Source organism: Rhea pennata, chromosome 14 (genome assembly GCF_028389875.1).
Source record: "Rhea pennata isolate bPtePen1 chromosome 14, bPtePen1.pri, whole genome shotgun sequence".
In the NCBI taxonomy this organism is placed as follows: domain Eukaryota; kingdom Metazoa; phylum Chordata; class Aves; order Rheiformes; family Rheidae; genus Rhea; species Rhea pennata.
Window position 1 is genome coordinate 18,818,920 of NC_084676.1, and position 118,986 is coordinate 18,937,905.

Here is a 118,986-nt window from a genome sequence, read left to right on the forward strand (position 1 = left end):
AATTAATCGTCCCCGCGTTAGGAAAGGGAAAAATACTAGAGGTTAGGTAGGAAAATAAAAGCAGCATTCCGGGAGAATTCAGCTGAGGTCCCACTCACTACAGATATTAAAAACTTTTTTTTTTAAACCAAGTTTTCTCACTCTGCATCTGTGAACCCGCCCTGTAATCCCTCGTGGGCCCACAAAGCAGAAACTCCAGGCATTTACGTGTATAGTCTTTACAGACACAGGCCCTGCTGACGGCCATAGGACATATGCTATACTGGTAAGCACTTGGTAATGTTTGTTTTTTCATGCTCCTGGAGGTCAACAGGCATTTTACTGTTGATTTAAACTAGCTCAGGTTCAAAATTCTTGCACCAAGGGAAAGGTCATCCTTAGGACTTGACAGGATGTTATGACTGTATGGTAATTTATATGGTAAACAAATGCACACCATGTAATTCATTCCAAAAGCATGGTTATTGCACAGTTATCACAACCTCAGGCTCTTGCTGTGATGAGTTCAGGTAGTAGGCATACAATTTTCTGACTTCCTAACATGATGAAAAAGAAACCCTGATTGGTATAGATTGAAGTGTTTGCCTAGTTATACTATTTTGACTTCAGAGAAGAATAGATTCAGTTTGCCACATTTTCAGTGGTTCATGAAGACTAAATTTTAAATCTCCAGCCAGACTGGAATTGAGGGAGGAGGAGGTAAAAGCCAATTAACTGCAACCATACTTTTTTAATCAAAAAAAGAAAACACAAGCTCTTTTACATCAGCATATCAAACGAAGTTCCCAAGATGATAATCAAGATAAATATTCTGGTATTCAAGATATCATTCTGCTTGTCACAGAATTACTTACTTGCTGTCAGTTTAAAATTCAGCCTTGAGGACTGACTAGGTGGGGCATTTTGAATATCAATATATATTCTTACAGCTACTAGTACCCTCCCCTTTTACTGCTCCTTAAAACTGTCAGCACCAAACACAAGAGATTTACCAAAACTGCATCCGTCAAAAAGTGAATGAAAATTACAGATTAGGTGAGGATGAATTACACACACACATACTATAAAAAGCAAGGCACTGCACATGCATATAAATGAATATGGATCTCAAAGGGCTTTATTACAGAAATTTGGTTTTTTTGTTTGTACTAGAGAACACTTCTCCAACTCTAGCCTTTCTCAAAGTACATGTTTCTTTGAAAAATTTTCCTGTTCCAAGTCCAATTTGCATTAGTATTAATATTGAAGCCATGCTAGCCTAAGGATATGCCATAAACAAAGCCTGCACTTAAAGAGAAAATATTTAATTAGACCAGTTGATATAGACCAATTTAAAAAGCTTGAAAGCAAATACAAATAAAGAATCCAAATTGGTACAGACTAGTCATAGACAACTCCCCCATTCCTAGTTGTCTTTTATCTTTTCAAATTTAGATAAAGTGCCATATTCAACTTTAAAACATTTTTTTCCTCCTGGCCATGGACTGCATATGGTTTCCAACTCTTGGCTTTGTGTCATCAGACTCCAGATTCTTTCACCAACGAAAGCCCTGGATGGTGTCAGATCTCCAACACAAGTGATGATATTTCAAATATTAAAAATAACAGAAAGCTTTCTGGCAACATACCTACATCTGAGATACTTCTGTGGATTTAATCCAAACAGAGTACTTTTCCTAGAATAACAGAAAGCAAAGGGTTTATGCAAAATTGCAATTTTTTGGTCACCATATAAAAGTAATACACTAATGAAACAGAAATTAACTCCCAATAATTACAGATAGTCAAGCCATACCATACAAAAGTCACAACAAACGTACTATCCCAGTACTTACATACTAGAGTCAAGGCACATTTCGTATTACCTCTACTAGTTCTGTTACAAAACTTTTCAGTGGCTTGCTTTTTTCTAAATTTTTATACCAAACGTCTGTTTTCAAGAAGTCTATTAGAAACGGTTGGAATTTTTATCTGTTTAAAAATCTTGGACACCTTGGAAAAAGCTGTTAGGGAAGGATCTGAAATTTAGCAGAGAGCATGATTTGATTTAAAATGAATCTTTTGTGGCACCCATGAATAACCACCAGAACTTGGTAGTCATTTGCGCATCTCGGGTTTCAGCAGCTGGATTTTCTCCAAAATTTCAGTCACATAGGGGAAGCTCCTGCAGGGGCAACATAGTCAAAACAAGATCAAAAAAGAATGAAGGAAACAGACGGGGGATAGAGTCGATGGTATGATCTTCAAAAGCACAGAGAAGAAAAAGGAGAAAAAACATGATTTAAGTATTCATGTCAGAAGTCACAGGTAGAGGTTGGACAGGCAAGTTTTGCTTATGCCTAAATTTAGGATGCTTGACTTCATAACCTTTGTGCTCTCTTAGCATGGCTGCAGTTAAATATTTTTATTTAAAAATGACCACTTTAAGCAGTAAATACACATTTTAGTATTGTGCATATCTGAAAGGCCTACTCTAAATAATCAAACTCACACTAATTATTATTTTGATATTCTTTCACTAATTAGAACAAGCTTTTGTGGTACAAAAAAGTAAAACATGAAAGGCAGGATTTATCTGCTTCAGATCATTTTAACAACACTTAACAATTCCACAACATTTTTTAACTTCAAAGTACTTAAAAGTTGCTAACTAATGATTCCTTCCAGCAACTCTGCAAGATAAGCAGGTATTTTTGCCATATTTTTTTACTGACATAAAAAATGAGACGTTGCCATCCTTAGGCCAAACAGGGAATCTGGGCAAGAGCCAGTTTCAGAATGCAGTAGCTTTTGGGCTGCCAATCGTGTTATGGTCAGGCCACACCTCTCTCTTAAATGTTAAACAATAAACACAGAGCCACAGGCAGAACCCTGATAAAAATAGCAAGCACTGCAAGTCAGTCCTTTACTTTTAGGCATTACAGCATTAAAGGCTAACTGTTAAGAATAATTTTCCCTCGTCTTGGTACAGAAAGACACTGATGTACCAGCATATTTAACAGGTACGATTTCACTCATTCACACTATATTATTTGGGTTACTTTAAGAGATCCCAGAGATAGGTACTTCACAAAAGCATAAGAAAGTGTCAGTGCTGTCCCAAAGGCAGCGTTGGTGTCTCATCAAGTACATAAATAAAACTTTATTAAGAATAAAGGGTATAACCCCGGGTTATAACTGGTTATTTGGTTATAATATATAGCCAATAAAGGATATAACCAGAATATAAAGGATATTGAGGGAGTAGAATGCTTTCCAATTTTATTGTTCAATTCATTATGAGGCAGAGAACACAACAGGCCATGCAAGTAGCAAAGCAACTTCCAGCACAGCCAAAAAGTCTGTATCGTCCTGTGATAGAAATGACTTAATATCCAATACTTAAGGTTTCCTTAAAACTAAGAAAATAATCCATTTTTCCCAAGTAATCACATCCAGGAACTAATCCTTAAATGAGGATGTGGCAGACTATGGTCCGCTTTGAATATATCCAGTCACTTTCAAAGCCAAACATTTGGGACCACCAGAACAGCTGATACCAATAAAACCTGATATCAGATGGCCTTTTTTTGGGTAAAAGCCACTTAAAGTCTGCAAAGTAACAATAGCATCTAAAATGATTCATACCTAACCATATTCAGGGCCTCTGCAAGTATGTGGAAGGGAAATTGGATGGCGTTGGAGAGCAAGGAGAGCAGATAGTCCTAGCAGCTTAGATTGCAGTTTCTCATGAGGATTGCTCACTTTGCCCCACAGTTACTGAAAATCTTAGTCAAACTAAGGAGGAGGAGCTGGGTGGTATGCAGAGCACAGCAGTCTAGAGTTACTTACCAATAAAGGTATGCAGCAATATAGCTTGGATGCAGGAATAAATGCACTACATCCATCACTGACTACAGAATAATCACCATTATTTCATCAAAGTTTAGTATATAATTACTCTCAATTTGATTCTGATGTACAGTGGAAGAAATCCTTTCCTCCATTCTTCTTGCATTTAAGTGAAAAACGTAAGAAAATTAAATTACCATAGCTGAATTTTCAATTCATTAAAAAACAAGCAACATTGCTCTATTAAATAATACATTACAATTCATATGAGTTCTTTAGCTTAATTCAAATATATGGCACTTTCCTAGAACAAGCAATACACATCTCACATTGAAATGGTAAAAGCAGAATAGAAAGAGTAAACTAACTTACTTAAAAATCATATAATGTAGTGGCCTCCCAGCTGCATTCCTTATTACTTTTTAAGTCCATGCAAGCATCAGCACACTCAATCTGATGTAGTCAGATTCACTCACACTTTAGTAAGGCAAGACACAAATGAATAGGCCACTGGATTTTAAGTGAAATCTATGCAAGTTGTACCATAACATTTCAGCGTCAGTTTGTCACTCAAACTGTAAATGAGATGGCAGGAGAGAAAACAGCAGCATCACTGTCTTCCCATTTACAAGACAGGTGAGTTTAGCTTACTTGGTCTCACATGCTCTTAACAGGCATTTTAAGCCACAATTTAAAATATATCCCCCCAAAACAGGAAAAATTGTTAGGTTTTAAAGTATTAACTTTATTAATAAATATACATCCATATGATGATGTAAATACAGATCATGAACACTACTCCATTCCCATACACATAATTGCACACGAGTAGCTCAAGTTCATGGACATAAAAACATACACAGTATCTAATCGGGCTTTTTACAGCAGAGGACAGGGTGCTGATACTAGTTATTTAACAGATTACTGTTTCTCCCCAAATAAACCTGTTGAAAAGCAAACAGTGAAAGATTAAAGAATCAGGAAGTGGTTCAACTTTCAGAATACAGATTTACCTATTTGAAAAAAATAATCACAAGGAGAAAGGTCTAGTCTCTACAAGAATCATAAATATATTTTAGCAATGTTAAAATATATGCAATAAAATAGAGAATAATAAATGTCTTTTGGGGTCAGAAATGAAGTCTGCAGTTCAAAGTATGATTATTTTCAACTGTTTTAACTGTCACCTCTAGGGATTGCATGAAACTTTATTATACATATGACAAAGAATAGCAGAGTCACAGCAAATGAAACCATCAGACAAAAGACTTCACATTGCTCTGCCTTTTAAAGCTCTTCAAAAATGGGGGAGGGGTTAAATTCTGATCTGAATTACTCTGCAGATTGTAGTTGTGAGTAATTCTTTTCACAGACACATCACTTTTCACTGACAAAGCTTGGTTTTGTCCTGACTGAACTCCAAGATCTTTCAGATAAAATGAGAATATATTGATTCAGAACAGAAGTCTTTAATGGCTCATGATACATAGTTACTTTGATTAGTTCAAACTAAATCCAAGATATAAAGAAGATTTCTTTAATGCCAAAGCTAACTGCTGATTTTAAAAATACTATCTTTGCTATCAAGGTTAGCCACTTCTGACAGTATCTGATTTTTTTTCTGCCAAAATACGGTGCTAGCATCTTGAATATGTCCAGTGCAAGACTTTATAGTAGCAAAATTATTTGGTTTTAAAGTTTAAGTAAATTTAATCAGAAATTGAATAGTAGTTATTATATGTATATTAAAGAGTGAGCTTGTAAAGCATCATTAAGGAATAATAGCAAGCTAATACATTTCATTTATGTATAAATAAGCCAGGTTAGAAACTTGATAATTAAAAGGCCTTATTAAAAAACAAACTTGACATGTAGATCATCTTCTGAACAGTGTTAATACACAACAGTGATCCTATCTTATGAAGAGCTGAATTATGATACGTAATATAAAATAAGCAATTTACCTTACAAGTAATCTTTTTATACTGTGGAGAGGAAAAGGCCAGTTTTCCCATTGGTAGTAACGAAGTTTAGGCAATAACATGCTCTTTCAGTGTTTGTCATGAAAAGACAGTGTTAAAAAAAGCACAATATATTCTGTAGATTATACACAAGCAAAGCTGAAGTATTTGAAAATTCCATTCATATTTCACTTTGAATCTTTAACTTCTTTTTGTCTTCCTCTCACAGCATGGCACCAGTAAGCTATAGCCAAATATAAAATAAACCAGAATCAGGAAATGCCCTGCGGGGCACTTCTAGTCTCTAGGGTGCCAAGCAACCCTTTACAGATTCTCTGAACACTCTCCTACTTTATGCTCATCGTTTCACAATTGACAGCATTAATTGTTTTTCCTAGGATTATGTTTCATCTGATATAATTAATAAACACTGTAATGAACAGAAACTGCTTAGATGATTTCATTATTTCATCAGCATACTTGAATACAAAATTCATTATACTAGCAGAACAGTAATACATCTGCATTATCTCCTGACACACAGCACAGCACCATTGAATAGATGCACAAGTGAGAAATGAAACAGGGGCAAACAGGATAAACAGGAAGAGGTAAGAAGTGGAGTTTCTCCAAGGTATAGTGGTGACATGCAACATGTTCCTTGTCAGTGAGGTGTGACACTCCTGTAGTTATTACATTCAGCTGAAGAGGACTGCTTTCCCAGCTGAGTTCAGGAAAGAGCTTAAAGCAGTCTATGTTGAAAAATCATCTGATTAAAAACAGCCAATACAATACAGATCCTGAGGGTGAATTAATTCACGTTAGCATTTTGCGTGTGTCAGAAGTTACATCGCTCTGAGAAAGATTGCTAAATTTCATACTTGCAAGTTTCTTGAGGAACAGAACGTATAACTGGATTTCATAGCTTCAGCACGGAGAAACTATATTTTAGTAGCAGTTTAGCTGCCATTAGTTTATATATTGACTAAGGAGCCATCCAGTATGCTTGAGGTTCATTGTCTTAGTTGCCAGTGCATATAAAGTCCCCCAAAAACAATTCAACACACCTATTGTAAAGTACAGCATAAAGTCCAGCTCATTATGTGTTAGGCATCACTGGAACACCTGAAGGCTTGCTGCTTTTTTCCTGATAAAAAAGGTATGAAACATGACATCTGTTTCTTAAGTTGTCATCACTGAAATCAAGAGTTCTCATCAAAATGACAGCAGGCCAGAATAGCATTTATGTTAACAAAAATTATCAATACTGTTACTCATTCAGCACAAGCTCTAATTAACCCAAAATATTTCTGCTCCCCATAATCTTCAGACTTTGTATGTTCCCCCGATATCTGAAGATACAAATTTATAAAATTTATATTATACTTAAAGCAACTTAAATGTAATCTTTCTTCCAGATATAAGAAGCTTTAATACCAGTAAGATAAATTTAGAACAAAATATTTAACACTGAGGATTTTTTTGAAATATAGATTAAAGTATGTGCATATACATTACACACACACACAAACACACACACACTCCCACACTTAAAAAAAATTAAACACACCCAGTTAAAAAATGGAACATTTCTTTTGGAAGCAGGGAAGGTTTCAGTCTGAGTCAAGAAAGGTATTTATAGTTAACCAACAACGTATTTTTTCAGCTCGTATGCATAGGTGAATTCCTATGAATTGCTTTATATCTGGGGTCTAGCAGCGCAGTAAACTGCATCCTGTTTGCACCAGCTATACAGTTCGCTTTTATAAATCATGAAAATGGTGTCCTTTGGTAGATATATAAGCCTCCATAACTTAAATATAGTATAAGTGTCAAACAATGAGATAACTGTATTTCTAGGAATATCTGGCAAAACTAAGTCTGAAAACTTGGCAACAGTGTATATTTAAAAAGTTTAATTTGTAAACATTATAGATTAATACTTTAAAAGCTATTAAATGGCTGCTAGCTAAGCACAGATTTTAAAGGCAAAAAACAGTGTAAATAGCTATTTACATATTTAAGAACATACTGTTTAATATCAACCAAGTGTGTAACTAGAATAAACAGTACTTATTTAATTTCTTATAAAATATTTCAGATTTTAAAGAATTATTTGTGGTTTGGTAGATGTACTATTAGGCATTTTAAAATTACACAGCAAAATCCTATAATAGCATAACAAAAAGAACAGCCATCACCTAAAGGCAAATTAGCTTGTATTAATAAGGCGCTGTGAAGCTGTAATGTGCTATACAAATGCTTAGTTCATTTCATATTTTCAAAAATATTTTTGGAACATTAGTTGAAATTGATTTAATGCTACAACTCTAGAAATAAAAGCCACCTGAAACCAGCACTTTTCTTTTTAAAAAAAAAAAGGTTCTTAAAAGTTTTTAAGTATCTATTTGAGGTCTCTAAAAGCTCCTGCAGAAGTGGAAAATATAGCTTGCTTTCTATTCCTTCCTATTAAAAACCACACAGGAACTCAGAATTTTGCAGTTGTTCCTAGTTAAACAGTCCTGAATCTTTTTTTCTCCTTTATTAAGTAGGAGCTTATCAGGGTAAGTTCTTTATTGTGGCATATGCCACATCATGAACCAGTAGCCAGCTAATTCTGTCCTCCTTATTTCAATTACTTAATGAATAACCACACAGCTAGATTTACCAGAAAGTTAATGTAAAACTGAGGACATGAGTACTACTTAAGTATACACATCAAGGTATATGTGTCATTTCAGATTTTCTTATAAATTATGAGTTAAAGGAAAAAAAATTTTATACCAGTGCTCTTGCAACATTGCTTTAAAAGTTACTGAACTGCACTCATAGGCTATGCCATTATTTGAATAAAAATAAAATTTAGAAAGTCATAATTCTGCAAACACTACAATAAAATGCAAGAAACATGCCAAAATTCAGAAAAAAGGGAGGATTAGTGAGGAATTACTAATTCTTTTTGTTCATTCATTAGGCTGTTTGATTTTGCTGCTGGTTTCACCAGCGGCATGTACTCCTCTGTTATGCACCATAGGATAGGGAAAAGATGCACTGCCACAGGTATAACTTAGATTTGCAAGGCGTGATAGAGCTTTAATGCTACCTGGAGGTCTGCCTGGGCTGACTTTGTATCCCGCTGCTTTAGTTGTACCCAAGGGTCTGCCTGGACTTGTCTTAAATCCAGCTGCTTTGGTGGTCCCCAGGGGTCGACCTGTGCTGGTTCGGTACCCTGCTGATTTTGTGGTCCCTGATGGCCTTCCACGTTTACCAGATCGGTTGAGGTTTTTCTTTTTCTTCAGTTCATCTTTTGTCTCTATATTTCTGCCACTTGTGGTCTGCAAGTGTGACTCATTCAACGCATCTTGTCTCTGGCATGCAATTGGTTTGTGGCTGACTGTATGGCTGTATTTACTTTGCTGTGTGGCATACAAGTCAAACTGATCAGCAGATCTCACATTGTCTTCATTAAGGCAAGAACTCTTGCCAGTCCCACAGAAAGCTGTATTACCGCTGGCAACAGGGTGCATCATTTTCTACCAAAATAGAGAAACAAATATGCATCAATGTATAATAATACTGCAGCCTTCTACAAGACAGAATCTTTCAAGAGCTGCCTCTATTCCTTAATATTAGTCAGCTACTTTGATTATTTTTAGCAAATAGCACTGATGTCGATAAATTAGCTTTTTAGATAAAAAGTTATAATGCGCTTTCCTTTGAGGGTTTGCATTGTAACTTTACCTCAGTAAAAGTGACTATCTAAAACAGTATTATTCAGATACATATAATTAGGGAAAAGTTTATTAAAGAAATGAACAGCATCTCAACAACCAAGATAAACAACATTTGTTCACCCACTGTGATTTCAAAACCTTTCTAAATGAACCTCATCTAAATTCTAGCTGTTCTACTGCAGGATTAATTTATCCTACGTGAGCCAAGGAAAATACAATACCAGCAGCTTGATTTAGCAGACAGAGGCTCCTAAATAATTTTTTTACTGCAGCAAATTAATAAAATACAGACCACTTTTTTTGCTTCTTTTCAAACTTATGTAAGCAACATAGATAACACATTCAGTAAAGATAACAGCGCCATAGTTTGGGAAAGCAGAGATTTAAAATGAATCTATTAAAACATAAAATATGCTAGCCTGCAGAAACCATATTGCTGCCCTAATTAGAACAGCACGTGCAAATTGCCAATGATACCAACTCAGAGATACCAAGCTAGGGAAAAACAACACAACTTTTACAGATGTGTATGTTGTCACACCTCAACAATACTGCAAAACAAGCATGACCAATGCCAATAACAGTTTTATATAGCCTGCACTTTTTTGATAAGCTAGAACAACTTCATTTGTGCTCAGTTTACAGAGGTTTACTTATATGTATTAATTAGAAATATTACTGTTATTCTAAACTTTTTATAGTATTAACAGTTCTAAACATCCACTGCACAGATATTGGCTCAGAAGCCAAAAACACAGAAAGCAACAGGAGGACATTTTGACCCATTCAACTATACTGGCTCTGCAACTTAAACATGCTGAAAATACTCCATTTAAAACAGTAACATTTAACCATGCTGAAAACGAGCTTAATCCAAACAGTATCTGGGACTTCTGGAACATTTCTGTGCCTTGCAGTTATGTTCCGTAGGCCAAATAGTGGCTTCCGTGGAAATTCTCTAGTAGATCAGGTCTGGAAGGCTTACTGTTTTTTTCCCAAAATAGAACTGAAATAAATTGTCTACAACAACCAAATTTAAATTCTACTATTGATTATAGAATTTATTTGGCAAATATGAATGCCTCCTCTTAGACAGAAAGAATACAGAAGAAGCAGTTTGTTTATCCAGCGGAATATCCCAGTTCCCTTCTTGTCTGCTTACAATGGTTAGATTTCCTGCTCTAACACTCAATTTACCTTGGCTTGTAAAATGTACATAGCAAGTATACATTACTCATGTGCAAATATATGAATATGATTTTATGTCAAATACTGAAATCGTGATACTAATATTTAAGTGGTTCTAGTAGAGATTATCTAAGTGCTACAGTTCTGGTTTGTTGAATAGGGCCATGGCGGAACAAATGTGAAACCACTGTTAATGCAGATGTTCACTAGGAAGTGAAACAACTAAAAATAATTAGCAGTCCTGTGCTCAGCAAGGAACAAAAAAGCAAGCTGCAGACCAATAGAGCAAACAGCCTTTTTTTGTGCGGTAATAGGAAAAAAGTTTAATGTTTTCTACACTAAGCAGTCAAAAAAAATCTCCCACTTAAAAAAGTATCATTTTCCTTCAACCCTGCTAGAATAGGGCCCACAATATCACAAAAAAATGCCTGAGATTTTTCATGACACTTGATTGCAAACATTAAGGGTTCTGATAACGAATTTTGCTGACAAGAGAGTAAGCAAATTGACACTGAAATGCTATTCATCCATTTGCTGATACACTAGGCGACACTTGGAGTGATTAGTGACGTTCTTCCAGTGCTCACTTTAATGCACGAATATAGGCTGCAGCCCTGAGAAGCAGCTCCAAGCTCTATCCCCACAAAGAAGGATCAATTCTGCTGCTCAGTACAGAAGGAACGCACCAGGCCATGGAGAAGGCATTGAATATTTCAGCGATCCTCAGGAGGCTGACCGTCTCTCAGATTCATTCCTGTGTTCTTTAGCTTTCTTATGCTCTGCTTTTTCTCCTCATCACAGTCCAGGGGATTTTTATCATAGATTGCAATCATTCATCTTTCCTGGTGAGAGCTATTGCAGGTACTCCTCAGCACTGAATACATCCCATTACAACAGCCAAACGTTAGCATTTCATCACTGTTAGCATGTGTTTGTATGTGCATTTATTATAATAGACCTGAGTAAATATACAATGCTCTCAACAAACACGATCTTTAAAAATAAAACCTGGCTGATACGAGTTTACCATGCATCTGATAACAGCCAGTACTACTGTAACTGGCAAATGAAGAAGAAAATACAAATCACTGTTTAAATTTTCTTACAAGAATAGGAACCTTAAAAAGAAAAGAAAAAGAAAAAGAAAAAAAATCCTATGAAAGACTGCCAATAAGAATGTTTGTAAAATGTTTATTTTTCTTTCGCTACATCAATTTTTTCAATCAAACCATGAAAATTTCTAGTACCAAAAGTTTGTGTTCTGCATTTTGATTTTAGACATTCTTATGAGAGATTAAGGACAAAACTGTAATCTGCCTTTCCAGCAAAATTTTACTTCATTCACACTACAGTGGGGAATAAAAGAATGCAGTATGCACACTGCACAAATCTATCTGCAAAGTAGAAGCAGGTTTCTTGGCAGCAGGATGTACAGTATAAACAAGAACTAGTATAAAATGCAAAGCTATCCAAGTTTAAAAATCACACTCTAGCTCAATTGTATAGCCAAACATACACAACTTGTTGTTCAGGCATTCTTAAAACTGGCCAGAAAAGTTTCCAGTGAAATAGAACTCACTTGTTTTAAACATGTAAATGCATATGTAAAGGGTAATTGCAACAGTTTGCTTAAATCACATTTTTAAACTGGATGAATGTCTCTGTGTAAAGAAATAATTAATATGAGACACTGGAGTAATAGAAATCATTTCCAAAAAAAAAAAAATGCTAGAAAGCAACTGCAGAGCATTTTCTGTCTGGATACTTTTTTATTTGGTAATTTATTTGTATACAAACGCTGCAGCAGAAGGGAGACAACTGGATAAAGCACCTTTGGAGAAATGGAAATAGCATTAGAGATTCCCATGCAAAGGATAGGAGCTCCACTGCCGCAAGAAATAAAGAAACAAGCAGGACCATCCACCTGGGACCTGCAAAGCCTTGTTGCTGGGGGATATCTGCATGTAGTTATGCCACAGCTTTTAGTGTATAGCTGCACTGCCATTCTTAAGTACCTGCATAATTAATTTGCTTTAATATAAGTGAGGCAAGTTTTAAAGTTTTATTTTGTTTAGATGAGTGCTACTGATACAATACAGAATATATGAAGCTGCCATTAAGATTTCTGCATTTCAAAATCAACCTTGATTTCATTTGTTGGTTTCTACTGGGAAAAGAAATGGAAACCATATTATAGGCAATACAGACTCAGTAAGAAACTTAAGAAATGTCATCTAACTCCATCCAGTGATATTAAGGCTTTTAGGCAGACAGAGTGCATCCTTGAATTACTAAATATAGAGTAATATATTGCCATACTCCAGTTTACAAGATACTGAGCCATCTTTTACCGTTACGACCCAGCTCCCTCTGCTTGAAACTATGCAAAAAAACATTCATGTCTTGCTCACAACACAAGATTTTAAGAGTAAAGCTAGTGAAAACATATTACGTAAAAACATCCTCTTGCATTGTGTCTGCATGATGGTATCCTGGATAACAGTTGTCAGACATTATGCCCTTTGCCTTCTACACAGGTAGAATTTAGCCACCAGAGTAGACAAGACTAAAACATTCAAAAGAAGAGAAAGTATGAGAACTCACTGGAAAGAGGCACTCAGTCACTGAATATTTTATACAGAGTACTGAACCTGTGACCCATAGTCTGCATTAAACAGAATAATCAATTCCAGCATAAGACGTGGGAAGCGGCTCTGGTCTCATCCACTTCAGCTTATTTTTTTCTACTGTAGCATGGCTAGCACCAGTTCAGCTCCATGAGCTGCAACATGGAGGCACCTAGCACAGACTGGTGGCAAATGCTATTGAATTCTGGTACAACATGCTTTGAATCAAAGTCTTTGAACAAAAACTGGAAGCACATCTGTGTTACAGCTTTTCAAATGATGAATACCAGGAAAGGTAACTCTGCTGCCAGATAGGAACAATTTTGCTTAGGAAAATACATTTTAATGAGAGTTAGTATATAAAAAAACACTCGTTTTCTCAAATTTTCCACAGCTGAGCTAGTGATGGTTTCAACAGTATTGACAGAGCTGCAGAAGATTGTATACTGGTATATTTTCACCCTGTCAACCAACATTGCTTACAGCAAATATATATGATGTAGTATAGAGAAACATAAGCAGCTACAAATATTATTTCTATATTAATACCTTCAATGTCACTCCTACTAATGAAAATACTTGCAGTGAAGCACAGGACCAGCTCTGTTCAAGGCCTTTGCATAAAGAATGCTCTATGCTGCTGACAACAGTGGGCAGGGACAGCAGGCTCTGGAGAATACCAAAGGGTTCTGGCTTTTTTGCAAGGGAAATTTAAGAAGCAGCAGCACAGATGTTTTGCCTTTAAAGTCCAAAGACTGTGACATAGATATGATTATTAGTTTTGTTCTTCCCTCTTAGAATAGTGAGTATGATAAACACTTTCATCACTCAATTTATAAAATAAACTGTATGGATTTAAACATTTTTCAAGTGTTCCTTTCACTGTCAGCTCCTTTTCTATAAGTTAACTCTTGTTAAAGTAGAGCCTTGCCTGATTTTTAAAAACCTGTAGCTGCTTGTTTTCACAATGTTGTACCTTATCTTGAAAATTCCCATAAATGTAAATATTTAAAAAAACACTAAATATGAAATCCTGTCTTCAGTGGCTCAACACACATCATAACATTTAAACCTATACTTGAAATACAATCTACTTCTGAAGCTAGATAACCAGTTTCTCCAGAGTATGCTTACGAAACACTTAAGTTCAGACTGATTGCATAATATATGATTTTTACCATCATTTGACACTAGGTAAAATATATTTAAAAAACTAAAATACAAAAAACAATTTATTTACAGAAGTAACTTCCTATAGCTACTACAATAATGACAGGAGACTGTAAATAGAAGAGATGACGTAATTTTGAAAACAGTTTCTTTCTCAATTATTCTTAGTGCAAAAAGACTAAGAAATGAAGAATTCCCCAAGCAATACAATAAATTACAACTGTAGTCCTTTCCCTGCTGACCCAAGGTCAATTTTTCATGTAATTGTGAAGAATGGCAAAAGATAGTGAAGTTGAGGTAGCAGAGGTTAAGGGAAGAGATATTTGGAGTGGAGATACCTATCACCTTTAATTCCTCTTTTCCAGGTGTGCCAGGTGAAAGGAGAGCCTTCCCTTGTAAAGGGACTGCAACTCCTTCTCCCACTCATCACTCAAGAGCTGGAATCTGGAGGAGTCTGTGTGCTTTTGGAAGCGCAAGGTTTTTTTCCAGGTCCTCCACACTATCTGAGATCTGGAGGACTATCCACATACACACAGGATGCCCTCTCTTTTCTATCCCTTATATGTTATGTGTCCTTGGGGCTACTGCCAATCTGGTCCGGCCCACGTTTCTGCCCCCTGCATACACTGAGATTTGGGCTCCCATCAGAAGGTGTCTGACCATTCTCGTTGATACCAATACAAATCAAACATCTGCACCTGGAGCTGAGAACAACACCTGCTTACAGGTGATCCACAACACCTTTTCCGAATGCTGTATTGCATTGGCTGTGGCCGCACTAGGTCCAGTAGCAGCCTTGCTAAAGAGAATTAATAGCCTCAATAGAAGTTTGCCAATGGTTTTGTTAATGGGCAAGTGAGGTGGCATTGAGTTCGGTACCATTATCTGCCTGAAGGTGAAAGCATTGTCAAATTTATCAAACATGATTTTTCTTAATGGACTACTCTAGATGTTCTACTGCAGAGTGGGTGAAAGCTGTTCCTGTTCAGCACAGTATCAGTTCAAAACTAACAATACATAGCACTGAGAAGGAAATAGGATTGGAGAAACACTTGGTGAAACAGCGCTCTACAAATCCTAAACATCAGTTTTCTATCAAATATAGAGATCAGCAGCGCTCTCAAAGTTTGTTAGGCATTAGCTAGGCTAAATGTTCAGCAAATTGTGAACTTCTAGGGACCAATAATGATTTGATTGCAAAAACAGGCAAACAAGTAATTGTTATGCTCTCCAATATTAAAAAAAAAAAAAGTTTTTATCTACCAGCGGGTTTTTATTAGACACCAATATCAGCAGAAAAGTCAGCTGACTTTTACCAATCTCAAAGTTCAGCTAATATAAGTACAGAATGATGCTGAGAAACAGAGCACATTAAAAGGCTTAGAATACCTTCACAAAAAAATGAGGCTCTTGTCAGCAATCTAGTTAACTGTGCACCTCCCGTTACACTGACACAATTGACAGGCTGGTTTCATAATCAATATAAACCACTCTGAATCCAAGGTGTTACTGAACGGTATAATCTTGCCCTTTCCTCTTCACCGACATTCCCACTCTTTGTGCCAACATGAACTATTGTGCAATAGCAGGACAAGCCAAAACCAGGGAACTGACCAAGGTGCAATCTTATCTAACAAGAAAGAAAAAGCAATGGTTTGCTGGCACTTAGGCAGAACAGGAAGAATGGGAACACATTTTCATCAGAAACACAGGCACAGACTGAGGTTCTAGGTCAGCCTAAATTGCTCTACTTATTGGCTACCACTGTCCCACTCTCCCCTGGTCTCAATTAGAAAACTAACCAGACCTCAAAATGAGTTTGATATCATAATGAATTCAAAAGACCTGCAGGAGGAGTATGAAAACACTCAAAACCAGAACAAGGAAGAAACCTTCAGCTGAGGAGAAACCCAGAACTAAGAATGGGGCAGCAGCGCAGCATCAAGGCAGCCATGAGGCTAGAGGGACTTAAGACTACTGTTGCAATCTGCTGCAGCCTCAAACTGGCTTCAAAGAATAAGATACAGAAACTGCACTGTGATTATTTTGTGTTCTATAATTACCAAACTTCAAGGCAATCCAAATTTGCCTATGAATGACAGAGCAGGTAGAGGGAGATCTTCATTAAAAAAAAAAAAAAAAAAAAAGGATTACTAGTGTGTGTGAAGCTGTCCATGATATTCCCAGGTAAACAGGAACAGACCTCACCATAGCCTAGAACAATAGCTTTGAGGAGCAGGAGCTGCTCATTCATCTCAGTGGGTGTTCTCAGCACCCTCTTTTCTCCGCAGGGAACAGACCTCGCTATAGTCTAGAACAATAGCTCTGAAAGGAGGGAGATGCTCATTCATCTCAGTGGGTGTTCTCATCTACCCTCTGCTCTTTCCCTAACCTCCTCCCACAAAAGGATTTAGAAGTTTAAGAGATGCGTCAAACATCCATTAAGCTTGTTCTCAACTCCTGCTTGCAAGTCTGAGTGCCGGTTTGAGTGCAGAGTTCTTGATGTGCATTTCTATGGTGTTTCTTTGTGACAGAATTAGTAGAAAGGCTCCAGACCCCTATCAACACATCCAAACACATCCACTACAATGTACTTAAGCTGGAATGCAGAAGATGTAAAGCCCACTTCTTGAATCTATTCCCTAATGGTCACTGGACAAATATGCAGGATTTTTTGTTTAAGGCTGCATCTAAAACTTGAAGGATGCAGACAAAAAAAAGAGTTGCAGGAGAAACTCTGTCATTTCAAGATTGGAAGAGAAATAAACCAAGATTTAAGAACTATATTAACCAAAAATTCCTATTCTTTCATCTTGCAAAAAATTACACGGCTCAAACTAACTGTTGTTTTCTCAAGAGAGATATCCAGAGACAAACACATGCAAATTAAAGGTGCAACTGTTCACTAATTAACTATCCTAGAAGGATTATGCAGAAATAAGCACGTACTAAACTATTTCTAAGTAACTGCAGGAATATAAAATATACAGGAATATACCATTTACATATGCTATGTTAGAATGTACTAACCAATAGGCACAGAAGAAAAATGCCAGAGACTATTCAGATGCCCTGAAAGGCATGTGATTTGAATGGAGACATGAACTAATTATGTGTGTTAAGGCAACATATGTCAAGGAAGCGTATATACTGAAGATCTATACGCATTTAAATTCCCTACTCTAAGGGAACTACATTCTCAGTAAAAAGCACCACAAATACATACTATCCGTATGCACAAGGGCTGTGGATACTAAAGGGAGTAAGAATTCTCAAGCACGCCTCAGACACCACGCTATGAAGCGATACGACGTGCAGCTCGCTCTGCCTCGAAGACGCCAAAGCAGCAGGTAAGGGCGAGACAAAAGGGTTTGTGCAGTGCTCGCCTGCCCCAGCCCACGGGCCGGGCCGGGCCGGGCCGGGCCGGGCGCTGCCGGCGGAGGTGTCTGGGGTCACACTGCTGCCGCGGCGCCCAAGGCGGAGGGCGATGGGGAGGGCACCGGCCTCGCCTGGCACCGGCCTCGCCTGCGCAGCAAGGAGCTGGGCTTGGCCCAGACCGCCCCACGGCGCTGCCTAGCTCGGTGCCCCGCCCCGGGCAGTGGCGGGTTGTTCCCCCATTTCCCTAAGGCACCGCCCGAATTACACCCCCCCCCCCCCCCCCCTCCCGGGACACTGCCCCGGCTCCTCCCCGGCCTCTATCCAGGGACAGTGTCCGGGTTAGACACCCCCCCACACACACACTATCCTGGGACAGTGTCCGGGTTACACACTTCCCCCCCCCCCCGCCCCCGCTTGGCCCCTATCCCGGGACAGTGTCTGGGTTACACACCCCGCACACACACACACTATCCAGGGACAGTGTCCGGGTTACACACACACCCCCCCAGCCTCTATCCCAGGATACTGTCCGGGTTAGACAACCCCTGCCCCAAGTCCTGGGACACAGCCCCGGTTGGACCCCCTCGTCCCGGGCCAAGCAGGGGCGTGGCCCCCTCCCCCCTTGGGACGCCGCAGGAGGAGGAGGAGGGGGGTGACGAAGGCCCCGCTCCACCCTCCCCACGGCGCTGAGCGGCCGACTCCCCCCCCCCGCCCTGGGCCGAGAGCGCCCACGGGGCCGCCCCCTCCTCCCGCCGCTAGAACCGAGCCCGCAGGCGGGGGGACCCCCTCTCGCTCCGCACCCCCAGCGAGAGAAACCGCCTCCCGCGCGGCGGGGCGGCCCGCCGGGGCCGGGGCCGGGGCCGGGGCCGGGGCCGCCTCCCTTCCCCTCCCCCGCCGCCGGCCGCGTCTCCATCTTGCCCGCCCGCTGGCTCGCACCGGCGAGGGGAAGGCGCTGAGGGGCGCAGCCCCGGCCCGCACCTACCTGCAGCGATCGGCCCGGCCCGCGGCGCCTGCGAGGCGCGGCGCGGCTCGGCGGGCGGATGCGGGCGGCCGCCTCCTCCCCACCCCCAGCGCCACCGGGCCCCGCCGGGCAGCTGCAGGGAGCGGCGCTGCGGCGTGCGCGGGCGGGCGGGCGGCGCGCGCGCGCTCCCGCTCCCGGGCGGGGCCGCGCCGCGAGCCTGCGCGGGCAGGGCGGGGCGGGACGGGGCGGGACGGGGCGCGCGCGCCCGCGGCCGCGCGCTGAGGGAGGGTGACGGTTGGCGCTGAGGTGTCCGCGCCGCCTCAGCACCCGCGCGGGGCTGTGCGGACGGAGCGAGAGGGCGGGTGGCGGGGGGAAGCGGCCCCTCCGTTTCCTCCTCGGGAAGGAGGAAGGTCGGCTCTCGGCCGCAGGGTTTTCCCCTCTTCCTGAGGCGGAGGCGTGTCCAGGCGCCTCGCGCCCCTCACGGGCCGCGCTTTTATCTGTGGGGCGGCACTGAGCGGGAGACTTGACGCCTGGCTGCGGGGAAGGCACGGATAAGGCTAAAGGCAGGCCTGGGCTTCTCGCCCTCAGGCTCTTTGTGCCCACCTGCGCCCGTGTCACGTTCCTGGTGGCTGCAGCAGGCGTCTAGGGCCTCCGTGAGGGAGCGGGGAATGGAGGGTGGGTTCGCAGAGGAGTCGGCCCGGCACTGGGCCCTCGTTCCTATACATATGCCTTTCCCCTGCCTGAATAACATCACTAACTTTAGCCTAATCGTCTCGCTCTTGAGGACGTATCAAATTCCTGATCTACTGAACTGTAAAATCAAAATTGTGTGTCCTCTACATTTGAAATACCATAAAGGGTTAAGGACGTTCAGGGAGGCTAATTAAAGCTTGCTTGTTTTTCCACTGTTTTGTTTGGATGAGAGGTGGAAGAATCTGATGAATTCTGCCCAAAAGCCACAGTAGGACACACATTGAAATTCATTATAGAGAATTGGACTGTATTAAAATAATTTGTTAGGTTATGTTTTACTGTGAACTTTGCACTAAAGACAGCAGCCGTTTCTCGAATTGGACTCCGAAGGGGTTGAGTACCATCAGGCACTGGAGCCTTACAGCACCAGCTGGAAGGAAATACTGTTGATCATTAAATATTTTAGCCTACCCTACCTAAGCCACGTTTATTCTACAGAGTTTAAGAGTGAAGATCTTGCTATGGATCTTTAACATAAAAACAAGGCCATGCTTGCAGTTCTGTGAGAATATGAACAACAATTTCAGCTCAGTATTTTCAAGGAGATCCCATAGAAAGTGGCAGTTTTAAGTGCTCAGCCCTTTCCCAGAGCTGATCTTCTGACACGAAGGTCAATTTTAGTGAAACAATCTGATAGTACATGCTTTAAAAGGCTATGACTAACAGATTTTTTATCTGCATTTGTTAATGATGATAACAGCAACTGTGCCACAGTACGTTCAGCCAAACCGTCCTGCCTGCTGTTAGCACCCTTGGGCCACTGACAGACTCTAGCACAGATGCCCTCACATCACAGGTTCTAAATTTACATATAAATCCTTAAATGACTAACCTATCTGAGAGAGCAGAACGAGATGTTCTCTGTCATTCAAACGAGGTCTTAAAATATAAAAGCAAGGAAGATCAGACAAGAAAAGAAACAGCAGCCTCTGCAAGCATGTAATTCTGTTTTTTCAAATACTTTCTTCTCCCACTGTTACTGAGGCAAGTGCCTGCTGTACTCCAACCCTGTGATGCTCCATTTCTACACTACTTGGAGCTCTGCAGGCTGAAAATCGCCATGTAAAAGTGAAACATCCTGCCAAGATTATGGTTTGGTTTCTTTGCCAGTGTTTCCTAATGCATGCAGGACTTCTCACTTCCAATATAAGAAAGCAGCGGGAAAAAGCAGCATTTATTTAGCTTAATTTAGCAGATAATCTAGTATGAACCTTATCTTTCTGGCTTGCTGCTTTTAATGCTCATTGGAAATGCCACTTCAAATCAAAAGCAGTAGAGTTCGAGTACCTTTTTGGTATCCTGTTATTTTCCCTTTAATATCTAAGAGCAGAAGGTGATGGAAGTCAGGCCGTGCCAAGCTCATTTACCTAGAAGCAATTGTGATCTCAGCAGAATGCAGAAACGGGCAAATAATACAAGCAGCGAACTTGCAATTTGAAGCACTGAAAGGTTCCAGCCCTGAGAGCTGGGAAGCCTAAATCAGCCTGTTGTTAAGGCGATCTCTGGGAGACTGGCAGAGCACGATCTAAACGTTTGACCTTCGGGCTGGAAGTGGGTTTGAGACTACGCTGTGTTTGTGCGACTGCTCTGCGTTGGCTGTAGGCAAACTAATTCCAGATGAGTTAACTCCGGTGCCTGCAGAGCTCAAATACTAATCTGGTAGCAACAGGGTCTGGCTTCCTGGTCTGCACACTGTGCTAATAAAACCAACAACCAAACAAAAGATAAATTTCTCTGTTACTGTCTTGTTTTATGAAAACTCCCCAGAACCAGGAACATGGCCATTATTCAGATTGTGAATTTGCTTCCCCTCTTCTTTAACTAACTATCTACCTACTGCTGTTCTCACTAGCAGTAGCAAATCATTAAATAAATTACCTGCAAGCTAGACGATGCAATAGCGTGCTGCCCCTTCCTACACCCTGATGATGAAATCCCGTTGTCCTTCTCCCCACAATCTCACCTGGTGCTGCAGTTCTTGTGCAGTCCTCACTGATGGACCCCAATTTTCAGGGAAAGGAAGGGCCTGGGAGAACACACACCCCCTTTTGCTGCCCCGTTGCTGTCGTACAGGCACTCCGAAGCTTCACGCCAGGCCTCCGCTACGCAAGACGCTGAGCAAGCGGTGACAGTTCAGTCCCATAACTGCCATGGCGACATCGTATCTGTTTAACAATAAATTATTCAAAGTGATCCTTTCAATAAAAAAACTTCCTTGCTAACATACACAGGCACAGGAAATAAATATTTTAGTTAAGATTAAGGGTTTCAGTTAAGTGCCTAGCCTGGAGAAGTGTTAATTGCAGAAGTTGCATGGTGGTATTTATTGTTCTGAGAAACAGGTTTGTGATTTAAAACTTCATTCTTGGAATGATCAAAATATGAAATGAGAAAAAAAAATATATTCTTACATGTAAGAATCATATGCCCCCTCTGTAGTTGGTTATTAACTTCTTAACTCACTATCACTAATTACTTTGCCTCTGCTTATGCTGGTTAGCTTGACAATTTTGTATCTCAGTTTGAATAAAGAAAAATATTTAAATCTGTTTTAAATGAGAATTCTCAGAGAAGCAACATTTGGGTGGCAATCACTCAGAGTAATGGTCATTTATTTAAAAGCAATTGTTTCCACTGTAGCTAAAAAAATACAAAAACAAATCTTCTTGTCAAGGATTGTATAAACATTTTACAAAATGTACATTTTGGGACAAATTTGAGTCCAGCTGTGTGCCTTTTATCTTTACATTTTTAGGTTGTTCTCCGCCTCTACTCCCCTGATACGACTACAGTTAGCTGGAAGCCAGAATTTCTTCTGCAAATGCCCCGAGCTCTAAGAACAGAAACTTGTTTAAGCTGAGACCATATTTGGAAGAGATCTGGGTCAAGAAAAATAATCAAAAGGAAAGTGCATTCCTCGTGCGTCACATGACGGGATCAGAATGCGCGCACACACATCCCCGTCCTACGATCAGATAAAGCAGGCGACTGCACCCAACTTGCACAAATAACTTGGGGCTAGTGGAGTTGTGGCAAGGGCTGGTTTTACACTAACATTCACACTCTGAGAAGAACCCCAGTTTATTACAGGCTTATTAAAAAGGCATTCAGGTTAATTTAAAAAGGGCATTCTGAATAGACGTGCACAGCAACATGCCATTGATACGTTTCCATGGCAAAAGATTAAGAACTCTGGCAGCCCAGATAGGCACCGCTCTTGTGGATGTACATACCTGTCTCTCTAACCACGTCAGTAGTTTTACTGAAAGAACAGGCATTTCTCATGAAGGCAAGTATGTCTGAAGGACTGAAATACTGAAGTGCACTCTTTCCCTAAGAATTCAGCATTCTTTTCCCTATTATTTTACGAAGATCCCATATGCCACCTTTGATATTTGCTTTATAGTGGTCTAACAGAATTTTAGCAAGCAAATCATTGCTAAAAAAAATCACTTGGCTTCCAGTTGGGAAACTGGGATGAGGAATGGCCCTAAACTTAGAACCTAAGAACCTTTTATTCAATCAGTAGTCAAATATGTATTAAATAAGACTGCATGGCTTTAATTGTACAAGTAAAATCTTAAGCAGCCAGAACACTGAACAGTTATGGAACATGCTTGGGCTGTGATCTACACTCATTACATTTTGGTTACAACTTTTGTGAGCATAACCATGACAAGCTTCATAAGCATAAGCAGGAACATGTAAATCTGACTATTTAACCAAAGAAGAGATGGCAATGTAGTTATAGTAGTATAAAATTCTCAACCACAAGCACACACACTTTTTGTCTTGTGATTTTTTCCCCCATGCATTCCAGAATGGGGCATTTTCTCCCCACTTCTCCTCTTAATTTTTCAGGCCAGCAAGAGCATAGAGCAAACGCTCTGCCCATTTGCCCGCTTGCGGGTGCGCGGAGAGTAGCTTGGCAGGCTACATCACCTCTCTCTCCTAGAGCAGGTGCGTGGCCACGGCCATGATGCGAGGGACATTCTTACTAAGCCCTGCACACCCCATGGAACAATCAGCACACATGCGTAACATGTCAACCATGACAGAAAGGAACCCATCACAATTTGGTGATGAACGTCACTATTTGAATCTTCAGGGTACTGATCGCACCGAGATACTATTAAATCTTTTGAACAAGGGATCCAGTAGGGCTGTGCTAACGGTCTTGATCTCCTCCTTCCACTAACCCGCTTCCCTCAGCCTCCAAGTGATGTGAACTTTGTGGGGCCAGGGCTTCAGGCTGCTCTAGAGGTGGCCTTCCAAAACCACGTGCTGCGATCCTCTTCTCCACACGCTCCCAGCATTCACCATTACTTCCAGATTCGCAGGCCTTTAGGGAAGGGGCAGCTGCCAGGGGAAGGGCAAGCAAAGGAAGGAATATTTTGCTCCGAGCCTTTGCACTCGGCCCAGGGAAGCTGCCACATGCATAGTGCTGCCCCCTAAACCGTCAGCAGCTTACTTGCTTCGAAGAGCAGTACTGACACACTACCAGTGTGTCACCCCTCAATTACAAATCCGCCAACTGCATGATATCAACACCATATTAATGTAAAATGTCAGCAAAAGGCAGTTCATGACCCAACATCAACTACTTCTTTCACTGATCTACCCAAAATACCACTGTTCACTCAAGCACTGAATACATAAGTCAGTCTGGAAAGCTGACAGCCTGTCTCCCTGGCAGATACAGGAACAAGCCCTGCTCAAAACAAAACAAAATAAAACCAAACCCACCAACCAAAACCCAGCACCCCTGTGGTCTTCCAACATCTCGTGACAGGCAGATTCCCAGGAAAGCAGCCAGTCTGCAATGTTTATAAAGATCTTATCTATATTCATTAACACAATTGGAAAGAACTAAATATAGCATTTTTCATTACTTAATTGTATCTTCTCCCAACTTTAATTCTCATCATCTTTCTACTATTTTTTGCCTCCTCTATTTGTTAATTTGAGGGAGTTTCTTTTCTTCTGGCTTATATGCATTTGGCTCCTCATTTAATGGATCCAAACACCGGCACTGTGACTTTCTTTGCAGCAACTGCTTATTAACTGTCTGAAGCATCTGACTGCATTTCTAGTAGAAAATGACAAGCACTCTGATAGGTATTGTACACATTTCCCTACTCCAAGAAGTACAAGGTTAACTGTTACAGGAAAAAAAATGCAGGAACAATGTAAGAAGTACAGAAAACAGATGAGTTATCCAGAAAGACAGTTTCTGAAAAATATACATTGAAATTATTTTTATTTTTTGCTGGAATTTAAAAAACATAGGAATATTGACATTGCATTTAAAAAACCCAGGAAGTCAAAGATTATACATTGTTTCATCTCTGAAATCCAACAATGCAAAGCTGGAAATCACAAAAATGTCTCCATCGTGCCCCCTTTTTTCCTTTTTTTTTTTTTTTTTAAAAGGAGTTACCAATATATATATGAACATTTTGAAACAAGATTTTTGAAGAAATGTCAGACTGTCCAAACTTGAAAGTGCTCTTCACTAAATACATCAAAATCTGTCGTTATTCTGGGGGGCACTGCCAAAATTCAACACACAAGTTGCAGGAAACACATCAAAACCCAGTTTTTAACAGAAGGAAAGCTGATGTATTTAAAGGGAACCATAGGTTTTTAGTTTTGAGATTTTTTTGAATTTTAAGATACGTTACTGCACGTGCTTCTTCTCATTCTGCTCAATGGCTTATTTGTATTAACATTGGCAAGTACTATGTTAAGGGGTTTTCTTACCCGAAATGTAAACTGTTAAGTTCGTATGATCATTACTTTCCTTTCCTGTACTGAAAATAAGGTACACTGATGTTAGAATAAGACGGTTGTATGCAAACAGAAACGACCAGAAGTTTAGAAATAGAAGTTGTGAATTTGTACAGCTATGATGCAGGTCGTATGATTTGTCTTCACGAGAGTTAAAGCAGTATATACACAACTATTTTAAAATGACACATTTCTTCTCAATGTGTCAGGTAAGAAAAGCTTTCTACAAAAGTCCTTTTGAAGATCATCATCTTGAAAGTCTCGCAGCTGCTTGAATGAGACAATTCAAACTGCTACTGCTTAGGCCCCAGATAAGTACAGACACAGGAAAGTTAAATATCTAGAATAAGAAGTGTTTATCACAATTACTGATGGTTTCAAGGGGATGAAACCTCAAAAAAGGAAAGGTCTTGCCTGTCCCAGTAATGTGATAGCTTATCGACTGCAATGATAGTCAATATTTGTGGAATTGACTCATAAATATTATTACTCAATTTTACCTAAAGCCATGTCCTAACAGTAATAAAGACAATCCTGGGGAAAACCACATTAAATGCATATATAAGAACACTATAAAAATTGACAAAGTCATATTTCATTACAAAAGAGGTTTCTCTTTTTTTCTGAGTATTTCTTTTTAAACTAAATAGGCTTTCAATCTTATGTCAGAGAAGGAGGAAAAAAAAATCAAATCCTAAAATTCTGATGTTTAGGAAAAAAAGAAAATTATTTTCATACTACAAAACATTTCACTTTACAAAAAATCCAAAGAATTATTCTATTAAGTGGATGATAAAGATAAAATAGGAAATGAAAAGGATGAAAAGATCTCAAAACTAGATCTCAAGTATTTTTGGATAAAATTCTCTGCTCTGATCAATGCAGGACTCTCTGACATTAATGGGGTGTTTGTACTGGGAATGAATGTATGTGGAACCAGCCAGAGAGATGCTATGGATCAGAAGAAAATCCTGCCTTTATTTTGGTGTTTTATCATTATTCCAGTATAAACTGATATGATGTAAATCATCCCCACAATATGAAGCAGGTACATTCTAACAATTTCCAACACAAATCCCCACATTGTTTAATTTACTTAACAGTATAGTCTGTCAGGAAAATTAAAATCTGTTTTATTTGATATTCTTCATGGTGAAAAGTATATAAACTACACTTTTAAATTAAATCATGCTCTGCCAAAACTGGTCTGCTTTAAGACTGCTAACCTTAGTGGAGAGAATTAAGATGTCTCAGCAAGTATCAATTTTGTGTTAAAAAAATGTCCGCAGACAAAATAAAAAAATTCTTAAGTTACAATAAGCAGTGTAAACAGCAAAAACAACAGAAGCCACAAAGTTTCACACACCAGCCACTGGCAGACAGATTACTCCAAATACTTATAGAACTTTGTATCTTCCTTTGTTGGTTGGTTGGTATGAATTTTGCTGCAAATAAAGAAGAGAAGTAATCACAGTTAAAATGGTAAACAGGTAAATGAATTGCAATAAAACCCACCGACCATAAATTCATATTACATATCACTAAGCAGTTCTTCTGCGATCTCCTTCCTTTGAAAGTTGGAAGAAATGTTTATGGGGAGGTCATCAATTTTGAAAAAGGAGCAAAACTGTATTGATAAAGGCTCAGCAAGACCATTTGAATTGACTGCTGAGCTGAAAGGCTATTTGAAGGGAAAGACAAAACAAGACACTACAGGGTATAATACAGTATTACTGAAGGTTGTTCCAGAGAAAGTCAAGGTTTCTCTAACCAGAGAATCCTAAACAGTTTCTCAAGACAACATCTTCTTTGAAAATGGAGTATGTTGAACACAACTAATTATTAGCTGGGTATGCTGTGGAGTTAAGGCAAAACAATTCTCACGTATGTGAAGTATTCAAATAAGAAATGTAAACTCCTCCTTCACCCCCTCTGCCTGATAGAGATGATACTAAGAAATGAACTATGAACTGACCCTTTTAAGGGGTCTTGAGTCAAAAAACTCTGTTAATGTCTTATCTCCATCTGCTGGCTGGATAACAGCCACATGTCTAGCTAACTGAACAGAGTAATGTATTTTCGGGGTTGTTCAAGAAACTGGTTTTTAGATCTACAGTTTCCAGACCCTGGTGTTAATAAAAATTTACACCACAGCTCAAGCGTAAACATTTGTAGGAATCAGTCTCATACAGCACTAATTGAGGCACATTCCTCCGCAGAGATTTTACTCACCAATCTGATAAGCTCCTCTTTTATAAGTCGCGTGATTTCTGCCTTTGCTTTCTGTACAGCCAGTTCATTGGCACCTGAAGACATAAAATAACAATCTTAAACTCTTTCTGTATGCGAAACCTGTGGAATAAATATTGCTGGCTATTTTCAGAAACACTGTAAAAATTGACAAATATCCTCAGCTATTTGCTGATGAACACTCCAGTATTGCGTAGATTGTCACAGCTAGGTTGGATTCTGTTTTAAGGAAGATACTTTAAACAGATAATCATAATTTACTATCCAGAAATAATTAAGATTAGAGGTTTATTTGAGAAAGACTGGCAACTGCAATGGAGAATGCCACAACCACCACAAGACATGCAAAGTTGTTGTAGGTAGCTGATGTAATCTCTTACGCCTTTAACTTAAAAGAAAAAAAAAACACCCCACAAGATTCAAATTTTCTCCCTAATTCCACACCAGTGTAGAGAACATCTTTGTTCTTATTCTCTCTCTCTTTTTTAACATCACATTCTCTCCCAAACTGTTTCCATACACGTTTGCTATTGTTCTGTAGCAGGTCAGTCTTCTCAGGAGCAGCATCTCAGTGCTCCATTTGACAAAGGGTATTAAGATAAATGATTGTTTCCTGAATGATTATATTATTTGAAAAGTAACTACAGTGGGTGTGTAACTGAGCATCTAAGGATTATGACTTGAAAGATTTTATGCCTAGTTACAAAAGTAGAGCTATATCCTTAACTGTAACGTTTATAAAGAATACTTACTCTCTATAGCCAAATAAATCTTTCGTTCTCCTTCCTTGGGTTCTTTGCCTGGAGGGAAATAAGTTCCTCTGATTGTAATAGCAGCTTCAGAATATTCACTGATTCTCTGCAGAGCTTCTTTGGATGTAACTTTCCATCTGGCAGTCTGCAAGGTGAAGGATATGGAAGAATGAACGATGAGAAAGGCATCACACAAAACAGGAATTCAAAGAGTAGTTGACATTTTAGACAAAAAAACAACAATATCCCACTGCAAGAAACAGTAATGGCATCCTATTTTAAAAATAACTGGCTAAAATTTCAATCCATATTTTAAAGTGAGTATATTAAAAAAAAAGAAGTTATGTCAACAAGATAAAGTTATGGAAGGGGAAGAAAGAGTGGATAGATAGTACTATTAAAGCAAGAATTCTCTTTCTACTTTGCTACACTGGAAGTTTAAAAGCTGTTATCTTTTCCTTTTGATTTTCTGAAGCAGCACTTACAAGTATTTTATTTAACATTCTTTGCACAGGAGTAGACCTCAAAGGCAAATATATGCTGGCTGAAGAAAAAAATAAAGAAATCTTAAAAATATTCTCCATAAAAAAGTCTTAAGAAATAAACATTGCCAGTTGCTTTCAGAATAATGTAAAAATTGTCACAAATCTATACAATAGCCTCAAAAATATTTCAGTATAATAAAATTTCATTTAGACAATGAAAATACTACGAAGCAGCTATTAGTTTATTATAAGTTTTCTAGACTGAGATTTTTTTTTGTCCTTTGTAACTCTCGGTGAGCTCTTGTATTCAAAGGTAGAGAATTTTAGAACAAGACTGGATTAGCTCTTACTCTGTTTGTGTGAAGGCAGTGCTATTTCTGACAGAAAGAGTGATTACCATCTAGTCGCTGTTCTGTTTGTCAGTTCTGGTAGGTTGAGCAAACATATCATGTCTCATACTTTAGGCAACTACTTTTCCAGAAGCCAACTTTGGAATACCGCCTCAGAAAGCAAGATGCACGTCCCTAGCTCAAAACTTTTGCTTGTTACACTTACTCTCTACAAGAGGTACCATATCAGCATTACGCTCACTCTCAGAAATCACTGCACCCATAAACATGGCAAAACCTGCCACGAGGAAGGCTAGACTATGCCTGTCCTATGTCGCATGTAATGGTATTGAATGGCTGTGCAGTACTTCTATCAAGAACAGCCTCCCAATCAGCTTTCACTCTTGCTCTAGGCAGCTTCAGGTGATCATTTTATTTATTCTAGAACAGTCCCTGGCATCTCTGCTCTGCACTACGTTAAGTACTTATACACACATACAATACAAGTCCCCCTCCCGAAAGGCTTACAGAGATTTTCCAAGGTCATAATCAGCAGTGATGATTCTCACCAATAAATTGCCATTTATATTTCAGAGTTTTAGAGAACTTGTTACAAAATATTAAAGAACAAATAGTGCCAGAAGGCATAACAGTGAAAGAAGATTAGAGTTTTTTTCCTAGTGTAGCTCTACAAATAATTTCAAGATCTACAGATTGTTTATTTGTAGATGCAAGTATGCAGATAACAGAAAGTTACCACCTGTCTAGCCATTACAAGCTGGCAATGCTTTGTAGCCAGCAAGCTTATCTTCAAAGGGCTGAAAGGTAAAAGGACCCTTGGCAAAGTGATAAATCTAGATAAACAACGTTCTGTGAATGAGACACAACTTAGTAAGAGTTAAGAGGATTTCTGAGAGGGAAGGGTAACAGACTGACAACACAACAGCTTGATAAAATAGGGCAAATGAGGAAGAACCTTGAAGATATGTACAAGGACTTTGTGCTTGATACCGTGGAACAAACATACTTAGAAGAACAGATGAGGCAGGCTACAACAGCAATATGCTGAATGGGAAAAATGCTCAGGTAATCAAAAAGCAAGGAGCAGTACAGGAGTCACTGTAGCATACTCTTTAAAATACTGAGTCAGAAGATGTGAGTATGAGAGAAGTCAATGGCTGAGGGTGAAAAGATTTCTGTATAAGGAATGCTAGTTTTCATGATACTCTGTCTAAAAGCTGAGAATTAATCAGATACAATGTAGTAATTTCAACTAGATATGATAGGAAAAAAAATATTGGAATAATCATAGTCTAAGCTATATAGCCAGCCTTTGTTAAATAATGGTCATTCAAGTTTGATTATAGTAAAATGGTTACTTGCCTGTGGGAAGTCATTGATCTCTAATTCTTCTTCATATCTCTTAAAAGATTCATTTTGTCCTCCATCCTGTTTTTCCTCCTCCTGCTTTTCTATGGGTACATAATTGAGTTTAGCATTTATTTTTTCCGCCAGTTGCTCTGCAATGGTCTTGGCAGATACAGTAGGAGCTTGAATTGTGCCTCCTCTCAAGATAGCATTTGTAGCCTGTTGCATCACATCCTGTGAAAAAAAACAGGTACACGTTCAAGACAAGGTAGCCAAAAGAAGCCATAACCAACTTCTGCAGACGTGGGTTTCATTAAAGCTTTCAGTGTATTATAAATATCAACATAACAAATTTATCTTCAAAAATTCTCTCTTCTTTCTGTCCTCTGAAAACCTCCATCATACCTGCATACCAAAGATCTTTTGAATATTCAACTCAAAATACCTTTGGACATACCAGACCATATTAACCTAAGTCCAAATGGATTGTTCCTTATATGCCTCAGTAGAGAAAGATGTTCTGCAACTCTGCTGAAGTAGCCAAAATTTAACTCACTCCTGATAAAATTATGCAATTAACCCTTGTGCCAAGAAAGATAAAAGTTTCCACTTTCGTATTAAATCACATTATCATATCATCACAAATCATCACTGAGTTAGCCCAGCACAGACGACCTAAATAATGCAATACATTATTACTACTTGGAGGAGCAAAATAAAAAGGAAGCCAAGGAACAAAACATTAAATACATTCTATATGACATTTATTAAAAAAGAAAAGAGATTGCTCTGTAAAGGGTCTGACCTTAAAGTGGAAAGGGACCAATACTTGCGCCTCTGCTCCAAGATTCTTCTGAGCGTTGATTCGCAAAGCCAATCTTTTAGCAATTTCCAATTTTTCTGCATTACCAGCTGATGGCGTAGGAACATTTGATGTTCCTGGTGCTGCCATGTCTTTTACTCTTTTCTTTGAATTGAACATGCTTTCAATTTGTTCATCAATCTAAAGAAAGCAACAATAATTAGATCACTGCATTCAATCTAAAGGAAACAACAATAATTAGATCACTGCATTTACCATTAGATAATCTCATCATTCTAAAGAAAGAAAACACTAAGGTGCATTTAGTTTGCACGCTCTTAAAGAAACAAATCTGCCACAGTAAATGGTAGAAGCCTGCGCAGAACTACAGCTCAGCAAAAAGAGCAGATGATCGAACAATCTGAAAAAGTTTGAAAAACTTAGCAAAGAGATTTACTTTCCAGTTCACAAAAAGGAGAATAATAGGCATTAAGAGAAGATCTAGTAAGGATTTAAAAATAGAAGCATTGTAACATTTATACAACTATACGTACTATTTTAAGTATAAAATACCAGCAAGTCAGGAACATACTCTCAAGGTCTTCACAAGAGAGCTGTGTGTCTTTTACATTAAAGAAGATATGGACCTACTCACAGAATTCAACTAATTAAATTGGTAGTGTAGGACATGGAATAACAAAAACTTGTGCATTCTGCAAACTGCCATGTAATTTACTGGAAAAAAAAAAAAAAAGGTTATACTGGAAATTCTTAGAAAACTTGATCTATTTTCAGATGCTTACATCAACAGCTGTATCTTCATCATCTGAGTCTTGCAAGCCGAGAGCTGCTTTTTGTAGTTTCTTTCTTTCATTAGCCAAAGCCTGCTCTGTTTCATCAAATTTAAAACCTTTACCAGAGAATCCACTGCTTTTCTTAATAATCTTTCCCTCCTAAAAACAAAAAGGTATATTTTTATACTTATGTATAAGTTTTAAAACCCACTTCCAGTAGTCTTAAAATAACTATGGAAACATACTAATTAGTTTGAAGTTACTTATTTAGAAAAGCAAATTATAGGGCATTTAGAAAGCTCTTCAAATTTTAAAAACTATTTTACAATGGAGTGCAATGAAAAAGCTATGTTAGTTCAGCAGGTAGAAACAATACACTATTGGGATTTTGTCTAAGTGTATAGTTACAATGATCCTCAAATACTGTCAAAAATATGTTCTGATGTGTGAAAAACTTCGAAGTCAACATTTTCAGCATAAGTAAGATCCTCTGACAGTGGGGGCTCTGGAAATAACACACAAATTTTGCGAAAGAGCTTTATTATCTTTCATGTAAATTTTGATACGAGCCAAAGTGCCACTTATACGGCAGGCATTTCCCCATCGAGTACCAGATGCCAATATTTAAATTCTCAGTAACAGGCCTGTAAATGACATTCAAAATCCCAATTCTGAAAACATTTACAACACTTAGCTAAGCACACATATGCATTCCCCATGAAGTCAGTGAGATGACTCATGAATGTATAGTGTACAACTAGACCCACACGCACACACGTTAAACTCAGAGCAAAGCCCACTACAGAAGAAAGGATTACTTACAGCCTTCTGCTGGTCTTTGAAGTCAGCCCAGAGCTTCTCCAAATCGGTAGGAATTGGATTCCCAGACAACTCCAAAGCCTTAATGATATCACCAGCATAGCGTGCTTGATCCTCAGTAATGAATGTATATGCATATCCCTAGTCAAAAATAATTTTAGAAAAGGTAAAGAAAAAAAATATAAAGACATTTTATCTCTAACCTTGTTAAAGCACCCTTGCACAGATGCTGTTGTTCTGGTCAATAAATGTAACTATGATATTCATGTATGGATTTATGTATTTTATCTATAAACAGGAATGTAGAACAAACAATATGATTTCCCAGGAAACTGATATGGAAGTGATCAATCACAGATGGCAAAAACAGAAGTCTTTCCTTTCGATCTTATCATGGTTATGGTTATAAGTTTGGAAAATAAAATCTTACAAATTTAGTAGAGCATATTTCCAAGAGTGAAAAATACAACTTTCAGATACAAAATGGAATTTAAAAAAAAAATCATACATTAGAAGAATATGTAAACTGCAGCTTCCCTAGTGTTAAAATTCAGATTGTATTTTGCCCACGAGCTCTCTAAAAACCTTAAAGACCTAAACAAAAACCCTCTTTCCATCAGAAACATATGAAATACTCTTCTCCATGGCTACCCTTTGAGAGCACCTTCATCAACATTACACAGGCAAAATTTTCAGCCAAACACAAAACAGGCAACTGATTTTACATACTTTATTGCCAGCTCGTCCAGTTCGGCCTGCTCTGTGCACATAATCCTCATAATGGTTGGGACAACTATAATTGACCACCAGCATCAATTGTTTTACATCCAAGCCCCTTGCTGCTACCGATGTGGCCACTAGAAGTTTGCAAATTCCATTCTTGAAATCATTAATTATGCTGTCCCTGTCATACTGATCAATACCTGCAAGAAAATCAGACAAAACAGTTAATTGTATAAACCTCTGCTGTTTATTCATTTTTATTAGTTTCTTCTGGTTTTAAGTCAAAAGAATCTGTACACAGATCAGAACATCCTCCAATTTCAAATAACCCAAAGCCTCAAGAAATTATAAATCTTCAATGAACTCATGGTTCTACAAGCAACATATCTAATCCAGAGTAATAAACTTCTGGTCTTTCCACTTTCAAAAATTTTAATAGGATTACCATTTCACATTTTATATTTAATTCAGACCTCATTTGGAGAGCTTACCTCTTTTGTAAAGGCAAGATAAATCTCAAAGTAATAGGCTTATTTTTCTTTCTTGCATTGCTGCACTAAATGAACCACTGTTTTGTGCTTATTGGTATTTTCAAGAACACTAGGTAAATAAATATTCTGGGATGGCCAACATTCTGGAGAGACTTCCTCTTCTTACTACTCTACTACTTCTTTTATATCACTACTTTAGAATACTAAAACAACTGTAGCTAATACTCAACTAATACTCCCCCCAGCTGGTTTTGCAATAGCAAGTAGTTTAGTAAACAATATTGCTAAAGAGGTGCTAACTCTCAGTTCACAATCCTGTTGCACAGAGACTGCATTTGGCATCTGATGACACCTCATATGTAACAATAAAGAAAAATTAAGGAAAACTATCATATCTATTTAAAAGCAAGAGACAAATATCTTTTCCAACAACAAAGCAAATCCTGCCTGGAAGAGATAGTCTGAAGAGGTACTATATATAAAGATACTTCTCTCTATAACTATGAAATACCAATATTCTGGTTTGAAGTTGTTAATATGAGTGCATAAGACTGCACATTACCTCCATGAAGAGACAAGCAGGGATAAGCAGCTCTCATTAAATCTTTCAACAGACCATCAGCATGTTCTTGTTTATCTACAAATATGATAACTGATCCTTTCTCCTGATAGAGACCCAGTAGCTCAAGTAACTTCAAAAACTTTTTCTCCTCTTCTATGACAATCTGGAAGAAAAACCACAGAAAAGCAGAGTAGAGAATGAACTGTATCTTCAGTCATTAGATACAATCACTGGGGCATAAAACATAAGTCCAAGTAACTTTATCTGTTGATTTTTGCTGTAATCATGCTCTGAAAACATTTCCTGTGTTTCATTCTGTCAGTCAAAGAACAACAGGATACAAATTAGAAAGCATTTCAATGCACAAAGCTCATCCTCATTTCAACCACTTATCTTTTTCAAAAGAAAATACCTTCTGCTAGTATTTGATATATGGTAAGACAGCACCACAACATTACAATGTTTGCAAATTAAAAGAAACAACTTCATTATCTTTTGAATCCAATAGTCTAAAAGTTGACAAAGAAGCAAACAAATATACTGTCAATAAACAAAGGATTTTCTGTATTTGTAAACACTGTTTACTACCATTAGCCCCTCCATTTCAATCACTTCCTCTGGCTTCCACAGCTAGTTCACAAAAAGTTTCACATTAAATAGGATGGCAGCTCAGAAATGTCGCTTTCTAAAAATGCCATTTCCTTTCCTTTCAAATCCTTTTGTATTTTACTCAGGGATTTCTGGTTGCGTAGCAGTTCAGCTAATACATACCTCATTTCCTTTTAAAATATTGGTAAATGTTTGTAAATTCTGTCTTTTTCTACAACATTTCTTACAACAAACAAATCGTACCTCTCCAATTCATGCAACAAGGAAAATAAATCTTATTGACATAAAGGGACTTCACTTATGTGAATCTGTTAATTTTCCAAGTCAATGTCTCAAATTGCTGCTAAAATACAAAATGAAATAAATGGAAGAAATTTGAGCTCATGTTCAGTATGGTCACTGAACATCTAGGAATAAAAATGCCTTGGGTTTATCAGTTCATATTCAATATTGCTGGAAACACTCTTTTGCCCACAAACCAAAAGATAAAGAAGGCAGATGTGTGATACTCACAACATGTTGCTCCACATCAGAACAGACAACACTTCTGCCTCCAACCTGCACTTCTATAGGTTTACTTAGGATTCTCCGAGCTAATGCCTCCATAGCTCTGGGAAAAGTAGCAGAGAACATGACAGTCTGACGATCAGGCCTGACGTTGTCTACAATGCGCATGACCTGGTTTAAGAGAACACTTCTAGTTAATACCAAAGTGTTGTAACTAAACGTAATAAACATACTGAGCTGTCTTCTCCAAAGCCAGGAGGTACCCACACTACACAGAATACAAAACATTTCTTTACAGATTTCATCCTGGGACCCTGGCACTGTCAGTGGAAGACAAGCAAAATTTGCTGGACTCAACAGGAGGCCGAGTACCAGCATGAAACCCTACAGAAACCCAAGAGAAATTCTAAGACATGCAGCAGAAACTCCACAGCTCAGGAGACAAAATAAGGGAATATTCCTAGTTTTGTAGGACGAAATAGCCTGATGGTAACTGAAACAGTCCTAGATGTCCAAAGCTGCCAGCAAATATTGCCCTTGTCATTTTCTATTACTTTGTTCCTGTCTCCTGCAGGACACTGCCAGGAGATACCAAAGGCTTTTTAAGCAGGCTACAACTACTTATGTGACACCTACATCAAGCGCTTACATAGTGCTACAGCATGATCAAAAATTCCACACGTATCCAAACCACACATGCAAGAAAAAGTGTACATTAGAGGAAAAGTATGTACTCTAACCAACATAAAAATCTATCAAAACCAAAACATGCAAGGATGGACAAAAATTAAAGAGCTGTTTTGAACTGTCATCCATGCATAGCACCTCTTCTTGAACAAGCACTTGCCATTCAATTAAAACCTAACACCGATTGTTGCTAAATCCTCTAAGTGAAAAAATAACATCTTGCAGCAATGCCACTCATGTCATTAATTACCTGAGGCTCAAAACCCATGTCAAACATTCTGTCTGCTTCATCAAGTACAACATAAGTGACTCTACGGAGATTTGTCACCCGACCTGTGAAAGGAGAGGAAAAAACACATGGGAAACAAAATCAAATGGAAATCTAGTTTCCCTCAGGAGTAATCTTTAAAAAATGTTATATATTCTCACTATCTTCTAACAAACATATTAATTATTTTTTTAAAAAAATTCACTGAATGTGAATTTTAATTTCTCATTTTAATCACATCTACATTCTGGGAAATGTGTAAGTATGCACAAGGCCCTCTATTTTGTCAAACTCTTCTCTTGCATACCATCATAGGGCCAGAAGAACCTGTAAAATTCAGAAAACAGCCCTCGCCAAAACACATCATAAAACTAAGACTGAGATGAAGCAAGGAGCCACATCAGCCATTATCTGACAGCGCCACCTAGAAAAAAACATATTAGAGATTACAGCGCATGTGTGGAAGGCAAAGTCCAGTGCTAACTGTTGCAGCCTCAGAAAAATTCCTTTTATACATATAATCTGTAATGCTTCCTTGGAGCTAGAAATAGCTACTTGAGGATAATCAAACTAATTCTAGTTAACTGCTAATACTATGCAGAATATAGAGTAAGCAGTCTTTTAAAAATGAATATATACAGATTAAAACACCTATCTAAGTTTAAAAATAAGAACTATCCCAAACTCTGGGACAGCTGGAAACAAATTAAGCGAGTTGTATATCTGTTAACATTTTGAAATGATCATGGACAAGATAATTAACACCCTTCCCAAAAGATTAGCTAAACAAAAGTTCCCATTCGTGAGAAGTATTTAACTCAAGGATTTAAGAATCACATTCTCAAAAGATACAAACATATGAACACTTTTAATTTCACGTGTAATGACACTGTCGAGTGCTCTCAGAATGGAATCAGAATTTTTACATTTTCTACAACCATCACTCAGACTTGTGCCTTATCAAACTATAGCAGAATTTGGTACTTTCAACTTCAGCACATTATAGCTGAGTCCTCAAATTATTTTTCAGAGATTTAGTGCTGCACTATTTTAAGATACTGAATTCACAGTTAAGTAACAAAATAAGTATTTCTTATATACGTCTTAAAATCTATGTAGCTATTTAACATATTAATACTTTCATCCCCAAATAATAACTTCCTAAAATTACTTGGGAACAGCATTAATGTACCTACCTTTGACGATTTAAGTCTTGGAAGCCCAGTTCTATATGTCTTGAAGGTACTTTTTCCACAGAAGTTAAATAATGTCAACAGTTTAGTAGAGGTTTTGATGTGGAATAATTTAATAATAAAACTTTATCTAATAAGCATGCAATGGTTACACTAGGACAAAACCTCTTAAAGCTGCAGTGTCTCAGTTTAATCAACCTGAGTATTCGAGGTAAGGTCAGTTCTTTCACATTTGCATAGTCATTTAGGGAGGGCTGTTATTATATTATTATAGTTATTATTTTTAAATCAGTAGATAAAGGCAGAGTCAGACACTCTGAGTAAAAGGGGGTAACTGCTGAGTTACACTAATGATAACGAAGGAGCAATGACCACTCAAAATAGGCAACTGCTGTGTAGATCGATCTTTGTCTAAATGACTTGAAGTTAAAAAATTTGTAGCAGCACATTTTAAGTCATAAAGGCTCTCAGAAACTCTTCAAGAATTTAAGAATTCCTGTCTCCCCCCACCAAAATCAAACCAATAAATGATTAAAGCTATTATTAGTGCTACATATTCTCAATAGTTAGATAGTGCAGCCTGAAGAGATGTAAGAAAATTCCGTAAGACCATTTATCAAAATACATGATCTTTTGAATTTGTTTGTTAGAATTACACAACAAATATAAAAAATTCTCCATAGGAAAAGGTTTTCTACTCACCATTGTTAGCTGCTAACATGTCAATCATACGTCCAGGTGTGCACACAATAATTTCAGCACCTCTTTTGAGTTCAGCTATCTGATTTTAAAACACAGTAAACTTAATTTAACAAATCATTAGAAGCGTGGGTTTTTTTTTTTTTTTTTTTTTTTTTTTAAGATGTATGACTTTGTAACGAATAAAACAACCTGCAACATTTGGTCACTTTAATATAGTTGTTCTACTAATATAAATTGCTTGTTTCAAGATTCTCCTTACCAATTTCTTTAAGTTTTTGGAAAACCTTGCTTTCTAAAAGAGTGACCTCTGATAACCTAAAGTCACTACCATTAGAAGAAGATTTTTAATGAGGAGATGACTTCTATACAGTAAAGGACCTATATGAAAATCTACATACTACATCAGGGACAACTGATATATTCAAAATTGTTAATAAACAATGTTCCATCACACATAGTCACAGAACTTTGAAATTCAGTAGTCTCCACAAATGGGAGGGAAGAAAATATACCCCAAAATTCACCTCCAGATTGGACTAACAGGTAATACTTGATAAGGCAACAAAACAATGTTAAGAGTTTCTGCCCACTCCTCCCAATAAAAATACCTGAGCTGTTTCTTTTTTTAATCTTGTAAAAATGTATCTCCTCAATTATTTTCAAACTGTCACATCACATAAATGGCTTAATTACTGCCAAGTTCAGTACACACATATAAAGAAACAATCTCAAACTTTTAAGGACTATAATTGAGAATCTTCAAGGCCACCATGCACCACAGCACCCCCACGTAAGCAGTCAACATTCCTGCTATCCTGAAAGCATTTTATACCGTCAGTTTAGACACAGAAGAGTAATTCTACATCAGTCATTGAGAAGATGGCTCTGAAAATCCCAGAGCACCATTCTATGTTAAAATTCCATGCTGATGTGCCACTGCCAAACATGTAAATGATTGTACACTGTACAGGCTAGAGGGAGACTCTTTACTTTGTAAGATCTAAATTAAGTGGAAATGCTAAAGCATTACTACCATTCACACAAAGAAAATCCAGAACAGAGACTGCAAAAAAGGATTGGATTTATGGAAAAGAGAAAGCAACTATATTATTCACTATGAAAGTAACATTAAATAAAAATAGTTGAGAAATATTTGACAAACAAGTTATTTCTTTTGTGTACCTGTTCGCTGATTCCTGTTCCTCCATACACACAGACAACTCGAAGCGCAAGTGTCTTTGAGAATTTCTTACACTCCTTGGTAATCTGCAAAGCCAACTCTCGAGTAGGTGTCATAATGACCGCTGAAAAACAAAGAATTTCTGTCATCCACTGTAATGTAAGAGATGCTGTTACTCATATGATAAAATTTAACCCCTTGTAATGAAGTTTAAAGCATTTCTGTCAGGTCACATGCAATTTACTTGCACACAATTTAAAAAAAAACAATTTCAGGAGAGCTAAGACAGTACAAAGACAGGGTGGAAACCTGGTCAAAGTTTCAAAATGAAGGAGTAAGGACCACCTCCAGATATATGGATATACAAGTGCTCTTAAAACCCTGTTATGGCAGAAATTTCAGTAACTAAATATTTAGAAAAGCTACTCAAACTAATGGATGTAAATGTAAGTAAATGTAAACTTAACTAAATATTCCTCCCTAACACCACCAGCAGAACTGAAGATTCTTCTAAAGCATATGCATGACTTTTTATTTATTGAAATAGCAACTCTGAAAACAAAAGCTTTGTACCTATAGGACCTTCTCCTTCTTCTAATGGCCTCTGATCCATAATGTGTCTAAACATGGGCAAAAGAAATGCAATAGTTTTTCCACTTCCTGTTTTAGCAATGCCAATCAAGTCACGTCCATTCATAATTGCTGGGATAGCCTGCGTTTGAATGGGAGTGGGCTTTTCATAGCCATGTCTTAAAGAAAGGAAAAGAAAAAGATATTAGAAGAACAAAATAGGATTTGACAGGTAAGAATAACAAAGTCCTGCTGGAAAAATGTACATATTCATATTCGCACACAAAAATCAGTGTAATTCAAAAAATACAGCTCAAAAAGGAGCAAAAATGTATGTTACAAATGGCAGAAGGAACAGTCCCCAACAATAGTTCAATGATGGGTAGAAACCATTCTGATGTCTATGCAAGTAACATCTACAAAGACACTTGAATTAAACAATGAGGAAAAAAGGTTCTCTTATAAACATATTAGAGATCACATTGAAGAAAAATGAAGCATGATATAGTTCATAAATTGCTTACTTTTTGAGGGCGGTGAGAATCTTCATGGAAATACCACATTGTACCCAAGTTTTTATTGGTTTGGGGCAGCCCTTTCCCTTGACTGTAATTCCCTCCAGTTCCAGTCTGTACACATTCACCTCTGAAATAGAGTTTGCATTACAATACAGCTGAACTTGGAATTTCTCTGTTACCTTGACTGAAATATTCTTGATCTGTCTCCGAACGTGAAATACTAATTTTATCAGCACAAGAAAAAACATCTTTTAGCTTGTTACACATAAATATGAGGTAGATGGGAAAAGACTTAGGTAAATTTTTCAGTGTACTTGTGTATAATCATACAAATTTATCAATAATACTGTAATTTAACTAATTCAGTGTTTCTCTATACCAAGTTGCTCCAAGCAAATTCCCTCTTGCCTTCAAATTCTCTTCAAAGTTACTCTGAATTCTTGAACAGACAATGATTCTTTTTCTTCTTTCTTCTAAAATTATCTTTATATCCCAAGAGAACTGGCTGCTTCCTTGAACGTCAAAACCTGACAGATCCTGTTTTCTTTTAAAGTACCCAAGATGTTCTGGTTGTATTTGTCATTACCTTCTTGAGTCATTTTAGCTAGTTCTGGTACTTCAACATAGAAGTTTTTCCTGAAGGGCTCATATTCTATCTTCCCATGATCCACTGGTTCTAGCAGCTTTCTCTGCTTGGTCTGATAGCCAGTCAGGGCAGTCTGAAGATCAACTTCCTCCTCTTCTGAGGAATACTGTATAGATTACATTTAGCGTATTAGTTATTGTGAACAATTTTCTGAGAGGTTCTGTTTTTTCATTTATAGAAGAACTTTATTCAGAAGCTACACTTAGTCCTTCTTTCCCCCATGAGAAGGCATACTGAAAACCCACCCTCAGTTTAAGAGTCCTAATCATTCTTTTATCCATTTCTTTCATTTTCCTCCGAAACCTGAACTTCCACTATGTTCTGTATCATTTTCCTGACTTCAAATATACTAATAACTAGACCAGTCTTGTCATTCAGATATAATCATTGCTACACATTAATAGTAATATTAAGAGGAAAATACTAAGAAAAAAAAATCCAGTATATTTGGCAGCCAGCATACCATGGAGTGATTCACGTCCCAGTGCTGTCATAGTTCCAAAAGACGCATCCAAGCCACCTTTAAACTAGTCAGATACTACTGACAATGCAGCTGCACAGACTCTAGTTCAGCCACAGTGCTAGGACAACATTTAGTCTACAAATCGGCCAAGGGTGTCTCTCCAAGCCCTCCCAGACAGCTGTGTATAACGTACCATTAACAACCATTCACGCACACAACACCATACACCATAGCAGAACCATGTTAAGCACTAAACATTCCTGTTCTCCTGCAAGCATTTCACACTGGCAGTTTGGACGCAGAGCAGCAACACGGGGAAGTTCACGTGCAGTCATTCAGCAAGACAGCGCTATGAAAATCCCAAAGCACTGTTCTACGTTAAAATTCAATACTCAGGCTGACCTGCCCTTGCCAAACAGGTAAATGATTGTACACTGTACAGACTAGAGGGAGATACTCTACTCTACAAGATTTACCAGTTCACTGAACCCAGATCCAGAGGGGACAGCTTGCACTTATCCACTTGTACTATCTCATCCTACTAAAGTACATTTGTTATTTATGGCCAGTGTAACAGAGAACACCTATAAATGGGGTTTAGGGTGCTTTCTGTCTATTAGAACACAGGATTTCGCATAGTGTTCTGTAGCCTTAGGCAGAATGAAACTCCTTTTTATCGTTTCCTAAATGGTAAAATGAGGACTTCTACCTCTTATCGGTGCCAAAATACACAAGTTATAGGTGTTTTAGAAAATATACACACACCCCTACGTAAATTAAACCGAAATGTAACACACAACCCCTCTCCCCCCACCTTTCTAAAAAAAAAAAAAAAAAAAGGATTAAATACATGCAACTAAACATTCAGACTGAACAGCTTCATAGATAACCACTCTATGCTAGTGGGTCATTCTCACGTGGGGTCACCAGGACTGCCTGCCAGATTCCAATAATCACATGTGTGACATACACCATCCCAGCCAGATTAAGAACAATTACAAAGCTAAACAACCTGCTGCACTCATTCAGTTCTCATCTGTATAACACTGTCTCTGTGCAATAAAGCTGCGATGGTGATCTCTGAAAAAAAACAGTGCAAGTAACAAGTAACTGCATAAGAGCAATAATCTTTTGACCATATTATGCAAATTAAGCAAGCAAATGCTTATCTTTCAGCAGATGGATAGTTCCAGGACCATCCTCATTCTCATGCCTCTTTTATAAAACACATATTGCCTTTGTATAGTAGCAATATAAGACACTTCCATTACCTCCATTGCATCTTGGTCATTCTCCATGAGCTCCCCTTTCTTCTTTTCTGATTCTGCAGCTGCCTTTTTGGTTGTCACCACAGTTACTACTTTGGTAACAGTTGGTCCAGATTTCTTACAAAAACAGTTAAGAAAAAAATATTATGTTATTATAAAACAAAAGACATACTGTATAAAACGTACAGAATACATGTACTTCTGAGTGCTCTATACTATTTTTTTCACTTCTTTTGATGAAATTTTATCAGGATAATGCTGACAGCTTGAAAAAAACGCCAGGAAACTAAAGTTAGAAGACATGGGCATTAAGCACATCTAATTTATTTCTTGCTTTTCTGCATATTTTTTCTCCCTTCATGTATTTTTTCAAAGTCGTTTTTTCATACTAAAACAGTAAAACTATTTTTAAATGAAAAAGATGATAGATCTTAACAAGTGATTTTACCTTTTCACTCCCACCTCCTTTCACACTTCTCATATTGAACTTCTTAACCTCTTCTTTAACTTCTTCCATATAAGCATCCAAAGGATCTAATTCTTCATCTTCAACCTCATCGTCTTCTTTTTCTCCTTCTGCAGTTTCCTCTTCATCATCTAATATGAAGAAGAAAGATGGGAATAAAACAGAGAGGGAGAGAGCAAAGTGTTCACATGTATATTAAATTATTACTGTGCCCATATAATTAACTGTCCAGTTTTTTTACTACATTTTTCCTCATCCAAAACTCTCCACTTTGTTAATCTCAATTTGAAGCCATGACCAGATTTAGGCTTTGTGATTTTATAGCTTACATTCTGAAAAAAATTAAAATCTAGTATGATAAAAAAATATTAGGAACAAATAGTTATTTTAACTGTTATATATAACAATACCATCATCATCTTCTAAACTCCATTTTTTCCCTTGTTTCATCTCTTCAATTTCCTTTTTCAGTTCTCCTATGTTTTCCATAGCTTTCTTGCGTTGCTCTTCCCTCCACTTCTCCACTCTTTCTTTTCGTTTTCTCATTTCCTCTTCTAGTTTGTTCTGATCAAAGTTCTGTGAGAAAAAACAAAACGGAAGTGAAAGTTATTGGTTACTGGCTTTAGTCTATGCTCTTTCAGACAAAACATGTCTTCAGATCAATGTAAGCTTTGTTTCATCACACAGTAGAAGACTGGACATCCAGAAACTTAAAACAACAAAAGTAAATGAAAAATACTGACATCAACTGTAACACTTTCAAATAAGAAATTTAGTTTTCTGTGTTATTTTCCAAGGTAACAACTGGTATACAATTTTTCAAATAACTGCTCCTTAATGAATTACACTTTCCTTTACTTACTAGGAAAAATATTCTACAACAGTGAGTTTCAATTCTTCTGTGCCTTTGCTCCAGAAAAGACTAACTAATTATCATGTTACCCTCTACATCCAACAGTCCTTTGGGTGCAACAAATTGTGATTGGTTTAGCATGGGGAGCCCTCACTGACAGTGCGGCCACTGTTAGTAAAAGATGGTAAAAATGCTGGGCTTATAAGAATTAGTTAAGATTGCTAATGTAGGATTTTTTTCACCTAGACATATCTTTCCTTGATATGAAACTAAGAAAACTGAGCTTCTCTTTCCTTTTGCTTTTTGATTCCTGTCAAGTTCCAGTCACCAAAAGATTTTCAGCTTCCCTGTCAACACCTAGTATATGAAAAATGAGGTATCCTTCACACCCTCCTATATTTTGCAGTTTAAGCCATTCAAAATCTTGACCCGAGAACAACATTCCTCATGCCAAGAACTAGAAGCATACACCACGACAGAAGTCTGCGTTACTGAATGGGGTACAGTAACTAACTCTTTAATTCAGTGGAGATATACAGAGCTAAGAAGGGGTTTACTTTGGTTAATACAACGATCTACTGGTTAATAAAAAACTAGTCAGATCATTACCTCTGTTGTCACAGTACATACGCTAACATCTTTATCCTTTTCTTCTTCTTTGTCATCTTTCTCTTTTTTCTTTTCTTTAGAAACTTCCACACCATCAGTTTTTTCTTTAGATCTTGATCTGAAAGGTAAAAAAAAAAAAAAAAAAAAAAAAAAAAGATTCATGCACATGCAAGGGTACCAGCTTTTCTCAGGAGGATACACATGTGCTGGAGAGAAACAATGCTATTAATACCATGAATGGTATTATGTTTTTTACTATCTCACAAAGCATACTTTACCTCCCAGAGAACCTTTCAACTTCATGGAATTATTTCCTATAACTGTCAAAAATGTAAAATCTATTACAATCCATAGTGTTTTGGTTCTGCTCTTCTCATTTCTTTGAGGAGAAGTTGCAGACTTCATTTCCAGAACACTTACAAGTGATACTCTACAGTTTATTTTTAACATCCTTGAAGATAGCACTTAGAAAAGCAAAAAAGAGACAGTAAAAAATTCCTGTCTGCTGTATTTCTAGAGAAAGGTAAAGTGATCTAGCACCCTGCCCTGGAACTTTGAACACCCCCCTGAGAATTCAATAGTGGCTGAAAGTCATAAAATCGCATCTTCCTGAAAAAAGCTACCTACGTAACTCAAATGTAACAAGCAGACTCGCACTAATAAAAGCCCATACATCATAGCTTACATTATTGTTACAGACTTCCAATTAAAAAAAAAGAAATATATATTTGCAAGCTAAAAATGTGCAAAGTTATGATAATAAATGTAAAATTCACTTTAGCCAATTAAATCTTATTAAGCTATTTTCATACTCCACTGAGCTATTTTAATACAAATCATACGCTTATTCCAAAAAGACTTCTTATATCATTCCAATTTCTCCAAATACAATTTTTGGATTGTCATCAACCAGCTTATTCTTTAAATATACTGCTGTTACAACTTATGCACCTTTCATTCATTTTGCTGTTTGCAATTATATCTGCTGTTTGTAATTATATCTGGAAATTCCATTAAATGCATTCAAAAGAACGTGACCTCTAGTGAGTTTTAACACACTTCTGAACTCAACATCTAAAAGAGTTCAAATTTCACCTTTTTGCTAAGTTTAGTAAATAAACAGTTTATTTGACTGTAAACCCCTAAGACTAGTACTTGTCAGCTCCATACTGCGCACTCTCAACACTCAACAAACAGGAGATAAGGAAGAGATGGTGGTTTTACAAAGGTAGACTTTCTGTGCTTTCTGAACCATTATGCTATCCACTTCATCTTTCTGCACAAATATCAAAGAACAATAGACTCAAACTGACTCATATTCTTAAAAATATCTTTTGTGAAATGAATGGATGAGACACTGAGCTGAGGCGCAACCAGTGGCGCTTACAACAGTTCAAAAATCCCTTTGTGGATGTCACCATGATGTCATTTATAAACACACTGATGCTAAGTAAGTAAGTACTTTTAAAAGTCCTGTACGTTTCCAAAGAAAGTGTTTTACCTGAGAGAGAATAAAAATATAATGTATTACTAAGAACATGGCACTAAAGCAAATTTGGTAAATTAAACTCCTATAAAATATTCTTTAATACTTTATAGCAGTTCATAATTTCTTACACTCATCAAACCATCCCAACCATAATAAAAACAAAGATACAAAGTTTAAAGGGAATCACTGTCAGGCATACAAGGTGATGACCATGAAGTTAATCAGACACACGAAAAAAATTGTATTCTACAATTATATTTAAGTAAACAATCCTTTCCCTGTAAATAAAGCAAATGATAATGCTCATTCACCTGTGCTACAGAGCTCCAGTATTTTATCAATTTGCAAATACACGCTGGGCACAAAACGTTACTTACTGATACTAGAACGAAAGACAACAGTAAAGTACTACAAGACTTTCAGAATGAGGTTCAGTCTTAACTCTGAAGTTAACTGCTTTTTTAGTGCCACAATTTTAACTGTAAACTAAGGCTTGGATCTTTTCCTTTTACAGAAACAGAAACATTCTCGCACCCAACTGTAGAAGAACCAATTCCCTTCTACCAATAGTTTTACTGTATTTTGTTACCAAGATATTGACTGTAATTAGTGAACACAAATACCTGTTTTCTGTTTTCTTGTTCTTGCTTGGACTAGAGGATCGAGACCGTCTACCTCTACTTCGGCTTCTAGAGCGTCTTCTCTCTCTGCTCCGGGATCTTCTTCTTTCTCTGCTCCGTTCCCTTTCTCTACTTCTTGAACGTCTACCACAGAGCAAAATTGTATTTATTTAGCATATGATCATAACATATTCTCAGCCTCATCTGAAGGAACAGGTTGTGAAAGGAATCCAACACTGATCAAGGACAGCACGAGATTACAAACTCCTATACCAGAACCTAGACTCCATCTAATAAGTGAAAACACACTAAGCAGAGTAAAATCTATCCTAAACCACTCCAAAATAACCAGTTATACAGAAGGAACGTCCATATGTAGATGCCTGGCTGGCATTTTTATCTATTTTGACTGGACTTCACGACTCCTACCTTTGACGCTTCCTGTCACGCGATCGAGACCTCCTCTTGTCCCTGCTGCGTGACCTCTCACGCCTACGTTCTCGATCTCTGCTTCTAGAGCGCCTGTCTTCTCCACGTTTCCCTCTTTTGTCAGATGGAGAACGACTCCTAGAACGGCTACCAGAGCGTCCACGTGATGCAGAGCGCTTCCGATAGTGCCTGCATTGTTAATTCACAAAAATGATGAATGTGAACATGAGAAAAATTTGCAATCAAAAGATACTATTTGTCACATTTACACGGATAGCAAAAAATCACTTTATTTATTGGATTTATTCCATTTCTAAGCATTTGTAATACTCTTGCCAAACTGACTAATACACATACATTTCTAATAATGCCAAAATTAGATATATTACTTGGTCATATTTTGGTTGTTTTTTTTAGTTTTGATATAACCACACTACGAGAACACTGAAACATCAAGAAAAAAAATGCCCTTTTAGAAATCCACTGATTGCTGTAAAACGTACGGAAAGCCTAAAACTGTTTGAAGCTATCTCATAAAATTTGTTGAACAGGTAAAATTGATTTTCATCATTTTTTATATAAATTTTTATCCAGGTAAACCAAATAAGTTTTCTTTCTGTTCAAGGGAAAAGCGGCCAAACTGCAGTTAAAGGAACATATAAGCACGCGCATACATGATGCAGAAACGGTCAATGCCTTTACGATGCTGACACAAGACGCTCCACCATGCCATCAAACATCACAACATAAGCCTTGAGAAGTTTGCAAGACTTCAAGGGGTTGTGATGGAAATGGACATCTCTTTCTCTCCCCTCACGAATGCACTCTTATTCCAGTCAAACTGTGGGAGGGGGTAGGGCTAGGATTTCTCCTCAAAACTCTTTACCTCAGTGTAAAGTTACAGTGGGACCCGCACTGGGACCATCTCCTTTTCCTCCAATTCCTGATTTTCAGTCACAATGCCAGAAAAATTCCCTCCCTCATCCTCTCGTAATACAAGACCATCGGCCCTTTCACTCTACCAGCCTGGTAGCAATGTGTGGGGAGCAGGAAAAAGCAAAGAAAGCAAGACCTCAGTGCTTGACTTCTTTCTTCTCCTCTCCTCATTACCAAACAGGGCTGTGTTACAACTGTATCAACACTAAAAATAACAGTTTATTTCAGTATGTTGGTATAGCTAGATATCATGCACATTTGGAATCACAGCACCAGTGCACCATCAATGTACTGCCCCTCAGCAGTATAATTGAGCATGCAGGACACCTGTCAGCGTTAGACATCCCTGATTTCCTTCCATCTCCGTCACCAGAAGGCTGTGGGATGTGCTCCACACTCTCCCCCTCACCAGGTGCTTGGTGTATTTGTTTCTACAGTGCGCAGCGAGGCTGCTGTCTCATTTCAGGTCTCAAAAGCCCTACTCTCACGACTGTTTCCTTCAACAGCAATTCCAGCACACGCTGCCCACCCCACCCTTCCCCACCCACCACTCCTTCTCAACCTCTTACTATCTCTTCACTTTTACCTGTAACATTTCTTTTCAGGCAATAAGCTAGAGAATCAATACCTCACATTTTTAGATTATTTTTAGCCAGCTGTTTGGTTCACTATCCAACCCACAAACAGAAATCTTGCACAAGCCAAGGGGTGGTGCGTCTGCGAGCACCAGGACCTGGGAGCAGTGGGACCTGCTTGCAGGAGAACTATTCCTCAGAGACCCGTGGCCTGGTTTGGCAAACACGTGTGGCTTTCCGTAAACACCTCTGCCCAGCAGGATCGCAGAGCCCGCCTAGAGCCGGCAGCACTATCAGAAGCGGAGCCGCGCCGTGATACGCGGGGGCGCCCCGCAGGCTCCAGCCCCGGGCCCGCAGCTGGGCTCCCAGCAGATAACGCGGCCGGCTCGAGCCCGGCGCGGTCCGCTCTCAGCGGAGAGCGGCTGCCGAGCTGACTAGCCCCAAGCTGATCCAGCCGCACCCGCTCTGGCTTGAGCCCGCGCCTCTTCCGCGGGCGCACGGCTCCGCCGCGGAGCCCAGCCCGAGCCCCAGCCGGCGCCTGCAACTTCGGCTCGGCCGCCCGCCTCGGGACAAACCGGGCCGCGACACGCGTCCTGCGACGGCCCCGCGGGCAGAGCCCCCGCCGTCACGCTCTCCTCCCGGCCCGCCCGGCAGAGCCCGGCGCGGGCTCGTGGCGAGGGCAGCGCAGCGCCGCGCCGCGGGGCCCCAGCCCCGGCCCCGGCCTGTCCCGCCGCAGCGGCGCGGCGCGCCCAGCCGCGGCCCTTTGTTCCCCGCCTCGCGCGCGCCCCGACCGCCGCCGCAGGCCCCGCCGGGCCGGGCCGGGCCGGGCCCCACCGCCCCCCGCTCCCTCCCCTCACCTGGACTCCCGGCCCATGGCGGCGGCGGCGGCGGCGCGAGCCCAACGCTACACGGCGGCGGCCATTCCGCGCCCCCAGCGCCCCGGACGACGAGAGGGGCGAAGCGGCCGCGGCCGCCGCTTCCTGCGCACCGCGCGGCGCGGCGCCCCCTGGCGGCCGGAGGGCGCCCTGCAGGAGGGGCGCGGGGAGGCGAGGCCGCCGCCGCCGCCGGTCCCCGGTCCCGGGTCCCCGGTCCCGGGTCCCCATCGGTGCGGAAACACCGCCAACGACCCGCCGCTCTCGCACGGAAACACGAGGCGGCCAGACAAAACGCGACCAGGGGAGAAGGGGGTAACAAACAGCTTTTTAATAGAAAACAACCGGTTTAGCAGTAAACATTAAATAGCATTACATACATAAAGATAAATTAGAATGGAAAAGGGAGATTCATTTCTCGATCGGAGATGAAGAGTAATTTAGGGAAGTCCTGCTGGCTCCACGTCCAGTCACTGAACAGACGGGAGCGGATAGTGCAACCCCGTCTGGAATAGTCTTGTCACAAAAACGCGGTGCTTTCGGACTGAAAAGTTCTGGGTTAGGTCTCGTAGCAATGTCTCTTTCACCACTTGAGAAAACAGCCCACTTGCTCATTTTTTATGCAAAAAGATTGTAAAAGTGTTGTGCAGAAATCCCCTCCAAAAAAAGAGGTGGGTCAGCTGTTTTCTTATTAATTATCTGATCAGGATTAAAATATTTGTGATCAGGATTACAACTTCAGTGCTTTTTTTTTGCAGATACTAGGACTTGGTCTTTTTTAAATGTATTGGTCTTATATTTGGGCATGTAAGTGTAAGGTCAGAAAAAGAGTAACTTTTGAGCAAACTCATTACTTAGCATATTTCAACCTTAAATGCCAGCTATTTGAACCTGTTGAAACTCTCGTCCAGTATTTAGTCAGAACCTTTTAATACCTGTGCTAACAGACCTAAGTTGCAATCATTTACAGCCCAGCCCTGGACATCTGTAACAAGATATTCAATATAAAATAAGTAGTAAAAACTGAAAGTGTAAAATCCAAAACACAGCTTCTTGTTTTCATGCCACAAACATGTATCTGACTTTGAAGTCAGAAATGCAGTGCTAAAATTACAGTAGGCAGCTTTAATGGAAAAGACTAAGCAGAAAGCAGAGCCATTTATTTTAAATACACGTAACAGAACAATTTTGCTCCCCCAAAGTTTATGCATATATCAACATAATTAGGTGTTTCTCTACACTTAAATAAAAGACATTAGCCTGGATTCCAAACAAAAAAACACAAGCTGAAGATAATACTAAGCTGAGTTTCAACATAAATTTTCACAGATTGTCAACGTGAATGGCTGGCTATTTGGAATGAAACCTCCTTCCTCTCACTGTAAAAAATTATTTCAGGACCGGAAAACAAGACAACACTCAACTATCTATCTACTTTCCCCAGTTGTAGGATTCATTTGCATTTGTTTTCTTTTCACCTGTGGGGCGAGACTCCCACAGAAAAAATTAAGATGGTATTCTCCCACCTTACATTGATCTTTTTGTGACAGTAAACTTAAACTAGCAAAGCAGTGAAATATCTTATTTCATTGTTATATGTAGTATTTAGGATTTAAACAGAAATGGCTGATTTGATGCAGCTGGGAGAATCTCAAAACACATAGCACAAAAGATAGCAGATCCGTTAACGTGTAAGTATCTCTGTTGAATCAAAGACTATATGCTGTTGGGCAGTAGTACTATTAAGCAGCAGGAGCAGAGCTCCTAAGCAACTGAGATCCTGTTTACACTCAAATATCTGGTAATAAATAGAGAAAAAAAATACAGAAATGAATGTCACATTCAAAACTGTCTGATTCGATCCTGCAAAGAGCTAGAAAAACAATAGTTCCCTTGTACTTTTTACACATACTGGAGCAAATGTTTTATACTGTGGGTTGTCTGCCAATATATACATCTTTCCTTGCATGAGGTAAACTATTGCTAAAAAAAAAAAAAAAAAAAAAAACAAGACAAGGAGAAATCAGAATGAAAGTACAGGTATGAGCTACACTAGGATTAACAGGCTGCCGGAAACTCACAAACAGCTGAGATTAACAATTTTGCTTCTTCCTACTTTTGATTCATGACATTTGTAGAACTATATATATATATATATATTTTTTTTTTGCTTTGCTGTTTTGCACTAGAATCATCTAATGAAATTCATCACAATCACAGCAAATAATTCATAGCAAGGCAAGGATTAGAACAATGAAGTGGCATGTTTCACCAACATTCTCCACAAACAGCTGCTTGGTTCAGCATTCTGAATTGGAACAACAAAATACAGGGATTTCTTTTCTTTTATTTAGAGCTTTCATTAAAAAAATGGGAGTAACACAAAATGAACAATTCTTGTTAGCATATATTAGATATATATATATATGGTTCTGCTGGAAGTAAATCTCTTCTTGTTCTCACCATAAAAACAAAGGTAGCTTTGTAAGTGTTTATGAAGGAGGGTGAGAAGAGCATCATCTAACTAAACAAAATAAATCATCTACTGACACTTGCATCCTATTCTTTACATTTGTAATAGGCAGACACAGTATATAAATAAATTTTACTAATACAACTGGCAGCCTAGGATCCTGTTCTTCTATTCTCAAAATGATTGGATTTAAGGCTCCTTTCAAGCATTCGAACAGGTAAGAATTATAATTAAGGTTTAAACCTGGTTGGACAGTCAGATGTTAAAGCAATACAGACCAGAAAGCTTTAGTGTAACTACTGCATTGAATTCTATAGCCATCAGGGTACTTCCGAACCAAAAAACACAGAAAGTTCATGGCAGAAGATAAAAGTGAAGAAATAGACACAAAGGTCTGTGAAAACATCTCCCATTTTGCTGTAGGTATCCATGGAGCGACTAATCACCTCTGCAGGAATTCCAGACAGTAAGAGAGCAGCAGTTAGTACTGTCGTTTTCACCTTCTTCTCACACTAAAAGAAAAAAAACAATATTAAGTTAATTCTTCTCTTATAATCCAGTTCGGCTTTAAACACTGCATATGTTGTGCCAGTTTCACCCACAGCCAGGCACGTTCCAAAGCCATGGGTAAGAGCAGCAGGTTTGGACTGATTCTCTCCAGGATTTACAACGCACCCTAGCTAGAGATTCCTGCTGTGACGGCTCCGGTGGAGCTGAGTGAGAGTTTGGTTCACAGCAGATAAAATTCCCCATGGACATTCTGCTTACTTCACACTGCCACAACAGACTGTAAAGTGGGGCTGTGCAGCAGCCTCAGTTTGAGCGGGAAGAGTCCCAGAGAAGAGAAGCTTGGGCACGGGAACCAAAACCAGGCATTTCTACTTGCTGAGCAAGATTAACCTCATCACACTACTTGGGAAAAGAAACTGTAACTTTTCTAACATAGAAACACGATTTAGAATTAAAAACCAATTGCTCCCTTTCAATCTACTATGACTCTCCATTTGCTAATTTCATCCTCTAAACTCAGAAATCTCCAGAAGCCCTTTTGAAAGCTGCTTTTCTGTTTGTAAGATGAGGCCACGTAGGATCCTGAGGATGCAAAGAGGTCTGACAGGGAGGCAAACAAGACTTTGAAAAGCAGTTCAAAGTTTTAGTAATTTGAGAATATTTGGATATCTTAATTTAATCCAATCTCAATTAAGTACTCAAGAATCTTCCTAGGTCTGGTGAGAGAATAATGAAGCTGACTGACCTCATCTGCAAACAACTGTGGTAAAAGTAAGTTGCAAAAAGAAACCAACTCTTTAAATTCTAAAACTGAATAGCTGATTTTAAAAACATCAGAAACTAGAGATCTAGCAGATGAGCTAGTGTAAGTCTAAGGCTAATTCTATTCTATTTTGACACATCACCTTAGAACAACTGCTATGAAGTTCAGTTTTCAATCACATACTTGACTACAAAAGAACAACTACTCATTTATTCTGATTTTCTACAGTTAATCTATTACTCCTTTTAAAATGCAAATATTTCCCTTCAATTACGGATTGAGCATCACTTAATCTTGCTTTACAACACAGACCAAACAAAATCATCAACCAAAAAAAAACCCTTCAGTACAACTAACTAGTGTAAATAAACAAAGCAAGTGATATGAAAATTTTGCTGATGAGCAGGAAGTTTCTCAGACAAATATATATCTCATTTCTCAAGTCTTCATTCAATCCAATATTAGCAATGGAATATAGAGCCCTTAAAAGCCAAGGACTGTCTCATTTTTTAACTAAAAACAATTTTTTTTTTCAGAAATCACATACGTCCTGGCTGTTGAAAGAGCTAACAGCAGTAACTGCAGAACCTAGCTTTCCTGGGTAGATGCTTCCAATCAGGCTACAGCTAAGTAAAGTGCCAGTCCTGATTTTCATTGCAACTATAAACAAGATTTGAACTAAATCTGGGAAGACTAAAAGCTAGTACTAACTAACAGCATTTGGTAACTCTAAAGTCTACAGCTTAAAACAAAAGGAGAATACTATACATGCACTGGTTATAAAACATTACAATCTAAACAGAAGTTTAATTTAAAAGCATTTAAAATTTATCTAATTTTGAAGTATTATTTTACCTTTGGAAAGCACTTGGAAAGTCCCATGTAGCCAATCTGTAGAGTAAGAAATGGTGCAAATATTGACTGTAAGAACAAGAAAGCATATATGAAATTAACTTGGTCTGAAGTAATAACTAAGAAAACATAAGAATTTAATGCTTCCAAAATAAGAAATGAAAATCAGGTAGGCAAGAAGTAAGTTATAGACAATAATAGCACCAAATCTAAATAACAAGGTATATGTCAAGAATACTTTCTACCTTATTTTCTTTCAGCTTATACCTGAAATTGCACAACCATATAGCACAGTGTAAGAGTGAACCCAGTGATCCAGAAGGTGGCAGGCTGCACCGGCCACATACCTCTGTATAATGTATAGGCAGACACCCGGAATATTTGGGAACTAGTTTTCTCAAAAGACTGATAAATGAGTAGGGGACACTTATCTTGAGACTGTTGTTGTTTTTACTCTGCTATTGTTTTGTATGCTCCAAACTACAAAAGCAGTCGACTAATGTCCACAAGGATGTGAACGGCTTTGCAGTGTACTTACACAAAAACTATTCCAGTGTTTCTGCTCCTCAACCACCAAGGACCAAATGTGTGCTACTCAGCTGCTATATGGGGGCTGCATTAGACAAGTAACACAGATTCAGAGATGATTATCACCTCAGAGAACATCAGAGATTTGTTAGCTTTTATATAGTTGTATGAGATGTAAAGCGCGCTTGAAGTTCCCAATTCATCTAACCACTACCTATAGACTTTGGTCCTAGAAAAACAGTATTTTACAAAGAGCAGAGTCTGGAGTTTGCAGTCAGCTAGCAAAATAGAACAGAATTGTTTGTTTCCTTGAACTCACCAGGTGCTTGCACACAAAAGCCCTGACTGCAATGGCAAGCAGAGCGCATCCCACTAATCTAAAAATGCGGAAAGAATCAAACTCCTCCACTGCATTCCCATTCTCTTGGCTAGGCTTCTCATTCATCAGCTGGTTCCTCAGCTTCAGAGCTTCATCAAATCTCGATAAGTATTGGTCTAATCCATGTCTAGGTGGCCATGGCGCAGCTTCAGATGACAGTTCCCCTCTGTTACGGTGACGGAGCTCGCTTGTGCCCTCAGTGACAAGCTCTGGAGTTTTACTGAACAAGTCTTTCTTATCCGCTTTGAGGTCTACAATGCTGCTTGCATGGTCAGCCGTTCCCGGTAGGTTACAGACAGAATCGCCAAGCACAATTCGCTTGGAAACTGAAGGAATAGGAAAGGAGTTTGATTTATCTTGTTCATGCTGAAGTTTTGATTCTCCGTGGCCTTCATCATCTAAAGAAGATAAACAAAAATACAGAGTTATGCACACTGGATACGCAGAACAACCATTCAGCAATACAGCGTTTGGATCTTGGGTCGAGATCCCCACTTCCAGAGTGAAAACTGAAATATTTATAAGGGTGCTAGTTACTAATCACAAAGCTATTTGAAATAGTTGAACCGCAGCAATGCCATTTTATTAAAAAAATAAATAAATAAAAGGCTCAGCAGACCAGAGAGCCTGCCAAAGACACGTTTATGCTCAGGCTTAGGTTCCGCTGTAGCTCATGACGACGCGGAAGAGCGAGCGCGGCGCCGGCGGATCTCCGGGAAACGCTCACCAGCGTCGCCACAACGACACCGGCCCGCTGCCGCGCGAGGGAGCGGCGGCCCCGGGCGAGGGCTGCGCCGCCGGCGCCCGCCCCGAGGGCTCACCCCTGCCCGCCGCGGGCCGGTGGAAGCCCATGATGCGGTTGATCCGCTCCTCCGAGTTCATCAGCAGCTTCCTCCGCCGCAGCTCGGCGCGGCGCTGCGAGGCCGAGAGGCCCGCGGCGCCCGCCGCGGCCGCGGCCGCTCCGGCCCCGCCGCCGTCCATGGCGGCCGGCGGCTGCGGCTCCATGGCGGCGCGAAGGGCCGCGCCGCTGCCCCGCCGCCGCACAACGGGCGCCGCCCCGCCCTAGCGCGCAGACGCCGCCGCCCGCCTCCGGCCGCTGAAGCCGGCGCCGCCATCTTGCGTAGGGGCAGGAGAAGCGCGGGGAGCGCCCTTCACTCGCGGCGTCGCTCCGCCTTGTGCCGTTACGGCGCCCACACTGAAGATGGCCGCTGCGGCCTCGGAAATGACGGAGCGGCGGGGGAAGCGGCGACGGTTGCCGACGGCCTCCGGGGCGGGAGGCGGCTGCGTGAGGGCGCTGCGCGGTGCCGGCGGGCGCGGGGCGAGGAGAGGGCTGGGTTACGGAGCAGAGCCCCGCCAGGCCCGGCCTGGGACGGGAAACGGGGCCCTAGCCTAAAATTGCGGCTGCGCAGCAGGAGCAGGCGGGGAGGTTTGCGAGCACGGGTCAGCGTTCAGCGCTGTAAGGCAGCCCGTGCGCGGGCGTTCCCTGCTGGCGGGAGCCCCAGGCGCTGCCCAGGGCCGTTTTTGTCACGCCTGGCTACGCCCCAGTGAGGAGAGAAGATGCTTATAGTGGAGTGCTAGTGAGCAGGCGCTTCTGCATGTACATAAAAGGGATAAATGGGATTTTCCTAGTCCATGTAGGAGGATACTGTGCTGCACAGATACGATTTGAGGAGCTTATTTCCAGTAAACACACTCATGTACTGTCACCGCCTGCTGTTACTGCAAGAAGCAGCTGAAGGGACAATGTACATACCAAGAACAGGAGGAAAGAGACCATCAAGGAGTCCAGAACTACCATAAAATTATAAAAACAACCTCCTGGGGTCTATCAAGATAGAATTGGCATAAGAACATTCCACCGCACCTCTACTTGTGTGACAAAAAGTGATCAGACTGGCCCACAGTATCCTCCTTTAGTCAAATATAGCTAACATGCACAGTATTGTCAAAACTAACAAAGCTAAACCAAAATGTGAAGGCAGCGATACATCAATACTTCAACCTAGTTACCTCCAGAACTCGCAGGCTCAGCACAGACACTCCAGCTGGAAGCAGCACTCAGGTTCTCGATCCGTATCCTTAGACTTTTAACGACTTCTAGGATGGCTGCATGCTGGACCCAGTGAGCTGCGGCCAGAGTCTTGAAATTTAGCAGCATTGAAACAAAGATTTTCATGTATATGGGGGGAAAAAGTGCTGACAATTCCAAATCAAGAATATTTCTAAGATACTACACGATTTAGAGAACTTGAAAAATTCTGTATCCAAAGACTGTTACACAGAGAGGTCAAATACCAAGCTCATGCATTAACTGTAATATATTATGAACCAGAAGCAGTAGCCATGGGAGCTCTTAAAAAAAAAAAAAAAAAAAAAAAGCACAAGATGGAATGAGTTGTACAAAAAGGAAGGTGTTGAAAAAGTAGGCTGTTAAGTGAAGATATAAAATTACCTAATAATAAAATTAATTACCAACTTGGGAACACTGCTGAAGACAGGCTAAATTCATTCCAAACACCAAGCTTGCTCGAGACCACCTTCAAACCAGATGGCAGGGTGCCATACCGAGGAGTACTGCACCAGTGTAGGCTTACTGAAAGAACAGCCCCCAGGTAGGGCTGAATAATGACACTGAGTGACCAGGATGCTCTGGAGGGACAAAAAAATAGTAACAAAAGGAAAGTTTGAGACAACTGGAACTAATTTCCCTGAAGCTCCCTCTCAGATTGTTTCATTTAAATATTAAGTTTTAGCTAAAAAAATAGAACTTACACTTTCTGGCACGTTACTTATCTTGATGATCAAAGAGGGTACCTATTTTTATTAGTAAGAAAGGACTGATGGACTTTCATGAGTTCTTTCAATTAATTTTATTGAGTAGCCAAATCTGATAAATTAGCACAGATAAAATAAGCATTTGCATGTGTTACAAATGACTTTTTACAGGAATAAAACAGTGAAAATTACAAACTGTAAAAAGGAGGACAAGTAAATCCTGTCTCAAATTCAGAAGGGGGAAAATTTATAACTCCATACTGAAGATCAAATGTCTGAGTTCAGAAAACAAAAATTTAATATTACAATATTATACACTACTTTACAAAATTAAATTTACTGTAAGGATTACATCCATAATAGTAACAGAACCTTAAAATCACATTTAATGGTCCCTTATATAACAGCCATTCTGCAATCATTGATTAAATTCTGGTAAGAAATTAATTCTAAATAAATGTGAATCATTCTAATTATTGCAAAACAGTCTATATGAACTCAGACTCAAATATATTAAATTAAAAAAGATAATGAAAGCAAAGTAAAATAGATGGTAACAATGTTGGCTGAACATTAATGTGTCAAATACAGATATAGTTAAAAAAATCTTCAACTAGAAAAATAGAGTACATTTGCAGTGGTAGAGTTGTCGTACTGAGATCTAAGTATCAGGGCAACTCTTGGCAATTTTTATAGTTCATCTTCAGTATCCTCACTGTTCAGTTGTTGGTTAGGAAAAGGACACATCATAGATAGTTTACACGTTCATCTGTCTTGCGTTGCCCTTAAAGTAACACGGGTTGAACTAGCAGACTTTTCCCACTACAAGTGAATAAACTAACAAAGTTCAATACAGAGTTTCTCCCAAGGTAAAGAGAAGCATTCAACTCAAGATAGTTTCTCTGATTGTTTATGTTTTTCTCTGCAAAACTTAGGGACCCTTATTCAAATTTGTTAATTCCCACACAGACTGACATCCATAGCCGTTAGCCTAGTGTACATAAAGTAATGAAGCCACCTCCGACATTTTTTTCTTAAATAATTTTTGAGGAATATAATGGTAAAATATAGCCATAGCAAGAAACAAATTTTGGATGCGCTGTTAGACACAAGAATGGTTTCCTGCGTCTAAGTGACAATATGCCCCAAAACAGAAGTTTTAACTGATAACCTATGCAAACGCGTAGTTTTCCTTTATGATTCAGATGAAAAAGACCCTTCCCACTGGAAAAGGTTAGACTAGCAAACTTAAAATCTCCTTAGCTAGAAAGTGTGCAATTCTTCGAAAAGTTGTCCAAGTAAATATATTCCCATTTATTACAGAGACAGCAGCCAGAGGAGCTTCAATTTGTTCTAGAATAATCTCTTCATGCAGTTTTAGTCTTTGCTCTGAACTTCAGCATCTTGTGCTCAAGTGGTAAGAGCTGTTTCTCCAAAGACACTTCTCCCCTCAAGTAAGGCAACTCCTGACAATCAAGTATAGCTAGAGCTCGAAGTGGTAGCAAACGATGATGCCGTCAGGTCCTGTGACATTTGTATCAAAACCTACACAGGTTACCTACCCTAATCACAGTACATACTTGTCCCAGCAAGTGGATTTTGCAAGACCTATAATTAAGTTCATCACCATTAAACTAAATGCAAAACATGATTTTTCCATATGAAGCTCTTTCACAGGCATACAGATACAATACCTTAACTAAGTACTCTTTATGTTGCTAGCTATCAACGATAGCTTAATCTCCAAAATAGAACAGTTATCAATACACTTTTATGAAATGCTCTGAATATTTTTGTACAAAAATTTTCACTTAAGTCCAATGTCAACTTCTTTCTGTAGCACTGGCAGGGATCTGAGAGTACATTTAAAGCTCTTATTCGGTGCATACTGGCTTTGGACCTAAGCTCATTACATAGCTGCAGAAAAAAGGACTTTGGAGAACTTAAAGCGTGCCTCAAACTATAAACAATTCTCCAAATACAACATTTTTGTCTTTGGGAAAAAAATTCTTTTCCAATTTAAAGTGTCAAATATTCAACATTGTTTCAAAACATTAAGTGCTGTCATAAAACCTCATTTCACAAATGCACTAAGTTTTAGGGGCATAACATTCAGTTAATGTAAACAAGAGCCAAAAGTCTAGTGAACATAAAAAAAAAAAAAAAAAAAAAATCCAGGATGACCTTCCTTGTTCTTGCCCTCCCACACTATTTACAAACTAAAATTAAAACTCTGTTCATTTTACTGAGGAAAAATAAAGCTTGCCACCCACCTCAATCTACTTTTGCTGCTGACTCAGCTACTAACTTTTAAAATATATCCCATACAAGGCCTGTTCCTCCCCACTCCTATTTTCAGTTATAATACTGATGTGTTTAAAACCTTTAACAAATTCAGCCATCTGATATAAGCTTACCTTTAGTCCTATTAGTCATAATCCATTCTAAATCCTAGATTTTAAGTTTCATAAAGTATTTGTTCATTTCACAATGAATAGTTGTTTCATTGCTATTTTAAGTTGAACATTAAGATGCTCTGATTCTCATCACTGGATGCACTGAATAAAGAATTTCCCTGCAAATCATAGGCAGTACTGTGAGGTTTTTATATCTAGCAGCAAAAAAAAAAAAAAAAAAAAAAAAATCCAAGAGTTACAGAAATACAGAAATATACATTTTGAACAACAAAGAACTCTTTATTTTACAAAATGTATTTCACCTTTTCAATATTGCCTTTGTAAATGTACTTCATGCTGCAATTACTTACAGTAAAAACATAATTTGCAGCAAATTAAAGGTGCTCAACCAGTTCCAATATTTTGATTTTTATAAGGTAAAATATTACGTAGTTGCACATTTGATTTTCAGATGTGGTCCTTTATTTGCTTTAGTTTGTTGAAATCACAGTGAGAACTTCTCATCAACTGCCTCAGGCCACAGATTGAATGAAGATATTACAAGCACAAGTGTTCTTTACCACAAAATCTTTCCTTAAGCAAGTGAACCAAAGGCTAGCGTTTCATTTATTCACTTGCTGCTGTATATGTAGGAGGAACTCATAGTAGGATAAGGCTGATTCTGTTCTGTCTTCAATCATATTTTGCAGGAAGCTTGATTTCAATGGACTGTCATCCCTTCAAAAAGAAAGTAAGTGTTCAAATGAAATAAAAATTCACCAAAATCTACAGTGCAGCGCTGTTAAAAAGTTACAGGTCAGTTGCAAGATGCTTCAAAAGCTGCCTAAGGACATACAAAGACAGGATCTCAGAGAGCCCTTGTGATTAAACCCAACCAATACGCTTATCAGTGTTTACTTCATTTATCTGTCATTGACTAAAGATTGTTCTGTGACATTTAGAACTTCTACAGATTAAGACTAATTGGAGATACTGACAACAAGTCGTATCTGTTGCTAAATCTCTTAGTTCACAGCATGGACCACTTAAAATTTGTATGAAGAAAGTGCAGTATAATATTTAATATCCAAAAATACATTGTAAGAGGTCCCCGAAGAAGCAGAGACTGTTAAAAGGAAACAACACAACACTTACTTTATTATATACAGTATAGGAAAGAAGGGTCTCTGTTCTCTCAGCCAAGAGATGAAAGCTATTGTTCTCATGGATTCTGCAGTTTCAAGTTCTGGGAGATGTGTCTAAGAGGCAAAGAATACTGTTAATATAGACAAGATTTTTTTTCAGAGGAATAATAAGTAGGACACTAACTATGAGTTAAGCTCTATCCTAGTCAGGTATAAAGAAACCTCAGACAGATGAGGTCCGTGATGAATAGTTTCACTCTAGTTTCCTTTAAAGGCTTGAGACTGTCCAATGCATTGAACTAGTAGCAGCAGTTGGCTGTCAGAATGGTGACAACTGAGCTGTGATCAACACCTGTATTACTGCAGAAGCTGAAGGGACTTTCCCATTAATCTGCTGTGCTACCTATCCCCAAATATTCTCAGGCTTCCCCCACAGCTCTGAGAAATTTAATCATCATCAGCCTCTTCTTAGTGTGCTTTCAGAGCAAGGTCTAGATTAAAGTTTTAGCCTGGAGAGCTACAGAATTTTTTTTCCTGAAACTGGATTTATAGTGAACCATACCTAGAAAGCCAATATTTGAATAGTGGTATTTTAATTCTAGTGAAGATAACTATTCTGGCTGCACTGCATGACTGATATACAAAAAACAAGCACGTACCATATTCTGTGGTACTGAGCCATAATTTGGAACTCCAAGTACTTGGCTGATAAAGTTCTGCCCACAGTTCTTTCCAATCCACAGAAACAATACCTGAAAGATATCCAACAAAGACAACATTAAACAATGTAAAACTACATCTTAGTAGTCTTCTAATACACATTTTGAGTGATCAGCAAGAATCTGTCACACAGTTTTTTTCACCACCATACAACTTACAGAGCCAGCATCCATAAGATAAGCACCATCCCTACTCAACTTTTCCACAGACAGTTGGAGAATGGGTGGCTGTGGTATGGTTTTATCATTTATGTTAAGAGCTCCCTAAGGGGAAAAAAGAAAAAGAAAAACCCCACAGTTCACATCTTAATGCATGTAACCAGGCATAAGAACAGAAGGCTAAAATAAGAGCAAGATATAGTATATTGAATACTGAAACTGAATACTTTTCCTTCAATTAGGTTCAAGTTTTATTTCAAGTACATAGCCTACCATTAGACATCTGAAAATTTTATTTAGAGATGTGTACTAGAAGCATCAAGTTTATCTTTGTTAATCAGTTCTAGAATTTGAATATCAGATCTGTTATCTACAAAAGTTGTGATTTCTAGAATTATTCAAGCTTTTCTATAATCATTCTCACACTGTTCACAAAATTACTTTGACACTTTAAAATAAGAGAACTATAGAGAGATTAAAAGGTAAAACATCTCTATTATAATACTGTCTTTAACTGCATGTGATTTATAGCATAAGACAACAGTACAAAGCAAAAGTGAAATAAGCTGAAAAATCCTTCCTCGTCCATCCACTGCTAGACCATATCTTCACTACCAAATTCATCAGTCCAATCCCAAAGAACAAAATGCAGAAGTATACCAAATGGAGAGATACAAACGAGGAAATGTTAGCTACCTACCTTTAATGTGGAAAACTTTTGTGAAGTTTTTAAACAGAAATTTTCACATTATACACATCTGTGGAACCAAACACAAGCAAACCATGCAGTAACATGAAAACTCACCTCATCTGTGAGATTATCAACTCTGTACAGGTTGGGATGAGTCATTAGCATGAGGTAAACAAGGGGCTGGTTCTTAACTTGACACATGGTAAAAATGCGTTCATCTAAACGTGTATTTGTACCAGTTTGGAATGCTTTCTGCAAATAATCAAATGTTTTAATTTGTCAGTTAAAAGAAAGTTTTGAATTGCATTCAAAAGATAGTTTAACACATCACCTGTTTTATTACCAATTTACTTACAAGTCAGAGTGCAGCCGTAAAAATTATCTCAAAATATGGTGCTTTACCATTGCTATTTTACTTCTCCATAATTTTCCTTAGCATGTTTCATATACTATTTGCATGTAAGTCCCATTATTCCCATATCTGGTTCTGCAACCAGCCATGACCTTGGTAAACTATTGGTAATCCTTTCTAGCAATCACTACAATTGAGATGAAAACATCTTAAAATCTATCTTTTCTAACATAAACCTCAAAAAACACTACTTGATAAAATTTAAAGTTTTGGAACACTTTTCTACTGGCTTCAATGTGTAGAATCTTATGGGATCTGGACTTGCAATGACCCGCAATTCCAATAACTGCAAGTCCTTAGCTTGCTGAGACTAAAAACTGAGCTGTAACTGAAACAGAGGCCCCCCCCCCGACTGGGTTAAATGCTTGCGTGGTCTTCTACATGAAGGTCAAACCTCAGTGAGAGCAAGCTAGGAAGCAGCATGCTTGTTAATACAAGAGGTTAAAAAAAAAAGAAAAGAGAGAGAGAGAGAGAGAGAGAGCGCTGATTTGTAGTATTGGTTGAGGAGAGTCCATAGTCAAAAGATATTTACCAAAAGCCGTTTCTTCAAATTTTTAAGCATCACAAAAGATTGGGAAATGCTTTAAACCTTTTGCAAGGACAGCCAAACACTATATCTTTGCCAGCAAGCTAGATCTTTTAATCCATTCTGAACTATTGTGCAGATGGATATTGCTAGAAACACACAAATACTAGATTCCTGAAAAACGTTCTTCCATTACCTTTCACATTCTCTAGAGTAGTTACACAGTATCTTTAATGTTCTCCTACTCCCCTGATTGCACCATTTATCCTTTTGCTCTTAAACAGGCTACTGTAGTTTAGTTCTAAACATTTTCACTATCCCATACTGCTTTCCTTTACAGGCAAGAGCAGAAGCCCTTTATATTACTCTGACACATTTGCTTCATAAAGTTTTCTAAGTCCCTTCTTTTTGCATCAAATGACAGGCCCCACATAAAAATGCACAGTCACTATCTGTCACCAAAACATATATTATCTGCTCAGGCCTAAGACAATTAGATAGGCTTTGTTGTACACTGACCTTTCAGTTACCAAGTTCTAGTGTGCACAGAAATGAAACTGTTATCTCCTGAGAACTGTTTATGAAAGAACCATTCCCAAATTTGTGAAACATCATCTCAATATCCTAATAGCAAGCAGCAGAAAGGCAGGCTTTTTTATTAAACAATCTAAATCAAGCAACTTCTCTTTCAGCATTTTTACAAGACTCAGAATTGAGATGATAGATGCTATTCTGCACCTCAGAGAAATACTGTTTTACTTCATGCTGACATGCCAAACACAATCATCCTCTTGCATGGCTTCCTTTTAATTCTCACCTGCTTTAAGAGTGCCAGTACATAAAGAGGGAAGAGTCGCAGTGAACTGGGGGCCATGAGACCAGGTTGTTGAATACTTAGGACTGAAGAACGGTAAGCAGATAAAGAGTCTATCACTGCGTTGACCAAGGCATCCCGAGCATCACTCAGGCTAGCAGAAACAGACCGATCCACAGCTAGGAGTAGAGTATGAAGATTAAGTGGCTTTTCTTTCTTTGGTGGGAATACAGTCACATATGTTAACTTTCTCATTTTAAGACACATGCAAACATATGTTTATAACTTACTATGTTACAGAGCAACGTAAGAAAAATGATTCAAAAAACAAGCCAAGAGCCCAGTCTGCTATGTTAGCCACCAAAAGCATGATGATGTACCAGATTAAGATCATAAGTCAAGTTGACAACATACGGTCATACTGATACATTACCTAAGACAAGAATAAAAAAGTGCCGAAGCCTTATTTGAAGAGGAGAACTTTTCCTTCTAATACGATTTCCCAGAGGGCAACTACTCAAAAGCTTTGTGTATGCAAGTGCAAAATCCCTAACAACAAGCTCTGATCATGCTTACCCATATTGGCCAACAGTCCCATGATAGCTTGTACATCTGCCCCCAGATAAACATCACTCAGCGTTGTTACAACAGGTAAGCACATAGTGTGGACACGAATTCTTCTTTCGCCTACAAGAAAAGAAAATTGCAGCCTCCAAACTCTACTTTCTTTTTATGAAGTGATACAGGAAATACCACAGCATACTCAACTTTTGCTATGCCTAAGTATTGGAATTACTTGGATAACTTCTTCATTAACAAAACAGTTGATCAGTGTTTGACTAAACAAGCAAAAAAATTAAGATTTAATTTGATTTATAAGCAAATGGTGAACCAGACTGTTTACAGTAGCTGTTAATTACTTAGTTTTCAGTTTCCAGATTAAGCCTACCAGAGTAAGGTTCCCAAGAAACCTTTTGATTTGAAAGAAGCAATAACATCAAATACATGCAGCAACACATCACAGATCTGATCTTGGTATTAGATAAAAAAATATTAGTGTAGTTATAACTGAACTGTAGCTTATAAACATAGACAAAATGCTTATCTATATACCATACCGTTATTATAGCTAATGCTAAGTACACATCTTACCTTTGCTGGATGTGTAAAGCAGGGCGGACTGAAAAGAAACAACTTGCATGTCAGTAAGACTCTCTTCTACTGACATTTGCACAGCATATCCTGCATCTGGATTCACGTTAGGCAATGACAACAAGTCTGTAGATCGCACAAAGAAGTTCCCGTGGAAGGTATGAATGGAAAGACCTACAAGGATAAAAAACTAATTATTTTTATAGTCAAATGTGAACTACAGACACCATTTGCACATCTGCAATCATTGTTACATAGCTATGCATCAGAATATTAAGATTCTGCTCAATGAAATAAAGCATTTTCATGAAAGGTAAATATCCTAAATACACAACTATTCCGTAGAATCCACAAAGTCTAGCAGAAACCAGGAATTCAAAAGCCAAATCAATGCAGAGTAATGGTAAGTCTCCAGACTACCATAAAGTCCCTTGTTGAAAGAATCATCCAACAAAATTTGCAGTTTTAACCACTGTTGATATCAGTAAAGGTACTGCATTTAAAGTGCCAAGTATAGTTTTTAAAAATGATTTGATTCCTCGTACCGCATTTTACTTCGCTAATACTTGTCTTTTAACCATTTAAGCTTACGTAAAGCCAAAATACTACGGAAATGTTTTCAAATAACAAGAAAAAGTGTTCAAACCTTTGGTGCATCTTATCCTCATGACGGCCTCAAAACCAATCTTTCTAGTTAAATATCGTTTGAGTTCCTTTTGTAATTTCTCCACCTGGACAGGGTTGTGTTTATGATGGTATGACTGGTAGTAATAGACACTACCTGCAGAATACCTTGATATACAGCCTGAAACAGAAACAACATACATTGGCAGAGTGCAGAGAGTTGCTGCTGCAGTCTTTAAACATACTAGTTTTATTAGTGAATCCAATATTCTCTTTAAGCATTAAACTCTTTACACCTGCAAATACCTCTATTACATAGTTGGTTCTGCATATAGCAATACAGATGAAATTACTATAAAAAAACAAAACAAAAATACACTGTATCAGGTGTGAATTGTTTTTTCCCTTGGTCTGAAGAAAGTACAGATGCTATGTCACTCGAAAGGTTATTTAAATTGAAAGAAAAATGATTAAAACACTATTGAAGCTTACTCTAAAGATATTCACACTGATGGCTAAAAGGTAGAAAAGAAAAATATTTCCAGCAACTTATACCAGGATCACAAGCACCTCCCAACTCACTGAATAAGAGAAAATATGAAAACAGTTATGCTAAATCAGGAAATACTGAAAGATTACATTCTGTTCACAGTGTCTCTGCTCATCAAGGATGAATTCACATTTTGGCACACTACATTTATTCAAATGAGGTACCAATGTTAATATAGGTTCTATACATTTGTCAAACGTGTAAAGGTTTACAGTGGCTTTATATGACTTACCTAAAGAAGCCAAGTCAGAATACTGCCCGCTAAGAAGAAATAAATCTACTGCAACCTGCTGCCCTGAGCAGTCCAAGGCTAACTTCTTGTAAAAATCAGTTGATGGCATCAGATGTATGTCCTGTTAACACAACGGAGTAGCAAATCAAACAGATTAACACATTTACTGCCCATTTTCAGGGACACTAATGATTGATTCTCCCTCACTGATTTCAGTGATGACATCTCTGTTTGTTTTTAACAACAAACAAACAAAAAAATCAGATCATTAATCTGAGTTTACACTGGTTTTTTTTTATTTTTTTTCACCTTTCTACTATATAATAAAGGAAGGTGAGCTGAACAAGACAACCACAAAGTTCACCTAAAACAGGCAGTTCCAGAGCCAAATACATTTCTAGAACAGAGACATCAATCTTTTTAATCTTTTCCTTTTCTAACCTTTGCAGTTGCTCTTTGGTTTGGTTCTTCTCGTGATTTTAGTGCTCCCATTCCCACAGATGGGAGCTGTGTCTGGAAGACAGAGATTCTACCACCAGTTGGGGACATTAGTTTAAAGGCAGCCTGTAATGCAGGCCCCAGAGCACTCTGGGTTTCCAAGGACTTGGTAAACATCTGTGGCAGGGTCTTCAGTAGATCTTGAATTAGCTACAATTAAGAACACAAAAATATTGTGAGTCAAGTCAGGAGCTTTCTTCTTTATAAAGCTGATTGTTCAACATACATATACATGTATTAGTACATCTGATGTTAAAGTAGAAAATAAAAAGCCCTTGCTCAAGTCAACATTTACCAACCTGAAACAAGACAGTTTTACAGTGATAGATAAACTAAGACATCTATTTTTTTCCACTACAAACCTGGCAATTAAACCACAGGTATTAAAGACCATTAAGTAATCCACAAATTATCAAAAATATTACATGAATGTCACATGTTACTGAAGACAATTCTTACCTCTCTGTTTTCATTTAAATTTACTAATAAGTTTTCTGGCATTGGTATAAATACATCTGGAAAAACAAAAACGTGTTCAAGTTACTTTTAAAAAAAATCACATCAGGCTTTCCCCAATTGTATTTGCTGAATGCTACCCCCATTGAAAAGGTATACCAGCAATGTGTAAACCCATTCAAGCACAGAATATGTGGGTGTTTTTTCCCCCCTCCTCCTTCGCCTATCCCTAAACATAGCTGTGGCTAGAATATTATTTTAGAATAAAAATCAAGAGGATGGTTCAATATTAGTGAAAGGTGACTTGAAACTAGGAAGAACTAAGCATCATTCACTACAGAAGCTACAGACTTTTACTGAGGATCAGTATTTCAATTGGTATCATAACAGAAGTCTAGATAATTGTACAGATTAGATAAAAAGTCAGGAAGACTGACTTCGCATTTCAAGTCCTGAACATTACATCTACGAGAGTTAAATAAATAAATAAATAATTATATAAAAAAAATGCAGCATTGCTCAGATATTGGGGCTTCATAAAAGATTCCAGACATACGCTACTTCTAAAACCATTACTAGTGAGACTAGTGATGTGATCTACAAACTCCTAGCACATATATTTTTAAAACAGTGTCAAAAATCAGTAGTTATTAATAGATACTAATCACAGAAATTCCTGCATACCTTCTATATCTGAAACTATAAGCATTTGAGGCTGAGAGAGACCTTCCTGAAGGCTGTAGAAATGGATTGTGCTGTCAAATGTTATGAAGCCTATTTTCGTTCTAGTGTTCCCAGGAAGCCTGAAAATCAGACATATGGTATTCAGCAAGATGGAATTTTATTTCTGCAGAGTTAAAAAAAAAGAAATCCACTGCACCTGTCCAAGGTTGTTAGGATGTAGCTAGCTTAACAGCTGTATCTTTTTGCAACAGCTTGACTAAGTCATTTTAGAGAAAGAGAGGTGTAAAGGAGCTCATATTAGAATTACCTAGCAGAAGCTCAAAAATCTTCCAAAGGGTAAGAAACAGATGGATAATACTTAGAAAGAATAAGATGTCTCCAGAGCAGCAACAGTTGTTTTTTTTTTTCCCCTTTTCTCTCCTTTTTTTTTTTAATGGAAACCTTATTCTACAATGTGACTCTGTAGGGGAGAATTAGCATAATATTCCAATACAGCTATGTAAAGTCTTGAAGAAAACAGATGCTCCAATGAAAAATGCTTTGTACTACTTAGTACTGGACTGCAAAATCCTAACTGTCTCATTTGAAGTCCACTGTAACATCCCCTTCAGAAAGGGTTGACAAATACAAGAATCCCACGGTGAGATTTTGAATCAACTTTTAGCTTTTTTTCTTATCTTCTTCCTTTACAAAAGAAGTCAAGTAGAAAGTTGGACATCAGCTCTACTGCACGGATACAGACCTATCAAAAATAACACAGGCCCAAAGAAGAAATAATCTACAAAACACTAAGCAGCATTTATGCAAGTTCAATTAGCATTTATTTTAGGAAAAATAAGTTAGATGGATGTGTTCCTTTGAGTAAATGCTTATTTAAATATTTCATAGGAAGTAGTTGTATGTTAATATCTAACATGAGTTACCTAAGTCCTGAAGGGTAAGCAAAACAGAAGAGATTCTAAGGGGAAACAAAAAAAAAAAACAAAAACAAACAAAAAAAAAAACAAAAAAAAAAAACAAAAATACTTACAAGTCAAGATTGTCTAATAAGGTCTTGCAAACAGTATTCAAGTATCCTGTTTCTACTGCATTATGAGAAACATCAAACACAAAGAGGTACACAGGTGGCTGAGGTGGACGTAGCTGAGAAAAGAAAGGATTTCCATTATTTTTAAAATGACATTTATTAGATCTGTATTTTTTCATTCCACTGCAAGTTTCAATTGTGGTAGTTAGAACAGCATACAGATGACAGCTAAAACTTCTAGAATTACCTGATAAGAAACAGATGCATTAAGAATTGTGGCTTGCTTCCCAAAGACCTACAAATATCTACATCCTCTACATACAGAAAGATTTTGACATCATATCTATGTCTGTTTAGAAATGAAAAATTCCCATCTAAAATTCTTCCCAAGACTTCTTGGGTACACTCCTTGAGAAAGTAACTGCTCTACACTGAAGAGCATCCTCTAATAAAAAGAGTTTTCTTTCCTGACTTGCCTCTGGAAATAAAACAAAGAAAGAGATTGATAAAGAGCAAATAAAGCCTTACCATGTATTCAGATGGAGCCATAAATTCAATAGTAGCATTCTGAACTTCAGGTCTTTTATGAGGTTCTCCGTAAGCTCTTGTCACAGGATTGTACATGAATTCTTCAGGAACTATGTAGATAAGTTTATAATATTACTACTTCACACTAGTATTTGCTTTAAAACGCAGCACAGCTAATATATCAACTGTTTTGTCTCTGCTGGACAATACTTCTTAGAGAACCATACCACGGAGGGCAGCTGCTTTGTATCCTAGCAGATAACATTGGGAGACCATTTCAAACTCACTGTGGGTCATTAGTGACCACTGTCTCTGCCTATGGGAAACACTTCCTATATAACACAGCCACAGCATGACTGATGATTCCTCACAGTATACTGTGATTATTTAATTCAAAACTAGAGTTAAAAAGGTTAGCCTTAACATAACAATTTAAGCCATTAAGCACACGTAGGCTTACCATCATTCACTCTATAACACAAATTGCATTTCCATCTCCTTTGGTCTAGAAAGCTGACAAAAGGGTTAATATATGTCCGGCAGGAACGGCATCTCACAATAGTACTTGAAGTGACCACTGGCAATTGCTGGAAAATAAAAGCTTCCCATTTAAAAATGTCAATGCAGAACACTTATTGATTTGTGATAGCAACACTATTTACACTATGCTTCATGGTCATCTAGTCAAACCATATTTGTTTAGAAAGAGGCATTAATGAAGATTTATTTCTGCATTCACACAACATTTTCCCAATTCAGTGAGACGACCAGAGCTGAGCTCTAACCTATTTTGCTGTATATATTTCTTTTTCAAGCCACTTAAGTCTTAAATTTTGTATTTATAGTTTAAGCCAGAGTCCTACTTTTATTCAGAACAACAAACTAAAAAAAAACTCCACATATTTGGAAAAAACTTAAATTGTGAAAAACTAGTAATGTTTAAAAGATGCATTCCTAAGTTCAGAATGTGTCCTGACTATCTGAGAACATCTAACCCCATTTAACTTTATTAATTCTTAAATAAGTTAAGAATTAGTACTCAGTTTGGTATACAGGAAATCACTAGCTACAACTAATAATTATGCGACAAAATAAAGTTGCCCGACCATTATCATTATTTAAATGCACTGCCTTATGTCACAGTGAGATTTGCGCTACCTCCAAACTTTGTTGTTGTTGAAGTGAATCTTGACAGCTTAAAAATAGCAGGGAAAAAAAAATCTCAAAAACATACTGTGATTTGTAAGGAACGGGGAAGTGTCAGTTACCAAGATACATTTTTGTAAGGCAAGATTAGATAACATACTTGCCCTTCTTTTATAATTCATTGCCCAATTCTGAACTCTAGTAAAGGCAAATCTTCAGCATACTTCAGCATCTAAAATTTTCAATAGTTTGTCATACCGATAAGTCTTTGAAAGGATGAAGCAGGAGCCCCAAAGGAAGTTTGGCTTTATTCAGTAAGGCTTGAGTTTGAGGAATATTAGTCAGGGTACAGCGGAACAACCTACATGGAGGACAAAGAGTTATTTTCAGAGGCTTTCAGGTAATAAAGTGGTGATTTCAGTAGCACATAGTATCCTTTTTACTTTCAGAGCTGGTGACAGCAAATCTCCGTTTCCAGAGAAAATATCTTCTCCAGCTCTGTGAAATCACTCCGATTGGTCTGAACATGACCCATAGTACATACTTTGAGCTCTTATGCTACTTTATATCCATGCTGTTCATGCAAAATTGAGTGTCACTTGAGCCAGTCAAGTCAAAGTTAAGCCTAACCGTGTTCAAAGTTGCATCAAATCTTTATACGCTAAGTGTTGCTTTGGAAAACAATTTTGAGATGGCCCTATATACCAATTTGAACTTGTGAAGTTTTGAAAGTTGTCTTAAAACTGTAACTTTGAAAGGTGCCTTAAACAATCCTGCAGTCATATCTTCGGAGACTTCAGAACTCGATGGTTTCCAAAAAGTGCAGATGTGTGCAGTACATTTTTAAAATTTCAATCCAGCTTGTTTGTATTGTCAATTTTACAAAGATATTGTTATTTCCTTAATCTGTAAAGCAAGAGTACCTTGTAATGTATAATTGGATTGATTTGTCCAATGAGATTACTTTAAACAAGAGGCTGGTAGATGGTTGTTAACTGTCCATTTACTGTTTAAACAGTTCTCTTCAATACAGAGTTCACTCTTGTTTCTGCATTCACAATGTGTTTGGTATACCTCACGCATGTGGATGTGATTTAATTTCTGTTTTAATCTTTTCCAAATCTTACTTATTTCCAGCTATATTGTAAAGTTCTTGTACTCTGCCTATTTGTAACTGCCTTGCAAGCAATATTTTTCCTCACTTTTCCAGGTGTTCTACACAGACACACAATTTTCTTGCATACTCTGACACAGGTTTAGAAAAAGCACTTAGCAGTTAAGAACCCTAACAGGAGGATTATGAGATCCTTTCAGAACTGAGGATTGAGATATTTGAATCCACAAGTCTTACTCTAAAATGAAATTAGCTGGTCATTCAAATTCTGGTGTACGCACTACATAAAGAAAGGAATAATAGTAACAGCTCAGCTAACTGCCTCAATCTTGACTCCAGAGAAAGGATCATTATCAGTGAAACTTCTGACAGTTTTGTAAATAGCTATGAGGTGCTTAACTGATGGAATTAACCTCCTAAAAATATTTTTATTTTACTTTATTTTATTTTTTGGGACAAAAAAAGCAGCAGCAAGTGGAAACAAATGCTTTTAAAACATTTGCAGTAGAATATGACTGGTTAATGTTACTGTACACATGCAACTTTCACATTTTGACAGTCTCTTGAGACCTTAAAAATATTTCCCGGAGGATTTTTCTGAAGAGTACCATGTGAAGCTTCCTGTCTTCCTTTCTTCTTCAAGAAGAAAGTTGTTCACAAAAAAAAGAGCCATGGCTATGTAACATCACATTCAGTTGAAACAATGACATGAGTTATACCATGACATAGGAAATTAAGGGATTGTTTCAAAACTAGGAAGTCATCTGCTAATAACTGGAAGACAGCAGTTATCTGGACAGTACAATGTACACTTTCTGCTGTGTCTTCCTCATTGCAAAGTTTACAATACTTATTATCTTTAACACAGCGAAGCCAGTTTTCAAAGTTTTCTACTCCCACAAAATTAAGGAAGCGTTTTATGAAGAGTTATGTTTACAATTAGGAATTTATACTTTAAGGTTTTTTTGATGAATTATAGCAAATGAATGGTCTTACTCAGGATTACAATTCAGCTTCTGGATGTCTTCATGCAAGTTTGGGACAGGTGCCTGCAAAATGGTTGTAGGAAGAATATTTCTTTCTTGAAGAAGATTCACAGGTCTTAATCCTTCTTGCTGCAGACTCAGGCCACCCATAGATGCAGTTAGGTGATTAGGGCCTAAAGGAGGCTAGAGTCATATAAATTTTCAGAAGTTAATATAGCTTTGGATGAAATCCACAGTTCATTTAAAAAGCAGGTAAATATTTCCTTTTCTTTTGTGTATAAATTATTATTGTATTATAATAGTATATTTATAAATACTACTTGTTACATAAACTTGGACTTAGGTTTGCAATGTAATGGAGGTAAACATTAGCATACGTTTGCTCTAAAACTTTTCAAATACAGAGGCTCAGTTGGCAAAAGTACTTCTCAGTTTGCCTTGAGAGTTCAGAAAAAAATACCAAACATTTCAGCTAACAACAACAGTAACTTGAGGAAAGAAAAATATGCTCGAAGCAGCTGGAAGTTTTTAAAATGGAAATATTTTGCAGAGCTTTGAGGAGAGAACATTTCAGGAGGAGCTGGTACACAGATTTTCCAAATTTACTGAGGTAACAATGAAAGCATTAACTTCTGGCTGCATCTATGGATGTTAAGCAAATGAGGCACTAAACAGCAAACCATAGAAGTATTATTCTTAGATGCCTGATACACAGATTACCAGTTTTCTTTAGCCAAGGGCAGTAATCTTGCCCTAGGAGGTTGTTTTAGAATATTCGGGCAGCAAGGAGACAAAACTAGAAAGTCTTTACCTGGTGGAAAGATTTTGATCCATCTGGGTACTGCAGAGCAGGTGCTTGCATTCCTGGTGCTCCAGGTGGAGAAGTATTTTGGTAGCCTGGTGGCAAGTTAGGATATGAATATCCAACACTTCTACCCATCTTAAGATTCTGGAGGGCAGGAGATTGATGTGTGGTTGCTGAAGGCAGAGAAGACATACTTCAAATAAATTCCTGAAGAACTGCAGCTTGATTAATGCATTAATATTGTGGGAGATATTTTGTTTCATGTTCTTTTTTAATTAAAGTACAAACAATTCACAAGTAGTGTCAATCTTGCAAAATCTTGATAACATTTCAAATTCCATTCAAATTTCTTTTAAGACAGAAATCAAACAGACTACATACATTTGTACATAAATATTTAAACCTCATTCTTTCCCAAAACTCTTAAAAAGAAGTTACGTAATAGCAAACTTATTTAATTCCAAAGCCTTACCCATGAGGCCACCTCCTTCTATTGCATCATAGCTGTTTTGAATTGCAGATCCATCACTGGCAGCAGATGTACCATCACCTATAAAGACGACAGTCTCAGTAAAACTTTTCCTAAATTATTAAGAAGTCGTAATAAGGCAAATTAGAAGCAATTCTACTGTCTGGATGAACATGAGGTTATCACAGTTTGGATTTACTTTGCTTCTGTCCCAGAACAAAGCTGAATTAAGTATACATCTTAGTATAGGTCTCGCATGTGGTCTCCATAATAATGTGACCTCCAAGGACATTAATAAGACCCCACAAGCTCTTCTGAAGAAAAAATAATAAAAAACTTCCTATATTTCTTGTTGAGTAAACTGTTAAGTTACTTTATAATTAAGGATTCTCCATAGATTCCAAGTTAACATGCAGTAAGGTATCAGACAGCATTCCTGGTCAGGGGAAGTGTCTGTGTTAGCTGCAGTTTTCAAAGCATTTTCAAATTTAGGTACTGAATTTCTAGAAGAATTTTTTCACTGATAGCACATGGAAACATCAAACTCCTTTCACTTATACACTCAGTCCAGTGCTCTTTACTGAACAACAAAAGTTCTGATATGGTCACAAACCAACCAAGTTGTAAGTTCTAGCTGAGATAACAAAAACCTTGAAATTCAGAAGGCATTCTCAAAGTACAGCTTATGCTAAACTTACTATATCTTAATAGACAGAAACAAATACCTATTGCTAAGGAAAAATTTGTATGCTATTATATACAGTCATTAAAACCTCCAAACACGACCTGGATTAATGAACTTACTGCTACATTATATGCTGAATGCTACTGGTAAGAAGCAATCGAGCCATTTCACAGACTAAACATTTCTTGCTCTCCAGGAGCCTGGAAATGTTGCACTTTTTCTATCACAAAGAAAACATTTTCTAGGCTAAAGCAGTTTCTGTTGCCTTTTATACGTTCAAAAGTAAGCTAAATCTGAATATACTATTCTTGTATTCACACCATTACTATACACAGGAAACTGTCAATCTGAACATGCAAGGAACCTTACAAACTACTTTCAGAAAATGAACAAGTCCAAGGTGTACATTTCAATGCTTTAAACAAAAGGGACAGGCATGGATACACAAACTGGCAAGAAATAGCAGAGTCTGCATTTTAGCTTTCTTTACAGAATAAGATGATACAAGTAGAAGCATACAGATTGCATCCTCTGTAGCAGTCAGGGATGCAGAGTAAACAGAATTTCTCAATACCATTTTAGAATACCCAGAAAGAAGAGATGGCAACCACAGGAGACATGGATGTGTCAAATACCACTTTTGACTTTGAGCAGTCTTTTAAAAAAATAAATAAATAAAATCACCAACCGGAAATACTTTGCTTCCTTCCATGTCCTTACCCTCTTCCTTTCAGATAAAGTTATACTGCACTAGTATCAATTTTATTATATGAATCCCTAATTAAAAAAGGACATTTGACTTTGTAGGCTGTATATTAGCACAAGTTGTAACGTTCAAATTCAGCAGAAAGAGCAAAACTATTTCTTACCTTCTTGATTTGCAGATGAATTTAGCAGAGACTGTGATACAGAGTTATTAGGTGGTGCTGCTGTCAGTGTTGATGGCCTAATTAAAGGTGGACCACCAACTGGAGGGGGTCCTAAAGGTGGCCTTGAAGGAGGGTGGAGTGGAGGTAAAGGCTGAGTCACTGGTGGGGGTGCAGATCCTGTGAAGAGACTCATTTTTAGAATGGGTTTAACTAAACCGAAAAGGTCACAGAAACTTTAATAAGGCACACAGAATGAACTGTCAATATTCCTCTTATTCAAATAATAAACAACATAAGATAGAGCGTAAAAGGTTTTACAACTTCAAGCTGTTTCTGAGATATTCCCAACGCTAGGTCTTGTAACTGAAAGAGATCATGGTAACATCTATGTGCAGTGATTGTTGGCAAGAATTTCAAGAGCCACAGAAAGCAACCTGACTTCAATTGCTCAATCTGGACTTCATAAAAATTATAATATAGTCTCACACTATACAGAGTAGAGTGAACTGGTAAGAGTTGAAACAGATTCCTTCTGACAGAATGCTCATCTTCCATTTTAGTAACTTGATGCAAAAAAAAGCAACATACAGATTCTGTAGCTACTTAAACTACACAGGAAATAAGATATCACATATCACATGGAAAAGTCATTGTCAACAAGTAGTTTGTACAAACCTATCACGCCAGCATGAGGTGCTTGCTTTAACATTCCAAATTAAAAAAACACAGAAAAGTTCATAGCTATATCTTTAATTTCTAAAAGCAGTTTGTAACTTTTTGCAGAAAGCTCTAAACTAGGAAAAAGTCATTATTTCCTCTAGAACTTTCTCAAGCTGAGACATTTAAAAACCTGCTGCTTTTCTTCCCTTAGAGAAATGCCAAATCCTAGGTGTACCTTTGCCCCTTTGTTCCCATTATTCCTGGGTCAGTATGTCTGCCCTTAGTTAACTCTAGGAAGACACCAATGTCTTTTAGGTAAATACAAAAGTTAGCCTTTCAAGAGGTAAAGCCAAATTGTCCAGCATCGTCAAGTCTTAACATGACACAGAAGCTCACAAACCATACGTGAAAGTATATTGAAGAATTCCACACCACACAGAACATTCAACTTCATGAGATGAACCTGCATGGTATGGTCAGATTTAAGGGAAAAGGAAGAAGAAAAGAAAAAGAAGAAAAGTCTAGTGAAATTATCTGATTGATTATTTAATGTTGCATACTGCAAAACAAATTAGCAATTCTTACACACAAACAATACTATTATAGAACTTGGAAGAGATTCTGTTTCTTTGAGAAGCTGTTCAAACTTAGCCATTCAGGCAGAGAGCTTGCAAATCTTTGTTCCAACTACAGAAAAAACGTGATCAGCAAAATAAGCTATATTAATTTTAACAATGATCACTGTTCTACAAAAAACTAGCAAGGAAATTGCTCAGGAGGATTTACTGTTGCACAGATATAAGAATTCTCATTTCAGTCATTCATTCTTATTCCCTATACCACTTAATGAAATTTATCATCATTCCCCTCCCCTCCTCTGAAGTTCTAGTTGTTTATTCCAGTAAGTGGTTTGAAAGTTTCATGAATTTTATGACCTTAAGATAGTTTGAAAATCGTAACGCTATTAGCTGGGCATGTATCAAGAAATTACCACCAAGAAAGATGTCTAATACGAGGTTAGGAGCATCTCAAGAAAAAAAAACATTTGCTTTAACATTTAAAATACTTCAGTGTGCAATTCCTATTAGAATGCTCAGAGGGAAAGATGGTTAGAAAAACTCTGTAATAGCAAACAACTGCTTGGTAAAGAAAAACTGGAGTACAAGTTTGTTGCCACAATATTCACAGGTTATGCAAAAGAGCTGTTAGTGTTATCAAAGCTTTTAGCCATTACCTACACCAGCACACAAGAGACCAAAACAGAACATAGACTATGGAGGTAATAATTCTTCACATCTCAATTTCAGAATACTTTCTAAAGACTAACAATATTAGACAGTGAAAACTCCAAGTTTAGATGAAGAAAGCTTTCCATTCAACAGGACTATTTCAATGTCATCGAATACTTTCCAGTTTTGTTTCCAGTCTGTACTCAAGTCATTTGCACTCTCCTGACTGAGACTGTTCTGAGAATGCCCCAAATTAAGTGATTAATAAAAAGGCTAACAAGATTTTAAGCTACAAAAAAATCCTATGCTCACTAAACAGGACTACAGTTTTCAACTGTGAAATCCAGAAGTCCCAACTGACAGAAGCATGCAAATGCTCCAACAGCCACTCCAAAGAACAGTGAAGGCAACAAAAACAGGATTACCCACATACAGCTTTCCAAACAACAAGACATCATTCAGAAATTACCTGCTTCAGTCACCCAAACCAAACCTAAATGCCTGAACTGCACACAAAACTTTCATTTGAACCCAAAGAAGCCATCCCCAGAATTTGTGATGTGCATTTTCTCAATATCTGTTTTGACAATCCAGTTCTACAAACAAATAGCTGCTGCAGAGTAAATCTGATATTCTTTTCAAAATGGAAAGAGAGAAAGGGACATTAGCAGTCATAGAAAAAAAAGAAAGAAAGAAAACCAAAAAACACAGACACTATTGAAGAGTTATGGTTACCTGGCTTCATATAGTTGTTCTGAAGTGGAGGACCTCCTGGAGAAGCAGCATATTGATAACTTCCTGGAGCATTTGTATTTCCTGACAGTGATGTTGGTGGTTGAGTTGATACTGTCCCTGTCACATGAGCCAAATGGCTTGTTTGAGACCCAACTGGATGACTCACAGAAGTCTGGCTATACTGCCAGTTTGAAAGCACTGGGGAGCTAGCTCCAGCAGGAAAACTACCAGCAGATGACACAGCAGCTGAGTTTTGTAGTGCAGGTGGCAGCACGTGTTGAACAGAACCTGTTTGTTGTACTGGTGACCCAGATAGAGGTGCCACTGTTGGCCTATTGAGAATCTGTCCAGGTCCTTGATAATTACTTAATTGAGAAGCAATCTGGGAGCCACTATAGTTATACTGTCCAGAAGATTGATGTGGAGGAACCTTGGCTGGCATCTGATGAGAATATGATCCTGGAACTGAAGGGCTATACCCCTGGCCATCTGATGAATGCATCAGCTGATTTTGAACAGGACCTGGAAGATAAAAACCTTTGAAATGTCAGTATGATTTCTGAAAATAAGATGTTCCTGATAACCTCCTTCCCTAAGATTTTATTAATCTCTAAGCCATACGATGATTTTTTAAACAACAACCAGGAATAAGCGACAGAGGTATGGCTACAGACAACATAGATTCGTAGTATTTTGCTATCAACACTCAGATCCATTATTTTTACCACTGCTTTGTATAACACTACAACTCACGAAGCAGTTCAATGTCTGAGCATAATCCATCATCTTAGTCTGAAATTCACACACCATACTATTTCCATCCTCAGAAACAGGGAAGGCAAGCCAACCATAGACCAGTGCTCTCCCACACAACTGGCAGTAGTACAAAATAGCAGACTGAAAGCAAAAGAATTTCTTACATAACCATCTAGTTCCACTAGAGGATTGACAACAACTTAAACTTTAAAGGAAAGACATGAACAGCCCATATCAGCATAGGTCACCATGTTATTTCTCAAGTGACAAAATTAATCTATGAAAGTCTCTGTGGTTAATTTTAGTAAGAAAATTATACATACATATGTTACTCATGTAGAAAGCAAGTTGGTCAGGAACATGGAATGAAGGATAAAGGTATCAAAATAATTCACAAATCAGGTAGAAAAAACTTGATAGCTTGACTTGATAGGGAGACAATATAAATTTTCCAAGTGAAATCCTTTTGACTGAGCCAAGTATACTAGATAACGTATGACATTGCCAATCACGACTGCTTAAAGATCATCAAAACATTTTCTGATGTTGTATAATTTAAATTTATTTTAGCCAGTCACACTATGGCTGTTGCCTTTTTTTTAAAAAAAAAATCTCTAAACACACTTTGAATATTGGAGACATTTCATATACAGTCTAAAGAAAAAGCCTGTAAACATGAGAACTGCAAGAATTCTGACTCTTCTTTGAAAAATATGCTGCAGAACACATCAATTAAGTTTTTACAATGGATTTTGTAAACAGATTGTTAAATTTAACTTACTAACTCTAACAACTGAGATCTATGTGATAACAAGCATCCCAACCACACCACCATGTATATTTATACACTAACATTACAATAAATTGTAAAATATGTATTGCACTAAATATTACATATTGTACAAAAACATAAGAAAAATAGTTTCATAACTTTATTATTCACCTTTGCACATGGCTAGCCTGGTCAAGAATCAGAGGATTTTGATAGCACTTTTAAACACTGCTTTCCCTGAAGTTTGAGGATAAGGTAATGAAAATGAGGTAAAAACTGAAAATGAATGATCCTGTACTTTCTATGGCACCCTAAAAATCTTAATTCAACACAGCATAATATTCCAAATTTTAACTTCCCATACTAAAGTAAGCTCTACAAAAAGTCTCGATAGCCTATGCTCAGTTCTTGTTTTCAGGACATGCCTGCATGAATTTGCCAACAAAACTAAAGCAACAGCGCTGAGGGGTGTGAACCCTTTCCAATGACCTTCACAGTTGCACAAAGACTTCTCAGAATTTGCTATTTTGCTGCTGTTGGGTACTAGTCTTGATCTGACCTCTTTACTGAAACCTGTCAGAAAGCATATAGGCTTTCTCTGTATGCTGCTTATTTCCTACTTCATTCTATGAAGCCCAGGAACCAACAAGGAATTCAGCATAGGCTATAGATCACCTGCACAAGAGTAAACCAGCTAAGGCTCAGAATACCACAGGGGTGAGTTAGTAACACAAGAAAGGGCACCTGTTTAACAATGAAAGAAATCTGTAAGAACACAAGGTCATTCAATACAGCTAAGAGATCAGGAATAGCACCAGAATATTTAAGTGTTGCTCACTAGTTTTATACAAAGGGTCAAAATATTAGCATGCTAGGCTAGGATTCAAGTTCTATTCTCTGATACAAGAATTTCAGCATGACCCAGTCAAAGTCAGTTATTTTGTGTGTTGCTTTCACCAATTGCAACCTTCAGGGAGATAAAGAACAAATACAATAAAAAGCTGAATTCTAACTGAACAACCATGGGAATGATCACCATCAGTGCCCAGTTCAGCCGATTTTGACCCTCCATTTCCCAGACATATGGAGAGCTGTCCAAAGCCAAATTCTTCTAAAGCATCTCATGACCTCAGAGTGCCAGTCTAAGATATCGCGATTACACCAAAACAATTCTAAAAGATCCATTTATACTTAAAGAATGCTCACTATCCTATTGTTTCTTCTTTGCATTTACACTTCAAATCTATTAAGTGAAAAGCAAATGAGTACCAGTATTCTATATTCACTTAAATGTAGATTACTACGGAAAGAAAAAACAAAATGAAGTAGAGGAAGGTTGTTACCAAGCAACCCAATGCTCAGTACTGAAAAATTTACAGGTCAATATACAGTGCTGCTATAATGATTTACTGCCTTTGCTGGACACATGAGTTCAGGGAGTTACCTGTGAAAAGTAAGGTGAACAAAGAGTTGAGAGAAAGAGCTGACAGCTATATAATGATTTATATTCTGTGGACAGCTTTCTTACCACACACACCATTAAGAGTACTATTATAACACTTGACAAAATGTGCTCCAGACTGTTTTTAAAAGATATTACTTTTACTGTAAAAGGTCACAACACCTTCTCAACATATATTTCAAACAATACCAAGAACAGTTCACACTTGAATAATCCAATTTATTCAAAGGCCAGTAACCTAAACCAGATCTCTAACATACCGTAACAAGTGCTTTAATTTTATTACCTTGTTTGCATAACTCTAAGTTTCGGTTCTATATTTTTTATACATCTGACTGCCTGACAATCTGAAATTCCCAAACCTTCCAGTATGTGATTAATCCAAGCTATATCAAAATTAGCAAATATAAAATGATGCCACTATGCAAGTCAGCCCATTTTGTTACTTCATTAGTTAATGTTCTTTATTTTGTGCATTCTCTACTTGGACCATAAATTCATCAGAATAGAGGCTCTCTTTTCAGATTGTATTTTATCCACTTCCTACACTGCTAACTCTATAAGCAACTGTACAGTTGTTTGTAAAATGTGATTTTGTATATTACTTTGAGAAACAGTAATAAGCTGCCTACAAAGGGGGAGGGGAAAGACAAGTCAAACCATTTAATTACTCATGTCTAAAGCACAAAACTCAAAAGATCTCATTATAACTGAATTGTTTAATGTAGAATAATCACTGAAACACAGGCAAGAATGTAATTAAGGAATGAAGTACAGAGGATACTCTCTATATATGTGAAATTTGGAAGTACTCCCAACAGCACAGATTTTCACACATAGAAAACTAAGACACAGAGCAGGCTGTATTGCTTTCTTTCCAGCTTAAAAGGTTAGTTAGCAAGTCATTCAGTTTCAACTTCAGCACCTATTTTTAAGCACAGATGTATTTTTTTTGGGGGGGGAGGGGGAATAAAGGTTTTTCCGCATTACAGCATACCAAAAAAAGAGCAAGTTAGTTTTACATGAATGACAAGATTAAATAAAAAAAAATCACAGTGAGCTTCAGTCTGAACTTCGCAAGGTCCTCCCACTGCAAAAGATAACCACAGTGCCACATGTACAGCCAGGTTCCAAAGGGTCAGAAACTACGACGACTGTCTCAGTTTTAACACAGTCAGGGATATGCTCTGAAATACTAAGTCTGAGGCAATTCATTTAACGTATTTTACCTAATTAGGACAAGCATGGATTTTTCTGAAAGCCATTTTTGACAGTTTTTAAGTTGACAGACATGGAAAAAAAGTATTTTGAGATACTTTTGTCATTAATAGGTCAACAGCAAGAAATCTTTATAAAGATTATTTTATATGACGAATAAATATGTTTTTTTTCCATAGCAACACTTAACAGGACGTATCTAAAACTATGGTACATCAAGTCTCCTACTTATGGCAACTCCCAATAGCTTGCATTTTTGAAGCATTAAGCTTGCTACCCACGAGCAGCACACGTAAACAGCAGCACGTAGGCTTCACCCAGACGTGGAGCCCACGTCCTCTTTCAATTTGCTTTATGCTCCAGTATGGGGAGATGGGAGTGTAAGGAACCATCAATCGCACCCCTCCCAATATTTTGGGGGGTTTTATAGTTTTGATTAAAAAAAAAAAAAAAATATTAGCCACATTTTCCTCCGAGATGCAGGTAAATGCGACGAGGCGGCTGCGCGCCCGAGGCCACAGGGAGGGTTGCTCTTGAGGCACCGCTCGCACCCCCATCCTTTTAATTAAACCAGCCAAGCAACCGATACCCGAGGGAGCCGAAACACCCATCGACCTACCTACCGCGCGCTACTTAAAATAAAAATAATTATTATAAAAAAGGTTTCGCGGCGAGGGGCCCGCACCGACCTCCCGGGGCCGAGGCCTCCCCGCGGGCACGGGCCTCGCGGGCGGCCCAGGGCGGGGGGACACCCCAAGGCCCGGAGCGCGGCCGGGGTCCCCTCGGCGCCGCCCCTCCCCCCCGCCCCGGCCCCCTCGGCGCCGCCCCGCCGCGGCCTCCCCTCAGCGCCGCCCGCCGCCGCCTCACCGTTGCTGTAGGGCTGCTGGCCGGCGCCGTTCTGGCCGCGGTAGCCGGCGGCGGGCCTGGCGGGCTGGGCCATGGCGGCGGGCTCGGCGCCGTCCGCCGGGCTCGCTGCGGCCCGGCCCCAGCTCAGCGCGGGGCGGGGAGGGGGGAGGTGGGGAGAGGAGGGGGGAGGAACCACCCCGCACCGGAACTACCGGGCAGGGCGCGCAGGCGCACTGCGTACACGTGGCACTTCCGGGCCAGCGCGCTCTGCGGCAGTGGGCGGGGCCGCGCGCCTTAAAGGGGCCGGCGCGGGCGGAGCCGCCTCGTGGGGGCGGGCGGCGGGGCGCGGGGAAAGCCGGCGGGGAAAGCCGGCCGCGGCGAGGGTCCGGCCGCGACGGGCGCCCGCTCGGGCGGCGGCGGTGGTGGCGGGGCCCCTCGAGCCCCCTCAGGGTGACACTGCGTTTCCCGCAACCCTGCTCAGAATTAAAAAACAAACAAAAAACCCCACCAAACCTAACGCTGCTCGTGCCGCGCAGCGTAACGCACCTGCGGGGCCATCTGGTGCGAACGAGGGGGCGAAGGACTGACTCAGCGCCCGCCGGAGCGTGCGAGGAGTCCACCGCGGCACCCGCTTGTTCCTCTTTCTGCATTAACGTCCTTAATCCAGCATCAAGGGGAATGTCCCTAGACTAGGAACGATAAGAGCCGGAGGTGTTCTTTCATCGTGCACCAGAGATAGTGGCCTTAATTTTTAGTACTGTTTCTAAGTCGCGTGCTGTTTAGCCTTGTTTATTGGAAATTCTCCATCGCATCGCTGGGAGAGCGGGTAAACCCTCCTGTGAATTTCCTTCCTCGCTTCCATTGGCACTGGGGGACTTAGGTCTGCTGCTCTCATAGCAGTGTGTGTTAAAAATAATAATTTTATAAAAGAATGGAGGCTTTAAATACAGTAAAATCCCTTAAATAAGGCCTTAAATTCCACTGTTTGCACCTGTCCACTACACAATGGATTTTAGAGCTCACATGGGGGAGACTTACAGCACCCAAGAAACTGCAGTGTAGACGTTTGGGGGTCCGTTCTGACCAAGAAAATCTCATCTACATACAGCGTATTACGCATCATCATTTGAAACACCAAACATATTTTGCTGTAATCTGATTCTGGATGCCAACCAACTACAGAGCAGCAAAAAAGTGTGGATATTGGCATTTTATATTGGCAGAAGTGTGGAGAGTATTAAAAGAAATCCCAATATGGACTCATCTTCAAATACAGATTGAGATGTCACTATGCGTTATTAAACGTTTCCTTTTGCATCTCTTGACAAATAATATGCTTCACCATGGGACGGTTTTGCTAAGTATAGTCAATACCGGACTTTGTATTCATCAATGCCGTGCCAGTCTGCTTTTGTAGTATCACTTCTGTCAGCACAGGGGAATTGGGATGAGCTTATTTAGCCAGTTACAGCTTACGAGGGCTCTGCAGTTGGTATTGTAGCAAGGATGTTCACCAGTTCCTGCAACAAGTGAAGATCTTTTCCTCTTGCTGGGGAGGATAATGGTTGGAATTTCTCTTTATCTGCTTGTTATATTTTCACATTCTGCTATAGCTGCGAAGAGGTTTTGCACAATATAAGGAGAAACTGTTTAAACCTCAATATTTGCCTCATTGTATTACTCTGATAGAGTTGCCTGTAAACATACCCAATGGAAATATCTTACTCTAAGAGTCCACTGAAGGTCTAAGACACAGTACGTATTTCCGGGCTGGTTCCGTTTTTTTAAGAGGATTTTTATCAAACAGAATACAAATGTGCAATAAATATTGCAAAGCTGTTGGGTTCACTTCTGCAAATACGTGCGGATGACTTTTTGCTTCAAGAACCTCTTCCTTATAAACCTTCCTCATGAGAAGCTGTAAAGTGCAACATCACTAAAGCTTGAAAACCACAAGCAGACACGATGGGCTGAACCGAGTACTTCCTACGCTGAGATTTTAAAAACCAATTGCTTTTAGTGTGGTCATAGTTCACATTAGCGCCTTAGAGCAGGAACTGGCGGCAAGACCTTCAAAAGCAACATCAGGATTTCGGTCGCCACGGTTTGACACCTCTTGAACGTCGGAAAACCCACCTCAGAAAATCACCGGGGGGGTGGCATCCCCCCGGGATAAAACCAAGCAGAACAGAATGCGGCATCCGCAAATCCATGCCGGTTTCTAGAAAGTCACCGCTTGTAAAGGACCTCGAAAAGAAACGCGCCTGCGAGACAACCCGCAGCACCGCTCCCGCCCCCCCGAGCGCCGCGGGAGGCCCCGGGAGGCCGCCGGGGCGGCGCGACAGCCGCGGGGCTCCCGCGCCGGGGGGGCGGCACGGCTGCGGCGTTCCCGCGCCGGCGGGCTCCGGCTGCAGCCCGTCCGCCCGCCCGCGGGGAAGCGTTTGGCCGTAATTCGAGCGGAATTGGTGACTTTCTGCCGCGCGCGACCGCCCGTTTCCCGCCGGGGCGGGGCCGGAAGTAGCTGGAAGCGGCGGGGGCCGGAAGTGACGGAAGGGAAGTGACGCAAGGGAAGCGGCGCGGCGGGGTGGGCGCAGCCGCGGGGTGCCGGCGGCAGCGGCGCGCAGCAGGGGCCCAGGCGCGGCGGTGAGTCGGGGGCCGCGGGCCGCGCTCCCCCGAGCCGCCCCCGCTGCGCAGGGCCGGCGGTGGCGGTGGCGGGGCCCTGCCCTGCCCTGCCCTGCCCTGCCGGCCCCCGCGGCGGGGAGCGCCTCGCCAAGCCGGTCGGTCTCGGTGCGCTGTCGGGGGGAGGAGGCCGCGGCGCCTCGGTGACCTCGCGGCCGGGCGAGGGGTTTTTCCCGGGTTTCCCTCGGCTGGAAGCGGCGCGGTCCGCGGGGCCAAGCCGTGGCCGGCGCCTCGGGAGCGTTCCGCCGCGGTTTCCGCGGGGAGCGGGTCTCCCACAGGTTCCATCCGCTCAGGGTCGGGGCCTGCCGGAGCCTGGGTCAGCGGAGCGCCGCGGCGGGCCCCGCTGACGGGGTCGCGGCAAGGCTGGCGGGACCCAAAGGTTGTGACAGGGATAGAGGTGAAGAAGAGCCGGGGGGGGGGCTCCCCCCTCCTCCCAAACACGCGTATTTTCTGTCACTCCGTGGAACCGTTCTGCCCTTTGGATCAAGTGTTAAATATTGCTGAAAGACGATACCTTCAGTTCCTGTAGTAGTTCTTTTCTTTTGCTGTAAAATACATCAATACTTCCTATAGGCTGCTGTTTTCCTACCATTACTCTTTTTTCTTTTTTCTTTTTTCTTCATTACTCAGAAAACAATAAAGAGATCCACTGTTCTCTTTGGTGATAATGTTGTAAGGCAACAGCTATGAATACTAAAATGAGATGTGACTATTGCTTTTGCAGACATTCAGAACCGTGGCAGACCAGCGGTTATTTTTTTTTTTGTTGAATCTTCATCCTAATTTAAGTGTGTCATTATTATATTTCCTGAAGGAAAAAAAATAACTCTCACTTGTAAATAGAATTTGAATTAGTTTCCACAGCATCTGTGGAATGGCCCATTGCCTCTGAAAACTGTGAATCAGGCTTCCTGTAATGATACTCATTACCCTTCTTCCCCTCACCTGCCTAACTGCAAGCATTTATTTTAGTTTCCTTTTATTTTTGCTCATTCTGCAAAGAGCCCTCTGGAGTTGTACAGGCTTTCCTGTCTCTTTTTCTTAGAGATACTTGCCCATGTACCTAACTTCAGTTAGATTCATCTTTTATGACTATTTGTCAATTTCCCTTTTTAGTCCTGTCTCATGTTTCACTTTGGTATTTGTGATTTCCAAGAGTGCGTTTGTAAGTATTCTATTTTAATCTACAAATGTTTACAGCTTTTTTCTGTAGTTGTTTGGCATGTTGTGATGGTCTGTCAAGATTTGTTCTGAATACTGTATTTTTTAAAAAACAAACAAAAAAAAAAGATTAGTTTTTCTGAACTCTCAAAAATGATTTGCTCTCAGACTGATTAAAATACCAAAAGCAAATATATGCTTTTAGTTCGCTTTCAAACTTCCTCCCTCTCCTCAGCTTTGAAAAGATAATATCAAAATGCAGTTTTCTATCAAAGAATACCCTCTACTGTAGAAGGCATATACCATTTCATTCACGGAATTTGCTATGGATTTTGGTTTCTGTTGTCAGTGATGACACTTCACAATGTTAAAATGATCTATGTGAAATGATCATTTGAAGTGATGCTATTTATACTGTACAAAAAAAAGCAAATACAGTCTTAAAATAAGAATTTAAACACTTGTTTGTAAGCTGTTTTTAGAAGAGTGTGTTTTCAAACTTGCTGTAGCTCTGAGCACGTGGTTAGTTGAGACTGTGTTGGATAGAGGTTTGTTTTTCAGCTGTTGTTAATAGTACCCACCCAGGCACAGTGGAATGCATTTCCACTTATTGCAAGAGGCATTATAGTTGAATATAACCAGCTGCTGTTTTGTAATTGTTCCTGTATATTTAAAACTGTCTTTAAAAGCCTGATATCCGCTGTTATCTAAAGCTTTACAGATTTTTAGAAATAAGTGTCGTACTAACTGGTTCTGAAATTTGGCTAGCCTAGCCTTTCTAGCCTTTTTGGCTAGAAAAAGGCAGAGCCAGAGAAGGAAAGAAGTTCCTCGCTTTTTAAAATATAACAGAATTATCTGTGAACAGATTTGTTTGCCGGTCTTTTCTGTCAGCAACATTCTCTTTAGGAGATTATCTCAGGATATTACTAAAGGTATTTGGCAGGCATTCTGGTTCACTGCAATCAGAAGGTGGCCGCTAGTAAGTGAACTGTTTTTATTGGTCTGTGAAGTGTCTTACAAGGCTCCACAGAAATTACAAAATGATGCTTTGCTTAAGAAAGCTTAGGACATCATGGTAGCCAGGGTCAGAGACATTTTGAAGTGATAACCATCTGTTATTGACTTGATACTAGAAAATTACTTTCATATTTTGTTAAGGAGGTATGAACAAATAAGTTGGGGATGTCTATAAAAATAGTTGGCATCCAAAGTGGTCACAGGTCCATTAAACTTTGTTATTAAAAATTCCTATATGCTCGCCATTGATTATTTTTGAGGCAACCCTTGAAATAACCCTAAAATAGTTGGTATTTTTGTCTTAATTGTGGCTTGTGAACGGTAATTGCTAGTGTTTTCATTGTTCCTTTTTTTTGTGTGTGTGTGTTTTTAATATGGACCTGAACATTTGAGATCATTTATACTGCAAAAACTTCGCTGCTTTCCTTAATTTTGTCATTCTGTGACTTTGACTTGTTAGCAGCATAATAGTTCTTGATATTGATGCAGAGCTTCTAACATTTTATTTCTTTCATTTGACACCTGTATTAATTGTGTATTTTTTTTTCCTGTGTGATAAGAGTAGATTTGCTATCTCTATCCAAATATTATTGGTGTACCTTTATAATTAACTGTAATTTTTTTTCCATTTTATAGGAGTGTTTTCCTTTAAGCACTGCTGGCTGATTCTACAGATGTTTTTGGTGTATTTGGATAGCTCTGATTTTAGAATTACTTTTCCTATGGTGATGGAAATTTAACCCTTGTTACTGTCACTTGATCTGTGTTTGCAGAATAATCCTGTTCTCCTATTAATAGTTTGAATCTTGCCTCTAATTACATTTTCAATAACGCATAAAGATATTTTTTTCTTTCGTCCATGAGCTTCATAGGTGGAAAAGGACCGTGTCAGGTTAATATAACTAAAATATTCTCACCTCAGTAATATGAACAGCTCTCTTACATCACACTTTGCACTGGTTTGTAGGTTATTTGAGTAGATCATTTTTCTAAGCCTCATAGAGGCTTTTCTTCGTCGGTATTTTGTTCAAGCAATAAATAAATCTGCTGACGTGCATGTTCTGACATGTTTGCTTATTCTTGACCTTTGCTTTTCAGACACGCAAGTGACAGTTTCAGTCATGATGTTGGGTAATTAGGTGTTTATGCATTGACAAGCTTATTTGATTTTTGTTCTTAAATTCTTCTTCTGTTTCATTTGTTACATTGTTACAGTTGTTCAAAGTAACATAGAGTATAGGTAAGATTATAGGGCGGGCTAGCTGTGAAAAAACAAGGGTTCCTCATGCTTTGTCATCTTGAATCAGGGAGGCAAATGCGGGCTGACCAGATTTTGTTCCGGTGCAAGGAAAGATAATGAAAATAGTCTTTCCTCTTCTTTCCCTTTTGTATTTCTATGATATATCTGTTACTGTGCAGTGAAAAACTCAGCTTATTGTCATGAGTGTAATTGTTAAGAGAAAGACAGACGTGCAGATTTTGGTCTGGTATTGACCAAATACTTTGTGCAATGCTTCAGGTAAAAAGCTGTTCTAAGTCAGCTTGTGAAGCCACAAGGTATCACTGCAGCATAGAAACAAACACTCGTGCAAGGGAAGCCTGCAGGCAGTGTGGAGAGTTTTGTCAGGAGGCCTTTGGAAGCTATGCTTAGCAGTTCAGTCTGGTTTCTCAAAGATATTTGGACTCTTAATTTCCACTGCCTTTAGCAGGAGTTGAGTGCTCCAACATGAATTAGCTAACTGAATACTTCTAAGGGTCTTGCCCTTCAGTCTTTCAAAAGGCTTCATACTAGATACTAGTTCACTAGGCTCAACTGGTGCTTTCAGTGTGATTATCCTTACTTTAGCTAATGAGCAAATTAAGATGAAAGTTAAGAAATTAATTGCTCATGGGTGTGCAGTGAAGCATGACAAGCTGCATACTTGCATCTCAAAGCATTACTTCAGAAATGATGTTTGTCTCACTTCTGTGCTACATGAATGTTGATCATCTTAGAACATTTGGGATGTGAGAGCACTCCTTGAATGCCCTTGCTGTGGATGGCTGCGAAGGGATTGCTGTTGAAGAGAGATGTCTCCAGTTGAAGAGAGATGTCTTCTGGGACAAGAAATTATGCTGTATGGTCCTGTTCTGGCCACTGCTTACTTCCCAAGGACTAGTGGCAGTATAGTTTTTCCTATTCTGGCCATAATGAGTGGATATTTTCTGGAGTAGCAGGCCTTCATCCTGATAATGCGGGGTGTCTTGCCTGTAATGGTCAGAGAAAGGCAATAATGTGTTTTTCTAGATCAACCTGGACCTCTGAAGCAGGATTTCTTCACAACAACAAAATCATGCCTCCCAAACTGAAGATGTATCCAATATTTTGCCAAAAAGGTTCTAATCTAGAGAACTCTTCTGCAGAGAGTGATAGATTAGAATCTTTGTAGATCGCATAGTTATATCATGTTTGTATGCATGATTAATATAAATCTGTATTGATTATAAGGCCTTAAATCCTCTTGGCAAGTGGTTATGTGGGGCTGGTACAACTAGGATGTTGTTTATAGTCATCCTGACTCTTTTCAAATCAACTCGCTTTTCTTGAGTCTAATCTGAAAGATTTCAGTTAGAAACATAGTGTTCTAGAGTCCCTTTAAAAAGCATTTTACATTTAAGCCTTAAACTGTGGAAGTGCGTATAAGGCAGTACAGTAGAGTCGCAACTTTTAAATGGCAATTCCTGTGCTTGGGGTAAATAATTGTTTTCCATTACAAGCCAAACAGATGATGTGCACACAGTAGGTGGGGATTTTTTTGTTTGTTTGTTCTAAGAACTTCTCTGGATTCAACTTCAGTTAGACTTCAGGGCTTATCACCTCTGCTTCAAACCTAGCAGCTCTAGAGGATGGCAGGAGTGCAGACTCTGCACAGCCATCCCTGCACTGCCCTCTCAGAAGCTCCATTTTTCCTTGGTTGGAAAGTGTATGTCTCAACATATACTCTCATATGAAATCTTCAAAGGAACATCACACACCTCCACAAAACTGTACTTAAGACAAAATTATTTTTGCTTATGTTGCTAAGGTCTTTTGTCCTTTCAGCATTTCCTGGGGGAAGGAGAAGGTCTTTGCTGTGAATCAGGTGGTCTGGATTTTGTTGTCCATTTCTGTGTTGCTGGGTCACTTTATCTGTCTGTAATACAGTTTACCAAAGCTAAATTGCTTTTGGATTTTTCATTCAGTACTTTGAATTCCTTTGTTTTCTGTAGCTGTCTTACAATACGTAATGTACTGTTCTAACTGTACTTAAATACATTTTCTGTTTATTTCAGACTATAAGATTCAGATATGTCCTTCATATTTGATTGGATTTACAGTGGTTTCAGTAGTGTATTACAGTTTTTAGGTAAGTTTTTTGTTATTTTTATGTTATTCTTGTATAAAATATCTGTTGACCTCTGCTATCTTAAACATATGACCAGTTAAGTAATAATATTTGTTTTGGTGTATATTCAGCAAAACTCAAACAAAAGATTCACTTATCAAAACTGAGTATTTCCAGAGCATGCTCTCCACTCATTCTTATGTTAATCTTGTTTGATTCTTTAATTATTCTACCTTTTTTCACTGTTGCAAAGAACTGGACTCAGTTATCTCAGTTAATATCTCAGTTCTTTTGCACATTGAGGTATCACTTGAGAGCTCAATCATGGGGGACCACTGTCAAAAATTAATGCCAGATTTTGAAGCCATTGCTCGTGTTCAGCAGTGGTTTGTTCTGTGACTGATGTCACTGAAATCAGTGTGACTATTAGAAGGTTTAGTGGCATCAGCTGAAGAGTGTCAGGAAAGTATTTTCTGGCCACAAAAGAGCCTGCAATCCGTGTTGATCCAAGGTGAAATATTACATTGTGCAAAACGGAAAAAGAGGAGGAAGGAGAATGTTAGAATACTAAGAAGAGGAACAAAGTTACAGGGAATATAGGTAAAAGGCACAGTTTACAAATTTCAAAGATTTTAAGTAAATAAAAAGCAATTGAAATTGATGAATCATGGCAAGTTCTGCCACCTGCCTTTATCAGTTGAAAGTTTAAACTTTTCACTGGATGTTAGAACCTTGGCCTACTATCAAAATATTAGCCAGTGAAATTTTAACTAAGTTGACTAATCTTTCTTATCTCCTCTTACTTAGTCAAGCAGTGATTATTGCATGTGAGCCCACTTTCCTATACCCTGTGCATACAAAGTCTAATTCTAGCGAGAGATACTGAAGCCTGAAATAGAAAGGAGAATTATGTTCAATATGTCCCTGTTATTCTAGAAGAAAACACTTTCTCTTTTTATTCTCATATATATTTTTTTTTTCAGTTGAAGAAGGTTGAATAGATCATAGCATTTGAGAGACTCCCTGCAGTGCCCTGTGCTGTCTTCTTGTGAGCCCAGCTAGATCACTGTGCATTCTAAAAGTGTGTCTGTGAAAAGATGCTTTGCTTAAGGAACCTTTTGGTATATACTCCAATTTTCGCATAGCTAATAGTTGAAGTGTTACTGCTCGTTCAGTTCATGTTGTTATGAAGAACTCCCAGAAAGTATTTGTGAAAGGTTTTAGGGAGGCTGATGGCACCTGATTTGAGAGCAGGTGTTTTGAAATGTCCAGACTGAATGCCACAAAAGCTCACTGTTTTAGTATGGTTTAGTTCTCTTTCATTTTACTTGTAAGTGTGAACTGTAGTTTATCTTGTGATATCTTGTGATAAGTTAATATATGAAAAAGTTTGTCCATTTCTTCTTTCTCTGTAAACATTAATACTTTCTCCTCTACTCTGTAGTTTAGTAGTTGATATAATTTGGGCATATGAGGAGGTGATTTGGGAAGTGAGAAGTATTATATTTGAAAAGAACTGGGAAGGCATACTCTATTTCATTAGTAATCTTTACTGCTGCAGGTATGTTATTGTAATCTGAGGAAAATGAAAGAATATTCTTTCTTGTATGTTACAAAACATGCGCTGCTGGAATGCAATTCCAGAGATTAGTTTAAAGGTAGGAGAAAAGGTGAGCAAATAGTCGCAGTGTAAAGGTCAGCCAGATAGAGGCATATATGAGCCAGGAATGCTGTGGCATCTAAGGAGGTGTCTGAGCTACCATCTATATAACATCGTTATTTAAAATCTCACAAAATAAAGTAGATGTAAGAATAATCCATTTGATCAGAAGCCATTGCCGGTTTAGCTGTCACTGGGTGTAAGCTGGGAAGGATCTCTTCTCATCTGAAGCCTTCCTCTTTCAATGAAGTGATGAGTGCTACTGTTTCCTCTTCTTAGAAGAAAAATATCGGTATGTTAGAAATAATGCGTAAGTTGGATGGTGCTTGATGTCTCCAGATGTAGCTGCCAGACTGAGCTAGGCTGTGTGACCACAGGGGATGTAGCAGAACAGAGACCTCAGAGCAACCTGAACCTCTGCCTGGAAGAAAAAATAAATTACAGGTTCCAGAAACTGATGTTCCTGGGTCATCCTGCTGTCCACTCGGCTTGAAACGTACAGCCGGGGGAGCCTTTTTAATATGACCTTAACTGCTGCAAGACCGGCTTTCTCCGTGGCCCTGCCGGTGGCTCGGGGCTGTAGGCAGGTTTCGGCACGTGGCCAGGGAATCGGGGTTAGTTGTTCCTGCGGCAGGCTGCACGGTGAAGCGTGGGCGCTATGGCAACAGGACAGCTCAGCTTCAGCAGTGAAATCTGATTGTGTACTTCCTGAAGCATTTCTCTTTTGTCACAGTGGCTGAAGAACAAAGTTTTCAGTGTATTACAAAGTATCGTGATAAAATGGCGTTTCCTGGTAGAGGATCCTGGTGACTTAAACAGCCTCATACTACAATATTTGGCTATATTTTGCAGTTCTTTTGACACAAGAATGGAGACTTCTATTAGGAATCTAGCCTATTTTTGTCTTTAAAGGAATTGTAATTTCAGTAGATATTCTTCCCCCCCTACACACACCCTTCTTTTAGTACTTCTGGCTATTCTGCCTTCTTGAGCACTCTTGAAGACAGTGGGGCCAGTAGTGGTTCCTAAGAAAATGTGTAGTGTTTAATATCTAGGCCACAGCTCTTGGAAGAGGGAATAAGGAAAGATTTTCTGCTTAAAAAAAGGAACAGCTAAAAGATTCTTCATTAGATTCCATTAAAAAATCACATTCTGTACTGAAAACCTATCTTAAAGTTGTTTTATATTGAGTGTCGGTAAATTTGAAGCAGAGAAAAATAATTCTGATACAGGATATCATGCTGGCAAATTTAAGAGAATCACCCTTTCAAAATATCAAACTTGAGAAAAAAATATTTTCCTCTCCTTTACACCAACTGTTGTATTTACTGTCAAAAATAGAGAAAGGGGAGTGTGCATTTTTATTAAGATGACTATTAGCGAACACAAAACTCCTTATTCCTGTTATTAAAGTATTATCACTTAACAGCAAATGTGTCAGAACTGCACTGATGATGTGTCAGAATTGTACATCTGTACAGTTCAGCTGGGGGTATGGGTGAAAACTACTTTTGTCAGAAGAATATGGGGGACAAAACAGACGAATTCCTACATGTGCAAGTTATGACTATTGACATTGAAAGCGGTTGCTCTATAATTTACCTACTGTGGTGTGTATTCTTTTCACTTGGAACAAATTTTTAGTCATAACTATGGAGGTAGCTGAACGCAACACCCTCTGCTTCAAATCCAGGATACTGATATTTTAGGATTTGCTGTTTTCCATATACCCTTATCCCTCTGCCCTGCACATCCTGGGGAGTTCCGCCTTCTGAGAGCAAAATGGTTCTTCTGCTAGGGCAGAGTAAGCTACACTGGCAAAATTTAGTCCTTTTTTGTTTTGGTCTTGTGAAGGTAATGTAAATGCATTTATGTATGTGACATTTTTACATCAGTTGTGTGTGTCTTCTCCCAAAACGTTACTAGGTATCACTACTAGGCTGACAAGATGCAGCTGTAAGTGCAGATTGTACTAGTAGAAGAATCATGATAAAAGGCATTGATAAAGCGTACTGTGAGGCTTGGATGGTCTATATTTTATACCATGACTGTAAAACTCTGGACCTGCAAGCAAATTGATTACCAGTGTTAGAAATACAGTGATTGCATGCAGCTGCGTTAATTAGCAATCGCACACCTTTTCACTGCTGGCTTTCATACCCATGTTGGCAGAAATCTGTAAGACATACAGGAAGGTATTTTGATTTTGCAGGTTAGCAGATATCACATAATCTGAGACAGCCGTATGCTTAGGATTGCTTGAGTATATGAATGCTGTCAGTCTAGATGTATGTATTTTATAGGTACATGATCTGTATTCCTGTCAGACAATGTTGTTATTGTAATACTTCTGATTTAACTGATCATTCAGGAGGTCCTTCTTTTTCATAGGACTGTACAAGAAAACAGGCAAGCTAGTATTCCTTGGACTGGACAATGCTGGAAAAACTACACTGCTGCACATGCTCAAAGATGACAGACTGGGACAACATGTCCCCACATTACACCCCAGTAAGTTAGTATTCCTAGTTCCATAGCAATAGAAAGTATTTAAAGTGTTATAGGAAAAAGCAGTTTCTTACTATACATTGCAAGAGAAAAACTGGGGAGAAACAAAGGACTTTGGGGGGTCAGAACCCATTCAGGCAAATCACAATTGATAGTTCAAGTAATATTAAAAACAAAAAAATGTGGGATAGTTCAAAGTGGTTTATTTAAAGTTAAGAGGCAAGTAACAAGCAGAGAAATGGGACTGTGAGTCTAGATTACAGAAGCTGCAGCTTCATAGCAGCTTCTCTATCTAGCTGAAGAATCAGCATTTATGTACAGTTTTAATTTTTGTTGACTAAAAAGTTGCTATGAAATTATCATGGTAGCCTTGCCGGAGAAAAAGTTCAAACCTGGGTTAGAGTGGGATGGATGAAGTCCAGTAAGGATGTGATAAACTGGGGAAGGACATGAAGAGGAGAAACCTTGAGCAGTATTTTATATGAAATTTCATCTCAGGGTAAAACAGATGTCACAGCCAACTATTTTGTGTCACATTTAGTGATAAATAATGTCCAAACATTTTCTGTTTATTTTCTTAACATTGTATATATCTTATATGTGTTTTAACAGTTAATAGCATTCTGTTATACAAATGTGTGTCATTGATTTTTGAGAGAACCCACATTGGTCTGGTTTAATTTTTGAATAACAAAATATTGAACACCATAAAGACAAAAAGTAAAGTCTGCATCCCAGAAAATTAGACTATTCCAATATTTTATATGATCTTCAGAAACATAATTCTGTGTGTTTCTAGCTTCAGAAGAGCTGACAATTGCTGGCATGACTTTCACTACATTTGATCTGGGTGGACATGCCCAAGGTAAGAGAATATGTTGACTCATGAAACTACACTGAATTAAGTTAAAGAATTGTCTGTAGTCAGTTTGTTTCAAATCAGAGATATGACTATGCTGCAAAAAAGAACTTCCCATGTTTTCTTTGACAGCATAAAAAGCATTCCCTATTTTGTTGTCCGTCTCCACCATACGTTACACTCCGTAATACAGTTTGGAAAAAGCTGCAGTAGAGCAAAAATATCTGACCAATATCTGTATTTTGAGGAGTAGTAGTTTGTTTTTGCTTCAGCAAAACTTACCCTTTAACCTCTGTGGTTTAAACTTAATCTTTACTTTAACCTTTAAACTGTATGGTTTAAATTTACCTTTGCTGGCATAATTCTTGGGGTAACACAAAAGGTTTTAGTACGTGTGTGTGCATGTGGGATAGATAAATCAGAGTGGTGATAACAGTAGAGGAAATATTTTTGCTTTATTATTATTTCAAGCTCTTTAAAAGATGAAATTCCATCTTAAAGGTTGACAACATAAGCTATTAAAAAAAAGCCACTGTTGCCTCCTAATTATTGATGTGCATTACTCTGAATCTTGAGATAATTTTTTTGTTGTTTTTAATTCACATCTTCCATACAGCTCGCAGAGTGTGGAAAAACTATCTGCCTGCTATTAACGGCATTGTGTTCTTGGTGGACTGTGCAGATCATGAAAGATTGCTTGAATCAAAAGAAGAACTTGATGTAAGTTTAAATAAGTTTTTGAAAGTTTGAACTTCTAAGAATTAAGCTCAATATCCAGCAGAACTCTCTTGCCACCTAGTCAGGAGTAGCAGCATTTTGACATTCTGCATCTTTGTTCTCATCTAGCTGTATTTTGGTTTTGGCACCCTCTGCTTAACATGCATTGCTGCATGCATTTAAGTGCCCTGGTAGTGAACACTTTATTCTGCTGGTTATATCAGTATCACTCCTTTTGCGATATATTCTGTACTAGGAATAGATATTTTTATTTCTTTTTTCCCCAAGCACGTTAAATGATTCCCATAAATTAATTTTGATGCACTAAACAGCACGTTTAATCTAAGCATGAGTTTTTGCATCTGTTGGTGTTTAGAAAGGCCAATACTTAATATTTGTACTCAATAAACAATATTTAATGCTATTCTCCTGTTAATATTTTATCTCTCTGAAAACCCCTGAAACAAACTGTATTTTAAATTAGTCTCTCCTCTTCTCTTTTTCCCTTTGTAGTCACTAATGACAGATGAAACAATTGCTAATGTGCCTATCCTAATTCTCGGTAACAAGATTGACAGACCTGAAGCCATCAGCGAAGAGAGGTTGCGAGAGACGTTTGGTCTGTATGGCCAGACAACGGGAAAGGTAATGCTCCTTTTCCTGTTAGGGAGCTTGTGTTTGCCTTCATTTGTATGTAGGCCTCAATTCATTCCAGCTATGCAAAATAAATGTTTGTTTGTTTGTTTAATTTATAAAATAATTAACATATCAGCTGTATATGGAATAAATTCTGGGGTCTCTCTCTTTTGTATTAGAGACATCTCTGCTGCAGCTTTTAGCTTTTAGGGTGGCTTTGAAAATGATTAATTGTACCTAGTAGGGTATTTTTTAGTACTTACTTTCCTATACAATACTTCTACAAGGTGAGCAAGTTTTCAGAGGCTATAGTTCTGGTAAGAACTGCAAGAGAAAAATAGTTAAAGTCTTTCAGTAAGTGACTTTTCTAATTTATAGGGCAGATTTAGTTAAAGTCTTTCAGTAAGTGACTTTTCTAATTTATAGGGCAGATTTAGTAAAATATGTTACTTAATGTGTTTATCTAAGGTTTAGAAGTAGATTTATACCATTGTAGCAATCCAAGTTTGTAGGAGAGTTGTGAAAAAAGTTCCTACTGGCATCTGTAGCAATAACATAGATTTATATTACGAATCTTTGTGATATTTGATCTTTTTAATTTAAAGTAAATACATTATGCTAGTTTTAGCAGATATTTGGGTGCAGGGGATTAGAAACAGTTTGCTCCAGTGTTGTTTGTCCTTGGGAAACGACCTCCCTTGATGTAGTGATGTTACACGCTAGCTGCCCTGCAGCTGACAATCCGTTCTGGTGTAACTTCCATCTCAGCTTACATGAGATGACCAGCAGTGGGGCTGTGCTAGGAGGGCACCGCGGTCTTGTAATTTCTCTTCGCTGTGTTCTGAGGTGCTTCACAGAGTTCGGTGCAGTCAGAGTTCATGTTGAACAGAAGTAAATCCTTACCTCTTGTATTCCAAGCGAAAAGCATCTATGCAGGTGCTTACTCTTGTGTGCTGGCTTTGTGTACTTCATGCTCTCCAAATGAAGTGGATGCATGTGAAAATATGCGCAATGTATTTCGTAAGTGATTTTAATCCTGGTGATATGGCTAATTTTTTTTGACTATTTTCTAAAATTCTAATATTTTAACACAAGTTGAAAAACAACATTCTGTAGAAACAATGTTCATGTGAAGTAGCTATCTTTTATAAAAATACTATAATTTAGAATGCTTTTGTCTCTTTTCAGGGCAATGTACCGTTGAAAGAACTGAACGCAAGGCCACTAGAAGTGTTTATGTGTAGCGTGCTGAAGAGACAAGGCTATGGAGAAGGATTTCGTTGGATGGCACAGTACATTGATTAATGCCAAAATCACATTAGTATATTCTGTCCCATGTTTGAATATTAAGTCTGCTCCTTATTTAATCACTCAGTGTACGTAACTTGAATTCATTTGACTGTTTAGTTATAAAAACGTATGTTTTTAGATAATTATATCATTATGCTAAATTGTGAGGATGGAAAAATAATTTCGAGCAAGTTTGTAAGTTTAAGTACCACAACATGTTAGCTTTCTGATTCCATACAAATTCTTTTGCAACTTTTAATTTAACAAGTCTCCAGCACCATTTTTTGACAGAGCAACTTTCCAGTACAGTATGTTTTGAACGCACTTTTTAACAGCTAAAATCTACAGACATGTGAAAAATATTTAATGCTTATCATGTTAAATTTTTTTATGTACTTTTTTGAAACTGGTTTTATAACTTTAGAGTATATAACCATCTTTCAAGGAATAATAAATAATTAGTTGATGGATAATTGCATGATGCCTTACAGTTTTCAATAATATACTTTCTTATGCAACGTCATGCAATAAATTTAAATCCAATTTTTGGCATCTTTAATGGAAAATGTTTCATTTTAATGTGTCTTAATTAGTAAGGCTGTCTGATCTGAATATGTTGGATATTTTCCTGAAATACAGAAGGCTACAAGGTAGTTCCATTGTATGTTAAAGAGTAAGGGGGATTGTTTTTTGTTACCAGACTACCAAATTGCATTTGTGTTAGGATTTTACATTAATTGAAGATGAATCTAGTCATATGCCCTTATAACCACCACCTTTAAAAATACATATAATGTAAATCAGCTGTGCCAATGTAAATTTTGAACTAATGACAAAAGTGATGTTATTCAACTGGTATCTTGAAATAGCCCCCCGAAATAACACAAGAAATACAAATTTTACTGAAGAAATTAAAAATAGTACTGCATTAATTAGTCTGCGCTTAATTTAATTAGATTTGGTTCTGCCTGAGGATCTGACTGTAAAATTGCCAGTAAACATTTTGTCGTTGTTTGTAAAAATTTGTCAGCCTGCACCCAATTGGACAATTTCATTTTTGATGTTCTGAATTGGGACAAGGTGGATTATTTTTGACGGTTTTGCCCTGAAGCCTAATCAGTGTGGCAGTGGCTGGAGGCCCAGGTGGCTTATTCCTGATCTAGAATTTTGTTATCTTCAGTATTTGTTTCCAGACTTTTATGACTGTTCTTTCTCCATCTTTGAGTGCAGTAATTGCCTGAGAGGAAAGCAGATTATTTTGAAGAAGGAGTGTTGACTCATGTGTGTATATCAGCTTCTTGTTGGTATTAGGTGACATTGCCATGGAATTGTGATTTGTGTTTTTGTGTGCTGTAAGATGTTTTACCCTGTAATTGGTCCACTGAAGGTAGGGTTTTAGTTCTAGAATCACCGTTTCACTAAGGTGGGTTTGAGTTTCACTGCAGAATTTTCCTCATGTAAGAGTAAGAACTGATTAAAAAAAAGGGTTTTCTGAATCCCAAGACTGGGACTTCTTTTACTCACTGTTATAGGTCATTTCCAAAATGCTTTAGGCTTTGTTTTCGATATCCATGGCAGCAAGTGTATTTCTGACTGTCTTGACTTCATCAAGAATTTTGTTTCTTGACCTACTGGTTTGACCTTCAGATTTAAAGCTTAGAGTTTCACTGCTTACCCAGGTTTGGACTTGTGTGATTGAATATTGATGATTAGTTCCTGGTGGTCTTAAATTGTATGTATGAATAAGATGAAATATTTGGAACCTAGCTAACAAATTCCATTTATAACTGAAATCTGTTACTGCACAATCTTATAAAAATCTTAAGCCTAGTTTGTACATGGCAAAGTCCTCAAGTGATGGTATCAGGTAGCTTTTTCACATGACTAACCTAAGAGAATTCTTCATTTAAACTAGTGAGCAGCCATAAAGTAGCATCTGTGTTGCATAAATTAAAACTGCAGATAAGAAATGGCCCATTATCAGCGTGTGGACATTTTGGAAGTTCTTGCTATGTACAGCAGGTATATTTGAGGACATGCCTTTTTTCTGTGTTTTTCTGGTAATAGTTAAAATGCAGTGAAAAACAGCTAAATCAACTGATGATGTACATATTAAAAATACTTCTTGTAGTCATGCCATGATGTTGGTACAGAAAACTTGGGATTGTGTTGCCTGTGCTAATGGAAATGATGCTGGAAGTGGAGGTGTTCTGCTGCCTCTCTCCTCACTGGCGTGGAGGTGCTCGCAGATCACTGCTGCTGGCTGAGCCGTTGTGTGGGTGTTGAAGCAGAGCAGGGGTCCTCAGAACTGTTATTCCAGCCAACTGGAGTGACATTAGTGGAAAGAGATGATAGTATTAAGAATTCAGAAAAATATGGAGGTGATAATTCTTTGTAAGTGTGTATTAAGAGTAAGTCTTAGTGTTATGGAAATACTCAGATTTCATGTTTCATACTGTAAGATGCTAGTTTAAATGTGGTGGTTGTAATAAGGGCATGAAGAAATTTGGACAATATGTTGATTCATCTGGGTTTTGTGATGGTTCCCATTGTGGGAATAGCTGATCACCACTCAGTTAAAAACACAAATAATCTCACTCTGTTTCATTTCATTCAGTAGAAGAAATACCTCTTTTTTTTTCCGTAGGTTGCACTCGGATATGCATATGAACATGTTTGGGTGTTGTGTGTCTTTGTGTGAAGACTTTATTGATGGAAAGATATACCAATGAAATGAGAGGGGTTTTTTCTGGTGGTTTTCATCTTCCCACCACTTTCCATGCCATTCTGGGGGTTGCTTATTCCCATAATTATGATCAGTCCTATTTATAAAGGAAGCAACTTTCACATCCAAATTCAACTCCTATGAATTTTTTTTTGCACTCTTGACTATGCAGATTTCAATTAAACATCATTCTAAAGAATGTGAGATGAAAAAGAAAACTGTCACTAATAAAAATGTTATTTATGAAGTGTCTCAATTTGTTTTTACATCAGTAAAATTGTTTAAGATGAATGAATGAAGATTTTTATGGTAACTACTCCTGACATTATGAACTGTATTTCATTGCAATGACCTCATTCAGTAGCATCCATAAGTAGAATAAGATTTATTTGGCTTGAATTTAATTGAACTTTGGTTTTAGAATGTACTGTATAATTAAGAGGCATCGTTGTATTTCTGTCTTTTTTTTTTTTTAAGCAACAATTACTGAAATTGGAGATGTGAAAGATCTTTGTTTTCGCATTTATCCTCTTGCCAGATCAAGATTATTTCATGAGGTCTATTATTTGATTCTGTATTCAGTGTTCAGGTGCTGTCTATGATGTGCCAAAGATGACCTGTGGCATTCACTGGAATATAATACCTGCATGTATGTGAGCTTTATTGTATTTTAATAATTGGAATTGAACATCAAATAGAACATCTATTACATCTACCAAGTCAGCTCAGAAAAATACTGCTGCTGTTCTTCAATCACAGTGAATTCACAGGTCTGCTTAAATTAGAACTGTTACGCTCTTATTTGTACTGTGAGAATATTTGGTTGCTACCAACCAGAGTCCAATATTTCTATTGACTATGAGATGCTCAGATTTATTGTAAATAATGTAATCATTAGTTATGGACTTACAAGCTGTATTAAAAACAGCAGAATCCACTGGCTCTCAGCGGGGACATGTAAGTTATCTGCACTTAGATAAACCACTTTTTGCACTAGTATCTCAGTGTGGAAGTACACATTTTCTGTTTTGAAATGTGTGTGCTCTAAATGTTTAAAAGCATAATAAACTGCAGAAGAAAAACTAAAGATGAAAATGTTCTTAAACATGTGGTGTTTATTATGTTATTCCATCACATGCTTGAAATTTAAATATCAGGAATAGCAAAATGAAATTCTGACTTGGAGTTTGAAGAAAAGGATTTTTAAATGGATAGTTCTTGTCAAATAATTGCACTATTCAAAAGAGGAAAAAAGTGTGATGATTAGTACATGTTCCAGTAATGAGTTTGGGTGTCCTCAGCCGGGCCAAATAATAAATCAGCCTCTTGTTTTCTCAGGTTGCTCCTCAGGTATGCGTGGAAGCAAATCCTCAACTCATAAAATTCTTTGAGTATGGAAAAATGCAGTTTCCTTTACTGCACTCTTAAAATGAGATAAAGATCCATTCTTATAAGCAAATATTTGTCCTAGAATTCAGCTCTGGGATCTGCAGTGCTGATGGGATGATGCCGTATGGGAAGTGCCGCTGAGTTTAGGTGCTTATCAAACTGAGGCCACTGGACACTGCGTCTGAGCCTGTCGTGTTCGACACAAACTGCAGGAAAGTAACCTACTGTGGTAAACTATTCCCCAATGCCAAGTAACTGTTTTCCTCAGTTTACATTTTCCAAACTATTTCTTACTTGACTGTTTTTGAACTAAAAATAGAAATGTCTTTGCTGGTAGGTAGATATGGTAAAATAATGATTTTTAAAAAAGTATTCCTCAATTTTCTTAAGTCCCCATTTCTTCTGGCAAGTGTCCCATCACATTAAGTAATTTATAGTATTTTAGAGCATTTAATGTCTTTTATTCCAGGATCTCAAAACTTTCTACATGCTAATGAGGCCTCAACAACCTGCTGAGGTAGAGAAGCTTTTTATTGTCATTATTTAACGTGTGAAGTAAGTAAGTCCAGAGGGATTATGTCCTACTTGGACACTGCCTTTTACTTAAGTAAAAAGAACTGGAATTGAATTCCTGTCTCCTCCTGACCACCAGCAGCTTGAAATGAAGCAGTACCTTATTTGGCCTGAGCACTGCTTGTCCCTGCTCTAGAGGGAACATTTCATCATGTGCAAGCTACTAAAGACACTATGCAGACCACTTCTAAAACAAGCACTTTCGGGGTCACTTCCTCTGATATACCTGCCTATATAGGAGCAAAGATGCTATAAGGTTATACTGTTTGCTGTCAGCTGTACTGCACCGAACTGTGACAGTATTTAGTAAGTAACAGGTTGAGAGAACAACACAAAAATTTGTGGTGTGTGAAGTGGGTGCAAAGCTTGAATCCAATTCTGATCTCTGATTTTCTTTTTTTAATGTAAAATGTATATCAATGCTATCCTTGTAAAAGAGGTAATTTGAAGATACTTGGAGCATTTGGATCCATATGCCTGTTGTTGGTACAGCTGTGCGTTAGCCTGTCTGCAAATAAGAATTCATTTTGCTTGGTTGGTTTTCCTCCCTGCAAAGGTGATACTTTGCTGTCAGAGTGATTTGACTAACTCACAGGAGCAGTAGTGAAGTTAACAAAGCCGTGACAGTAGCTTGGGGCAGATACGAGCTGTTAGTAGTTTCAGACTTAATCTTAGCAATTTAATTATACTTGAATACCCAATCCTAGAAGTAGATGTAACCATTTTGTTAACAGCAGGCATAGTGTGACAAGCTATTCTGGGAAGGGATCAGAGTGACTCTTCCAACAGCATTTCCAGATGGGGAGGCTGAGCTGGGGAGGAGAACCTAATCTTTTAAAATCATGTCAAGAGGATCCAAAGTAGTTTGGATTTTGTTAGCTTGGATACAGGGCTTCTGAGCAGAGGAAATTGCTTTTTAATACGAATGTGGCTGCGAAGAGGAAGGTCAGAATTTATTTAACAGTTAGTGTTAATTAAAACCGTTGCTCACAGTGATAAATCGCGCAGCGCCGTTGCAAGTAGGCTCCTCCCGTAGGTAATGAATAGGCTGGACAAAGGGGGATGAGGGCTCACAAATACCGAATTGTTGTAGATACTATTGCCAGGGCTGACACAGAGCTGCCCCGGAGGGTCACGTAGGGATCTTTGGAAAATATGTGACAAAGTTCCACGCTGGCAGCTAATGGCTGGGGGACAGCTGTGCAGTGAAAGGAGGGGAAAAATTAATTGGGTTGAAAAATGCCCTCTTGTCAGTAGAAGGGGGGAAACAGTTCTCATGAAAGGAGCTCTTCACGCTGCTGTGCCGCAGCCTGTCTGGGGGACGATCCCGGGGCTGGTATTTGGAAACGCTGGGGCTTGTGAAAGTAGGAGGAGAGAAATTAGCTAATGATGGGAGCTGTGTTTCAAATGAGCATGCGCTCGCTCCTGTCAGCGCCAGAGTTCAGCAGGGTTATTTTGAAATCCTTCTGGTATCCTGCAATTAACCTCGGCAACAGCACTGAGTTTTGCCACGTAATTGAAAACACGGCTGATACTTGATCGAGTGTTCCCCGAGGACAGAGCTGAGCTCTCGTTTAATGCACCTGACTTCTGACCCGAGATAAGCGCAAACTGCACAACTTAAAATCAGATTTTAAGCACTCTCATGCCTCTTGGCATTCAGAGCTCAGTTCTGAGTTCAGCCTAGATAATTGCTTCCAAATCCAGAGGCTGATTGCCATTCTCCCTCCACTTTATCAGAGCAGGATTTTGGTTTAAGTTCAGCTAACTGAGACCTGTAAAAGGAAAAGACGCCTAGACAAATGTTGTGCCGCTTAGCTCCTCTACTCCTTGCTACATACATGTCTAAGATGTTTTAAATAGAACTTTTCAAAATACAGTGATTACTGAGGCATATTAGCATCAAATTACAGGGGATGTTTAGTGGAAGCATGAGGTCATAGTAGGTTTTAAAGCCTAAAAATGACCAAGGAATTTGCTGTAGAGAAAATACATATAATATTTTGCTTTACTGAATAAATAATTACAGGAGATAGTGTAGGAGAAACTCAGGTGTGTAGCTACAGTAGGGAAAGCAACTGGGGTTCAAGGTGCTCCAGGAGAAGCAGGATTTAGGCAGAACAGAGGGGAGCAGAGCTAATGATGTGATTTGTTTTCTTAGAGCTTTTGTTTTGCTGCTAGCATCTGATACACTTGTAGAATCGGTGTAAAGAAGGATGGGTGTTTCGACAAAAATGAGAGGTTTGCTCAAGCATTTTACAGAAAACATGTCCCTTCTGCTCACGCCTGTTCGTTGCTCTCTTTGGGACAGCTGCTCTCCGAGGCTCTCGGGCTGAACGTCCCCCAAACAACGAAGGTACGCGGATCTGATGCTTGTACTTGAAAATTGTCTGTAAGGAATTTCTTTCCGAGGTATAGTTAGGTTTTTTCACTCCTTCTCTTGTCCTGTCATCTGCTATTACCCCTCCTGTAATATCCTTTTGTTTCCTAACCTGTTATTTGAATCAGCTCCTAACGAGAGGGAGGGAGGGAGAGGGAGACTTTTTGTTTTGTTTTTGTTTTGTTTCTCTTCCAGGCTGTTTGGAGAGTGTTTTTCTTCATCAAGAGCTGAATATTTAAAATCCTGGGGAAGAAATTTATAATTGGGACTTCTATTGGAGAAGTTTGGCTTTTATTTTCATATCTGTCTTCAGACACAATGCAGGAGGGAATCAGTGAAAGGTATATGTATATTTTTTGCCATTGCTATTTTGTGAGAAGCGAGGAAGAACAAAACAGTTGCAGTCGTTTCAGTTGTTAAAGTTCGCTGGGCTGCAAAGTTTGTTTGACTGCAGCCGGGCATGTGTAACAGATCCTTCTGCATGTGACTGTGGGGTGAATTCTATTTATGTCTCTGTAAACATGAAATTATGAAATAAGCTCTATGGAGATGACGCTAGAAGTCTTTGCCTGACCTGGTCAACTATCATTGGACTTGCTCAGGGAGTACAAAGTAGATTTGAACTATTACAGAACATCATGCTGTTGAAACATTTTAGTGAAAGGAAAGTAGGTCAAGCAAAAAAGCAAAGAAATTACTAAATATATTACCAGATAAGAGGGAAGATACTGAGCTTTTGTAATGATATCTTACACACCATGTGAACATAAAAGCACTTCACAGAGACAAGAACTATAAAAATTGCCAAAACAGATTTTTTTTTTCTACAGTCCAGATTTCAGATGAATTATGGTATTGAATCTTAGAAAAATAAAGGAAATTTCAAGCCTCATTTATGACTCTTATTTACAGAGTATGGCTTGATAAGTAGAGTCATCATTGTTCTGGTTAGAAATAGCTCATTTTTGATATTTGAAAAGCTAAAATGAAAGAAGTGGGCATCACTAGTTTCTGTGTCAACTTGTTTATAATAGACCCTGGGCTTTCAGCACTAAATCTAAAGTCACCCTGCCCCTTAACAAAGGGAAGAGAGTGGTTTAGTAAAATATCCTACAATCGCTGTGGCTTGTCTGACTCTGTTAACCTTGTGTGTGTGTGCCTTTTAAAAAATCAGAGAAAAATAAATTCCCATAGAGCCCACAGAAATATTATGGAAATGATTTATTGAAAGCTTTGTTGAGATATCCCAAATATTAGAGTTGGAGAGCTGAGAGACAGGGCTTAGTGGTTTGTATTGGGGTGATCTATCGTTCATGTTTCTCTGCCCCATCCTGTCTTGCTAGAGTTGGGGCAGTAGCTCCTTAAGGGGCTATAGTGTGCATCTCCAGAGTTTGTCTGTCAGCACTTTTATACTCAGATAAAGTAAATAATACAGATTTTCTTGCAAGAGGGAAGTCTTAGAATATCAGTTAGGCAAAACTTAACTTCAAAGGATTGGACATGTCTATTTTTAGGATAAGAGGCACCAGCTGAAATGCAGGAAGTTGCATCTGAACATGAGAAAAAGCCTTTTCCACTGTGAGGGTGGTTAAAAACGGGAAGAAGTTGCTTGGAGAGGTTGTGAGATCTCCATCCTGGAGATGCTCAAAGCTTGACTGGGCATGGCACTGGGTAACCTGCTTGAGCTACCCGTGCTGCAGCATGGCTTGGACCATGCAGTCTCCAGAGGTACCTGCCAACCCCCAACTCTTCTGTGATTCTGTGATTGTTGCTAAAATAGATTAGCTGCTGGGACTCAGGCCATTTTTGAAAAATGCAAAAAATAAATTGTGTTTGTATCTGAAACCGGAAAACAAAAAAAGTGGAGGTACTGCCACATTAATGCTTTGCTTCCATTCATTAGGTGGGACTGATAGTGACTCACGCCAGTGCAGCTATTCTAGTACAAGGCTGCAGTAGGCAGAAGCAGCTGGTCCTGCCACTGCCTCCACCATGCCCCGTCCCTGCTGCCACCTCTCCAGGAGATGTGTCACCACCTGCATGTCGCTCGATGAGACATTCGCTTGCACCCATCCTGCTTGGCCTCAGGTCCATCTCCAAGGCCTTTTTCCAAGTGTGAAAGCAGTGATGCTTGCAGTCCCAGGTGGTTAATCCCCCCTAGGATATGTAAAGACTGCCATTTATCTGCTCTAGCATAGCATCTCCACTTCTAGCAACAGAAATTAGTTTACTGCTGTTATAATGCAGATTCCTTGGACTCAGAGCCTGTTGCCAAAGGGCTGGCATATAGAGCTGCCTGCCTCGGGATGGGCATAGGCAGCAGCACAGTGTGGAGCTGCATCGCACCAGCGAGGCACTTGCCTGGACAAGCAGGCAGTCCTGCCTCCCTTGGCAGACAGCTCAAGCGCTCGGAGCTGAGAGGGAAACCAAAGCCTGTCCTTGGGACTGAGTGAGAAAGTCAAGGAGCGTGCAAAAACATGGAAGAAAAAGAGATTAGTGGGATCCTGGGCTCTGGTAGACTTGATTCATTCTTGGTTTTCTGATTTCACAGAAGAGGCAATTACAGCAAATGTCCTAGCAAACAGTCCTTTCCACAACAGATGATGTCCCTGAACACACACACAGTGTCTCCAACCCTCCTGGAACAGTATATGCCTTCAACTCTTTCCTGTGTAACATCTGCTCCTTTTTGACTATATTTTTGTATCTCTCTAGGAATTAGACTATGCTCTTTGTGTTAGTCTTATGGAAATTTGGGGTCCTCAAGTGTGAAGTTAGCCAAGATTAGTCTGAGAAAGGCAGTAAGGGGCAGAAGAAGAGTGTGCTGGGGCAGTATGTGAGTGGCTGGCTTGTTTGTTTTTTATGGATTTATTCCAAGTTGTGAATGTGCAGCAACCTCAACTCTTTGCAATATATCTTTTATTAACTTTATTGTGTTAAGATTTAAAAATTATGTGAAGTAGGAGGAGCAGCTTCCTACAAGTCCTCTGCAATACTGGAGAGGGCTTTGGTAAAAAGCTGCACCTGAGAAGGAGATTTTAGTCATTAGGACAAATTGGCATGTTAGCTGCTACTCAAGAGTCAGAAAAAACCCTGTGCTCAAAATTAAGCTCATTCCTCCCTGAAAATAACAGTCATGCCCCATATTACATAGCTGGATAGCTGTCTGCCATCAGTGAAGTGTAAGCGACTGCTGTGGAAACTTTGGCTAGAGATTACTTTCAAAAAGGTTTTGCTGTTAGCTTCATAATGAAAGGACAGCACAGAAGAGTAGAAAAGTATGAAAAACTTAACTGTGTAAAATTTCATGTCAACAGGCTACCTAAGAAAACCAGGAATTTATGCACATTTTAAGTGCATGGTGGTGTGCAGTCCACTTGCTTGGGTCATGAGCAGAAATCATCATAGTCGTAGGTCTTGACATTCTTTTCATCTTTCCCGCTGTTTCTCAAGTGATGTTCTTCTCTCCTCTGCTTTGGACACACTGTCAATTTTAAGGGTGCTCTTTGCCTTGTGCAATCTTTCTGTCCTAGAGATGAATCTCAGCTCAACTGAATAATGGGGAGGGTTTGCTGGAAGTACGTTGCCTGCACTTGCAGCAAGCTCTTCACAAACACCTCTTTTGACTTCAATTGATGTCACGATTGAGGGAGGTTTGAACCGTAATTTATTTGTCGTAAGGAAGTGCTGCATCATATGTTTAGGATAAGGTGCTGAGTATCATTGACTCCAGACAGTAGTGGGATTTAGAGTACATAATTCAGTCAGCCTTTTAATTGTGCATGCCCATTCCTTTGCATTCCTTAGTTTCCCATGTTATGCTGGTATTTATTCAGTAGCATGAACACACAAGGAAAACAGCTGAGGTCTAGATCCATAAGAACAGCTGGAGCAAGCCTTTCATTTCCGCCTTCAAAATCTACATCCTCAATTTTACTCCTGCAGTAGACCTTCCTCAGATGCTGCTGATGGTATTGTACCTCTTGTGCAGGGGCTCACGTATCTCTGGTATCATCCATTAGGACATTTTTCTACAAAGCTGAGGGAAGGCTAGCTCCAGAAGGGAGTTCAGCCTGAACAACTTCAAGTATTTTTTGTTGACTAGGAATTAAAAAAGTAATAAGATACTTCTAAGATCTATATAAGAGATTAAGAGAAGTGGATAATTTGGATGGTAGCTCCCTTTCCCCCATAAATTCTGTGATATTAGATATATCTCAGGAACAAGCAATTTGTTTTCTACCTAATGGAAGTCTTGTTTCTGGAAACTTGATCATTCCAGATATTTCAGCACTACCATTTAGATATTTGTCTCTCCTCACAGATTTTTGTATTTGTATTTAAACAGCAGACGATCAGCCAGTAAGATGTGTTTTGTGTGAATGCTGTTTGTTAAAAAAGATTACGAAAGTGAACAGAATGATCATTTCAGGTTCACCGTTGGGAAGTATGAACAAAAAAAGACTTAACTAGTGATGAGTCAATGCACCAATAAAGTGCCTATTTATTGGCAAATAAAGGCTGGCTCCCATTGCCTACTTCAAGTCCTGTGTACCACCTAAGGGGCTTGGAAGCTGGTGATGCAAACTGGTGAGTCACATTTTAGAACAATAGTTTCTTCATGCAGAATGACTCACGATAAAAGGAAAAACAGGTTTTTCAATAAACTGAAGCCTGTGAAATTGCAAGAAGGAATAAAATAATAATACATCTTTAACCCTGTGTTGAATGTATTGATTTTTTTTTCCCAAGAAATAATAAAATAGTTATAGTGGATGCCTCAAACCAGCTGTTCAGTCCGTGACAGCTTTCAGTTGGCTTTCTGCTTTCATAGAGTATATGCAGGTAACAATAACAAAATTGAATACCCTGGTGCATGAACATTAGTATGCTGTATATAACAGTGCCTCATACAACATTGGAATGCTGTAATTTGTCTTTATCATACTTTCTACTCTCTGTCTGTCACATTTAATGTAGAAGGTTGATCCTGTTAAGCAAAGCACACCACCGTTCCTTGCAGGGTCAGGTTCTCAGTGCATAGGCGCTTTGTCAGGTAGGAACATTTCTTTTTTGTCAATAGATCAGTCTCTGGCTGTGTGTGTGGCTGGAATTTTTATATTACGTTTGCAGAAAATTCTCCTCTTACTCTGTTGCATATGGATGCCCATGTTTACCAAGCAGCCTCTTCCATGAACAGAGCTCTATATTTATATATATGTAATAAGGATTTGATGAAATCAGAATAGTTCAGTGAAGGGCAGGGTGTGCCACAGTCTGTCAGTAAAAAGACTTTAATCAATCAATTCAAAATATTCAACGAGCCCAAATATGGATGGCTTATTTCCTTTCACATATTTACTCATGTTTACAGGAGAGGTAGCTGACTTGCAAATAACCTCCCTGAACTGTCTTTTTCTAATGTGCCTTGTTAAATTCTCCTGAAGTAGGAGAAAGTAGGATCTTCACCAATGGTGCAGGCATTTCTCCAGTATGAATTAATATGCGTGTGTATATACATACATACATATATTTATGTACACAGACACACACACACACACACACACACATATATATATATATAAAAAATTCCCCCCCCCCCCAAGTTGAAGTTTGTTTTCAGTCTGGTGTCCCTCACCCATGCAGTTCTCTGCGCTGCTCTTATTCCTTTCCGTCTATAGGTGGCAGCAGTCTTTAAAAAATCTTTAACATTACAACATGGGGGGGGGGTTGTTTGTTTTTTGTTTTGTTTTGTTTTCAGGAGCTGATAGAGTGAGATACTTGTGCAATGATTTCCAGGTCTTTGGTACATGAAGCTGCTGTAAGAGAAATCATTTCCAAGGTCTAAAATATTCTTTGCAACTCTTCACTGAAATGCTTTATGAAGACAAACAGCAAAAAGTAACACTAGGTTGGTAAAAAGGGAAGAGCAGCACCTGCTTTGGTCCAATGCACCCTTACACAGGGCTGAGATTTTGTCAGATAACTTATCTGAGTGCAATAACTTGATTTAAAACTTTCCCTTGTAAAAGCATGCGGATGCGAAATGTCATGTTTGTAATTCAGATTTGAGCTGCTCTGCTCAAATTTGTTCTGGCGTTTTGTCTTCATTTTGTCTGTGTTTAGAGATCTCTTCTCTCACTTGTGTTCATGTCTGGCTGCTATCTGGATCCGTATCAGATGGTGTTGTCAAACAAGCAGGTTCAGCATCACAGGAACACGCTGAAAACTGAGTGCAGGGTTGACTGCTCATATTCGGCATGTGGAGTAGACCTGCTCTGCACTGACATAGCTGCATGGTGATGATAACCCGAGCTGCTGGAGGAAATCAGGGTAGCTCTCCTGGTGCTTCCACCTCTAGCAGCATCACATTTTAGCTCTTCTCTATTTTTCTGTTTAACTGGAAGGCTTTCTCTACTCCTCCCCTAACTGTGTTCTTGACAGACACACCGGCAGCCAGAGCAGAGTGTTTTGGTGAGATGGGGACAATGAAACTTTAGAGAGAGACCTAATCAGTGCAGGATGCGGGGCTTTGATACGGTTAGCATAGCCCCAGCCACAAACCGAGAGTGACCTTCTTAGCTGGCGGTTCCTGCTCCTTCACACCCCGCAGCAGAGGTTGCTCAGGTGAGCCTGGATGAGGCGGTGTGTGGGCTGGGAGCAGCTCGCTGTGGTGCTCTGCCCGGAGGACAGCTCTGCTCTGCGTGTGCAGTAAGTCACTCGGGAGCGTCGTGAGCCAGCGCTCTGCCAGGCTCTGGATATCAAATCTCATCCTGAGGCTGTCTCAGATAGAAAAAAAAAAAAAAAGGTCAACTGTCTTTATTCGCAGCATTTTTCGATGCGAGGTTGTTACTGTATGTGATGGAAAGGCAGGAAGAGTCTTTCTCTGTTTATCTCACCACCCAGCCACTGGAAGTCCCCAGTGCTGCCTACCAGCTCCGCTCCCTGCCAGCTCTCCCCTTCCTGTGGAGGAAGGCAGAATAAAAACCCTAGTGTGTTTGCCTCATGAGAACTTAAACTAGAGCCTTCTGTGAAGGCAGCAAGCGAGGAAGGATTCTCCACAAAGCCCGTGTACCCTCTGCAGTCATTGGAATTGCAGGGCCTTTTCCTTAGGCGGTATCTCAGCACTTGTTCCATAATCTCGTAAAATATAGCAGCCATATAACCTGCTGATGTTGCTTCCCCGGCTCGTTGCTCGCAAAGCCCCTTCAGCCGCTCGCTGCCGAGCTGAGCCTCGTGCCAGCAGTGCTGTCAGGGTGGCCAAATCCTCCACCCCGCAGACTGGGCGGCAGCTCAGCCAGCATGACTCAACCATGGCCGGTGAAACGCGGTGCCCCCAGCTGCATGCCGAGTGGGCTGCATTAACTAGATCTTTGTAGTTCACCGTCATTATTTTCCCTCTTGTCAGACTCACCTAAACAAATTAGACTGCTGATGAAAAACAGCCAAAAGCTCTGTTGACTGCAGACAAGTCTGAGAGGTCAACGTAAGGCTTTGCAAGGGATCTTGAGGAAAAGCGCTGGCTTTGAGAAGGCAGTGAGTCACTGGATACCTCCAAGGGTGATTTAATCAAGATGGTGTTAAAGCGTTACCGAGCTATCCGTGAGAAAAAAACTCCATACAAAGCAGAGACTCCACATAACAGATGCTGTGGTAGCTGGCTGTGCCCAGATCACCCGTGCCGTTGGCCGCAGCGAAGGTGAAGAGGAGAGAAAATCCTTCAAGCTCTATTGCTTGTCAGAGTACCGACACTTTGCCAGAATTGTCATTGTTTTCCTTTCTATGAAGAGACTGTCTTATAAATCATGAAGCTGTAGATTTTTATTTTGCTGTTTTTCGCATATTTTATGAACTATCAAGTGCTAAGCAGAGTTGGATTTCATGGAGAAATGATCACCGTGGCATTACACAGTTGTTACATGGAGTGGATTTGGCACTGTAGGGTGGAGAAAACTGCCAGAAACAGCCGTGGTGGAACATTGTCACTCAGTGGCATTGCAGGTACTTTACTCCTCACCGAACAGTCCCTTGGTAGGATTTTACATATCACCCTTACAGTTATTGAACCTTATGTGGTTCAATGTGGTGATGACAGCTCCAACTTCTTGGTTGAACTCCCATGTAAGTTATTACACTTCACCTGCAAAAATTAATCATTGCTTTAACTGAATAAGATATTCTTCTTGCTCATTAATGGATCGGATATTGCTGGAATAATTATAATGGCTCATCCTGAAACCACAAAGGTGACTGCATTTTTCACAGTGGACAAAGCAGTCCTAAATGAAATCTTGCAAACTGTGCAAAATGTTTGTGAAAGGTGCAGGGTAAAATAATTAGGTGATAACAAAATTGCTGTTACAGTAGTGCACATATGAATGATGAACATCATTGCTCTGAGGCTCGGACAGGAGGGGGGAGGCTGCCGAAGAGGAAGGAGAAAGCTTTTGTTTATATACAGATGCACCCTGGTTGTCAGCTGTACCGGAACGGGGGTGACAATACAACATGTTCAATACAGCCAAGGGAGGGAATCTGGAAGTCACATAGTCAATGCGAGGAAGAAACACGGACATCACCAAAGCTGGAGGATTCCTGGGCGGAACAGCTGCTGTTAGCACGGGACCAGAAAGGCTATCAGAAAAGCAGCCCTTGATCTGCTAAGTAGGTGCGTGCCTCGCTCCAGCCGCCTGATCCGCCTGCAGCAGCTGCCTCCTGTGCAGCTCCGTCGCCAACGCAGGAACACCAAGCCGAGTCCGGCCGGGTGAGAAGACGTGAAAGAGGACACAGTCGTCTCTGCAGCGAGTCAAAAACGCCCGGATCTTCCAAAGGAGAGGGGGAAGCTCCGGCTCTCAGCATGTATAAGAGTGGATAATACTTTCAGCTGTACCATGGGGAATTTTATCTTGGTCTGACTGAACAGTAAATGAAACCGCACTTCTTTCTTAGCTGTAATTTCTGATTCTGTAAGGAAAGGTATGCGCCAGTTTAGGGTATTTAACTTTTCTTAATAACATACTCAAATATGTATGCTTTATATAGTTTACTTGCACAAGCCAGGAAGGTAATTTCGTTTGCTCTAGGGGCCTGGTATTTGTGTGAATGCTGATAAATGAGAATCCTGGATCACCAAGCAAATGGCACACTCCTGAATTCGAGGATTTCTAGGTCGCTGACTTACTCATTTTTTTTTTGTCACAATCCATTGGTAAAACTGACCTTTCCATCTCGACTTTCCCAAGCAGCTGCTCCATGGCAAAGCTCCGAAGTGATGCGCAATCGCACGCTTACAGCGGTTAGCTTGCATTGCAGGCAGAATTACCCGTATTTTGACACCTCTCAGAATCTGGCGGTGACAAATGACAGCTTTTACAGAGGAGCAGCAACTGCTATCAGACTGCCGCTGACAGTTACAGATGACAGGAATATGAGGGCTTAATTATTATATAATTAAGTTAAAGTTATCATCTTACGTCTGTTTACTGTCTAATGTAAAGCGGTCTGGTGATCTCTGCCTTGTTTGCAGCGGCCTTTCGTTAGAAGCCACCACCGAGGGAGCCCGGCCTGCCCGAGGAGAGCACGGCGTCCAGCCGCAGGCGCAGAGCGGAGGCACGCTGCCTGGCCCAGGCCGGGACCGCCGAGGCAGCTAGCTAACGTCTGCAATGCTCTGCTGAAAAGCTAGAGACTGGTGCGTTTGGGGGTTTTCCCCCTTTCAGCATTCCAGGAAACTCATGAGGAGTAATTTTCACGTCGAACCAAGGTGACAAACGTTAGAAACGGCTGGGAGAAGAACGGCAGTGCTTTCACCGCTGTAAAAGCCAGCGTGGGTTTATGCAGGACGTGGCATTTCCGCTGCACGGACAGAGGCGCTCTGGAGCTGGGGACGCTGCAGCTCTGCTCGGCGCCCAGGTAGGAGGAGGCCGAGGGAAGCCCTCATCTCCGTCGTCCCACCTGAAGCGTGCCCTGCCAGGGAGCACACGTGCGAAGCTGGACGGGGCCAGTGCGTACCACAACGGCAAAGATGGAAGAGGAACGTGTGAATGAAGGGTGCCAGGCTGAGGCAGAAGGACACGGAGATCCTGATTGCCTCATTCAGTTTGGCATAAGGCCTGTCCAAAGCATGCAGACGGTGATGAAGCCACCTGAAGCAAAGATTGCACTTCTGTCTTGTGGCCTGGCCTGCAGGCTGGAGCGGGACTTTTGCTTGGCCTTTACAGGGTGCAGAGCAGGGTCTTTTGGCCCTGCACATCCCAGAGCCCAATCTTTGTGCCAGTGTGGCCAGTTCCTAGTTAGCACCCAGGAATCGTGACAAAAAGCAGCTATTCAAACCCCCGGCACGTACCCTGGTAGCCCTCCGCAATCGTATTTCCTTGGACGCGGAGCACAGCGGTGCCCCTCCGCTGGCGCTGCCCGGAGGAAGGGCACCTTGCAGAGCCTCGACGCTGGCTGGCACGTGAGAATTTCCCGTGCCACGCGGTGCCTCCCGGCGCTCCAGTGGGACATGTACCAGGTCGTCCTGCTGGGTGGGAATAGAAAAGATTTGAGTCAAGCCTTCGCTCTCTCCCTGTGTGCCATTGCATTTTTAAGCCTCAAATATTGTGAATACAGTTGTGCATGTAAGAGATGCTCATTAGATTACAAAGGAAAAAAGGCTCTGAGGCCGGTGCAGATGCTGGTATTGGTAGAGCTGCCTGTTGTCGTGCCTGAAATGTGTCCTGCTCCTGCAGAGTTGGCTCTGCTTGAAGGACATGCTTTTAATCCAGCCAGCTTCTCCAAAGTTTATTGATGCTATTCTGTTCCCTTCTATTATTTTCCTCTTAGGAAGAAGGGAGTAGGGTTATAACGGTTATATAACAGGTGTTAGACCACATTTATGTTTTAAAGGCATTTTACGTTATAGTTCATATATAAGAAATTTCCTGGCATTATGAAAGCCAAGTGAGGTATTGCGGGTTATTGTGGTAAATTTTCAGTTTAGGCATAGCACTTAATATAAAACCCTTTTGCTCAGGCTTGGACTATTACTATATTATTCCCAACCTCCATCTGTGCCTGCGCTACAATATACTGAGTGCCTGCAATTACTTCCAGAAGAAATTCAGTCCCTTTTTGAAAGCATCTGTTTCTTTATGACTTGAGCTTCCATCCAAAAAA

The 118,986-nt window shown here is 39.2% G+C and overlaps 5 protein-coding genes across 7 annotated transcripts; 1 reads left to right on the forward strand and 4 right to left on the reverse strand.

Moving 5' to 3' along the window:
• Nucleotides 1–4,552: 4,552 nt before the first annotated feature.
• On the reverse strand, nt 4,553–19,010 carry C14H5orf24 (chromosome 14 C5orf24 homolog). Of its 2 annotated transcripts, XM_062587592.1 has the most exons (3): nt 18,872–19,001; nt 8,896–9,325; nt 4,553–6,939 (listed from the first exon to the last, which is right to left on the reverse strand). In XM_062587592.1, exons 2-3 carry the CDS (start codon nt 9,320–9,322, stop codon nt 6,899–6,901), a joined length of 468 nt encoding a protein of 155 aa, XP_062443576.1. In that variant the 5' UTR covers nt 9,323–9,325; nt 18,872–19,001; the 3' UTR covers nt 4,553–6,898. The 2 variants fall into 2 exon arrangements, with proteins under 2 accessions (XP_062443576.1, XP_062443575.1); XM_062587591.1 differs by having other exon boundaries at nt 4,553–9,325; nt 18,872–19,010.
• A 2,707-nt stretch (nt 19,011–21,717) lies between these two features.
• On the reverse strand, nt 21,718–50,296 carry DDX46 (DEAD-box helicase 46). Of its 2 annotated transcripts, XM_062587455.1 has the most exons (24): nt 50,214–50,296; nt 47,846–48,034; nt 47,420–47,560; nt 45,308–45,425; nt 44,256–44,421; nt 43,828–43,976; nt 43,383–43,496; nt 41,589–41,754; nt 41,009–41,129; nt 40,488–40,663; nt 39,917–40,038; nt 38,735–38,813; nt 36,822–36,904; nt 35,891–36,055; nt 34,769–34,931; nt 33,722–33,915; nt 32,996–33,133; nt 32,183–32,332; nt 31,383–31,580; nt 30,593–30,811; nt 28,396–28,540; nt 27,626–27,699; nt 26,760–26,838; nt 21,718–21,768 (listed from the first exon to the last, which is right to left on the reverse strand). In XM_062587455.1, the coding sequence occupies exons 1-23, from the start codon at nt 50,228–50,230 to the stop codon at nt 26,791–26,793; spliced, it is 3,135 nt and encodes a 1,044-aa protein (XP_062443439.1). In that variant the 5' UTR covers nt 50,231–50,296; the 3' UTR covers nt 21,718–21,768; nt 26,760–26,790. The 2 variants fall into 2 exon arrangements, with proteins under 2 accessions (XP_062443439.1, XP_062443438.1); XM_062587454.1 differs by lacking the exon at nt 21,718–21,768 and having other exon boundaries at nt 26,352–26,838.
• Nucleotides 50,297–50,536: 240 nt separating this feature from the next.
• Nucleotides 50,537–56,675, reverse strand: CAMLG (calcium modulating ligand). The gene is made up of 4 exons (XM_062587167.1): nt 56,555–56,675; nt 55,674–56,131; nt 54,830–54,865; nt 50,537–53,213 (listed from the first exon to the last, which is right to left on the reverse strand). The coding sequence occupies exons 1-4, from the start codon at nt 56,613–56,615 to the stop codon at nt 53,022–53,024; spliced, it is 747 nt and encodes a 248-aa protein (XP_062443151.1). The 5' UTR covers nt 56,616–56,675; the 3' UTR covers nt 50,537–53,021.
• Nucleotides 56,676–61,179: 4,504 nt separating this feature from the next.
• On the reverse strand, nt 61,180–84,996 carry SEC24A (SEC24 homolog A, COPII coat complex component). The gene is made up of 23 exons (XM_062587195.1): nt 84,895–84,996; nt 79,820–80,341; nt 77,196–77,372; nt 75,645–75,722; nt 75,179–75,345; nt 74,378–74,550; nt 72,526–72,628; nt 71,582–71,708; nt 71,122–71,231; nt 70,597–70,709; nt 69,567–69,685; nt 68,886–68,941; nt 68,370–68,576; nt 67,929–68,049; nt 67,169–67,327; nt 66,523–66,696; nt 65,947–66,057; nt 65,374–65,549; nt 63,733–63,870; nt 62,928–63,032; nt 62,709–62,801; nt 62,060–62,163; nt 61,180–61,642 (listed from the first exon to the last, which is right to left on the reverse strand). The coding sequence occupies exons 1-23, from the start codon at nt 84,965–84,967 to the stop codon at nt 61,528–61,530; spliced, it is 3,321 nt and encodes a 1,106-aa protein (XP_062443179.1). The 5' UTR covers nt 84,968–84,996; the 3' UTR covers nt 61,180–61,527.
• Nucleotides 84,997–87,425: 2,429 nt separating this feature from the next.
• Nucleotides 87,426–104,205, forward strand: SAR1B (secretion associated Ras related GTPase 1B). Its single transcript, XM_062587458.1, has 7 exons — nt 87,426–87,516; nt 93,043–93,116; nt 97,147–97,266; nt 98,063–98,128; nt 98,739–98,842; nt 99,353–99,484; nt 100,664–104,205. The coding sequence occupies exons 2-7, from the start codon at nt 93,059–93,061 to the stop codon at nt 100,778–100,780; spliced, it is 597 nt and encodes a 198-aa protein (XP_062443442.1). The 5' UTR covers nt 87,426–87,516; nt 93,043–93,058; the 3' UTR covers nt 100,781–104,205.
• Nucleotides 104,206–118,986: the final 14,781 nt, after the last annotated feature.

Excerpts from the sequence above, each read along its gene's own strand:
- CAMLG (XM_062587167.1), bottom strand. The coding sequence starts at position 56,615 with ATGAACTCGGAGGAGCGGATCAACCGCATCATGGGCTTCCACCGGCCC. Across the intron at positions 56,132-56,554 it reads CCGGCCCGCGGCGGGCAGGG|ATGATGAAGGCCACGGAGAA; the intron begins GTGAGCCCTCGG and ends TATCTTCTTTAG. Across the intron at positions 54,866-55,673 it reads CTTTTGTGTGCAAGCACCTG|ATTGGCTACATGGGACTTTC; the intron begins GTGAGTTCAAGG and ends CTTACTCTACAG.
- C14H5orf24 (XM_062587591.1), bottom strand. The coding sequence starts at position 9,322 with ATGATGCACCCTGTTGCCAGCGGTAATACAGCTTTCTGTGGGACTGGC.
- SAR1B (XM_062587458.1), top strand. The coding sequence starts at position 93,059 with ATGTCCTTCATATTTGATTGGATTTACAGTGGTTTCAGTAGTGTATTA. Across the intron at positions 98,843-99,352 it reads AATCAAAAGAAGAACTTGAT|TCACTAATGACAGATGAAAC; the intron begins GTAAGTTTAAAT and ends TTCCCTTTGTAG. Across the intron at positions 99,485-100,663 it reads ATGGCCAGACAACGGGAAAG|GGCAATGTACCGTTGAAAGA; the intron begins GTAATGCTCCTT and ends GTCTCTTTTCAG.
- SEC24A (XM_062587195.1), bottom strand. The coding sequence starts at position 84,967 with ATGGCCCAGCCCGCCAGGCCCGCCGCCGGCTACCGCGGCCAGAACGGC. Across the intron at positions 72,629-74,377 it reads AAGCTGAATTGTAATCCTGA|GTTGTTCCGCTGTACCCTGA; the intron begins GTAAGACCATTC and ends TCCTCCATGTAG. Across the intron at positions 62,164-62,708 it reads GCTCAGTACCACAGAATATG|ACACATCTCCCAGAACTTGA; the intron begins GTACGTGCTTGT and ends TTTGCCTCTTAG.
- DDX46 (XM_062587455.1), bottom strand. Across the intron at positions 43,977-44,255 it reads GAGTTTAGAAGATGATGATG|ATGATGAAGAGGAAACTGCA; the intron begins GTATTGTTATAT and ends TCTTCATATTAG. Across the intron at positions 33,134-33,721 it reads CTGGACGAGCTGGCAATAAA|GGATATGCATATACATTCAT; the intron begins GTATGTAAAATC and ends ATTTTTGACTAG.